Raw genomic sequence first — 144,179 nt, 5'->3', positions numbered from 1 at the left:
TTGCAAAAGTAAACTTTTGCTTACAGTTTATCGCAATGTGCCCTTCCTTTTTGCAGTTGTAGCAGATTAGCGGCTTCCGTGAAACGCCCGTGTGGTATCAGTGCGTTGTTTAGGAACCTTACACGATTTCTCCGCTTCCGTTTGCCCTTCCCCTATAGTGTCCTTCGTAAGAGACGGGTCCTTCTTGAGATTACGGTGCGGAGCGGGTTTCCATTGATCAGGTTTCTTTGAAAAGCCTTCTTTCCTTTCATTCTTTGGAACGCGCACTGCTCTGGTATGCATCTTTCGGCGAGTATAATACTCCTCAGCTACCTCTGCTGCCCTGTTTAGCTGTACTTCACCAAGTTTGTCCTGCAGCCAAAGCTTGACATCCTCCTCGATGCAGTGGTAGAATTGCTCTAATGCAATGCATTCTACCATTTTATCGCAATCGTCATAAACACCTTCACCCTTGAGCCATTCAAATAAATCGGCTTTAAGACCAAACGCGAAATCAACGTGTAACTCATTCCCCTTTTTAGCATACCGGAACCTTTGCATGAAAGCCTCGGGTGACAACTTATAACGTCTCAAGAGCACTTCCTTAACCTCGTCATAGCTCTTAAATGCTTCCCTCGACAAGCGAGTTATCGCGTCAGACACTTCACCGGGAAGAAGAGCTAACAGATTTCGCGCCCAAAGAGCCCGCCCCAAAGCATTTCGCTCACAGACGTGTTTAAACTTGACGAGATACTTCGCCATGTCCTCGCCTACTAAGAACGGGGGCAGTTGGTCCCGAATTCTATAATCGCTGGTCTGAACTGTTCGGAGAAGCTAGGCTAGGCGCCTGTGAACACTGCAGGATTGGCAATTCTATTCGTTTCAACTCGAGGCGCTCCTGTCTCTCGGCCTCCTCACGCTCGCGACGTTCGCGCCTTTCAGCTTCTTCACGTTCGCGAACTCCTACTTCTCGCCTTTCAGCCTCCTCACGGCGTGCTTTGATATCTGCCCAGGCCTCATCGGCTTCCTCAGCCGACACTCCTTCATCCTTCATGATCTCAAGGATCGCTTGCTTTCGTTTCGCATGGCCCAAAGTAATGCCGAGTTCCTCACAAAATTCCATGAGTTCCTTCAATTTAAGGTTCTCCATCATACACACTAGCCTCTTGCTGTTTGCCCCTGTTAAGAATCTACTTGCCAGATCCACTATAAGTCTACTAGCAAGACTGAAGGCTACAGTTTAATATAAGTAATCTTCCTAGTTTAAGCAACATGGCAGAATGCGCAGCACGCACTCGGTGCCCACATATGCCCCCGTAATTTTCACTCTACTATAAACTGGGAGGTGGTGTAGTGGTTAGCCTACACGACTGCTGATTCAATGGTCGCGATTTCCAATCCTGTATATTTGTCTTGAATATTTTGTAGTTTACGTGTACATCAGATTCTGGTGTACTGATTTCGCATGTCGTCAAATACATTCTTCTACCTCCAAGTCCTAGGTAATTTAACCAGTAGCTGTTATAAAATGATTTATAGCGAGCAGAAGCAGTTGTCAGCCCCATCAAACGTAGGCACGACTGACAGTTAGTGCCTACGCAGTCACTTCCTCCCATAAAAGGGTAACTTCTTACTCCTTGACATTTCGTCCCTCCAAACTACTGACGACTGATGCCCTTACAGTTACTCCAGAAAGAATTAGTTTATCCTGTGTAGAGTATTGATTGTGGCAATGCCGTTACCCTCCGAAAGGACGAGCCACAGATCCCTTTTTGCCATTTGCGGCTTAGAGTGTAGTTTTTTAGGGGGGGGGCGGAAGTTCGGCGTTCATGAGAGTTTTTTTCTTGTAAATCTCAAATTCTCCAAAGGGCCGGGGGGGTCACTGGTCACATTATCAGTTATTGTGGTGGGTAATGATAATATTCACATTTTTATTTATTATGGATGTCATTGTTGCTGATCATCCTGGTTTTTCATTATTTCAGTCTTTCGAATTATCTGTTCATTTACCCATTTTTCAAAGGAGCAGGAGCTAGTCAAGCTGCTTCCCGACTCTATCTTCCAGCCCCGCCATCACCTGCCTGATAAAATATGATCGACCTATTATTGTTACTATTGTTTCTCCGCATGCCTAAATCTCAAATAAATATTTATGTTTGAAAAAAAATGCTAGAAATACACTAAATGTGTTTCGCGATGTCTGGACGGGGTGTGCGCACGAATGCATATAAATACTTGAATACAAAACAGCGGCGCTACTTCGTATTACTACCTTAGAACTTGTAATAGACACAAGCATGCTTTATGAGGCTGCTGCCTCTGTTAGGTGCGCTGTTTCGGATTGATGTTTATAAAGCATTGAAAATCTCATATAAATGTCCAAAATGCTCCTTCAAAATTGGAGTTTATTGGATAAATGCAAATAGTCAGAAACTTCACCGGTGAGTTTATATCAATAATTTTCCACATTCATACAAAAACACACAGAGCCCAATTTGTAGCGCTGTACAGTGAACACACGTTGAAAAGACTACGCGAATTATGGCAACGTATTAGTACTATGCACAATACGGCTGCTTCGCACAAGTGCTGCGAAGCCTGATGGATGGGGTAAGTTGGGTAATCGTGTTGGTTTCTCGTTGTTTTTTTTGCCTCCTTCTCGTCCTTTTTTCTATGTTACTAGTGTCTTTTTCTATCGTGATATTTTCATTTATTTCTTTGTGTTTCTTGCTGTTTCTATCCTCATTTTTCTTTGTTTCTTTTCTTTATTTCTTATGAATCATTTACATTCTTGCTTTGTTTATGTTTACTGCTCTTCTGTATTGTTCTCTTTGTTTTGTCTTTTTCGTGTCCGTTTCTTTCATTCTCTCCTGTGACTTCCACTTAATCATCAACTTCATTATTTCTTCTGTACATTGTTCTCTTTTCTAGTTTTTGTTTCGTACTGCATCTCACTTTTGCATTTAGAATGAATTGCCTCTGTTTCTTTATATGTTCTCATTCACTTAATTCCTTTCATTTTTTTCTTTCTCTTACGTACTTTCTCTTTTTTATTTTCTATTTTTGCTCTTTCTCTTTCCGACTTCCCCTCACAGCCGCACCTATTGGCACGTGCCTTCCTTATTTTGAGGAGAGCAGTAGCGAGTCGTTGGATTTGCCCAATTTCTTTGGCGCATAGATGTTCTCATAATTTACTGGTCCCCACGGAGATATTGTGGCCGGCTGTAACAGCTTCGCTGTTAATTTATGTGCAAGCGGTGCCAACCATCCACCACAGTGCAGCAGTAGCTGCGGTACTTGGCTGTACAGATCCGAAGATCGTGGACTCTATCCCGGCCTTGACGATGGCGTTTAGGTGGAGGCGAAACGGTATACGGCCTGTGTACTGTTTGATGTCAGTGTATGCTAAAGAACGCAGTCTGTAAAACTTTCCAGAGTTTTCCCTTATGGCGTCTCCCTTAATCATATCGTGATTTTGGGGTGCAAAACCAAAGGCATTACTTCTGTTAATAAACGCTGTCAAACGCTACAGTAATCACCCTACTCACTTATCACTGCATTTTAAGTGGGGAAAAAATGCCAGGCCGGCGCAGAAGGTGCAGCACTGTCACCGCAAAAACTAGAAGAGTGGCCTTTCAGAGCGTTTCCTAAACACTTATTGTGTAACTGCTGCAAGCACACATGCTGGGTACCCACGACAGCATTATAATAATAATTCTTGGGTAGAAGGCCGCCATTCTCTCTGCTATTTTTCGTCATTCTTTTGGGAAGCGTGGTATCCGCTAAACACTTTCCAGGAATTTTGTGCCAATTATTCATGCAGTGGCTGACAACGATGAGCATTTATGCCTCAAATGGGTACGCGTCACAAATAGTAGGGGATCAAAAAGAAGCTTTTGTAATTTGTTGGAGCATTGGAAAACCCACTCGTTACGCTATTCAAATTGTGTGACACCTGGGTGTTCTTTTACTGTTATAAAACGCCTCATTACTCATATTAACGCGATTCCTTTCACGACGTCAAGCCAAGTTTGTGAACGCGTCCCAAGCACCGGCATGGCTCATTGGTAGAATACTGGCTTGACATGTAGCGAACCGGGTTCGAGCATCAATGTGTCCTTGGTACTAGGTATTTATTTCGTGCGATATGGGGTTACGGACACCGCTGATGGCGACGGGGGCGGTAAACTACGCTGCCACGCGTGACCGGAGTTGTGACCTCATGACAGCTTTCGATGTAATATATGCCAAGCTTATGACGAACAAAGCTGACAAGCCATGCCATGAATACGTGGTATGCCTATCTCCTGCGCCATGAAAGCCATTCCCGAAGTCTGTTGTCAAATATACCAGCACGTTATACACTCTAAGGCAAAAGGGTGTTAAAAGAGTGTGTGGTTCGTCCTTTTGAAGACTAATGGTGCTGCCACAACCATTATTCTCTTCAAGGACTAACGGAGCCGGGTCTAACAGTTAGTCTCCACAGATGAGCTCAAGGAACTAACATTTAGTCCTCACATTTACACCTTTCCGGGCAACCATTAGTCTTCACAATTGCACCTTGCCGGGCGAACGGTTGATCCATCAAAATACTCCAATGCGATAAACTTTTTGTCCCCAGATCAAACATTGTTTTTTTGTTTATTTTTCGCCACGCCTAGTACTTTCTTCGCCTGTTTTTCTGCGCAGTGAGCAACAAATTGTGCAGAAAAGAACGTGCGCAAAACTAGTTAGCCACCTATGTGTAACCGCTTTCGCAGTCACGGTAACAACGAACGACAGAAGTGAGACATCAAAATCTTTTATTTTTCTACATACACATGAAGTTTCTCTATTCTTTTAGGTGAATTTATGGTGAAGTGTACAAGTCCAGTCTCGTTGTCAAATTTTGTTCACTCCTTGGGGAGCTCCTTCGACGGAAGCGATAGGTGACAGGCATTGCAGACGCCAGCGCACGCAGCCTTTTGCCTGTTGTGTTCCCACAGCTGCACGTACAATAATATAGTAAAAATATTTAGACACACGTGACAGAAGATGAAGATGCGCGCATATGACAAGTACGTGCACGTTAATATGAAAACAAGCGTTGAAATATGACACACATATAACTTTACCTTCACATCTCGCACAGTTCTTCTGAAGCTGCTCTGACGAAAAAGATGGATGACAGGCATCGCAGACGCCAGCCCACACAGCCTTCAGCACGATCTGTGCACACGGCTGCTAAATAAGTATGTAAAATAGTGAGTCACACGTGATAGAGAATGAATACAAATGCATATGAGAAATACCTGCAAGGTGAAATGAAAACATACGTGAGATATGACATGCTAATAATTTCACCGTGATGTCACAAATCGTAAACGACTCATTTGGATCCCCGTAGCGCAACAGCTTAAGAGCGGCAGCCGAAGCCACAACTCCGCGACCCTCCATGCTGCTAACAAATCAGCGAGTCCTAAGCGAGCGACCTGGTTCAGCTCGAGCAAGTGAACACGAGACCAAACATGGCGCTGCACGCGGAGGGTCTGCCGCCAGCAAACTTCGAACAGGAGAGCGAGCGCACGCTTGGCCGCTGCCACGAACAACGCCGAGCCGGTTCGGAGCTAGTGCCGAAGAAATGGCGGCAATGGCGGCCAATTTCTAGGCGGTCGCAAAGCACTGGTGAACTGCACACGCCGAAGCTGATCTTCGCGATGCATTTCGTGCGTGCGATATACAACACGACCGAGCCCGTTGCCGAAGATCGTGGTGCGTATCGCACACGTGACAGGGAGAGTGGAATAAAGAATGATAACCTGCTTGCCTTAGAATCCAGCTCTGTTTTTCTGCCCTGAGTCGGACTGAAGTATATATCCGATAGGCATGCTGCCTTCTCGGCTGCCATATTGGCCTTCTCAATATTTGTAGTCGTGTGTTGGTCGTGACTATCTTGCAGCCAGAGATATACAGTGCGGCGTGGTGACGTGTCGAGACTTGCTCCAGACTTTATGGGTGCAGCGAAATGCAAAAGCAGCAGCCCACGCTCATCCAAGCGTGCACACAAGCACCACGTCGCAATTAATAGATTGTCGAATCCAGGCGGCAGTGGTCGAGCACTCCGAGCGCGATGCAACGCAAACCGTCGCCGGCAAAATACGGGGAAAGACTGAGCCTGCAGAGGAGGAGAAGGTCTGAGAAGAAGAAGAAGAAGAAGAAGAAGAAGAAGAAGAAGAAGAAGAAGAAGAAGAAGAAGAAGAAGAAGAAGAAGAAGAAGAAGAAGAAGAAGAAGAAGAAGAAGAAGAAGAAGAAGAAGAAGAAGAAGTGGATCTGTTCGGTCGCTGTTTTTGTGCAGTGTTCAATTTCTGCTCTTTTCTTGGACTATTACGCCGACATCAATTTCTCCGCGCTGTGCCAACAAAACGTCGGGTGAAGACTTCGAGGGCTCGGTGTCATACAGGTACGAGGTTTCTTTATCAAAGACTTGGCTAGGGCGCGACCACCACGGTGGTTAGTAGCCATTGCCACGAGCCTTATGCTCGTCCAAGTGCGTTAAACCACATGAGTGATACTGCAGTACACAATGAAAAGCCGGGGGGCTTACAAGTGCACCCAAGCATCATAAAGCCGGCCCGTTTGCTCATTCACAACCACGAAATGGCTCCAGCGAGCACAGCATCAATGGAAGACGATGAAGCAGAGAGCAAGAAGCCTCGCTTAGAAGAAAATCCTGTCGACGATAAAATGTCAACCTATTACATAAGTGATGAAGAAGACATGGGCGAAGAGGAACCGTTTACGTTGGTTGCTTATAAGAAGAAACGAGCAGAGGGCATCCCAGTCATCTTTCGTCCAACAGCTGAAGGTGCTAGCTTCTGGAAAATTAACCCCAGTCGAGTGTCAGCCGAAGTAGTTTCCGTTGCTAAAGAAAAAGTGCAGTCATTCAGAACGACCAGAGATGGAAGCTCTGTGTCAGCGTTGCTTCTTTAGCTTCAGCCAAGCGTCTTCTGATGCTTTCGAATGTAGGTGGCCTGAAAGTTAAGCCTTTCATCCCAGAGTCATACACTCGGAACGTTGGGAAAGTAAAACATGTTCCTCTGCAGTATTCAGATGAACAACTCCTAGAGTACTTGAGAGATGCAGGGGTTATATCGACGCGACGGCAGATAAAATACTACCGCCAGGAAGATGGAGGAGTAACGTCGCTTCCACTTCACTCAGTGATTTTGACTTTTCGAGATGATCGCCCGATTCCAGGAAGAATCTATCTAGAATTCACCAGTCACCCAGTGGAAGAATATCTTGGTCCAGCACTTCGCTGCTATAACTGCCAGCGATTCGGACACATGGCGAAAAATTGCCGTAACACACGCCGGTGTAAGATCTGCTCAGAAGAACACCATCATAAGGAGTGCAAGTCAGTTCTTCAGCCTAAGTGTGCTAACCGTGTAGGTAATCACGCTGCCTCGTATTCACGCTGCCCGCAAAGTAAAGCTGCTACAAAAATGCTTCGGCATGAGCTTATTCATGGAAGAAAACCGCGCCCCAATGAACCATCTCCAAACCTTGAGATTTTTCATCCTGTACGTGATCTACCTCAGCGGCCACCGCAACAACAGCCGACAAACACGCCAAGAGAACCGCCAAGAGAACCGCCAAGAGAACCGCCAAGAGCACACCCGAGAGACCACTCATGAGAAGTACCTTCAAGTAACCAAACATACGTGTCAAAGCTGTGAACGCCCACGCGACCTCAACCGGAAAGTAGCAGAACCGACAGTGCCAGTGTTCGCCCCAGCTACAACATCGAAACGTCACGTCGTTCTTAACAGGCCTCAGAAAATGAACCATTTTATGGAAACCGTGCCTCTGCATCATGCAATTGATTCTACCAATGCTTTTCGCAGCACTTAAGGCAATCCTGTCTGTTCTACCGGAAGCAAACAACCTGCCAGAAGTAAAAGCCCTGCTACCTCTAGAAGCACTATTGTGTCAACAATCCAGGTCAAACCTGCGACAAGTAGCATATGAATAAGCGCTACAAAGATGTCTCCACATATCAGTGGAATGTCAATAGTCTTCGAAGGAAGTGTGTTGACTTCCGTGAACTCCTTTTGCAGTATAACTTTCCAATACTTTGCATCCAAGAGGCAGGAATGAATGATGATTTCCGCCTCTCCAACTACGTGATATATAAGTCATCTCGTCGAAGTGGTCCAAGCGGAGTGTATTTGTGCGTCAGAAAGGACCTACCTTCTCACCAAGTTCACTCAAGTGATTCGGACTTCCCGGAATTCTTCGCTTGCAAACTATCCTTCGGTGAGCAGTGCATAACAGTGATCAATTTTTACCTACAACCTTCAAGCCGCATTTCGGTGGAAGAGCTAACAAATATCTTCAATATTTCTAATTCATATACGTAAAAATGTGGAGACTTTAATGCGCACAACATAATTAGAGGTAGTGATCGATGTGATGCACGTGGGAACATTGTTGAGTATGCCGCAGACAAATGCAATTTGACAATTTTAAATGACGGCTCCCCAACATTTCTCCGAGGGCATAATTACTCGAGTTGCATCGATGTAACCATGTGTTCCCAAGATCTAGTGAATGGTATGGTATGGACAACGGTTGTAAAAACACGTAGGAGTGACCATTTTCCCGTTCTAATAAATCACGCCTACTTGCGAAATGACGACATCAGACGCTACAGCAAACTGACGAACTGGAAAGCTTTTCGGTACCGTCTAACAAACCGAAATAGTGAACTCAGGACAGTCGAAAGCTTCAATGAATTTCTACAAAATAATGCGAATAAATGTACAAAGAAAGTCCCAATTCCAAAAAAATATGCTGCAGTCGATGGAGAGTATGAGCATCTAAGAGCCATCAGACGAGGTTCAGAAAGGGCATATCAACGCAGCGGAAGTTTAGAAGCATACAATAATGCACAGATTTCACAGTGCAATGCGCAGACGGCTAGAAAATTTAGGTAAACAACGCTGGCGTGATTTTTCTGGCTCGCTCTCTCCCCACACACCTGTTCCAAGAATTTCGCTTGTAATTAGAGCATTTAGTGGCCCTGTATCACAGAGATTCTCATCCCATGCTCTTGCTGTAGCCTTGGACAAACCGAAAGCTGTGGGAGCAGATGAATTTTGTCAACTGATCCGTAGGCCCGCCACATCACAATGTACCTTATTTGATAATTCTGTCGCGTTAGCCAGTCAGAAAATTAATGCTTGCTTTTGGGCCTAGCATCTTCAACTAGACCCTGTATTTACGTTAAATGAGCTGTATTGTGCTATAGCATCATGTCGTCAAAAGTCGGCCTCTGGACCGGACGGCATTACGTACAATATGCTAAAGAACCTTGAGCCCACAGGCACAACTATTCTTTTAGATATTTACAATAATCTAAAGATGCAAGAAATTGTACCCGAGTCTTGGAAGTCTGCTCGCATCATTCCGATCTTAAAACCGGCTAAGACGCCCTTGAACCTTGAATCCTTTCGTCCAATCAGTCTGACAAGCTGTCTATGTAAGGTAATGGAAAAAATGATTGATGCGCGACGGCAATGGTAGTGCAACAGAACTGGTGTTTTCTCCAACTACTTAACAGGTTTTAGGAAACAGAGATTCACACTGGATGCAATAGTGGACTTAGTAACGTATGTGCAGCATGGACGCGCCTGTAGTACTTTGACGGTGCCAGTGCTCTTAGACATCAAAAGGGCAATTGACACCGTCAGTCACACTCATGTTCTGCTGAGTATGTTGGAACTCGGACTGTCCGGCAGGTCATGGCGGTGGGTATCTAAATTTTTATCAGGTCGAAAATATTCATTCAGACAAGCGAAGGAAAAAGTGCAGAACACGACGTCAGACAGGGAGTGCCACAAGAAAGCGTACTCAGCCCTTTTCTCAACTGTGTTATGGCTGATTTAGCTAAAAGGCTGCCTTCCAGGTTGAAATACTCCTTATATGAAGATGATGTGTGCATTTGGACATCTGGCACGGACATAAGGTTAATTCAGATTTCATTGTAAGACGGAATAAATATTAAAAACAACTTTTTAAAAGAAAGAGGAATGATTCTATTGCACACAAAGGCAGCTGTATTGCCCTTCACCCGTAAGAAGTTAAAGAACTTCAACCTCAATTTAGAAGGAGAACCACTAATGATTGTAACACAGCATCGGTTTCTCGGAGTAATACTTGATAGGCAGCTATCATGGGCACCTCACATAAAGAAACTCGAAAACGAGGTGAATACGCTACTGAATTTACTCCGCAGACTTGCTGGGACATCATGGGGCAGATCTGTACCATACATGCTCGCTGTTCACAATGCTTTAATACGACAAAAAGTTGCATATTCTGCAGCAGTTTTATGCGGCCTTTCCCGCACTTCAGAGGAGTGACTTCAAAGACTATTAGGTAGGGGACTGCGCGCCTGCATAGGTGCTCCACGGGCGACTTCTAGCAGCCTTGTCATAGCAGAAACTTGACAACCACCCTTTTCAGTCATGAGAACTGAAACATGCCACCGTTTTTTTCGCTTACAGACGCAACACAAGGACCACCCATTGGCAATGGAGATTTTACTAAGAGATAAAAGCAATGCTCATAACGATGTACAGAGTAATCTACATATATTACACAGAACTGAATGTTGGAGCTCTGAACTGCACTATCCTCCATGGCTGCTTGCAATACCAAGCATTGAACTCTCAGTGGATGACATCATCAGAAGGGGAGACATATTCATCCAAGCTGCTTAACAACAAGCGCTTTATCAGATACACATGCGGTATCCAGACTACATACATATTTACACAGATGGTTCAAGTACTACAACGTCTTCAACATCGGCATTTATCATACCACAGCTCAATATTCAGGAATCGATTAAATTATGTCGCATAACGTCATCTACTACACCTGAGCTCTTCACTATTCTGTGTGCTCTAAAGTTTAAAAACTCGGTAGCAGACGCTAGAAAATGGGTACTTTTCAGTGACTCACAGGCCGCATCAAGATCACTCTCCAGTGCAAACAGGACAGTAATAAGTGATAGTATGACATACGAAACGCTGAAAGAGATCACCAAAGCAAAAAAGGCGCAACATGAGATCAAATTCCAGTGGATACCTGGCCATTGCAACATTCCTGCAAACACAGCTGCCGATGAAGCAGCACGACGAGCAGATCGTAAAGACATTACTGTTTCTTTACCAATTTCGAAAAATGAATTACGTAGTATTAAAAAGAATACAATTTTCAGAATGAGAAAAATTGCTTGGTTTGACCAAAGTACAAAGAGGCGATATATATCACATTGGTCCATTTATTGAATTCAAAATTACGCTGGCATTAGATAGAAGTATGTAAACACTAATTCACTGATTGAGGCTAGGCACCGCATACACAAACCATTTTTAGCACAGAATCGGCAGAGCTGAAACTCCCGAATGCGAATGTGGATTTATAGATGAAGACGTATGTCACCTTCTCATAGACTGTCCACATCATGACACGCCGAGACGCCGTCATAAGTCCGAACTGTTGGCATTAGACCGTAAACCGTTGAACATGAAGAAACTTCTGGGCCCGCGGCCTGCTGGAGTTTTACAGTCACACGCTTTAAAAGCAATAACACGTTTTTTACAAGACAGTGGGATTGCTGACAAGTATTAAGAAATATAGAACTTTCGTTTGTAACACATGTACTTCTTATGTACAGTATCATGTGACACCCATTATGTGTGTGTTGTGAAATGAATGACGTGTCGACTATTATGTACTTACGAGTGAATGGATCTTTATATGAACCAGACGTGTACTCTGCTGTTTTGTGCTGGTGGACCGAATATTAACGAGGGACATTTTCTGAAACTTCATTCATTGACTTTCGAACATATCCTTACCATTATGTTGTGATATGTGCGCATAAGTGTGTCTTTGCATATCTGTGCCCGAGTTTTCTACTTTCCATGCACTGCTTTTTATGTTTTGCTTCAAGATACGTGTTCAAGTTTAACTCCACGGCTAAGGAGTATCTGGCGCCATAATGGTGCGCCATCATCTCCTTATATATCATATCAATAAAAAAAAGAGAAGGACATGTGTTCTTTGGAGAAGGAGGGCTAGTCACCTTGGAAACGCTTTCTGCGCTGCTTGCAATGCCCGGGCGGTTCATCTCTTTGGAAACTATGTGGTTTCGCGCGAGACGCTTCCTTCTGTGGTTGCTTCTCAACAGTCTATCTGTTGATCGCGCGCGCCTATTGGGCTCCATTAGTCCTTTTTCCGGTAATTTTGCCTTAGAGTGTAAGGCCCACGGTGTGCGGCTACGCACAGTCGATTATCCACATAATATATAGACATAATCGTTCCAAACTGGACGTTGATTGCTTCTTAAAAGACTACGTGTAGAATGAACAAGAGAAGTACATAAAGTTTATTGCAGCTGGCGATACCAATGTACACTGGCAAAAGGGGCAAAATGAGCTGCACCTGTCTTTAGTCCGCAACACTAGGGTAGTTATAATGAATGAATGCATCCCGTCAACTCTTGTTGCGCATCCATGGCCTTAGTGCTGCTTCAATAAGTTCTGTTTTATCCGTGGTGCTAGCCATATGTGTTATAAAAATGCATAATTAGATTGTGAGCAAGTCCTCCTGGCTTCGAAGTGCAGTAGGCTATAGCGTTGTTTATTATGTAGGGCAATGAACAAGCATTTAGATGCTAGTGCGGTTAACGTGTCTGGTAGCAAGGTTGTGTACACAATCGAACTAGTTGCACAATGACGTCGGTAAACCTCATCGCTTTTCGTTTTAAGTGCAGCCCGAGCAAGTACTTTTTACGTGGTTTGCATGAAAATAGTTCCACGATTTACCTGAGATCTGCCGAAGTTTTCGGTGGGTTTCTTGGACAGTGCAACTGACATACTGAAAGCACACTCATTTATTTCCTATTCACCCGCTGCGGTAGTTCAGTAGCTAAAGCACTAAGCGGCCACCCGCAGGTCGCACGACCGAATTCCGGCCCTGGCGGCCACATTTCCGATGGAGGCGAAAATGCTGCTAGCCCATATGCTAAGAGTTAGGAGCACGTTAAAAAACCCCAGGTAGTCAAAATTTCCGGAGCTCTTGACCACGGCGTTTCTCATAATTATATGGTCTTTTTTCGATGTTAAGCCCCTATAATTTTTCTTATCATTATTTCATACTTTAAAGGTGTAGGTATGCCAGAACACGAACGTTAATCATGGAAACTGAAAGTAGCACTGAAGTATTTGTTGAATTATCATGATTGCTTCGCGTTACCAGACGTTGGAAGCAGTCGTAGACCCAATTTACTTGCGGCAGCACTACTTCAACATTAAACTGATAACTCGTACGATCCTAAAAAAGTCAGTTACAAAGAAACATAGGTATACGCAAACCATTCATTTTCACTTTCCTTTTAGGAACGCGCCTAAGCCCTGCTGTGGTGCTCGGGCATTTTGCGTAGCTTTATTATGTCGTAGTACAACATTTGAAAGCTGAAAGTAAGTAATTTTCTAGTCAGCAAGAACGTATCATGATTCAAGGTCTACTGCGACACAGTTTCTACGTAAATTACAATAACGTATGACATGTGTTAATGATCGAAAGCACCCTGGATATTGCATGATTTGATTGAATTATGAGCTGAGGAAACACTAAAGTGGCTATTACAGAAACGTTTTGAGGAAGTCAAGTGCGTGGCTTTATCGCAAACTAGGCCGTGTAGCCTGCTTTTCTATTTGGGCCACCTAAGTGAAGCTTTAGACCAATGTTCAAGTATTCTCGATATGAAAAAAATCATCCATGTGAAAGTAGGAGATAATAGCGAAGGTTTCTAGCGCAGCGAGTTTGATTGTTTGGTGCTCCTCAGTTTGTGCAGCGCACAAATGACCAACCGGCTATCAGCACAGCTATAAGCGAGAAGTATTCTGTAAAGATATCTAATTATGGGGTAGCACGAAGACACAAGACAGAGTTACAGAAACAAGCGACACAAGTGTTTCTGTGCCTCTGTTTTTTCTAATTGCGGTGAGCCACCTTGATTATTAGCAAACACTAATTAGCCGAAGAACAAGTCTTTGGGGAAATAATTTTAGCAAGATAGCAAAGAAGAACTTGTATCGTAGAAGTCCCGGCGTCGGTGTCGGCCTCCTCGGCTGTGGGCGATAAAACGAGAAAGATGCAAATAAAACAAAGAATATAAATTTTCGAAAGGTATAAACTGTTGTCATATACGCAGCAAGCAGGTGTTCTACCACACCCTCGCATCGAAATAAAGTGAAAGTTACTCCATGTGCTTGCAAATGCATTGAAAATGAAAAGCGTAGCGTCTGCAATGTCCCACTTTGCACTGGTTTCTCTAGAAAACATGTAAAAAATTTTAAAGCGGCGTTTTTCGATTAACATTGGTGTGATGAATTTCCACAACACTGATTGGTGGAGCTAATTGCGATTGCAGGGCCGGTGAAACTAAAAAACCAAAACCGTGTGCCGCCGTTTTTGTAGGTTTCGTTCAGTTTTCTTTCATTGTGATAGCAATTTTAAACACAGCCTCAGCGGTTTCCGCCGTCACCCTTCTGTCCCATATATATATATATATATATATATATATATATATATATATATATATATATATATATATATATATATATATATATATATATATATATATATATATATATATATATATATATATATATATATAGGAACGCACTGGGGATTCATTCAAAGCAGTACCACCTCGCTCCTCAGCGAGCTGCATTACCCAAATAGGCCACGCCGCTCGCTCTGTATATCGCCCTAACGGCAAGCTATATAGATACACCAGTTCACACTGGCTTACCGTAAGTGAACTTACAAGCGAAATTCCTAAACGAAGCGTGTTTTTTGTTTGGACAAGCCATACGTGTTTTCGCTAAACATTGACGTGTCTGGTGGCTCAATCAAGGGATGGTGGGTTCACTAAAGCACATCCAGTTGTATCGAATAGGCACTACAAAACTTTTATGGCTACACTGTCTAACAGAAAGAACAGAAAAAGCGTGTGCATCAACTTCAGGGCTATTGGGGGAGTTGCTGGTCTTCTCTTGCCTCTGATTTGGGTTGTCACCGAAATGCGCACCGTCTCTTTCACAGTAGACCGACAAACCTAACTTCCTGCCCCAGGTGAGCTGTCGTGACATTTGTGCCTATAAAACATCTCACGGGTTCATTCGGGAACAGCACATCTAAGAACCTTGCGGAACGACGTCATGAACTTCTTGCTGCAAATCTTCCAGGCGGTGCCTACAGGATGTGCCGGTGATTGTCCACAGAGACTTCAACGTTAAAGTACTTACACGTGAAAATCAGTAACCTGTCGCAGTTCTGAATGCTGAACTTCCACTTCGCCTTCTCTCGGACGTCACGAAGTCAACTCTTCACAATGGCACCACTTTACATATTGCAGTTACTGCATTACTGTCGATTCAAACACAATTAACTATATTCATTACATTTTGTATAGTTCCTAAACTTCCTAGCCATACTTCGTATAACAGCCTAATGTGTTGCTATGGAATTCATAGCTTCACCCTTGTACTGAAACTGTGACTTTTTATAACAAAATAAATACCATTGTGGTCGTTGAAAGCACGCAAATTTTCAAATAAGATATTATTACCACATTTTCTTCACCTTTATTCATAGTCTGCATGAAAAAGCAACGAAATAGAGTGGTAAAGTTGGTTTCTTCCGGACAATTGGCAGATTATCGTTTTTTTTTCGTTTATTCAATACTGTGGGCCTTTTCAGGCCTATACTGGAGAGGGCGCAAAAAGCAAAAAAAACACTTCATATCGCGGAGATGAAAAGAAATAGATAATATGCACCACAAACCGCAAAAACAACGATATAACAGTATAAAGAATAAACGAACAACGCACATGTGTTTCACTAAAAAAAGAACTACTTAGCATGACAACATCAATAGTAACATTGATATACAGATGCAGGCAGTTAAGCACACAACCAGCAGGTGGTTAAGCAACAAACAGTGAAGTTACTCCCTCCTACCAAACCTGCTTCCAAAAAAAAAACTAAAGCAAGCATTAGACGTGCTTTACAAAAAAAAACAGAGTGTCTCTGTTATCTTTAAGTTAGGATAAGGTGTTTGTGATGTAGTAGCTTTAAAAAATGCGAGCATAGCAGACGACAGCGCAACATCACCTGGAAGATGAGAAGAATGAAGAGGCATTGCAGCGCGCCCATTGAAAAAAGGAAGAGGGGACGCTCGCGGAGAACGAAGCTGTTCGGACGCCGGCAAGACGACGCAAGGGAGCCTAGGGCGAACCCGTAACTACGCGCGAGGTTCGAAAGGCCGGGTTCCAGTCCTCGAGCCATTGACGTCCTCGGGGCACGGCGTGTCGGCGTGGCCAGGTGCGAGTTCTCGGTGAGTGGTCCTGCGGACATCTCCGGTACGGCAAGCGCCCTCGAAAGACCGGAGCTGCTGACCACGTCCACCGAGCCGCCATCGCTGACAGGTGCGGCTACTGCTAGACCTGGTGATGCCCCTTACAGAGGTATGCTGACCTGGAACGCAAGCGGCGACAGCATCCGAGCACGCAACGGGTCCCACTTCAAGGCACCGGGCTACGGCGCAGACTGTGAGACTGCTTACTCTTTTCTTTCGTGTGTGAACCGCGTGCGTGTACGACTTATAGTACTGTATGTGCAATAGTTTTTTTTGTTCGTCAAATATAACTCCCGTTTGTTTTCCTCACTGTCTCCATCTTCCTCGCGTCACACGCCTTGCTATGTGACGAACCTAACACACGACAAATCTGGCGTCCGCGAGACAGGACTACTCTTATTACATCTAAGGAGAGTATCACATCGTATAATTGTGTGTGACGGTCGAGGATGGAGGCAGATAAGCTGACGGCGATTGGAAAGGAATTGGGGTTAAGTGGCTCAGCACTAAAAGAATGGATGGACCAAGAACGCGCACGCGAAAAAGAGGCACGTGACGCTCGTCTGGCTGAACGAAATGCCGCGAAAGAAGCCGAGGCAGAGGCAGTCGCTAGATTACAAGCAGGAAAGGAAGTTCTTGAGCTTAAGTTAAAGTTGCATCAGTTAGGTGTGACAGCAGGTAGCACAACTACTGGGCAGCTTACCGAGGGTGCGCCCGTAGGCACCACGCAGAGCTACCAAAGTCCACATAAACTCATTCCAGCCTTTAACGATGAACGCAATGAGCTGGACGCATATATACAGCAATTTGAGCGCGTCGCTACTAGTCAAGACTGGCCGCAAGACAAATGGGCCCTATCACTAAGCCTTTGCTTGACCGGAGAGGCCTTGAGTGTAGTTGGTAGGATGGCACCAGAACATGCCACGGACTACGTAACGTTGAAGAACACGCTACTACAACGCTTGAGGTTCACAGAAGAAGGCTATCGGACAAAAATTCGATCAGCAAAACCAGATAATTCTGAAACGGGCACGCAGTTTGCCGGGCGCCTATTAGGTTATTTTGACCATTGGCAAGAAATGGCCAAGACAGACTGGACCTACGATGCTCTGCGGGACAAAATTGTCTCGGAGCAGTTTCTCGCACAATGCCATGAGAAACTTGCTGTGTTTCTTAAAGAAAGAAACTGTGAAAGCCTTGAAAAACTTGCGGAGGCTACAGACCACTACTTGGAGGCCCAGGGGTTGATTAAACTTGGCAAATGTAAAGGCGATATCCTGAGCAAGCCTCCAGGTCAAACACGAACGTCCGAGCGGCAAGGTGACAAAAAGAAACCGCAGTGTTTCCTTTGCAACAAAAAGGGTCACAGAGCTGCTGATTGCTGGACCAACACAAAGGGTCCAGGTACGAAGCCACCCTGTTGTGGAAAATGCCGCCGCACTGGGCATAAAACAGGTGACTGCTCCAAAAGGGCCAACAGCGTTGAGAAGGCCTCATGCTCTTTTCAACAAAGAGATGGAGCCAAGATAATTAATTTAGAGTCGCAGGCTTCGCTTTGTGTTCCTGATAGTCCGGAGTGGGCAGAAACGCACCCAGCCAAGCTGAAGAAACAATTGATGCCCACGGGCGAAGGTGTACTTGAAGGATATCCTGCAACAGTACTGCGAGATACCGGATGCGATTCAGTCATTGTCAAAAGGTCTCTTGTGGCGGATAGCAAGCTGACTGGAAAGCTTTCCTCGATTTACCTCTTGGATGGACGGTTGATGAAGCTGCCTGAAGCACACGTGGAAATGTTTTCACCTTTCTTCACTGGCAAAACTCGAGCCCTTTGTATGGATACTCCTTTATATGATGTTGTCTCGGGAAATGTGGAAGGCGTTCGAGATGCTCACAATCCTGAGAATGATTGAAAGAGCCGTCTTTACACCCAGAACACTGCAGAAGAGTATTCTGGCGCAGAAAAACCTGGTTCTGCACACGGACCCTTGTATGCAAAGACTTCAACATCGGCTGCAAGGAAAACACGTTTCAAGACAAAAGTTGCTGCAGTAAACCAACAGGCAGGAAATCCACATCTGCTTCCGGCTCCAGTTATTAACCCCTTAGACATCAGCCCACAGGACTTTAAAACCAAACAGGAGGAAGACAGCAGCCTGCGGAAATGCTTCGAAGCCGTTAACAAAGAGGTCAAGACAAGGTTTGCTAAAATATTGTTCTTCACGAAGGATGGAATCCTCTATAGCAAGTACACCCTTCACTCTAAGAGGCAGGTGAATCAGCTTGGTGTACCAAGGTGCCTGCGACAATTTGTTATGAAAATGGCCCACGAAGGCATCCTTTCGGGCCATCGGGGAATTAAACGAACTACCGACCGGGTACTCGAAGAGTTCTACTGGCCAGGGGTTCAGTCAGACATCACACGATTTGTTAAATCGTGTGATATATGTCAAAGAACTATTCCCAAGCAGTTGGTGGGTCGTGTACCTCTCGGCAACACTCCTATAATTGACACCCCTTTCAAGAGAGTAGCCATTGATATAGTGGGTCCATTATCACCGATGTCAGAGGGCGGAAACAAGTACGTACTGACAATGGTGGACATGGCAACGCGTTATCCCAATGCTGTAGCACTGCCGAGCATCGAGACGGAGAAAGTCGCTGAGGCACTTCTGGAGATGTTCTCTCGTGTAGGTGTCTCACGGGGGATAATCAGTGACAGAGGCAGGTCATTCTCGTCACGCCTAATGAAGGAGCTAAGCCGACTTCTCTCCTTCAAACAATTGCCAACAACCCCATATCATCCCATGGCTAATGGCCTTGTAGAGAGGTTCAACGGTACCCTGAAACAAATGATAAAAAGAATGTGTCAGGAGTGTCCGAAGAAATGGGACCGGTACCTGGCGCCCTTACTGTTCGCTTATCGCGAAGTTCCCCAGTCGAGCTTAGGCTTCTCTCCGTTCGACTTGCTCTACGGCCGTTAAATCAAAGGTCCTCTGGCGATATTGAAAGAATTATGGGCCGCTGATCATCTTGATGATGATGTGAAAACATCCTATCGGTACGTAGTCGAACTGCGGAATGGTCTTGAAGACACCTGCCGATTAGCCAAAGAGGAGCTTCAGAAAGCGTAAATGATACAGAAGAAGCATTGTGACCGAAAGACCAGACCACGTCAATTATTTCCTAGAGACAAGGTTCTGCTTCTGCTTCCATCGGATACCAACAAATTGGCTCTGACGTGGAAGGGACCATTTTATGTCCTTGAGAAGAGAAATGATGTCGATTATTTAATAGATCTCGGTACCAGCAGCACAATATTCCATATCAACCTATTGAAAAAGTATGAGGAACTGCTGCCTGCACCACCGCATGAAGCATCAGCTGTTTGCCAGGCGGATGACACCGAAAGCGACGAGCTACCATGCGTTCCATTCCAACGAAAGGACTACTGCACCAAGTCTCATACGCAAGCCGTATACTGCAACCATGCGAAGCTGCTTACTCTACAGTGGAGCGAGCGGCCCTGCCTTTTACGTGGTCGGTCCGGAAACTTCATATCGTCTTATTCGGACGCGCATTCATTCTACAGAGTGACCACAAACCGCTTGTGTACGTCACGTCAGCCAAGCATGTGAACAGCAGCGTGTTACGGTGGAGCCTTATCTTTATGGAAGTGCGTAGATTACATGGGGCATTAGCAAACTCTGTGAGCAAGGTCTGCATAAAGAATCGATGCTCAGTGGTATTAATTACTTAAGATGTAAACGTTACAGCGCGATACAAGTATCATGACGCTTTAGTTCTGTGACTTGTTTCTATTTTTTTTTGGTGTGTACTTCTGTGACCGAATGTGCTGAGTGTGCGGGGCTCGGAACTGCTATAGTGTGCAGTCGTGCTTACGCATGTGTTTCCGACTGCGACCCAACGTGTCCCCAGTGCCCTCAAGTTCTTCTACTGGAAGAACTTTCTTAAGTGGTGGGTGATGTGATGTAGTAGCTTTAAAAATGCGAGCATAGCAGACGACAGCGCCACATCACCTGGAAGATGAGAAGAATGAAGAGGCATTGCAGCGCGCCCATTGAAAAAAAGGAAGAGGAGACGCTCGCGGAGAACGAAGCTGTTCGAACGCCGGCAAGACGACGCAAGGGAGCCTAGGGCGAACCCGCAACTACGCGCGAGGTTCGAAAGGCCGGGTTCCAGTCCTCGAGCCATTGACGTCCTCGGGGCACGGCGTGTCGGCGTGGCCAGGTGCGAGTTCTCGGTGAGTGGTCCTGTGGACATCTCCGGTACGGCAAGCGCCCTCGAAAGACCGGAGCTGCTGACCACGTCCACCGAGCCGCCGTCGCTGACAGTGTGCGGCTACTGCTAGCCCTGGTGATGCCCCTTACAGTGGTATGCTGACCTGGAACGCAAGCGGCGACAGCATCCGAGCACGCAACGGGTCCCACTTCAAGGCACCGGGCTACGGCGCAGATTGTGAGACTGTTTACTCTTTTCTTTCGTGTGTGAACTGCGTGCGTGTACGACCTATAGTACTGTATGTGCAATAGTTTTTTTGTTCGTCCAATATAACTCTCGTTTGTTTTCCTCACTGTCTCCATCTTCTTCGCGTCACACGCCTTGCTATGTGACGAACCTAACACACGACAGTGTTCTACGTTGCATATAAGATATGACAGCCAGCATGAATCACTTGGTGATGAGGAAGGTGATGACAAAGTCGTCTTCAATATTTGGTGAATACGGGGGTGTGCTATGCGCGTGAGGGCATGAGGACTCGCGAAACGTTCCTACGCTACGTTGGACTCACGGACATGGTTCAAGAATTTCATGAAGTCAGTTGAGCTACCATGCACCAAAGAATTTTTTGTTTGGTTGTTCCTGTGAGCTGCGCCAGGCGCAGTGCTCGCATTTCTCCACCGTAAGCATTCAAAGCAAAGCTGCCGCCCACAGCGCCACCAAGCACTTCTTAGAACGTGTGAGAGAGAAAAAAATCTGTCGCAACCTGAAGCTGCTTTAACTTCGAAAAATATATTTTCAAGTTATTCTTCTTCACTAAGGTAGAACGGCGTGCTTGCTGGTTGTCTTTATTATCTGAGTTATACCATATCTAGGATGAGACAGGGAAGAAGACACATAACACAAACACAGCGCCATACTTGACGAAATTTAGGAAGTCAAAAGAAAAATCTACTAGAGGAACCCCTTCGAAAGTTAGACTGGAACTTGACACTTCCGGTGGTTCTTTCATTTGGTGCAGTCGCATTTGGTTTCAGCCACTGGAGCGTTTTTGCCGCTGTTACAAATTTCTTACGAGAATCTAAAAGAATGGAATGCTAAACATAAATTCAGTTGTTGTATGTATAGACTTTTTCTTTTTTGTGTGTTTGTTTATTTTCTATTTTAAGGTTTTTGTTCGTTTATAATTCTCACATCTTAAGTTGTTACCTAAATTACCTAATTAATCCAACCCTTCCTTTTAAGAAGCGAATTAATTTAAAAAGCAAGGCGCCGTCCCATTCATGGCCTATCCCCCTAGGTGAATTGCGCCAACGTGTTAAAGAACCAACCAACCGACCGACCAACCGACCGACCGACCGACCGACTGACTGACCGACTTGTTAGTTTTTTAGGCGAAATAAGTCTGCTTGCGAGGATTTTTTGTCCTGCCAGTAGATAGACAATGTCGCTGTTGAGTGACAGTAGCAGTCAAGTTTGGGCTCATTTTAACATAAAACTAACATTATAATTCCTTTTATGGCACAAAAACATGCTCCATTCCGCCTTTGTGATGCACACTCTTCTCATTTTGCAACAATCAGAAAAAATTCTCAGAGTAGTAGACAGTCTCTTTAAGCATGACCCAATATTTTTCCTACCAAGACTCACGACAATGGACAATGATTCGAAGCAAATATTATAAGAGTGGTAGTAAGTCCTACAATACACGTTTTTAGCCTTCGCTTGCACATTTTCCTCTTAACTTGTTTTTAGCCAATGTTGATCTCTGCCCTTATTTTCGCACCATCCGATAATAATTACTTGCCCTTTATTCTGCAGCCATCCTCGCCGTTAAAAAATAAGTGAATATAAGGCTTTAACAAATGATAAATTCAGTGTCTGTGTTATTTTCTTCGTATCCTTCATAATAACATAGTGCTATACTAACGCGACAGACAGTGCGAAAAAAAAGGAGGACGAAGGCCGCTTGTCTTGAGAGTGTATCAGTGCTGGGCGGCAGCCGTTCAGCCCTATTGCCATCAGCCCATCTTCATATAAACATCTTTCATCGTAACAGTTTGGTGGAGGCGCTGGGTAGGATAATGGCCCTCCCTTCTAATGACGACACACCGGCTGCAGAGACACAATACGTGGAGATTGGTCGAAGAAGACAAATTTCTGGTCTGCCACCAGTGATGCACTTCGAAACAGACATTGAGCATTTTGCACCAGCTTCTGGTCACCCGACACCAGCCACCTCTGGTCACCCATGGCATTCTTACTTCGAGCCACGAGCCTTCGCATGAAAAGGCGGTGAGCATGTAGACGCATTGCTGAGATTCTACCAACGGGCAAGTCATTTCAATGGTTGGAATACCACCGATCAGCTCACAAATGCAACTATCTTTCGTAAGGAAACAGCGTCAGTCTGGTATAAAGATCACGCGGAGAGTTTTACAACGTTGCAGAAGTTTATCAACGAGATGAAGTAGTGCTCCAGAGATCCAGTAACAAAAAGAAGCGTGCCGAGTAAGCGCAAATGCAGCAGATTAAAGTTCCTGGGTAAACTTGCACAACGTATATTGAGGAAGTGCTCAAATTGTGCAAAGTTCTAGACCTCTGGAGGACCGAAGAAGACAAAGTGGATCACCTTCTGAAAGGTATTGCATACGACGTTCACTAGTACCTCATCGCGAAGGACAGTCTGGAGTCCGTGAGTGACGTCATTCTGCACTGCCGCAAATTTGCAGCCTTACTAGCTCGGCGCATCACACCAAAGTTCTGCCGCTTCGCCAACGTAACGGCTGAAGCCAGCAGTGGCGTCGCTTCAGCCCCATCTGACCTCACGTCAATTATTCACCAAGTGGTGCGGCAAGAGCTCAACCTACGTGAAGCGGCATCTGTTCTGTGTCCTCGGGTTGTGGAGCCTCTTCTTCCGTTTGGTGCGGGTGTGACGTCCATCACAGCTGTTTCCATTGATGCATACAACTTCGCACCTCGTCCAGTGGTACCAAGAGGAGACTTTCTTTTTCGTGAAATTATTGAAGCTGGAAAAATTGCAGTTGTACGTCACATGTCATCAAACAACGCCATGGGACATGATAGAGTACCAGTTCAAACATTGAAAGACAATATCAAAACCTTAAGCAAGCCTCTTGCTGTTATCTTCAACCTATTCTTCACGACAGGCGTGTACCCTGAGAAGCTTGAGATAAAGAGGGTGACACCAATCTACAAAGGCGAATGATCTGACAACATAGCAAACTACTGCCCTAAAACAATTCTATCATGTGTGAAAATTTTTTCTGAGAAGCTTGTTGCCAAAACAATGATGTACTTCACTGCAAAAGACCATATCCTAAGTCCGAGTCAACAGGACATTAGGAAAGAGCAAAGTGCGGCTACTGTGGTACGCTTTGTGATAGAAACAATAAACCATGCTTTAAAGGATAACGATTCCATCCTCGACATCTTCCTTGATATAAAAAATTTTTAATTTCATAAACCATATTATATTGGCTAACAAACTCGAACGCTATGGAGTTACAAGAATATCTTCCAAGTTATTTTGTAGTTACTTTTCCGAACGAACTCAGTATGTACAAATACTTGGTAACAAATCAAACAGGTACATCTTTGAAACTGGTGTGCCGCGAGATTCGGTACTTGGTTCTATTTTGTTCTCTCTCTTCATTAATGATTATCCTCCTTTCTTAACCCATACGCAAGCAGCTCTGTCTGCAGATGAAACTGCTTTACTCATAGCTCTTCACTCTCTTCAGGAAACCGAATCACTAGTTAATAAAGAGGTGCCAAATATTTCTCAGTTGTTAAAACAAAACAATCTTTTATAAATACAAAAAACAAGTACACAGTTTTCACCTCTAACCGAAAAGTGATACCCAACACACACGTGGTGTGTTCATCGGGGAAACTTTCATTGATAAAGCAAAAGCACACTTACCTTGGTGGGACTATAGACCATTTATTCCCCTAGACATTGCACATAGACAACTTTTGCAGAAAACAAACCTTTGGACTCTTCACATTATTTGGGACCAGAAACTATTACAGCGCACACATACTCTGTATTTTATATTTTAACATTTTTATACCAACCTAACCTAACAACCAATGAATGCATCATCGGCAAACTTTTCAGAAATCTTAACCTAATGCTATTTATAGTGGTTAGGCAATTTAAAAGTGCTGTATTAGTACACAAAATTATGAATGATAGCGTTCCTTATAGGTATCAATTTTATTAAAAACCACAGGTCACACTTGGCAGGCCGAACAACAAAATCTTAATCTGCGAATTCTACACAATGTGTACAGCCGTCGAACAGTACCCTTTAATTGTTCCCGTTGAAATTTAGAACAATATCCCTATGCTATTTAAATGTCTGCCAAATATGATGCAGTCACTAGGCAATCTTTTTTTATCTGAGAGTTAGCATTTACCATATCATCGCTTGTTCTTGAAATGTGTGGACAGGTCTCATTATTTCTGTTTTTTTCCTGCATGACGGTATTTAATTTTGTGATTGGTAATGCAACTTTCTGTGTAAAGATTCCACTCAAAGTTTAAACGAAAACATGCCTTTTCTATAATAGATTTTTAACTAGCCATATCGGCTAACGGATCCAGATGTTTTTGCAGATATGTTCGATCTGTAAGTAATCTTATTGAAAAATGAAACATACTTCTTCTTCTTCAGCCCCTGCAATAAACGCCCACTTCGGTTATCAGGTGCACGACGGCTTCTTACGTGGTCCATCTGCAGTTTCTCAACCATGCGATAGCCGCACCATTTATCTTTTCGCTGGCTATTTCAGCATGCCTCGTGAAGGCCCGCCTGCTTTCAATGAGGCGTCCGCGACCACGTCGCCCGATTTTGTCCTCAGCGCTGTCCCATGTCAGCCTCCTCAACTGAGTGATCACACACTTTCTATGGGCGCAACAATCACTATGACGGAGCCAACTGACCTCCCGGCCCTGATACAGAAAGCTCTATTGGCTGAAACACCGCAGCGACTCGCCAGCTTCTATGCGGAGCTTGACTCCACCGCCTGCACTGCAGCGCAGGTCTTCGCCTCCTTTTCTTTTCGTCTTGCCTGTCGCGTTAGTGCAGCGTTAATGCCGCGTTAGTGTATTATTCTTGTCGTGTTTGTGTCGTTCATCGTAACAATACTTTCAAATGAAGTGAAGCTTTTTAAAGAATAAAATATGTGTGAGCTGTGGCTACCTTGCACCACAATTCTTGCAATTGCAAAGGCAGTCATTTTGAAAAAAAATTGTCCCGCAAATAAAACCTCCACAATTGTGCCTAACGTGTGACAAAATCTCACCTCGTTCTCATTTGCAATTCTTTTTGTCCCAAGTCTTTCATGTTCGCAATGGTTCTGTTTCTTCATACATGGCATAGTAGACAGGAATATTGTGGTCTTTAGAGATGCCGGCATCCATCGCGTTTCCAACAAACATCCTCTGACGCTGCATACCTCACAAATTTTCGAACTTTTCGAAGCACCCAAGCACTAATGAAAAGAACTTACCTGTTTTTTCTTTCCTTTATTGGGATAATACAGCTTCTTGCATCAGGTGTGCTCAGATTTGGGTGCACGTTAAAGAACCACAGGTGGTCTAAATTTCCGGAGCCCTCCACTACGGCGTCTCTCATAATCATATAGTGGTTTTGGGACGTTAAACCTCATATTTCAATCATACAGCTTCTCGCACTATAGTATCTTTTCATTACGTCAAGAACAGCAGTAAAACAAGAAGGGTACTGTCGAAGCAGAGCCAAATGTATTTTGTGCCAGCAGATAAACACTCATCTGCTAAGCAAAGAACAAAGAACTGTGCACAGTAAAAAAGAAAATAGGGTTAACCGAATACGCCGCATGTCCTTATCTCAGAGCCTCGATTGCGCATTTAGACATGATCAAGACGTTACCTTGCAAGTCGGCAGCGTAAAATTTAAACATCGCGAACAAGAGTGGCATGAACGGCGAGAGACTGGAATTAACTTAGCCGGCCTAAAAGAGTATGCACCCCCGCCGCGGTGGTCTAGTGGCTAAGGTACTCGGCTGCTGACCCGCAGGGCTCGGGTTCGAATCCCGGCTGCGGCGGCTGCATTTCCGATGGAGGCGGAAATGTTGTAGGCACGTGTGCTCAGATTTGGGTGCACGTTAAAGAATCCCAGGTGGTCTCAATTTCCGGAGCCCCCCACTACGGCGTCTCTCATAATCATATAGTGGTTTTGGGACGTTAAACCCCTATATCAATCAAAAGAGTATGCACATCACTGGGGCTGCTACAGGGTGGATGTTGCAGCAGCTAGGACTGAAATGACGTAGTGCGCAGAAAACATAGACACAAAATAAAACACAAGACATGCGACCACAATTCAGCAGCTAGTGCCAGGCACGCAAAAACGAATAGGTCGAATAGTGACAACGCGATGGTGTGAGGGCACGAAATGGATGGGGCCATCGCATGCGAGATCACTTAATTGTGCTACTGCCACCACGGCGCGCTGGCCGAGCCAACCCGCTGCTTGAAGGTTTCGCGGGCAGCTCTGCTGTGCACCGACAGGGTGAACGATAAATGATAAGATCCCTCTTTTAGTAAGTAATTGCCGGCGGTACTTTTGTTGGGGCTTTGCTTGCACGCTTGCGGGTGGCATGCTTGCGTTACACTATAGGGGTGTAGCGCACTTAACACCTCACAAGGCCTCATGTACTCTACAAAGAACACTTTCTTTTTGGCAATAGAAAACGCACAACAGAATATTCTTATCCTGCTTATTAAATTCGGGGCGTCAAATGTTGAAGCAAGATAACCATAGCTTGGCACATTGACTCGGTTGTAGTTTTTCTGTTTTCTGAGTCGTTAATTTTTTTGAACATGAAAGCCGATCAAGCGCACGTGGTCAGTACTCCCGTTTCTGATTTTATTGTTGACAGATTGGTCGTGCTTCAGAATAAACAAAATATTCTAAATGACCTTGTTTTCCGGCGAGTCGGTGCCTCAGTTTGCTGAACATTTCGTGACTGGCGCTATACTAGGAACAGGAATAAAAGAGGGAATGAAAGAGGCAGATGGGCGCCCGTCCGTATCTTTCTTCTAGTCTTTTTTTATGTTCCTAGTATGGCGCCAGTCATGAAATGTTCAGCAATAAAGTAATCCCTGCAAAGTGCAATAATCGTTTATAGTGCATAGCCTAGCCCAGAGGTGTAATGCAACCTGGGTGTAAATTTTATAGTACAAAGGTACATAAGCTTATGGTCACGCGTTGCTTCAGCAATTCGACCAGTCATTTTTTTCAAGAATGCAGTTTTTTTTACTATGTGAGACTCCCGATACTGCGGCAGATTTCGCTGTGATTGTAGGAGAGCCCGGTGATGTTCAGAATGTCTCTTCTGTCCCCAACACAGGAAGGCTTAGGAGGATAGGGGAATGATGCTATCGATAAAGAACATGGCCCGAAAAGAATGCGAGAAATATAGTTTTTTTTTTTTGATACGGGAAACAAGTTTTGTTTCGTAGACGTCAAAGGCAAAGGCACTGTTACTGTGCTGACGAACAACGACACAGTGTAGCAACTAAGCTCTGTATCAAGTTGCTAGCTATTAAAGAGAAAAAAAAAACGCTGTGCCACTGCCAACCATCTTCAGCAGCTGCAACAATAGCATGAAAGGGACTGAGCCCTACTATCAAGCTGCAAATAACTACTAAATTTTTGTCCCTCAGAAAAACTGGTACCAGCCCCCTATTACACCAATGCTCGAAATTATTGCGACCAATGCATACAGAGTTTCCTAAAGAACTGCGTGTTTTAGCAGAGCATCTCTGCGTTGACTGTTGTCCTTTATTCACATAAACTGAAAGCACGGACTCAGCCAGGTAGTATTCAGCTGAAGTATAAAAATATCTCCAACGTCCGCTAATCTTCGTGTTACCCTCTGTCTATACAGACATTTTCACATGAGTTTCGGAACATAAAGTTTACTAAAATTAACTCTGGCGCTGAGATTGCTGAGCGACCATGAAAATTATGGGCAGTACATGAATTTGCTTATTCTTCGTACTTGCGAGTGGCGAATAGCACTTGTGGCTTCGTTCATTGCTGTGTTTCGGTTTTGTGTCGAAGAAAAGAACAAACCCTTTTGAATTTTGATATCTGATTTAAAATGGTAAGTCTAGAATATTAGTGTGGTGAAGTGCAACCGCTGAACAATTGATGATTTTTGTTTCGTGACAAAACGACTCTAAGCCACACAAACACACACAGAGACAGAAGTACAAAGATTAGACAAACCCATCATTCCCATACTCGCTGAAGTGCCGTGTGTTGCAACTCCCATAGACACTAGCGCCAGATTTCCCTGTAGTGTATATTTAGGGGAACTCTCTGGCTTGGAATACTATTGAGGTTTGCCCCAACACATCGAAATCGTGTTGTGCTTTTTTTATAAAGAGATGTTGCATCAATAAGGCACGTGGGCCAATACGTCATCGGAAGTCTTTCGGCAAGGGCCTAGCATACTTTACATTCTTGCATCAGGCCAGCTTTCTCGTTAGTAAGACGAGAGCCCAGCGTACTGTCTAAAGTATAGTATCATAACCTCTGAAAAACACTCCTGAAACGCTGTTTTTGATTGCACTAAATAATTGTGCAAAATGTCCATAAAATCCTCCCCGTAGTTATTGCATCAATCTTAATGGGTCACATTAAATCACCACCTTAAAACCCCACTTTTCTGAATAGGATGCATTTTTTTATTTGATATTTGAATATTCCTTGTCTATGCAAAAATATTAAGAAAGAACAGCGATAGAATTTTCTAAAACCGTGCGAAAGCTATCACCATTTTTGCAACCTCCTTTGGATGCACACGAAACGAAAACTGAAGGTTTCATAGTCCACAATACCTGCTCTATCATCATAAATGTTTTTCTCGGCCCTACACGTGAAACTATGTGGCCTAGGTACAATCTAAAGCTTGTGGGATGAGATTATTGTCGATTAATTTTGAACTGTCGACAACATTTAAACTTTTAAAACGTTTTAAACTGTCTACAACGGCACTTTCTTTTCTTAGTTGCGCCCGCTTTTTCTCGTCTATTTGTGCTCTTCTGTGCACTATCTCCACCTTTTGGACTCGAAGGTGGCCTATAAAGAAGGAACTTATTGTACTCGGCTACTTGTGCCCTAGTATAAGATAAAAAAGAAGCATAAACCCAAGTTATGAAATGAATATATCAGGCGTTCATGCTCGAACGTACGTGAATGAGAGTCAGCTCAAGGGGCGAAATGAGCTGTAAAAAAAGTGTTTGCTTCAGCTCACTCAAAAGAAAATTCTTCCACTTCAATGTATGGCCCAAGCTATAACACTAGTGAACTTCAAAATATTGACTGTTTCTTGATTGTATCAACATTCGATTGAAAACTTTAAATCCATCTATCACAAAACATATTTTTTTTGCATTCCGCACTTAGGCAAAAAGTTACAACTCCGTTTCCGAGTATTATCTTCAAATGAATTTTTTCTTACTAATTTTTGTAAATATGACGTGAGCACAGCTATTGAAAACGAGTGGCAACTTTGGTACTATGGCTAATTAGATTCAAAACGTACCTGTCAATTGTGAACTTTTTCAGTATTTTTTATAGCTTAGAGGTGTGGTAATCGTGTAGCTCGTTCCGCCGAGGTGGTCTAGTGGCTAAGGTACTCGGCTGCTGACCCGCAGGTCGCGGGATTAAATCCCGGCTGCGGCGGCTGCATTTCCGATGGAGGCGGAGATGTTGTAGGCTTGTAAGCTCAGATTTGGGTGCACGTTAAAGAACCCCAGGTGGTCGAAATTTCCAGAGCACTCCACTACGGCGTCTCTCATAATCATATGGTGATTTTGGGACGTTAAACCCCACGAATCAAATAAATCATTAATCGTGTAGCTTAGGTAGGGTCCCCTCTACGTAGCTTCCCAGTCAAGGTTGAATCGCACCAAGGTTTATGTAGTTAAAACTGTGCAACACGCATATTTTGGCACACTTTAATTTTTATCAATGTTATCTTTTTAACTTTTAGCAGTGCGATTGTCATTCTTAACCCTAAGTGTACCAAATTCCTACAAGCCAAATTATATATTCAACTTTTAGACGGGAACTGTTATATGCTTCTCCATTGGGGGGGTGGGGGGCTACACTGCTCGAATATTATGACGGGGAGACTATTCACCTTCTCGGGTTCAACAGTGCGCTGATATGGACTGCGTGGCAGCGAAACGTGGTGCTATACAATGACTTCATTGTATCTTAATATGAGGTTATCAATGGGCACTGTCAGGCTACACACACTGCTTCAGGTGCGAAGGTCAGAGAATAAACTTCCCACTCGGGTAAGATAAAAAGTTTTACATGTACAGGACAACTTACGCACAGCATAAAGAATTATTTAGGTCATTTCCATGTAGAGCTCACTGTTTTTGCTGTGTAAAAATTACAGCAAATGTTATAGAAAATGTTGTCCCAAAGTCGGTAGCTGCAGCGGGCCCTACCGTTATTGCTCAAACAACAACACATACTCAAAAGCGTACAGATTACTATTGAGACACAAAATTGATATTGGATTCGTTCACCAATATGAAAGGTACTTCAAAAAATCATTCAAGAATCCTTAATACTAAAGGAAACAGAATACTTGCTCATTGTCTTCATAAGTACTTTCTCCACAGTTGCATATATGCAAATATGACTAGAGGCGTCATTTACGTCTGAAAGTTATACCTCTCATTTATAAGTACTGTCAGCCTCTCTGGGACTGACAGCGTGTATAAATGAACAGATGAAATAAATATAACCACAAAAAAGTATGAAGTTTGCACTTCTGGCGCAAGGGTAGAGTCCACAGTGAAGCTAGGGGTTGTAATACTAAGGTTCTGCTGAGTTGCTAAGCCATTGCTTTTTATGTTAATAATTTATGAAAAACAATTAGCACATTGTCCAAGGAGACAAGGCTAAAGGCAAACATTTACTTACCGGGTAAGAAGAAGAAGAAGAAGAAGAAGAAGAAGAAGAAGAAGAAGAAGAAGAAGAAGAAGAAGAAGAAGAAGAAGAAGAAGAAGAAGAAGAAGAAGAAGAAGAAGAAGAAGAAGAAGAAGAAGAAGAAGAAGAAGAAGAAGAAGAAGAAGAAGAAGAAATTCGCAGAAATAAAAGGGTGCATGAAAATCAAACACTACTCCTCATATAAATGTTGCACAGGCTTATACCACTAAGGAAAAAGAGAGAACGTAAGTACAATTTTAACAAAAAATATGCACGCACAACTCTGGATCAGAAAAAAATTGCATTATAGTAACACACAAAAAACTTAGTACAAAGTGTAGGGCTCCTAAGCTACATGTTAGAAGAGAAGAAGAAATTGAAAACAATACATGACATTTGATACAGCACCAAATAAATCATTTAGTTGCTTCAGTCCTCTGAAAATAACATTTCTTTTATAGTTTTTTGATACGCTTGATTACTTATTCAGAATTTCAGGAGATCTATGGTAAAGGTATGGTCGTTGATGAAGTTAAAAATTTGAAGAGCCAGTTTTTGTTCCCCGTAATTTCTTGTAATCTGTGGTATAAACACAAAACTATTTCTGAAATTATAGCTTGTCGTTTTTATACTGTATTTAGTCTTGAAGTATTGTTTGTCAGACTTACATTTTCACATAATTTCAAAGAATAGTTCATATTGCCACGGTTATTAGCCGTAAACACAAAAGGAAGAAGAAGCCAGCATCACGAGCGGCCGTGTCTGGCGTTTTTCGAGGAAGACGACGTTACGCGTCTGCTCTTGGGCTTTGTTTTTGTATGTGAATAGAGCCTTACTTTTAACGGCGAAAGGAATTCCTTGTGTCCTGTTCTTTGCACGTTGCGACACTGGTGGAGGTGCTGGGCTTCTACGACTGATGCTTGCTACTCCTTCGTGGTCTGACACTTCAAGTCCGACACCGGAACCCGTTCCTTCAGTGGATATCCCTGTCCATCGCTACAGTTGCCGACAGCGAGGCCTTAGTCCTGAGGTGATTCCTCTGGAACTTTCCCAGCAAAGCCCTCCGCCTGGAGAAATGGCAACTGCAGGTGCTTCCCAGCTGACTTTTGAGCAGCCTCAGATTCCGGAGACATTCCATGGTGAGGCGTACGAAGACGTCGAGGACTGGTTAGCCCAGTATGAGCGAGTCGCTATGCCAAACCGCTGGACCACCGAGCTAAAGCTTTCACGCACCTACTTTGCTTTAGCAGGCAGCGCTGGTACGTTGTATGAGAACCACGAGGCAACACTGTCTTCTTGGGATGAATTTCGGAAGCAAATTATCAGCAACTTCGCAAACAATGACCGCCCTGACTTTGCTCAGCAACTCATCGAGTCTCGGGTCCAGAAACCGAATGAGAGAGTCGCCATGTTTGCGGAGGACATGACGCGCCTATTTGGACGGGCTGACCCTGATATGCCCGAAGCCAAGAAACTCCGTAATTTGATGCGAGGTGTCAAAGAACAGCTTTTTGTCGGCCTTCTCCGCCATCCACCGACGACCGTTGCGGAATTCGTCAAAGAGGCTACAGCTATCAAGCGCGCGCTGCAGCAACGGTGTCGCTATTACGACCGACCAAACGGTGCCTCAATCAGCGTCTCTGCTCTGACGGCCAGCTGTGACGGTTCTCTGCGTGAGCTTATTCGCGAAGTTGTTCGTGAGGAAATCCGCAGCTTTCTTGTGACTCCGCAAGAATGGGCGATGGCTTCAGTTGGGGAAGTTGTGCGGCAGGAAATCAGGCAAGCATTTTCGCAGCCTGAATCACTACCAGCCCAGCGATCTATTAACTATGCGGCAGCCTCCTGTCGTCCATCGCCAGTGCCGCACAACTCGTTCGCACTGGCTCATTCTTACAACGCGCCGACGGCACCAGTCTACAACCCGCCGCCGCCACCACCACCAACGACGACGCCGCCGCAATATAACGCACCTATCGAAACTCCGTTTTACCCGCCTTTCTACCCTCCGCCGACAACTTCAACTTGGTCACCGAGGGTGCCTACCAGTCGACCATTTGTTCGCAAGACGGATCTGTGGCGCACGTCGACCGCCGTCCACTGTGTTTCAATTGCGGAGAAGCTGGACATGTTTACCGCGTCTGTCCATATCGTGAACAAAGATACCCGACTTATGCGCCGAGTTTTTCATGGCCTCATTTCGACACCCGACGTGACAGCGCGCACCCGCAAGGACAGAGATCCGCTCTGTATCGTCGATCCCGCTCTCCGTCACCCTCGCCGAGCTCTTCGCCGAACCGTCGTAGTTACGCCGACGCTGTCCGGGGCAGGTCCCCAAGCCCTCATCGGGGAAACTAACAGCCGCGACCTTTGGAGGGAAGGTCGCCACTCGTCGAGATGCTGCAATACCTCCAGTACTAGTACGACACGACGATACGACGAACGATGCAACGCTGCCGACCCCGCAGGAAGTTGTAAGCGCTGACCTAGCTGTTTACATAGACGGACGCCCTTTGACAGCGCTAGTAGACACTGGCGCAGATTTTTCTATCATGAGCAGAAAGCTTGCCGATAGGCTTAAAGAAGTTAAAACGTCATGGATGGGGCCTAACATAAGAACCGCGGGGGGCCAACTGATGACGCCGACTGGAAAGTGCACTGCCAGAATTAGTATCGGTGATTCAGTTTTTGTTGCCACGTTCGTGATTTTTTCCGAGTGCTGCAAAGACCTGATATTGGGGATGGACTTCCTTTGTGAATACGGCGCCGTCATAGACATTCCAGACAGGTCAGTTGCATTTTTGATTGCTCCGGATTAAGTTACAGATATGATATAACGACCAGCGGCGTAAACATCTGCGCGTGTTCGAAGATCACGTGACCCTTCCACCCCGTTCAAGTGCTCTCGTAGCTGTAACATGCGACCACCCAGGCAACTTCGACCACATCGCTGAGCGAATTTCGGCATTGCTATTCAGCCAAGGCCTATCTGGTGCAAGAGCCGTCGTAAGCCTCAATTGCGGACACACGCACGTTCTGGTTACGAACTTCAGTACTGAGCGACGACATCTGGCAAGAGGTATGGCAGTCGCGTACGTCGAGGAGCTCATTGAGGTTGCAGGCTGCTTGACTGTGGAGAAAGCTGATGTTAACGCGTCTGCCCCTCTATCCGTCGACGTTGGCCCTTGTTTACTGCCCCCGCAGAAGCAAAGCCTTATGAAGCTTAATAATGAGTTTCAGGACTGTTTTTCTTCGACGTCCAGAGTTCGACAAACGCCGTTGACGAAACATCGCATAGTTACGGATGAAACGGCAAGACCCATACGGCAGAACCCATACCGACTAGCTTCGCGGGAACGTGAGGTCATAGAAAGTCAGGTGCGAAAAATGCTTCAGGATGACGTTATTCAGCCGTCAAAAAGTCCTTGGGCATCACCGGTCGCATTGGTGAAGAAAAAGGTGGCACTTTACGTTTATGCGTTGATTACCACAAGCTCAATCAGGTTACGAAAAAGAACGTTTACTCGCTGCCTCGTATAGACGATTCTCTCGATCGACTACGTCATGCCCGGTATTTCTCTTCGATGAATTTACGGATCGGATATTGGCAAATAGAAGTTGATGAAAGAGATCGAGAAAAAAAACAGCATTCGTGACACCCGATGGTCTTTATGAGTTTAAAGCTCTCCCGTTCGGCTTGTGCTCAGCACCGGCAACGTTTCAGCGGCTCATGGACACAGTCCTGTCAGGTCTAAAGTGGCAAACGTTCCTGGTATATTTGGACGATGTAATTGTATTTTCAGCGACATTTGATGAGCACTTGAAGCGACTACACGCTGTATTTCAAGCGATACAATCGGCCGGACTATCACTCAAACCAGAAAAATGTCACTTTGGCTTCGAAGAGTTCCTTTTCCTGGGACACCTTGTATGCAGTGAAGGTGTACGACCTGACCCAGACAAAATAGCCGCTATTGCAAGTTTTTGTGTGCCATCAGACAAGAAGGCAGTGCGGCGATTTTTAGGCCTGTGCGCCTATTACCGACGCTTCATTGAGAATTTTTCGCGTATTGCATCACCTTTAACACAACTCACCCAAGAAGACGTCACGTTTGTGTAGGGTGAAGAGCAGCAGGAAGCGTTCAACGAGCTGCGAGAACGTCTTCAAAGCGCGCCAGTTCTCGGTCACTTCGACGATGACGCTCCGACAACGGTTCACACCGATGTCAGCAATGTCGGCTTAGGCGCTGTGCTCGTTCAGTGGCAAGATGGCGCCGAACGAGTAATTGCTTATGCAAGTCGGGCTCTCTCCCGTACAGAGGAGACATACTCTACCACTGAAAAAGAGTGTCTTGGGGTAGTGTGGGTGGTTATGAAGATTCTTCCATAATTTTACGGCCGCCCGTTTAAAGTCATCAGCGATCACCACTCGCTTTGTTGGTTGACGAACACAAAGGACCCATCAGGACGATTGGCGCGCTGGAGCCTCAAGCTTCAAGAATTCAACATGACTATAGTTTATAAATCCGGAAAGTGACATACAGACGCTGATTGTCTTTCTCGCGCCCCATTAGAAGACGTAAATGATGAAGATGATGACTATGCGTTGTTTGTCGGTGTAGTCAACACGTCTACAATCGCACAGCAGCAACGTGACGATCCCGAGTTGCAACCCCTTATTGATTTCTTAGAAGGACGCACATCTGCTATGCCAAAGCTCTTCGCAAGAGGGGTAGCTTCGTTTTGTTTGCGCAACGAGGTCCTTTATAAGGTGAACGTTTCTCCGAGCGGCAACACCTACCTACTTGTCGTTCTAACCCCACTCAGGAAAGAAGTACTAGAGGCGTGCCATGACGAACCAACATCCGGTCATTTAGGCCACGCACGAACGCTATGCCGAGTGAGACAAAAGTATTATTGGCCGAAACTGACGGCAACCGTTCAAAAGCACGTTCGGACTTGTCTTGAGTGCCAACGTAGGGAAAGTGCCAGCCGTCAAACCAGCAGGGCTCCTCCATCCAATTAATGTACCGGAAACTCCATTCGCTCAAGTCGGAATGGATCTTCTAGGACCATTTCCAACTTTGGCTGCTGGTCGCAAATGGATAATTGCAGCCACAGACTATCTTACTCGCTACGCCGAAACCAAGGCTTTGGAGCGGGGCACAGCAAGTGAAGCAGCCAAGTTTTTCATTGAGAATATAGTCCTGAGGCATGGCGCTCCATCTGTAGTAATAACTGACAGAGGAAACGCGTTCACAGCCGAGCTATTACGCACAGTTTTAAATCTAAGTGGAACATCTCACCGGCGCACAACGGCATACCATCCACAAACAAATGGTCTGACGGAACGGATGAACAGAACACTCTCGGATATGCTCTGCATGTACGTCGATGTGGAACATAAAAACTGGGACGAGATACTGCCTTACGTCACTTTCGCTTACAATACGGCACAGCAAGAGACAACACGCATGACACCATTCCGTCTTCTCTATGGCCGTGACGTCACAACCATGCTCGACGCTATGTTGCCGCATGAAAATGATGGCGTTGACACAAGTGCAGACTACATATCTCAGCTTGCTCAAGAAGCCCGCCAACTTGCCCGCGTACGTATTCGTCGCCACCAGGAGTATGACACAAGGCGCTATTATCTTCGTCACCGATCTGTCTCTTATGAAGCAGGACAGAAAGTTTGGATCTGGACTCCAGTTCACCGTCGTGGCCTCTCGGAGAAACTCTTGAGACGGTACTTTGGGCCGTATAAAGTCCTCCGTCGTCTCAGTGATGTTAACTATGAGGTGATTCCCGACGGTCTTCATTTTTCAAGACGTCAAAGACATGCACCAGAAGTTGTGCACGTGGTTCGCATGAAACCTTATTTGTCCGAATGAACCCGTGGTCTGCCAGTGACTACAAACTCTTCTGCCATGATGATGAAGCATCGGGACGATGCCTTCTTGAGAGGGAGGCTAATCTCATGGTTATTAGCCGTAAAGACAAAAGGAAGAAGAAGCCAGCATCACGAGCGGCAGTCTCTGGCGTATCATTTTAGACCCACCATTACCTTTGTCTGAAATCGCATCTGATAGCCTGCATCGCTCCCTGCTCAGATATACTCCTTTTTCAATTTTCGGCTTTCCTTTATATATTTTTTTTCAGCCCAAAATTACGTTTTGTTTGAAAAACCATTAGCCTTTTAGTTAAGATCCTGCCGCCCAGTTCTTGGCCGATCCCCCTTTGTGGGTGTGCGCCAGAGTATCAAGAATCATCATCATCATCATCATCATTTCGAGGAAGATGACGTTGCGCGTTTGCTTTTGCGCTTTGTTTTTGTATGTGAATAGAGCCTTGCTTTTAACGTCGAAAGGAAGCCTTGTGTCCTGTTCTTTGCACGTTGCGACAATATGTATGAAGTTTGCGCACCTTTAATATTTTATTTTTGAAATAGTATGATTGGGTGCATATTATACGTCCTAAGTTTTCTATTGTACGTCGCGCGGTTTTGAAGCATTTGAGGTGTACCTGATTTTTACTGTGTTGTAGTCGACCAGACTAGAAAACAGTATGTTAAACGGGAATGTGCGTTATAGATTTGGTGCTTCACGCTTGTGCTAGTTGTGCTAATTGTAGCTGGCCTTTGCTATTCTCCTGTTTTGGCAGGATTGTCTTGTTATTCAGCCATTCAGCTAATGAAAAAGACACATCGCGAACCCTTCGAGCCTCTCATACCAATTTTGTTCACACTAAGTTATATATATATATATATATATATATATATATATATATATATATATATATATATATATATATATATATATATATATATATATATATATATATATATATATATATATACAAGGGAGAGAAGTGTATACCTAAGGGCTCGTATTTCCGTGTTTTAACACAATATTAATGAGATATAACAGAGAGTAATGCCAAGGAATGTACAGGGGAAGTTATTAGAACCAATGGAATGTAAATAAGAAGAAAGAAAAGTGGATGAAAAAATTACCAGCTGTGAGCATATATATATATATATATATATATATATATATAAGGGAGAGAAGTGTATACCTAAGGGCTCGTATTTCCGTGTTTTAACACAATATTAATGAGATATAACAGACAGTAATGCCAAGGAATGTACAGGGGAAGTTATTAGAACCAATGGAATGTAAATAAGAAGAAAGAAGAAAGAAAAGTGGATGAAAAAATTACCAGCTGTGAGCATATATATATATGTATATATATATATATATATATATATATATATATATATATATATATATATATATATATATATATATATATATATATATATATATATATATATATATATATATATCACAGCTGGTATATATATATATGCCAGCTGTGAGCATATATATATATATATATATATATATATATATATATATATATATATATATAACGCGTTATTCGGTTATTCGGAGCTGACAGATTTGGTCGAATAACTTGTCCTATACAATTGTTGGCAGTATTTCCTGCTAGCTATCAATAATATTGTGTCAAAACACAAAAAAACGAGCCCTTAGGCATACACTTCTTTCCCTTGTTCATTAGTGAGGGTCTCGTACTCGTGGACTTGGTGCCTTCAGGTGGTATACGAGGGACTATTGGTCAGCTGCCAAATCGTGAAAAGTTCACGTGCTACGCGACGCCAAACAGGCTCATAAAGTGTGTGCCACGCTCGCCTGCATGGCTACTGGTGGCGCCGACTGACACTCGCACGTCTAAATTCACATACATACCCGGTAAAGTGACTGGGAGGATACCAGCCATTGTAGCTCAGTTGTGTAGTATCGAACGCATTATTCGAAGGTCGCAGGTTCGGTTGCCACTCACGGCCAATTATCTGTTCACACACTTTTCTTTCTTCACATTTACATTACAATTTGGTCTAATAACTTCCCAAATACTTTTCTTGGAAGTATTGCTGTTAGATCTCATTTTATTGTGACAAAACATAGAAAAACGAGCCTTAGGTATATACTTCTTTCCCTTATTCAAGAACGAGGGTTTTGTACTGGCAGACTTGGTGCCTTTAGGTGGTATACGAAGGACTATTGGTCAGCTGCTAACTCGTAAAAGTTCACGTGCTACGTGAAGCCAAACAGGCTAATAAAGACTTTGCCACACTCGCCACCATGGCTGCTGGTGACGCTGACTGACACTCCTCATCTAAATTCACATATATACCCAGTAAAGTGGCTGGAAGGATAACAGCCGTGGTAGCTCAGTGGTGGAGCATTCAACGCGTTATTAGAAGGTCGCAGGTTTGGTTCCTGCCCACGGCAAGTTATCTTTTCACCCACTTTTCTTTCTTCAAATTTATTATTATTTTATTTTCTTTATTTACACAATACTGCAGACCCGTGGGATCCATGCAGGAGGGCAGCTATTAAGTACATACATTCACAGAAACCACAATGAAATACGACAAGTTTGAACTACCAAAAAGAAAAAAAATATCAGTAACGTCAGAACAAAACAAAATAATAATAGAGAACACATTGCGCACGTATGAACATTAGATAGTACTCATACAAGATCGAAGACAGCAATAACACTTTTTAAATACTCAAGAACAGCAACAGTAAAACTACGGAACGAAGGGTTAATTAATGTAACATTGTTGATAACAATAAATAGATATATCTTCAATAGAATTTGCGTTCATTATTTGCGATTCCTTCAGGTCATTCCAATTGTTTAGAGTTCATGGGAAAAACGAAAACTCAAGTAAGTTTGTGTTGGTGCTGTATGGCATCAGAGAATGATCATCACGATGCCTTGTTCGACGCGCTGTAAGTGGGAACCTAGTTTTTACAGTAACGTAGTCACATGCTAGCGTTATACTGCAGTTTTAGATCGCAAAGAGTAAATCGGCACACACCACTAAGATGCTTTCTTCAGATAATATTTAAGTTTTAGGTTAGGTTAAGCGTATATGTTACGTTATCTTCCACCGCCCCTTTTTGCCTTAAGGTGACATGCAATCTAATATTACTGCCACATCACTACTGTGTAATGTCGTATCAACTGTGTGTGTATCTGACTTTACTGCCATGAAAAACCATAGTGCGCGCATGAATCTATGTTGCATGTGATTGACTGTGTTTTTATTTGACAATCTTGATATCGATAACTCCGCGCACGTATCTCATTAGGGCGTGCTTATAAGAAAACCTACCTCATGTATTAGGTAATTTGACCATGGCCTCCGAGATTGCAAGCAAGCAGCGCAGTTACTCCTGCCGCGCGCCTGCCATCTCGGAGGCCATGCTTTGACAAAGTCTGGCCCACCAGACAAAACGTTAGTGAAAATATACTGTGCCAAACCAACAAAAGCCTTTATTCCCTATTTCTTATTCTATCATGGTTTGCGTAATTTGTCCCATATATATATATATATATATATATATATATATATATATATATATATATATATATATATATATATATATATATATATATATATATATTCTACGAGTAGCTTCCCTCTAGCAATTGGTTTTGGGACGTTAAACCCCACAAATCAATCAATCCCTTCTAGCAATTCTCATTTCTAGTACCGATGCCATAATCTCCTACTGCCTAGTCTCCAGCCTGTTTCTTCCCTACTTTCGCATTGAAGTCTTCCATCAGTATAGTATATTGTGTTTTTACCTTACTCATTGCCGATTTTACGTCTTCATAGAAGCTTTTCTCTGACGCGTCATCATGGCTGGACGTAGGTACATAAGCCTTACCATCTTCATCTTGTACATCTTATTCAGTCTAATTACGATACCTACCACCCTTTCATCAGGCTATAGTATTCCTTTATGTTGCCAGCTATATTTATGTGGATAAGAAACACCACTCTCAGTTCTCTTGTGTCAGCCAAGCCCCAATAGCAAAATTCTGCAGCACAGTATAGGCCTCATCTGTCCTCCTAACTTCACTGAGGCCTATTACATCCCATTTATTGCCTTCTACCTCCTCGAATAGTACAGCCAGATTTGCCTCACTAGATAAGGTTCTATCATTAAACGTTGCCAAGTTCAGGTTCCAATGGTGGCCTGTCCGGATCAAGAGATTTTTAGCACCCTCTGCTGCGTTGCAGATCGCAATAGTTTACGCAATAAGTTAAGGATTTTGAATACCTTCTACCGAAAGCGAGGTAACTATAAGTGGACATGGAGGAGCCCTAATGGCGAACCTTCCTGCAGCCCCATGGACTGCAGGAAGGTTCGATGACGTCTTATTTGAGCATTTTTTCAACTTCGTGCTGAATAACTTGTCGCTCAGCATTAGACACGCACTAAGGACGTCGTCGGATGGGGCTGGCGTCTCCAGTGTTAATCCTATGAGTTACAAAGGATGTCTTACCCAAAGGCCGGTCATCAAAATCAATGACGTCGCGGTAGGATTTCAGCAGGTGCCGGATGTCAGCTGTCTGTGCTGGAAGAAGGTCCGGAGTGATCATCTTGTCGATGGTGGCGTCCGCTGCACTCTTCGAGGTTGAGAACGGAACAGAGGACGAAGAAGAATCGGCAACGAATGCCGAAATGGCAGCATCTATAGAAGAAACTTTTGCCAAAGTCATGCAGTCTGGGATAACTTGAGCGCACAAGCTGAAGTTTAGGATCGGAAGATATGCTGTATTTCCCGTGACTGTCAAAAGTATGTGAGGCACGGCAACATTTTTGGCCAGCAGAACGTCAGCATTAGGTGTCAACATGCAGTCACCATCGGAAACAGGAGGGACAGATCTCAGGTTCACGTAAGTAACGGCTTGAGGTGCTAGGCGAACTTAATCTGCAGCACACAGACGGGGCTGAGCTGGTGTTGGGTCTTCATGGTAACATGGTAAATCAAGTTGAAGCATACCGGTTCCACAATCAATAAGGGCAGAGTGGGTGGATAAAAAGTCCATGCGGAGGATAAGTTCATGGGAACATTTCTCGAGCACAGCAAATAGCACCATCGTGGAGCGATCAGCCACACTTATACGCGCGGAGCACATTCCAAGCCCGGGAAACGTGCCGCCGTCGGCGACCTGGATGAGTGGCACTGTGGGTGGCGTTAAAGCTTTCCTAAGGCGGCAACGAAGTTCTGAATTCATCACTGATATGTGAGCCCCTGTGTCCACAAGTGCAACAACGGGTGTGTCATCTACTTCAACGTCAATAAGGTTGCGTCGAGTCGGCAGCATGGTCAGAGGATTTGGTGGGCAAGTGGTCGATGCAGCATCACCTCCGGGAGCTGCATCATCTAGTTTTCCCTCGGCAGGTGGTCAGTCGGCGACGTTGGTCGGCGAAATTGGGGCGAGCGAGACGACGGGCGACGGGAGAGCGGTGAACGGGAGTGGTCAGCATGCGGAGATGGAGAGCGACGACGATATGGCGGCATAGAAGGAACGTCTTCACTGGTGGCCTGGGGTGACTCCCGGTAAGTTTGAAAGCGTCCATGATCCCTCTCTGGCCGATGGGCGTACCCATAGGATGCCTGATGCCACTACCACCGAGTGTTACAATGGCGGGCCACGTGACCGATATGGTGTCAGTTGAAACAAATCGGGCGATCGTCAGTAGTCCTCCACTCGGCTGGATTGCGAGGGCGTGCCGGAAGGTTTTGGCTTTGGGCATACGAAACAGGGGGTCAACGACGGTTGATCGACTGAGAGGGAGCTGTAGTGCACTCGGAGGCCAGTCCAGCATTGGAAAGCTCTTGTCGCACAACGGCATATGCCAGTGGCACCATCTGAGCGCTAGAGTCACAGGCATGGGAGCACGTGGACGCAGGAGACACAGCTTCAAGTTCACGTCTGATGATCTTGGTCACTCTGCAGTTAACGGCGTCTGTAGTGCAGGCCTGTCTTCGCACGACCAGGTTGCTGTCGTGTTTGGTAGTCGAGAGAAATTATGGGCGATACGTCGACTTTTTGCGGCCTCAAAACGCTGGCACTCCTTGATGATGGCATCGACCGTGTTGCAGTCCTCGCATATGAGAAGGTTGAATGCATCATCTGCAATACCTTTCAATATGTGAGGTACTTTTTCAGTTTCTTCCATACCGTTGTCTGCTTTTCGGCAAAGGGCAAGCACGTCCTGTATGTAGGTCACGTAGGACTCTGATGACGTTTGCGCACGAGATGCCAACTCCTTCTTGGCCGCTGCCTTTCTGCCCACAGACTTGCCGAAAAGGGCGCGCATATTTTCTTTGCACGCATCCCAGATTCCAATTTCATCTTCGTGGTTCTCGAACCACACTTTTGCTGTTCCTTTCATGTAGAACAGGATATTGGCTAACATAAGAGTTTCATCCCAGCGGTAATTCTTACTTGTATGTTCGTACAACGGCAGCCATTCTTCAATGTCGACATCATCCGTTCCACAGAACGTGCCAGGATCTTTTAGCTGCGGAAAGATAACAGTTGTGTTTGTAGTCGCCTCTGCGGGAGCCGGTCCCTGGTTTGCCATGGTGAAAAAATCCAAGCGTCGGCCACTGCGGAGCTCCGTTATGTCGTGTTGTACCCCGCATCTCCACCAAATGCCACGGGGGTGAGAGAATGAATGCAATAAATATATTTACAAAATATACAGGGAGAGTCAGAGGCAGCTGCAGCGAAGATGGAAGAACAGCAGCAACAACACGAGCACGGTCGCTTTCATCGTCATCGTCGTCTATGATGCTCTTTCGTTGCCGATGTCGTGTAACAATAAGAACCAAATAGACTTTATACTGAGTGTACACCGAGGGATCGTGTAGGATGTGGAAGTGCTTGGCAAGGTACGATGCAGTGACCATGGAATGGTACGGGTCCGAATTAGCCTAGACTTAAAAAAATAAAGACAGAAACTGATACGCAAGAATCTAATCAATGATCTAGCACTGAGAGGGAAAGCACAGAAATTCAGTCTCGCTTAAAAACAGGTACTCGGCTCTTATCGAGGAAAACAGCCTTAGCGTTTACGCAATGAATGATAATCTGGCGAGTATAATTACGGAGGGTCCAGAGGAAGCTGGAGGTGCTGTAATTGCACAGGACACTGGAAAGCTGTTCTAGGAAACAAAGCATCTCACTAGGAAGCACCAAAGCATGAAAGCCTCAAGCACAACAAACAAAATAGAGTTGGTAGAGCTTTCAAAGTTGATTATCAGGCGTAAGGTATCCGATTGATTGATTGATTTCTAAGATTTAACGTCCCAAAACTACCATATGATCATGAAAGACGCCATAGTGCAGGGCTCCGGAAATTTCGACCACCTCAAGTTCTTTAACGTGTAACCAAATCTGAGCACACCGGCCTACAACAATTCTGCCTCCATCGGAAATGCAGCCACCGCAGCCGGAATTTGATCCCACGACCTGCGGGTCAGCAGCCGAGTACCTTAGCCACTAGACCACCGCGGCAGGGCATAAGGTGTCCGATGTAAGAAGATATAACATGGAGAGAATTGAACACGCCCTGAAGAACGGAGGAAGCGTCAAAGCAGTAAAGAGTGGGGTAGGCAAAAACCAGATTTATGCACTAAGAACAAGGAAGGCAAAGTAACAACCAATACGAATAGGATAGATATATTAGCGGAGGAGTTGTACAGAGATCTGTGCAGTAGCGCGCACAACCACGACCTTAATATAAGAACCCCACCAGTAATGACAGAAAAAGTCAGAAAAGCCATGGAGAGCATGTAAAGAGGCAAAGCTGCTGTTGAGGATCAGGTAACATCAGATCTGCTGAAAGATCCAGGACAGTTTGTTAGAAAAACTGGCGACCCTGTTTACGAGATGTCTCCTGAAAGGAAGAGTACCAGAACCATGGAAGAATGCTAACATCATCCTACAACATAATTAAGGAGATGACAAGGACTTAAACAATTACAGGCCAATCAGCTTGCTCTCCGTAGTATACAAGCTATTTACAAAGGTAATTGCTCACAGAATAAGACAACAATATAAATCAATTAACAAAAAAAACAATCAGAATAGCGAACAGACTACTCAACAATCGACCACATTCATGCTATCAATCAGGAAATAGAGAAATGTTCAGAATATAGCCAACCACTATACATAGCCTTCATAGATTACAAGAAGGCGTTTGGTTCAGTAGAAATATCAGCAGTCATGCAGACACTGCAGAATCAGGGCGTCGACAAAGCATATATAAACACCTTTGAAGAAATCTACAGGAGATCAACTGTTACCGTAATGCTTCATTAAGAAAGCAAGAAAACACCAATCAAAAAGGGTGTAAGGCAGGGGATACAATCTCACCAATGCTATTTACCGCAAGCTTACAGGAGGTTTTCAGAGGCCTACAACGGGAACAATCAAGGATAACAGTTATTGGAGAGTACCTTAGTAACCTGCGCTTCGCCGATGATATTGCATTGCTGAGTAGGGGACGATTTGCAACTCATGATTACCGAACTAGACAAGGAGAGCAGAAAAGTAGGTCTTAAAATATTCTGCAGAAAACGAATATAATGTACAATGAACTCGGAAGAGAACAACGCTTCGAGATGGGTAATAGTGCACTTGAAGTTGTAAAAGACTATGTCTACTTAGGACACGTAATAATTGCGGAGCCGAACCACGAGACTGAAGTAACTAGAAGAATAAAAATGGGGTGGAGCACATTTGGCAAGCACTCTCAAATCATGACAGGTTGATTACCACTATCCCTCAAGAGGAAGGTATATAGCAGCTGCATCTTGCCGGTACTTAGCTATGGAGCAGAAACCTTGAGGCTTACAAAAAGGTGTTCAACTTAATTTGAGGACGACGCAGCGAGTTACGGAAAGAAAAATGGTAGGTGTAACCTTAAGAGACAAAAAGAGAGCAGAGTGGATTAAAGAACAAATTGGCGATAAGGATATCATAGTTGAAATCAAGAAGAGGAAATGGACATGGGCCGGGCATGTAGCACGTAGACAGAATAACCGCTGGTCGCTAAGGGTAACTAACTGGATTCCTACAGACGGCAAGCGGGTGAGGGGGAGACAGAATATGTAGGTGTCCAGATGAGATTAAGATGTTTGCGGGTATAAACTCGCAGCAGCAAGCGCAAGACAGAGTTGACTAGCGGAACATGGGAGAGGCATTTGCCCTGCAGTGGACGTAGTCAAGCTGGTGATGATGATGTTGATATGTTCATAGATAGATAGATAGACAGGCATATAGATAGATAGATAGATAGATAGATAGATAGATAGATAGATAGATAGATAGATAGATAGATAGATAGATAGATAGATAGATAGATACGCCCATCGTACGTTTGGTTGGCTAAGAAATGCTTCACGTTCGTGCCATGGGCGTCATCTATGTTATTACACCTCAGAAGGAGGGAGGGAAGGGAAAAGTATGCACATAAAACGCCATGACAGACCTCCATCATGGCTCAACTGGCGGAGCAATTTGCACGGTACCCGTAGTTGGGCGATTCGGCCGCTGACGCGAAAGTTACCTTTCCTTTCATTATACTTTCCTCGCTTTTCATTGTATATTAGTTCAACACAGTTCAAACAGTAGAGCTAATATCCTCTATACCTTGCTTGACTTTCTTATCTGCTGCTTTTCATTGAAGTCGTAGGAAACACCTAAAGAGGTGCGACATTTATTAAGAACAGGAAATGTGCAACTTCAGGTCCAATTAATATCTCACGCACAGCATGTCCCAAACAATGAAAAAAAAAACAAATTAAAGTTAACACGCAAGAAAGATAGAAAAACAGTCTGCCCGGATGAAGAAAAGATAATTTCATTGTTCCCTGCTGAGGACGCGATCATTAGAGACAGTGGTGGCTTGACACTCAGAAACACCACATGGCCCTGTGGGGTCGTGATATGTCTGACTTAGCATGGCTTCCCACATTTGACACAAACGCCTACTTGGAGGACAGCACCGCACCTCTTTGAATGTAATTAGCTGATAGGCGCCTTGATAGGAGAATTCGGAGGACGGCAGAAGGTGTTAGTGGCGTGTCGTAGATAAAAGTGATATTACCGGCATATCCAAGAACAATTTCATGGCGCCTGGGGTAGCTGCAACCTGAACTGAGAAAGAGGAAGTGATGTGAATGACGACCGCGAAAAAATTGTTTTAATATTATCTGCGTAATGAGATCAATTTTTCACTATCGTAAAGATTAGTGCTCTGGAGCCTACGATAAATGGAAGATAAAAATATATTTACATTATCTAGTTGAATTCTTTGGCAGTCGATATCGTGAACACTTTGAAAGAGCAAACTGTTCCTCTATAAAAAGAGTTGCTTTTAAAGTACTGTTTTGTAAAGCCCCAAGCGTGCACGCGTATACGCACACAAACGCACACATGCACGCACGCTCACCACTTAAAGTGGTTCTAAGATAGAGAAAGGAAGAGAAAAGTGAGCCCCGTAACTGTCTGCTTCAGTCAGCGACACCTCAACACCTCCCCTCACCCCCATCCAAAAGTGAGCCCCGTAACTGTCTGCTTCAGCGAGCGACACCTCAACACCTCCCCTAACCCCCATCTCTCACAAGGGATGGGTGTGAGGGGAGATTAAAAGGAGAGGAATAAAGGTGTAGAGAGAGAGAGAACAAGTATGCCAGAGAGCGACGACATATCGAGGGGATAGAAGAGATAAGAAAGACGGAAACACGGTCACAGGAGTCCGAGGACGGGGCACCACTTGAGAGATCTCTTGTCGGCGTCAGGAGATGGCTGGCGTAGGGCAAGTCCACTAGGTCAGAGCTGCGCTGTCGTCGAAGGTCGGCGTCTGGAGATGACGTAGGGTGAGCCCTGTTGGCCAGAGCTACGCTGACGTCAGAGATCACGAGGGCACAACCAGTCGGCACGGTATCCAGCGAGCAAGTCCCCACGCTCACCGCTCGAATGCTCGCACATATGTGAGCGAAAGGCATTGAAAAGGAACAGCAAACGCAGTGAAAGCTGAAACATACTGCGGTTCTCCATGAGGTGTCCCTATGGCTCTGACAAAAAAGACCAAACTTTTCTCTCAAGCACGCAAACTTCATAAAACTGCAGCTGGTGCAGCAGTTGATGGCCATATCACGAATTTCTGTATGACTACGCTATGAAGTTTCAAACTTGGTTTAAGGAAGGCCATTTCTCAGGTTTCTATTCTTGGTTCAACGACTTCTGTTCTTGTCAGCCGTTGTCTTGTAAAAGGCTAATCAACAGGCTCTGTCTCTTTTTTTTTTACACCCCGCAAACTAACTCGGCAATTCGTAGAGTAGACCGCAGTGATCACGTTTTCTGAATATTTCAAAGCTGTGCGCTACGCTGAGCCTCTAATTCGAAAAACAATTCGCGTGCTCCTTTCCCACGCCTGACCGATGCTCCTTCCACGCGCAGTAACGACCACTCGGGTGAATGGTGGCGTGACGCAGCACGCAGCTTGTCGATTGATCTAAACCCAGACTCAACCGCCAAGAGTGATGTCAACGACAGTTCCTGTTCCTACCGACAGCTACGACAGAGCTATTTAATAATACTAGTTTCGAGAATGCCCATGGGCGCCGTCTAGTGAAATCCAAACACGTCACTGACCCAGTGTTTGGGAGTGAGCAGATTGTCACGCCACTTGTTGATTATCACAGCCACTATTAGACGCATTATTTGTGTTTTGTGTTGCTGTCCTCAGATGGTGCGAAATGTTACACCAAAATATTATGCCCCACAAAAATTTAACTCTCGCAAAATTCGGCCAACTCCTTGTCCGTGTTTTTGAATGCATGACGATAGCTAATGCGTGAGAACAGATCGACTACAAAGAGACAAGAAGGACACGAGCGCAGATACAGTTTTCCTGCAAATGACTTTATAGGCTGCGGAGAAGCATCGGCACCGAGAAACGGAAAACAATCAGGCATCGCAGCAAGCGAAAATGCGTTGCGACTCATCGAGTTCGAGAATGGCGTTAATTGATGACGTCTTGTCACATTGCCGAAGTGAGCGGAGTCACGACGATGGGCTACGCCATCCCCTCACTCTGAAGGTGAAGGGTGGCGAGGCTGCGCGAAAATTTGAAACCAGCTGGAAGTGTTACTCTAGCCCCTGTAATTTCCTTAATATAGCACGTATTCGCAAAATTCTTGCGGCAGCACATATTTTTTTTTAAATAATTTTTCGACTTTGGTATTGTTTACTGGCCCTTGAAAGTAGGCTGGGTTTGGATAGCCGCTGGTGATCTTGTCTCGCTCTGCAGGATGTCGAGCCTGGCAATAGGTGTCGTAGCATCATCTTCAGGTGCACGCTTCTCCCCCAGACAACTCATGGATAGAAACTAGTTCAGTACAGCTAGACACGGGCCATTTATACCAATATCGAGGACATACACCTGTACAATAGGTATGTATATGCCGTCATGAAGAACTGAAGGATTGCTAGGTAACACTTTGTTCTAAAGCCTTGTGCGGTTATACTTAGTCATTTTTGTTGCTTCAATTTGGCTATATACTTTGCAGTGGTTGCTATGGCGAATGCGTGGCTTCGAAACACGTCACATGAACTGTCATGAGAACTATAGACGCTCTGTCGAACACGGCTTGGCAACAGCTGATCCGTTACTACTGCTTGCGTGCACGGATGTCTTGGCATGACGCCGCACCATTTGTCGTGGTAGCGAAGTAAAGTGAGGCCAGCTGGTGCACCGTTACGGCGTTGGTGATTTTTAGGTTACAGTGCCTCGAGGTTTATAGCGAACAACAGGGGTCATTATGCCGTACTCTACGCCCCCGCTCTTGAAACGGCACTAAAGGGCAAAACGATTTTCGCGTAGTAGTACTGTACAATTCCACAATATCGAAAATGCCACCCTTGCCGCGACAAGGCGCTTAGTAAGGGTCAAAATGCGAAAAAAAATTGTGGGTGGAGATCGAACACTGAAATTCCTATCAAAACACCCTGTAAACTCAAATTCTGAAGGCGTATATTCGGTCCTACGTAGCTTCTAAACGATAAAATGAAATACACTGTCATTGTGTACGCCATAGACCTAAAAAATGAACTTTCCAAAAATTTCATAGAGTGAAGGTCACGTTAATACGAGAAGTACATTTTCAAAATTTTGACGTCACGCGTGAAGATTTTGGTTTGAAATGTAAAAATTGAAATTCTACCTTGATTTTCTCCGCTAATGATGAGCTTATGATAGTGAAACGCATAATTGATTGATTTGTGGGGTTTAACGTCCCGAAACCACTATTTGATTATGAGAGACGCCGTAGTGGAAGGCTCCGGAAATTTTGACTACCTGGGGTTCTTTAACGTACACCCAAATCTGAGTACACGGGCTTACAACATTTCCGCCTCCATCGGAAATGCAGCCGCCACAGCCGGGATTTGATCCCGCGACCTGCGGGTCAGCAGCCAAGTACCTTAGCCACTATAGACCACCGTGGCGGGGCATAGTGAAACGCATGGCATTAGAGTTCTCAGAGTACTGTTTTTAGGCCTAAACCAAGTGATTGTTTTTCTTTAGTGTCTCCTCAAAGAAATTTCAGTTGGCAGTGTTTTCGAAGTGCTGAGCACTTCCGGAGGCCGGCTGTTAAAGCGTATGACCTGATCAGGGGGCGGAAACTCGCTATACCTCCCATGTGTTAGCTCTTGGCAGCGGCAGCACCGCTTTTACCACTGGCGATTACCGGGCATCCTATAAGGAATAAATCACGAACAGAAAATTTCTTCGATGACATCACCAGTGACGTCCCGAAATAGATGGAACAGACGAAAAACTCAGACGAGGAGGGTTAGCGCCGAAGCCCTCTTTGCCACTTCGCATGCAAACGAAATGCGCTTGTGCTTTTTTTGAGGTCCGCTGGCTGCTTGGGTGATGCGGCCATTTGTAAAATTTTGTTATTCTTCTTTTAAAAATTTTGTTCGTGTTTTTTGAAGAGGTGATAGTTAAGCTGACTTGTTTCTCAGTTAGACAAAACTCTACAGCCACAAATATAATGAACTTTTTATTGCATGTTTTGTATAAAAAACGAACAACTACGTATAGTGTGATAGTGTCAATCTATAAAAGCAGCTTTTACTTACAATTCACATGCGGAAAAAGTTATCAAACGTTAAACCAAGAATATTTAAACCAATGCGAAAATTATCAAGAATCGCGAGTACGTCACATCGCATTTGACTAAATAAAGTTTGTTATCACGGCGCGCATAGTTTTCTTACAGAACTTGAGTACCAAACGAGACTGGAGTTCAGAGACACAGAGAGGCTTGAAGCGATCAGAAGTTTTTGAGAAAGAACGTCACTGGTAACAATGTTTCCCCAAATTGGCTTGTCGTCGTCAGGGCAACAGCGTTGCCTTGACGTTACAAAAGCTCACTTGTCAGAACCTTGGCTCCATTGACATCCTTAGTAATCATTTTTAGAAGCATTTAGTCGATCACGTGTACTTGAACGACACTATTAGAAGTAAAGACTAAGAGATTTTCAAACAATAGCTGCAAGACATTCATGAGCAGGAAGCAGCCTATTATTTCTTGACATGATTTAAACTACATGCCGAAACTAAGAGAAACTGAAATATGTAACCGAAGCAACTCGAAATCAACCACTTCAGTAAACTCATTTCCGAGAGCAGCTTGCCTGCCGTCTTGACCAATTTGTCAAGCGAGACTGCACTTCTGTCAGTCAAGTCAGGCTTGCAGAGAACTGGGTTTTCTCGTATGTACTCATGCAAAATGAATACCTGCTAAAATAATAGGTCCAAGTTCTTGTGCTCACCCGTTGCCCGTAGGAAACTCTGACAAACCTTCGCGAAACTAGAAATCCCCGGTTTAGCACACCGCACAGCCGCAGAAAACATGTGTTACCTGAAGAGGCAATCTTCAACAAGTGCATGGTTGACTTTTTCGGTGTAGTTCGCCTCTGCTTCCGTTCTCTGCCCGCCACAACTTGCTGACTTCAACTTTCCCGTAATTGATACGCCAACCGAGCGAGATAATATAGCGCGATCCAACTTCTAATATTGCTGAGCGAAGGCCAAGATGGAGAGGAGGGAAGCGCTACGATCGCAAGCGAATCACATCCCGCGCTTCGTCTGATTTAACATTCACGAAATAACGAATAAGAAATGTCATATAAACAAGAGAGATGTTCTTTACAGAAGTATTGATTTTCTTTATTTGTAAGGAACTTGTGAAAGCCGATAGATGCCAACATTCACATCAACCTTACTCCGTTCAACCGAATCTTAGGATGCCCGGCAACCGGTACGAGCCTGGATGTTCTTTAAAACCACAAGTAGTGACGTGTTTCCAGAGCCTGGCCTGATCACCCTCACTACGGGCCAACATAACATGGCTAGCAGTGCTTGACCACCGGTTACAATGAAATAACATTTTTATAAGTAATATATTTAGCAATTAGCCAAGAAGTAGTCGCATTTATTAACTTACAACCTAAAACGCGTTACAAACGTAGAGCTAGCTCTCGCAGTGCACAATAGGGGGTGCCACCACCTCGCCGAGCGAGCGAGTGCCCTTCTCCCGGTACCGCATCTGCGTTTGCACGGTACTGGCCCGGCGGTGCGTCGCTATGTGACTACATCTGAGGGGGAAACAACTTGACAAATGTCGGCGAAGCTCAGGAAAACGTAGCGCACATGTCGCTCACCGAGTACCTGAATCTGCCTTGCAGGATTCTACTAGTGCCGGGGCATCCTTAAATGCTTACTTCAAAATTCTCGTCACTGACGCTTTGGCAGACGTAGCAGTTGCCACTCTACGAACTGGAAGCCCGAGCTTTGCACTTCTTCACGCTTCACAGTAGTGGAGCTGCCATACGTTTTTTTTTTGCCCTTTTTCACACCCTAATGCAAAATAGTGTTAAAAGGGTGTGCGAATTCAACCTTTGGGAACACATAATGTTGGCAACACCATTATTTTCTTTAGGAAGTAACAGCACCAGATCTAACACTCTAAACCTCCGATATAGCCATGCCGCTCAAGTCAGTCGGTATGCGAGACGAACACTGCGCGACACAAACACAACCACAAACGGCTTTGAATAGATGGGCCCGTTGGTGATTTTCATCACCGTCGTACCCCTAGAGAATATTTTTTGAAGTCGCTTCTACTACTGTTCAAGCCGTAGATTATTCTGAATCTCGAGTGTATTTCATTCCTTGCCATGCAGGACGAACTTCGAGATAGTGGCACAGTTAAAAGAAATAACATGATAAAGCAGCTTCTTCAAGTACACCCGTCGTTCTTTATATACAGCTTACGTCACTTCAATAAAAATCTCAGCTCTCTTCGGCCATACCACCGAAAAAAAAAAAGAGAACTTATTCATAGTCTAGCCGAGACGTACTGAGTGGCACGCAAGCCTTACAATATCAGTACTGACTTGAACAAGCTGTCCTTACGCGCCAGAATCAGTGTATATAATTCGGTGCAAGAGCACCTGCGTTTCCTGTTCCACACATTGCATATCTGCGTAGCATCGACGAATTTTACGTGAGTTACACTCCAGTTTGTTACCTGCTGTATCAGTGCTTACCACTCAAGCACACATCGCTTGGCCATCACGTCTGTTCGCACGTGACGATCATATATACTAGTGGCCTTGCGTTGAGCATGACTTAGGAAAAGAATTGACTGCCGGTTGCCGGCGACAGATTGATATCAAAGCTTCTACGTTCAATGCTCAGTGCCACCGCACCCGTGATAGGTGCACTTCTGGCCTTCTCGTAACTTCAGTGTGAGTTACGAGAAGTTTAGAGTTATCAGTTATGGAGTTTATCAAGAACCGGTGTACGAGCTGTGGGTGAAAATTTACGTCACCGGGTTTATCTCGCGACTGCGACAGGTAAGCCTCACTGTAAGGTGGCGAGATTCAAGTCACTGATGAAGAAAGGTTTCCCACATTTGCAACGAATGAAACGCTGCCCCCCTCATAGCAAATGTAAATGGCTGTAACTGGGACTACGAAACGAACCACGCGCTTCTACTTTTGACGGTGATTTCCTGTGCACACCGAATTTTCAAGCGAGTGTAAGATTAGAGTTCCACTATATGAAATTTTGGAACCCGGAGAAGGTTTCGACAATCAGCAATGCAAAGGGTGCAATAACCTACACAATAATGGTATTGAGTGCAAACATAGGACAACCAACGAGCGAAAGAATATAGTCGCTTTTCTTGTCTAGCGTTTTCGTTGAATGCCATTATGAATGACATATTCCCACTCGCACAACAAGCAACGCTGTTTAACCATAAATTCAAAGAATTCCTCTTACAGATTTTAAGTACTGCTCGAGCACTGATGCATGGTGTACAGTGGGTACCTTGCATTGTCGTCGTCGTCACTATGCAGACAGACAACGCATAGCATACAGCGGACAAGCCCAGACACAAAGGTGCTCCACTCCTTAAAAAGCTGAGTAGAATGTACCTTCCTAGAGAGCAGCCGTCTCGCAAATGCGTGTAATTCGATAACCGTCAAAGTGTTTACCGCCGCATGGGAGTGTCAACTGCGGGAGGTCGCGTGACTTTTGTTGCTTTTCTTTGACTATATCGAGAACAAGTAGCACTCACGCAGCTCAAAGGAATAAAAACGGCGCCACGCGCTGTTTTGCAAGGCGCTGCCTCTCACGGCCGACTGCAAGCGAGGCATTCCCGCTGCAGATTGAACGGCTCCTGAACGCCCCTTTGACTACGCGCCATCCGTACTTTGCGATTCGATTCAGATGGATCGCATTCCGATTCACACAACGCGCTAATGAAAAGGAGGAGCCACACCTACTTAAATGAGGTGTGTCTTCACGGGTGGTGCAATAGCGTAAAGCACAGGGGAGGTAAAAAAAAATATATTTTCGCGTGGAATGCCGTATCGACACACCTGGAAGAAGCATATAGAGCGCGCTGGTCTTCGAAGAAACGGCGCGCTATCTTTTACTGTGCTACAGCTTTGCAACAGATATGTGCGAGTACCGCAATACGGGCGGTCGTTCTTGGCGGGTGTCTAGTTTGGTGTGTTGTGTAAACGGGCGTAATAAAATTTTTCTAACTTCGTAGCACAACTATGTTGATGGCACAAGGAGGAAGTACCTAAACGGACGAACACGCCTTAAATGTATACAGTTAACCTTATTACGCTTTTACTCGTAAAAAAGAAAATGAAAAAGATAAGCGAGACAGATGTTGTGTAATCAAATATAATTGGGCATAGGTGAAAATTTTCCTTCGTAATGTAGTTTGTGTATAATACTAGAAGCTCATGAATATATTTCCGCTGAAGAAATTCCCCTGTTTACGGTAATTAGAAGAAGCAGGTTCGCTTATTATATTTAACAGTGTGCCGTTTTCTCCTTCCTTTATCACATCATTTTCGGTGAATCAGTAAGAAAAGAGTGTGTTGCAATAAATAGAGAGGTATTGAAAGCTTAACGTCGCATCATTACTAGTTCGTTATGAATGACGTTGATATTGTTATTAAACTTATTATTATTATCATTATTATTGTTATTGTTGTTGTTGTTGTAGTTGTTGTTGTTGTTAGTGAGTTGAAAGCGTACGCGTATCTCTTTATGCCGTATCAAACAGACACGTAATCTTATGCACAGGCAAAAAATATATACACACTCCTCACTCGATGGTTCCGAGATCAGTGTGCACTCGCTTTCCCAATGCTAAGCTGCAAGAAAGACCCTGTTACGAGAAGATCAAATACTTGAGCTACTGGGGGACGAGTATACTTACAGGATTTATGCGCAAAACGGGAGAACTTCAGGCGCCATTATAAGCAATCAGCAAGCTTATTTACATGGCGAATGGTAAGCATTTACTCGTGCAAAGGGTGCTAGTGCCGCTGAAAGTAAAAATTTTCATGAATAGTGCAGAGTTGCAATGCTTCCAGTGAACGTTTGCTTTTACGAATGGCAAGTCGAGTCTCGCGTTCCACCTGGACACGAACGCTGAGACATTCGCGCCGGCTGTGACATCAGAGACGGATTAGCTTCCTCTTTATGTTGAAGCGTGGAGGTATGCCTAGAAGAGAGAAAGGGGAGGGAGCGCATACTAACAGATGCTGTACGCGTCAGCGTTGCGAGGCGAAAGAGGCGGGAGCGTACGAGAGAAGAGAGAGGGGATGTGACGCACAGGCGCGGTGGAACGCGAACGCCCCAGCATCAAGCTCTCTCATAACATGCATTGCATCTAAAGAAAATATTGTAGAAATAACCCAAGTGCTAACATCATCATCAGCCTCACTACGTCCACTGCAGGACAAAGGCCTCTCCCATGTTCCGCCACTCAACTCGGTCTTGTGATTGCTGCTGCCACTTTATACCCGCAAACTTCCTAATCTCATCTGTCCACCTAGCTTTCTGTCTTCCCCTAAACCGATTGCCCTCTCTGGCAAGCCAGTCAGTTACCTTAATGACCAGTGGTTATCCTGCCTACGCGCTGGTTGCCCGGCCCATGCCCATTTGTGTAGTCACAAAGACAAGCTAACTCGGGACTCTGTAGAAACGTTTCATATCAGAAGGTGTGCTGATAAATGCGTAAGCAGCCCATCTATTGTGCTAACTGACAAGGCATTCGCCTTTTTGAGTCATACTTGAATTCCTTGTTTTGCTGCACGAGGTATGACTTACGTAAAAATTAGTGTCATGGTGTGTTGTCGTTTTTTCTTTTGCTTTTAGTTTGTTTGTTTTCGCACATGCGCTCTCAAATAAGCTACCCCGGGATAAATATATATCGTTTATTTCTTTCAATAAACGGAGTTGTGAGTTCACGCTTGTTTCTCTCCACGCCTTCCATTTAACCATCCACTGTGTGCGCGCCGAAACATAACTAGGTATGATATTGAATAGCTGGGTGAAACAGAAGGAGCTTAATATTAAAAGCATTAAATTGGAGTGTATACAAGCATATGTATACCTAAGACATGTACTAACAGGACAAACTAATTACAAAACAATCTTACGGCAGAATACGAAGAATACGAGCAGGAACTCTCAAATAATGCCACCAATTATGTCATATCAATAAAGCAAAAAGCACACTACTACTGAATATTGCCAGTTATAACATTAGGGGCTGAAACATGTATACTAACAAAAGAAATAGAGGGCAAGCTGAAAACCACATGATGTGCAATGGAAAGTAAAATTATTGGAACAATGTTAAGAGGTCGGATGATGGCAGAATGCGTAATGAAGAGAGAGAAATCACCGATACCCTAGCTCGCATCAAGCGACAAAAAAAAAAAACAAGTACCTGGGCTGGCCATGTCATGCTTACAACAGAACCTGGTGGTTACCAAAGGATGGGAAGGTCAGTCGGAGAAGGCAGCGAGTTACATGGTGTGACGAAATTAATAAGAATTTGCAATGTAATAAAACGGAAACAGCTCGATCAGGAATGGAGAGGCTTTCGTCTTGCGGTGGACTAAAGCAGACTGACAATATTGATGATAATGATGATAATGATTATGTAACAGAAAATAGGCTCAGCTAGCAGCGCACTGCTAACTTGATTAGAAAGAGGCCAGAAATATACCGACCCTTCAACGACAATAACTGCTATTAACGGCCTCATGAATGGTATCAAGCAATTACGCGTGTCACAGATTACATAGAAAAGTTTGCAATATTATCAAAGAAATAATAAACATAGATTATGCAACAATTCTTCCATTAGAATTGATATATGCGTCGACAAAGACTTACTTTTCTCCGACTCACAAAGCGAATTGAGAGCTTGACATCTCAATATGGCCCTTTACTTACGTAACAGCCGTATTGTGTTCAAGCCGGATGCGCTATTTCTCACTGCCAGCCTTGACAACCTCACTGCTGGACATCTGTAATTTCTTCCAGGTTTAAACAGGGCAAACTGATTTTTTTAACAAGAAACTGAATGGCACAGACTGCGCTGAGTGAGAAAGCTCACTGAAGGAACGTAAAAAATGTCACCTTGTATTGTCAAATAAAACGAGGTAAGTTAAAAGGAAGGTACGTTTCCTGAACTACTACTAACGCATTTATAGGGAGACAGAAATGCATACAGAAGTGGTGGCTGGACCGGTGAAGCCAAAGGTCTTTCTCATTCTGACGCTGTGCGTGCAAGTCCACAGAATGCGGGTGGACAGGCGACAACAATGAACCAAGTCTCCTTCCCCGCGGTCGTCGTTCGGCCGCTTCCCAGCGGCGCCGCGGGTGTACTCCTATGAATGGCGGCGGCCGGTCACCAGAGGGAACACGCGTACGCTCAAGGGCACGCTTCTTTTCAGAACACCGCGGGCTTTCTACCCCGTCTCTGTGTCCACTCCACGCGTTGCTTTAAAGGCGCAAAAAAACAAAACAAAAAAGTCTCCGCTTCGAACGCCCGTAAACTTGAATGCTTTCCTCCCTAAAATCCTCTTTCCGAATGAAGCTCCCCGTTCCACCGACTTACCGCGTTAAAGAAGCAAGCATAGATGGAAAAAAAAAAAAAACCTGTTGACTTAGATACACCCCGAAGAATGGGAATGCTATATAGTAACAGCCTTCCCCGGTTCGTTCACCTTTTTGCTGCGTTGGGGCGTAGTCAAGAAAGCCATTCTGTAAATAAACAAACAAATAAACATGCGGAGATCTGCTTAGGAAATTTTTTTCTCCTCTGAACAATCTCCATACGTCCAGTAAATCCGACTCTCCCCACACTAGGCTGGACGGTTGTTGCCGAGAGGTAAAATAGCCATAGTAAAATCAAGTGCCTAACAAAAAACATTTCGTTTCAGCCCTTTTCTCGATCGCTCCGGGAGTGTGCTTCCCTGTTGACCTCACTGTGCAGGAAGTCTGGCTCCCGAGGGAATTGTATTGCACAAAATGCGCAAAGAGCCTCGCGTCGATGCGGTTCCGTATGAAGTAGGGTTGATCTCTTCAGCTTACGCTTACCCACAGGTCTCGGACGTTACGTTCTCGCTTACGATACAGTTTTTGCATGGAACGCTGCCGGACATCTTCCTAGGAACTTACACGTTGTGGTATGTTTTCGAAAGCCGTGGCATTGAACAAGGTCCGAATGAAATTTCATGTTTCCAAACATCAGAGACGCTATGAGGCTCACTTGAGTCACATCTCCCACATAACAGTTCTTCCACTTAACAGTCGAGTGTAAACGTCAGGTTTTAAACAGTCGATGTTATGAGTCATGTGTTCAATCATTTTGTTGTGAAAAACGCATGAACGAAAAAAAAAGGAGCCAACACAAGGGCCCGCGTTTTTGTGAGACAATTTCAAGAGGCGACGAATAGCACTGAGGATGTTAGTGGTACACTTTAATTGAAACGTACTGTTAATGACATAATTCACGTCGAGTGTATGAGATACCTTTCTGCCACCGGTGCGTACTGAGCAGGCAAGCTTGTTATTACCAACTTGTTGCGCTGCCGTCGTAAGCCTGTCTGTAGAGCATAGCAAGCTCATTGCGATGGTTGCGGCCTCGGTCTTCACCTGGCGAGGAGTTGTCTTTTTAATCCCCGCTGCATCATTTCAAAAAAAAAGCGGAAGTGTGACAACATCACTAGGACTTTGCGCCCAGTGACGTTGCCACTCTGTAACACAGTTTCAAGCAATTATCAACACATTACGTATCTTGTCTCTTCTGAACACGTGCTGTTGTTCGACAATAAGGATGTCATCCCTAAAAATTAGGCACTCAAAAAACCTCTAAAAAATAATAGTCGAAGCTTGCACTAGACAGGGCAAAGCTCGATACGAATCGAAGCTGATCGGTGTCATGCGTATTTATTGCTGTATGCATGACATAGCTGTCACAAGTTTGAACGCTCTTTCAACTTGTCTGTAGCAATGTTGTAGCAAGTTCGGTCTCTATCTTTTGCCTTATCGTCCTCTGTCTTGCAACCATGGTGCTCGTCTTTGTCAAGAACTATGATGCTCTGATGATGAATTAAAGGCTTCGCAGCCACTGGTTAGGCTTACTGAGACCTTCTTCAGTTTTGGTGGACCAGTGGTGGGATTCACCGAATTTTAATGGTGGCACGTACCCATTTATGATGATAAAAATTCGTGATACTAGCTTCAAGAAACGATTTATTAGGTAGCTTCTCTGTTAATATAGGATAAAAGCAGTGAAAAAGCAACGAAACTTGAAACGGCTAAGTATTGATATTCAAGGCTCTGACACAGTGAGTTTGCACAACTTTATGTCTGTTGCTCGCACTCAAAACATAAGGACACATACAGCCAAACAAGGAAAGAAAAACGTGAGGTGTTATGAAGTGGACGTAGCAGAAAACAAGTGCACAATAATCGCTGTTTATAAGAAGGTAATTGCTTCGCACTACGCACTATCTTGTTGTGAAATGCAGACTCTGATCCTCATTGCGCAACGGGTATGTAATAACTTAGCGCTCCGAAATAGGGTGACGATATGTATGCTTCAGACAAACAGCTGAATGAATCGCTTTGCTGTCATGCTGTTGACTGTTTAGAAAACATCATTGTACAAATGTTCTTGTGAAGTGCAGTGTGATTTGGGAAGACCGTGTCTCTGTGATTTTCGGTATGTATACCTGAAATCATAAGAGATGCAAGATCGTATATTCTTCAAAAAAAAACTGTGAACAACATTACTATAGACAGACTAAGGGAAGCAAGTTACTCCTTTCGCATAGTTTTTCACACAGTGAAATAAAAGATATTTTTACCTGGCACAAATACACTACTCTCCACCACACAGAAAACCAAGCAGACCTCAGGCTCTGACACTCAGGCTTCTTCAGATCGGGGCGTTCCCTAACCCCGCCCTGTTGAACAAAATTTAACCCGAAATACAGCCAACTAATACATGTTCCTTTTGCGATTATATAGCTAACTTGGAACGTATGCTCTGGTGGCGCCCGGCGTGACGCTGTGGAGAAGTCATAACGCCGTCCAAGTGAAAGAGTGATTTTACGAGCTCCGAACTCAAACAACAGTTACGGGCAGTCCAGTGGGCCCGCGACGCAGCAGAGAGACTTGGTCTCTTTGTTCCGACGTCGGAGTGGTCCGCAACGTGCTAAAGCGCGTTCCAAAGAACCAAACAAATTCATCCATCTACCCATCCATTAAAAGACATAATAGGTGAATCGAGAAAACAAGTGCCATAATTACCACCTGGTGTTTACAGATAACTCCAGCTAACGAGAATTTCACGCTAACGTAATTTGGCACAAAAGGAACACTAGCTAAGGTTTCAAACTTTTGTGCCGCGGAATGCTCGCACTGAGTTATGCTGTTGTGATTGAGCTGTAAGGTGACTGTTAACGCATTGTTAACGTTATTGCACACAATTTTATCGTTGCGTCCCGCTTGATTGTCAACGTTTCCCCACGTTGACAACGTTTTCCCACCATTGGGTGAGAAGCAACGTTTATCCTGTCTGGTATCCACAACTTTACACCCAAAAATATTGCTTTAAAATTTATAATTACACTGCATGGTGAGTGGGAAGCGCAACACCCTGATGTCGTCTCAACTTCGCAGCATTCAGGGGCACCGCTGCGTGTCACAGGCACCACGAAAAGTGACCTTCTCTAAAACGAATAACACCACCATTGTACCGACGAGAACCATTCCGCACTCTGCTGCATCTTCTCGCTATACTTCTTGGGGAGGAGAACAATGTGGTGAGTGCTGTTGGCTTTTGCTCGAAAGGTTTCCGCATGTGAGGGTGCTTGGGTACACGATAGAAGAAGTCTACACTCAGGCTGAGTTACAGTATAACCTTAGCTATCGTTTTCTTGCGGCGCCCCCCTGCTGAGTGCAAAAGACCACGCATTGCCCTCCGGGAACAGAGAGACCCCACCTCTGCAACTTTTAGCCTGTCCCATCTTTTCAACACGAGCACCGAGGCGCATTGAATTTATGTGGTTCCAACTGCAGCCGCAAGGCATTCAGCCCAGTTGGGGAGCTTTTGTAGAACGGAAACTGCGGCAAGAAGTGTGAACAGCTTTTTAAAGGTGTTGACAATGTTTCGCTTTCCGCACAAACACTAACGATAGTGAGTAACTTGGTCAATCTTTGCCGAAAAGTGCACGAGGCGAATGCCGATTCTCACTTGTTCTCCGCTCCGATAAATCATAAGCCACCAATATGACCCGTTCTTGCGGTCTGGAAGAATATCAACTTCCCCTCCCCCTCGCACTTTTTATCGCATAGCGTAGAGATTTACGAGACTCGGCGTACCGGGCCATTGAGCGTGGCTTCCTTACTACTTGCATTCACTGGTTACTAAACAGAGTCCACTTCCTGCTTGGTATGCACTCCGTACATTGCCTTTTCTGTCGGTATAACGTCTTGAAATATTGGGGTCGTTGATTCATGAAAAGAGTCGAACATGTGCGAAATAGACCGGAGTTGTTGCTCACACACCGCGCGCTCTGTGATTTCAGCGGCACTGAAGCCTTGAAATGATCCTATGCGCAAGACGCCGGGAGGTAACTGGTAAAATTATCCCACCTATAAAGTGCTCGCCAATACTAATGGAAAGTGTTATGCTTCTGTTTACTCATAAAAACTTGGCGATTCTGAAGCAATGTATAGGAGCGGGCTAGTTCTGACCTATATTAAAATCTGGAGGAAGCGGCTTCCACTACGGTGAGCACAGAAAAGGCGAATACGCGAGTGCGTGGCCGATCACTACATCGGCGCCAGGCAACACTCATCGTCGGGAACATTGCCCATGTGCAGCATATGTAATGCGGTACACTGTTTCCACCGCACTCACCATACGCTTTTTCGTCGTCTGCTAGCCGCACTTTTGTGTGTTACGCTAATGCATCCTGCATTTTAAGTTATTTCGAACATGTCTGACTTACGCAATGAGTTTTTCTTTTTTTCTATCTATCTATCTATCTATCTATCTATCTATCTATCTATCTATCTATATATATATATATATCTATCTATCTATCTAACTATCTATCTATCTGTCTGTCTGTCTGTCTGTCTGTCTGTCTGTCAGTCTATCTATCTATCTATCTATCTATCTATCTATCTATCTATCTATCTATCTATCTATCTATCTATCTATCTATCTATCTATCTATCTATCTATCTATCTATCTATCTATCTATCTATCTATCTATTTATTTATCTACCTATCTCTATTTATTTGTTTATTTCTCATTGCGTAATTCTGCCTCCTAGCTGCAGAATAGAAAGTTGGGCTAGTGGGATATGCATGGTATGACTGTCAGTTCAAGCGCACGAATCTCTTCCTTTCTGTTTATTCGTACGCTTGAACTGACAGTTATTCGTGCGCTTGAACTGGCAGTTCAAGAAACGTAAGTATCGCGTAATGGTAGAGAAAGAAAATTCACGAAATATTACTGACCACTGTCACTTCATCATCATTATCATCATCACCATAAGCCTATACGCTCCGTGTAGGGCAAAGGTCTCTTTCATGATCCGTCAATCAACCCGGTCTTCTGCTTTCTACTGCCACGTTATAACGTACGACCTTTTCAATCTCATCGGTCCACCTAACTTTCTGTCTCCCTTCGTGCATTTGCCTCCTCTGGGATCCAGTCAGTTACCCATAATGACCTGCAGTTATCCTGTACTATGCGCCTGGCCCATGTCTCCCTTTTTATTCTTTATTTCAACTATATTATTCTCAACCCTGGTTCGTTTCCTGACTCACTCTGCTCTGTTCACGTCTCTTGAGATTACACCTCTATCATGTTGCTTTCTATCGCTAGCTACATCGTCCTCAATTTAGGGTGAACCCTTTTTGTGAGTCTCCAGGCTTCTGCTCAGTAAGCAAGCACTGGCAAGATGCAGCTGTTACATACCTTTCTCTTTAGGGTTAGTGACAAATTACCATTCTTGATTTGAGAGTGCTTGCTGAATGTGATCCACCCCTTTCTTATTCTTGTAGTTACTTCAATCTCGTGTTTCGGCTGCGCGGGTATTTACTGTCCTAAGTAGATATATTCTTTTACAACTTCAAGCATCTCTTCACCTAACATAAAGTGCTGTTTTCTGGCGAGACTTTTGCACATTGTTTAATTTTCTCCATAATAATTTTCAGACCTACTCTTCTGCTTTTCGTACCCAGCTAATTAATCACGAGCTGTAATTTGTCCCCTGACTTGCTGATCAAGGCAATGTTATCAGTGAATTGCAGGTTACTAAAATACGCTTTTCTAACTTTTATCTCTAACTCTTCTCAATCTAGGGCTATAAAAACCTCTTGTAAACGCGTGGTGAATAGCATTGGAGAGATCATGTTTCTCTGATTTACACCCTTCTTTATTGGTATTCTGTCGCTTTTTTTTAATAGAAAACTGCGGTGGCTGCGCATCCTCCGTAAATTTCTTTCAGTATGTTTATGTAGGGTTCTTCGATGCCCTGATTTTGTAGTGTCTGTATTACTGCTGATGCCAGGACTGAGTCAAACGCCCTCTCGTAATCAATAAAAGTGATGCATGGGGGTTGGTTGTATCCCGCGCATTTCTCTATTATGTTATTGATAGTAGGAATATGGTTTATTCTAAGTAGCCTGTATAAAATCCTGCATGGCATTTGGTTGATTAAACTTTCATGTTGCCCTAACTCTATCAGGTATTATTTTTCTAAATAGTTTGTAAAGAACAGACAGTAAGCTGATCGGCCTGTAGTTTTTCAAATTCTGACGTCTTCTTTCTTATGAATTAAATTGATGTTGGCATTTTTCCAAGATTCTGGTACCCTGCCCGTCAAGAAAACTTTTTATATAAGGTGGCCAGTTTTTCTATGACATTTCCCCACCATCTTTCAGCAGGACCCCTGTTATTTTAACCTCACCAGCAGCTCTGCTTCTTTGCATTCTTTCTAGGATTTCCGTTACTTTTCCTGTCGTTACTGGTAGGATGTCGAACTACTTTGTGCTATTATTGCTTCTTACGATATGATCCTGGTTGTTTCGGCTTCTTTACAGCTCTGTGCAGAACTACTCCGTCACCTCAACAATCCTAGCCATATTGCTTTTGACATTGCCTTCCTTGCTCATACACCCAATTTTTGCACCTCCACAAGTTTGCCTTTGCAGCTGGCTTGTGCCGCTTTTCACAGCCTGCTCCATTCTCCCCATGTTGTACCTTATGATTTTGGCTACCTTACAACTATACACTAACTTTGAAAGCTCCACTAGCTCTATTTTTTGGTTGAATTCGTGGCTTTCATGGTTTATTTTCTCTTAATAAGATCTCTCCTGAGATATGTTTCTAGTGTCCTGTCTAGTGACATCACCTCCGACTTCCATTGCGCACTCTTTAGTCAAACTAGTAAGATTATCTTTAATTGTGACACGCTGTCACTTGTGACACGATAAACTCAAAATATTTAGAGGACGGCAAGCAAACCAATTGCGGATAATAGTATAAGAATTTTATTACCTGTCGTTGGCGCGCAACCATCCACTTGTGAATCGATGAAAACATTTAAACAAAGTCAACATTGATGACTTCATACCAAACATACACCTCTTGCTTCAGTTTCTGAGACAAAAATAGAAGGAAGAAGGAGAATTGTCATTGTAGAGGCGACAAAAATGTCTGGCTGCTAAACCAGCCTTCAGCATTTGTACACACTTGGCACGTGCGAGGCAGCGCACACTTGGGTGACGTAGAACGGCAAGGCGTCGCCGTCTTAATTGCAAGTTGCAAATAATAACGACACCACTTAACAAGCACCTCACGCGAAAGTGGCCTCTTCAGCGAGGCAGCGCCGTATTTACTTTGCTCTTGTAATCACCGAGGCGTCGCCATTTCGTCGGCACCATCAGCGTGACTAATGGGTGCTCCGATAGGTGACGCCCCCCGGAGAATTCCACAGGGATGGTGTTGCACGGACTTTAATTATAACGTTTAGTGCAAGACTCTCACTTAACTTTCGCTCACACTGGGGCCAAGCGGACTGTTTTCAAGGTCAGTGCCACTTAATGTTATGGCGCACGCTTCGGAGAGCGCTATGCTGAGTACGGTGATGCGCAGCATCACCGCACTCAGCGCAGCGCCGTACTTTAGTAGGACGGGGCCGTGTTCTTTATATATGACAGCATAGTAGCAAAATGAGAAATTCGGCAGATCCCACTCTTTTTCGGAGTCCATGTCACGAGATACACTCGGCAAGTAGTTGCCTACCCCACTACTTTTTATTAATTTGATTCAAGCGTTTCGAGTTGCTCTGAGTGCTTAGTCAAATTTTTCTAGGTGTGGATATGTCGTGGGTAAACGAGTAGCGAGGAACCTTTTTACAGTGGAAGCTCTTATGAGATCACGACAACAGTCGATTCAAGCATCGTAGTTATCCTCCGCCACAGGGTCCATAAACAATTATCACACTAAATAAAAAATATTAATAAAAACTAAATCATTAATCAAGCCCTGCGTGAGCTGAGTGGGAGCAGGAGTATCTGGAACCAATTTTTCATTCCAGTCAGTCCCTACCTTCGACAACGGCTACTCGAGAGTTCGTAAAACAGATGGCGGAGTGGCGCCACGAGAGAGGGAACATGGACCCCCAGCAAGGCTTCTGCAAACAAAGGCGTAGATTACTTCATAGCAGCGAACACACACACACACACTCAATTCCGCAAAGAACGAATAATTGTGATTCAAGCGCTGGGTGAGAAACACAGAGAGGGAGGGGGAGGCAATATGATAAGAGAAGGGTGGCGTATGTAAAAACAGTGATTGCGTAACGGAAGCGCGTTCCAGATTCTGAACCCCGTCGTGCTGAGCTCACTTTTTTTTATCCTCGAAGGCGGTTAAGGGAAGGCACTGGGGCACCGAGAATAAAAAAAGTATAAAACACAAAGTATAAAACAAAAACCAACAAAATGCAGATTTTCAAAATGCACCATTTGCCTTAACCTTTGCCATTCTGCGACCACCGCAAGGGTGTTTTCTTTGTAGAAAGGTTGTGCTATTTGTGTTCTTTGTATATCTTTGTCCCCCTTCGACAAAAGGTGGAGGGGAAATTTCTCTTTTTTCGAGAAAAAGGGGGCTTCATGGGGTCTCCGGCATTGGTACAACCAGTGCGGGGTCGAAAGGCAGTGACAAATGGAAAGAAGAAAGGCTGTCACGCCAACGCCAGACAAAAATATGCGAGGTAGAAGAGAGGAAAAGGTATTTCTTTTTACACATGTGCGATACCGTTGCGGATCTCACGTGACTGTTCATCACACGAGTCGTGAAAATAATGGAACAACGCACGAACCTCGAAAACAATAAGCGCAAAAGAAATAGCGATGCACGAAAGAGAAATCTAAAAAGAAAAAGAGGCGCGAGGGTTGTCTCCAACCCGCAAGACGAGCGAGCTGAAGGGCTCCTCTTTCTCAGGATTTCTTCTGTGCGCGCGCGAAAAAAAAATAGACTTGCTTTGTACTCGGTTGCTTCTTTTATTCCCTTCACATCTCATAAGTTTCCCTACAATGATTGCATGGGGTCTCTCACGTCATAGCAGAATTTAGAAAGGAGGCTACAAAATTAAGGTCACCGGGATCGGGCCACAATTCGCCCGGAGGGCACCGTGCACTAAGTAAGCAGTGGTGTCTTTTTTTTTTTTCTTGTAAGTTACCCGTGCTCAAAAAAGCCGAGGGGTCAGGAATGGAGGAGCACACGTGGCTCTTCATTCTTTTTTTTTTTTGACAAGTGCCTGTCAAACAAGGAGGTTGCATAAATTCGAGACACGAGTGCCTTTTATGGCTCGTCTGCATGCTGACGATCAGGAAGCACTCGAGTGTTTTCACGGCTCTCGAATGACGCTGCACATTTGCATTCCCTTACACTACAACCCGTGTGAAGGCCCGTGTAAGGACATTGTATGCCGCGATATTTTCAAAACTGCTCTCTTACTCATATATGTGATAACGTAACAGATGGTAAACAGAACGTGCAATCTAGTCTGGTAGGGTGAAATTTCATTCAGTAAAACCGCAGTTTCGAGGAGAGTCTAGTATACAGTAGATATGAAATTTACTTGGCGTACTCTTGCTGAGATAATGCTCTTAGCCGAGTAACCAAAAGCGAGACTGAAGGCGTGGTGAACGCTGCCATAGTGCATGGCACTGTTCAACATAGCTGTACATTATGCATACGTCAGAGGCGCTTCCAACGCTGGTGGTGTTCAAGCTCGGCCTTGGGAGAGAGAAGTTTGGGCAAATGGGTGGATGAAACGATCGATACCCGCTCTTGAACACTACCGTGGCACTACATCTCGACCATGAATTTGGTTGTGCATCATGAGAGCTACAAAATGGTGGTGGTGGAATGCACTCATTAAACAAGAGAGGTGTGTACTCGCGCAAAAGCCCTACAAAGGCTACTAGCTGGTGTCTCTAGTTCTGTCGCTTTATTGGTAGAAGGTGACAATTTCACGGTTGCGCCGACTATGCTCTAGCAAAGATTGTGGTGGGAACAGGCCATTACGAGGTATGTATAAAACAGTATATGACATCACTAAATCTGTCGTTAGCCTTCTATAAAGTAACGTGGGCCTTTGTCACGGTAGCGATTGATCTCACAGATAGAATAAGAAAAAAGTCTTAAGCTTTTGGCTATTCAGTTTTGAGTTGATATGTCCTGGAATACACATACAGAGAAATTGTCGGTCGAGCGTAGTAATGCCATGGCGTGCTTCAACAGAATCTGAGATCTGATTTCGCTTTAGCTAGAAAAGCCTAACGAAACATTACGAAATCCGAACTCTAAGCAACGTCAACATTGAAAAACTAACAAACTCAACCCAGCTATACCATCTGAGTCGAATTGTAATAATATTCCCTACACAATGTAATATTGTACTTCTCAAGTTCAGCAGAGTTTATGGGCGACAGCATGTTATGGGTGCGGTGCTGTTGTAGCTGTCCGGACAATATATATGTATATATATATATATATATATATATACCAAAAACAAAAGTGATGCTGGGTCCGGGAAAAATTATCCGTATAGGGAAGAAGACGCACGTACGAAGTGATTTTATTGATGTTTCGGCCGTGGGTCCGGCCTTCATCCGAAAGTAGGCCCGGCCTTCTGATGAAGGCCGGACCCACGGTCGAAACGTCAATAAATACACTTCGTACGTGCGTCTTCTTCCCTATACGGATATATATATATATATATATATATATATTGTCACGGGGTCGTGACGTGGCCGAAGACAGGAGACTTCTTGTTGGGATTTAACTGTTTATTTGGGCGAACCTGTGCCCGGTAAACAGAAAGTCCGATTACGGCAGCAGTCTTGAACAGATAGCACTCTCAGACTGATAGCGGCGAACGGAGCGTCGGCCTTCGATCAACTACTGACAAGCGGCGAAGCGATCCGGCATTTATACTCCCGCCGTCGAATGTTCTAGCGCTACCGCTGGCGGCGGCGTACGTTCCAGAACAATCTGTACCATTCGCACAGTGGGCGTGAATTATCGAAATGATCTACTACAGTCCGGAACCCTCTCGAAAACTGCAGGCGCGGTTTGCGCTGAGAATCGTGTGGTGTTTTGGGACGATAACAAAAGCTTGGGAAATGGAACGTGGCATTGCCCCCCTCTGAAAAAAGGCATCGTCTCGATGCTTTAAGTAAAGATGAAGGTACAATAATAATGCAAGAAAGTACAATGAATAAATTACAATACAAAAATAATACAAAAAAACACTGTTTCAGTTTGTTAACGCGCATGAAACGGCTTTAGGCGTGCGACATGAACGACTTCAGGTCGCGATCGGCGTCGTTGAAAGTTCGTGATGCCGTCGGGGACAACCTCGTAATCAAGTGGGCCGAGACGTCGAACCACCCTGTACGGTCCAAAGTACCGTCGCAGAAGCTTTTCACTTAGTCCACGTCGGCGTATCGGCGTCCACACCCAAACACGTTCACCGGGCTGGTATTCCACGAAGCGTCGTCGAAGGTTGTAACGGTGGCTGTCGGTCGTCTGTTGATTCTTGATACGGAGCCGCGCAAGTTGTCGGGCTTCTTCGGCGTGATGAAGGTACTCGCTCACATCGAGGTTTTCTTCGTCGGTGACGTTGGGTAACATGGCATCGAGCGTCGTTGCCGGGCTCCTTCCGTAGACCAATTTGTATGGAGATATCTGCGTCGTCTCCTGCACCGCCGTGTTGTATGCGAAGGTCACATACGGAAGAATGGCGTCCCACGTCTTGTGTTCAACATCGACGTACATTGACAGCATGTCGGCGATCGTCTTGTTAATCCGCTCGGTGAGGCCGTTGGTCTGTGGGTGGTACGCTGTCGTCCGACGGTGGTTTGTTTGGCTGTATGCCAAGATCGCTTGAGTTAAGTCGGCAGTGAATGCCGTTCCTCTGTCGGTGATAAGGACCTCCGGGGCGCCGTGACGTAGGACGATATTTTCGACGAAGAACTTAGCTACCTCGGATGCACTGCCTTTTGGCAGGGCTTTTTTCTCGGCGTAGCGGGTGAGGTAGCCGGTAGCTACCACGATCCACTTGTTTCCGCAAGCCGACGTCGGGAACGGCCCCAGTAGGTCCATACCAATCTGCTGGAAAGGTCGGCAAGGTGAATCAATTGGCTGGAGATGTCCCGCTGGCCTTGTCGGCGGTGTCTTGCGTCGCTGACAATCCCGGCATGTCCTCACATAACGAGTGACGTCGGTGGTAAGACGCGGCCAGTAGTACCTTTCTTGTATCCTCGCGAGCGTGCGAGAAACACCGAGGTGCCCTGCCGTCGGATCGTCGTGCAGGGCCTGCAGGAGGTCTGGTCGCAGAGCTGAAGGAACCACAAAGAGGTACTTAGCCCGAAGCGGTGAAAAGTTTTTCTTTTGTAGAAGACCGTTTCGTAGAAAAAACGACGCAAGTGCGCGCTTGAATACCTTCGGGACATCGGCGGTCCTGCCTTCCAGGTATTCTATTAGGGCCTTAAGTTCCGGGTCGGCCCGCTGTCGTTCAGCGAAGTCGTCGATAGTGATCGTTCCCAAGAAGTAGTCGTCATCCGGGTCGTCGGGTAGCAGTTAGTCGACAGGCGCACGAGAGAGACAGTCGGCGTCAGAGTGTTTTTTGCCGGACTTGTAAATGACAGTAATGTCATATTCTTGAAGTCTCAGGCTCCATCGTGCGAGGCGACCTGAAGGGTCCTTCAAAGTGGCTAGCCAACACAAGGCGTGGTGGTCGCTCACAACTTTGAAGGGCCTGCCGTAGAGGTATGGGCGAAATTTCGACGTAGCCCAGATGATGGCGAGGCACTCCTTTTCTGTTGTGGAATTGTTTGCTTCTGCTTTGGATAGCGATCGGCTGGCGTAACTAATAACCCTTTCAAGTCCGTCAGCCCTCTGCACAAGAACGGCGCCAAGACCTACGCTGCTTGCGTCAGTATGTATTTCTGTCTCGGCGAATTCATCGAAATCGGCAAGTAACGGAGGCGCCTGGAGGCGATGTTTAAGCTCCTGGAAAGCGTGTTCCTGTGGCGTTTCCCACTTGAACTCCACGTCGGTCTTGGTAAGGTTAGTGAGAGGATCGGCGATGCGGGCGAAGTTTTTCACGAACCGCCTATAATAGGCGCACAGGCCCAGAAATCGGCGCACGGCTTTCTTGTCAGTGGGCGGCGGGAAGTCGGCGATGGCGGCTGTTTTCCGTGGATCAGGACGAACTCCAGACTTGCTGATAACGTGCCCTAGAAACAAGAGCTCTTCATACGCAAATCTGCACTTTTCTGGCTTCAGTGTGAGTCCGGAAGTCTTGATGGCTTGAAGTACAGCTTCAAGGCGCCGAAGATGCTCGTCGAAACTCGAGGAAAACACGACGACGTCGTCCAAGTACACAAGGCAAGTCTGCCACTTCAATCCTGCGAGTACTGTATCCATAACGCGTTGAAAAGTTGCAGGTGCTGAGCAAAGGCCGAAGGGCATCACCTTAAACTCGAAGAGGCCGTCCGGTGTTATAAACGCCGTCTTCTCTCGGTCTCTTTCGTCGACTTCGATTTGCCAATAGCCAGTCTTGAGGTCCATTGACGAAAAGTACTTGGCGTTATGGAGCCGATCAAGTGCGTCGTCTATTCATGGGAGAGGATACACGTCCTTTCTTGTGATTTTGTTCAGGCGGCGATAATCGACGCAGAAACGTAGGGTCCCATCTTTTTTCTTCACTAACACCACGGGGGATGCCCATGGGCTCTTGGACGGCTGGATAATGTCATCCCGCAGCATTTCATCAACTTGTCTCTTCATGGCCTCACGTTCTCGAGTCGAAACCCTGTACGGACTCTGACGGAGTGGTCTGGCATTTTCTTCGGCTATGATGCGATGTTTCGTGATTGGGGTCTGCCGAATTTTCGAGGACGACGAAAAGCAATCTTCGTATTGCAAGAGCTGGGCCTTGAGCTGTTCTTGCTTATCGTTCGGAAGTCTGGGATTGACGTCGAAAGCTATGGGAGGGGCTTGGTTCCTCTGAGCTGGTTCTGCAGAATCGGCGAGGGCGAAAGCACTGGTGGCTTCGACAATTTCTTCGATGTATGCGACCGTTGTTCCTTTGTTCACATGATTGTACTCATTGCTGAAATTCGTGAGCATAACCGTTGCTTTGCCTCCCCGCAGCTCTGCAATTCCTCTGGCGACGCAAATATTTCGGGTGACCAACAGATGCTGACTGCCTTCAATGACGCCTTCCAAGTAAGGTGATTTAGGAGCGCCGACTGAAATAATGACGCTTGAGCGAGGCGGAATGGCGACTTGTTCTTCCAGCACATTCAAGGCATGGTGTCCTGACGGCGTGCGCGGCGGTAGTGCTTCTTCTGTGGATAACGTTATCGACCTTGTTTTTAGGTTGATGACAGCACCATGGAGGCATAAGAAGTCCATGCCAAGGATGACATCTCTCGAGCAACGCTGTAGGACTACGAAGTCTGTAGGATAAATAGGGCCGTTAATGGTGACTCTCGCTGTGCAGATTCCTGCAGGCGTTACGAGATGACCTCCGGCTGTGCGGATTTCAGGGCCTTTCCAAGCTGTCCTAACTTTCTTTAACTTCGCGGCGAACGACCCACTGATGACAGAATAGTCGGCTCCAGTATCGACGAGAGCAGTCACACTGTGGCCGTCGATAAGAACGTCGAGGTCACTAGTTCGCCGTCTCGCATTACAGTTAGAGCGTGGCGTCTGGTCACGGCTGCGTCGGCTTGTTCCGCTGCTTCCATGTTGCGTCGTCCGGCCACCTTCGGTAAGTGAGCTTTTGCCTTCAGGGCTTTTCCTGGTTGGGGTTGTGTTCAAAAAGCTCCGTCGCGTCGGTGTCGTCGTCGGAGGATCTTCGGTAGTTCGTCGCACAGCAACCGCACCTCCATCGGTTGCTGCCCTTAGTTTCCCGGATACGGGCTAGGAGACCGGCCCCGCGTTGGGCCAGAGTACTGCCGGGGGTGCGGTGACATGCGGCGGCTGGGCGATGGCGAACGGGAAGGACTTCGTGGTGTCCATTGAGTTCCTGCCAGGTAGTCGGCGATGTCACGTGGCCGATTTCCTGGATGCGGACGCGGTGCATTGACGGCGAAGCCACGCAGTCCCATCTGTCGGTACTGGCAACGGCGGTATGTGTGCCCGGCCTCGCCGCAGTGGTAGCAGAGCGGGCGGTTGTCAGGTGCACGCAAAACGTCCGTTTTTCTCGGTGCACTGCGCTGGCCCGCTAGGGAACGGTAGAACGCCGGTTGGGGTGGTGGCGGCGGTGGCGTCTGTCGACGGAAGTGCGATGGGGCGGCGTTTTGGCGTGGACGGGGAGGAGCGTTGTGGCGCAGTGCAGCGGCGTATCTCATAGCTTCCGGCTCGGGCAGCGGTGCGTGGAGAATTTGAAGCGATTGCCGAACTTCTCGCACAATGTCGGCGATTGAATCCACTTGAGGCTGCGCCGAAGGCAATAGCTTGCGCAGCTCTTCCCGCACGATCGCTCGGATCGTTTCTCGCAGGTCTCCGGAGTTATTGGCTTGAGCAGCAGCGCAGTCTGCAGTCAGATGACGATTATACTGTCTAGTGCGCATGTACAGGGTCTTTTCGATAGTGGTCGCTTCGCCTACAAATTCTTGGACGGTTTTTGGTGGGTTTCTCATCAGTCCCGCGAAAAGCTCTTGTTTGACCCCTCGCTTGAGGAAACGGACTTTTTTCTCCTCAGGCATGTCTGGGTCAGCGTGACGGAATAGTCGGGTCATTTCTTCTGTGAAAATGGCGACATTTTCATTTGGTAGCTGAACCCGGGTCTCTAATAAAGCAGCGGCCCTCTCTTTTCGAGCGACGCTCGCGAACGTTTGCAGGAATGCGCCGCAGAAAACATCCCACGTTCGGAGCGTGGACTCTCGATTTTCGAGCCAGGTCCTTGCGGTGTCTTCCAAATAGAAGAACACACGACGCAGCTTTTCGTCATGGTCCCAGTGGTTGAGGGCGGCCACATGGTCGTATGTTTCTAGCCAGGACTCCGGGTCTTCGAACGATGACCCATGGAAAATTGGTGGTTCCCTGGGTTGATGCATGACCATCGTGGGCTGGGACGCTGCGGTTGTCATTGTCGCTGCAGTCGCGGTCATGGCCTTGGTCTTCCGCGTTTTGTCGTGTAGAAGCCCGTACTCCGGTGGTAGCCCTTGCTGTCGGCGGCTTGTTCGCTGCTCCTGATTGGCGTCGGTGTCTTCTCCGCGACGTGGGCTGGGTTCACGGCTTTACGGGGGCGTCCGGTACATGAACGAAGCAGCACCTCCACCAGATGTCACGGGGTCATGACGTGGCCGAAGACAGGAGACTTCTTGTTGGGATTTAACTGTTTATTTAGGCGAACCTGTGCTCGGTAAACAGAAAGTCCAATTACAGCAGCAGTCTCACACAGATAGCAGTCTCAGACTGATAGCGGCAAACGGAGCGTCGGCCTTCGATCAACTACTGACAAGCGGCGAAGCGCGTCGGCATTTATACTCCCGCCGTCGAATGTTCTAGCGCTACCGCTGGCGGCGGCGTACGTTCCAGAACAATCTGTACCATTCGCACAGTGGGCGTGAATTATCGAAATGATCTACTACAGTCCGGAACCCTCTCGAAAACTGCAGGCGCGGTTTGCGCTGAGAATCGTGTGGTGTTTTGGGACGATAACAAAAGCTTGGGAAATGGAACGTGGCAATATATATATATATATATATATATATATATATATATATATATATTAAAATGAGGTGTTTTAGAGTGGTACTCTTTTATAAAACAGGAGGGCAGTCACAACACGTCAAGTGGTAATGACGGAACCAGCCAGAGTACCCAGCCAACCAGACGTCGTCTTCTTCACCGACTGAGTCATACCCCCTGCCTTTCTGAGTAGCACTCATCTTCTTCACTACATTTTCCTCCCCTCCGGAAAAGAGCCATCCTGGCGACTCATGGGCAGGAGACAATAGAGGGATCGTAATATGGTTTTGGATGGTCTATGTGAGTGGTCTCACGTCCTCGGCGTCGTTGATCGTGGGGCCGCTCAAGCGGCTCCACGATGTAATGGACGGGTGAAGTTTGTTTAACTACACGGTAAGGGCCGTTATACTTGTACATCAGTTTCGTTGAGAGACCAGGGCTGGTTGAAGGGATGCGAAACCAGACATGGCCATCCGATGCATAAGAAGCCGGAGGCGTCGGGCTGTCGCGGTGGTGTTTCTGGCGTTGCTGTTCAGCACTTGTGAAGGAGCGGGCAAGCTGACGACACTCCTCCACGTATTTAGCAGCATGTGACATCGTCGTCGAATCAGCAACATCGGGGTGGTAAGGAAGGATGGCGTCTAGCGTGCAAGAGGGCTCGCAACCATAAAGGAGGAAGTATGGAGAGAAACCGGTGGTTGTCTCGACAGCAGTATTATGCGCGTATGTTACAAAAGGGAGAATACTGTCCCAGTTGGTGTGATCGGTTGCGACGTACATTGACAGCATATCTCCTAATGTACGGTTGAATCATTCTGTAATACCATTTGTTTGAGGACGATACGCGGTGGTGGTGCGATGAATGACTTGGCATTCCTTGAGAAGCAATTCGACAGCGCCCGACAAAAACACACGCCCTCGGTCACTCAGGAGTTCCCGTGGTGCACCATGACGTAAAGTAATCTGATGCAATATGAAACGACCGACGTCATTGGCTGACGCAGAAGAGAGTGGTGAAGTTTCTGCGTAGCGCGTAAGGTGATCGATAGCGACGATTACCCAGCGATTTTCAGCCGGTCCAATCGGAAGAGGTCCATACAGATCGATACCAACTCGATCAAATGGTCGAGCAGGACAAGGTAAGGGTTGTAGTGGAGCTGGAGAACTTGAAGTGGGATTCTTCCGGCGTTGACAAGCGAGACAGGAACGTACGTAGCGACGAATGAAGCGATACATTCCACGCCAGTAGTAGTGGTGGGACAGGCGGATGTAGGTTTTTAACACTTCAGCATGGGCTCATTGTGGGTCGGCGTGAAAGGAAGCGCATATGTCTGAGCGGAGACGTCTGGGAATGACTAGGTGTCATTGGCGTCCTTGTGAGAGACAATTACGTCTGTATAGCAAGCCATCTCTGATAAAGAAGTGCTGTATTTGACGACGCATACCTCTTAAAATATTTTGCGAGGAACTTCGACTAAACAAGTTGATAAGTGAAGCGATCAAAGGATCTTTTCATTGCTCCTGTGGCATTTCGCTGACACTAACAGCAGATACGTTGGGGGCAGGCGAAGACGGCGACTTGTCACTACATCGTAGAGGTGATCAGCAAAAAGCGTCTGCGTCAGAATGTTTTCGGCCAGATTGGTAAACAACGTGGATGTCGTACTCTTGTAGCCGAAGCACCCAATGGGCGAGCCGGCTGGCGGGATCTTTTAACGAGGAGAGCCAACATAATGCATGATGATCTGTAAGCACGCTGAATGGGCGCCCGTAAAGATAGGGTCGAAACTTGCCTATAGCCCATATGATGGCTAGACACTCTTTTTAGGTGACTGAATAGTTGGCTTCTGCTTTTGTGAGTGCACGGCTGGCGTAAGAGACGACGTACTCATCAAATCCAGGTATATGCTGGGCGAGCACAGCTCCGAGGCCAACTCCGCTAGCATCCGTGTGTATTTCCGTCGGGGCAAGAGGATCAAAATGTTGCAGTATAGGAGGTGACGTAAGAAGGTGGCGGAGTTGGGCAAATGCATCATCACAAGCTGACGACCAACTAGAAAGGTCGTTGTTGCCGGCAAGAAGGTCAGTTAAGGGCGATATAATGGAGGCGAAGTTGCGAACAAAACGGCGAAAATGGGAACATAAACTGAGGAAGCTGCGAAGTTCTTTTAAGGTCTTCGGCTTAGGTAATTCGGCAACGGCACGGAGTTTCGTCGGATCCGGAAAAATACCATCTCTAGATACAACATAGCCCAAAATTAGGAGTTTTCGAGCGCCGAAGCAGCACTTTTTCAAGTTGAGCTGTAGACCGACGGAGGTGAGGCAAGTAAGCACTGTCTTCAGCCACTGAAGATGCGCTGAAAAGTCGCTTGAAAATACCACGGCATGGTCTAAATAAAACAGACATGTCTGCCATTTCAGGCCATGGAGGATGTTGTCGATTATGCGCTCGAAAGTGGCAGGCGCATTGCATAGCCCGGATGGCATAACGTTAAATTCGTATCAGCCATCAGGGGTAACAAAAGCCGTCTTGTGGCGATCAGCCCCAGCTATTGGTACCTGCCAATAACCAGAACGCAGATCTAGTGACGAGAAGAACTCCGCGCCTTGTAAGCAGTCAAGGGTATCGTCTATGCGAGGTAGCGGGTAAACATCTCTGCGCGTGATCTTATTCGACCGGCGGTAGTCGACGCAGAATCTTATTGAGCCATCCTTTTTCTTGACTAGAACAACTGGGGAGGCCCACGGGCTGTTAGAGGGCTCAATAACACCTCGCTTCAACATGTCGTCAACTTGTTCCGCGATTATGTGACGCTCAGATGCCGATACCCGATACGGCCGCTCACGTAAAGGAGCGTGAAGGCCAGTGTCAATTTCGTGAGATACTGTGGAAGCACGGCCCAAAGTCAGTTGCTGGTTGTCGAAGCTGGCGCGGAAGCGCTCGAGGAGGGCAATGATGTCGGTGCGCTGCTGGGCCGTAAGGTTGGTGTCGATGCAGCGAGAAATTGCGTCGGTGAATGATAGGGAAGAAGGTGACTCGCAGCAATCAACAGCGTCAATAGGTAGAGCAGTCGAGTGGTCAAAATTTACACGTGCGCTCGAGGGATCAATGCCATCGGCAAAGCCTAGGCACACTCCGCACAGTAACATAGAAGGCGAGGGAAACGTATTTGAAACATAAATTGCACTTGATCCATCGTGAACATTTAGAACGGCGAAAGGAATCAGGAAGCACTTGCGGTGAACAGCGGTTTCAGAAGGCGTAAAAAGAACAGTTGAGCCACTGGAGACGTCACGGGAAAGCGGAACTAGGGCGGATGAGAACGGGGGTATAGAAGTGTCGGCGGCAACGAAACCTTTTGCAGGTAAAAGGGACGAGTCGAGTGAAGAAGCGTCGCATAACGGCGCGTACTCCACTTCGGCGCGAGCACAGTCGATGACGGAATGATGTGTGCAGAGAAAGTCCAGCCTAATATAATGTCATGGGAACACTGCGAGATCACTTCAATCTCGACGACATAAATATTGTCAGCAATAACGACACGTGCTGTGCATGCATCAAAAGGGCGAATTCGTTGCTCGCTCGCAGTGCTCAAAACGAAGTCGTGAAGACGCATTGTGACTTTTTTTAGTCGATGGCAAAGTTTTTCAGTCAGTACAGACACTGCAGCGACAGTATCGACCAATGCGAAAACAGGTATACTTTCAACGGAGACAGCAACGACGTTGGACGGCGTAAAACAAGGTCTTGTGGAGTTCGAAAGATCAGCAGTTCTTGCCCCCGTAACTGCGGCTCCTAGTTTTCCTCAGAGACAGGGCGAGGTCAACGTAGCATAGGGGAAAAGGAACAGCGTTGAGGTGAAGGCGACCGGTGTCTTTTGAAGTTCTGGCGAGGTGAAAATGTGTCCATGGTGGCAGGCTCGCCAGATACTGCAGGCTGAGGTCGTGGTGGGAAATCATAATTGTTGGGCCTGACGTCGTCAGGCAGAAAAAACTCACGCCGTCGACAAAATCGTGCCTCGTGACCCGCAATTGCACAGGCGAAGCAAATTGGGCGATTGTCTTGAGTGCGCCAAGGGTTTTGAAAGCGTGCAGGTGGTGGTCGGGAGAAAGGACGGGCAGCCTGGTACATAGGCTCAGTCGGTACGACAAAGGGGCGCGTGGACGTAGGTGTTCGCGACAAAGAAACGTGGCCGTTCGCGACAGGTGGACGTCGGGTTCCGTTCAGTGCTTCGGCATAAATCAGTGGAGCAGTCACAGGTGGTGCGTGAGCTGTTGGTAGCGCCTCGGACACTTGCTCCTAGACTACTCGCTGTATTGATGGCGCTAAAGTATATGGGGCACCTTCGGATGTATAAGGCACGAGGGACAACTGGCGTGCGACCTCCTTGCGTACAAAATGCTTGATCTCGAGAAGCAAAGTAGTGTGGTCTATAGCAGTGCCAGCCGACGTTAAAGCGGAGATTTTTGCACATGGTACGCTGGCACGACGAGTGATGTCACACTGTTTCCAGAGCTCATCATAGCTCTGACAAAGTTGGATCACTTCCGTTACCATTTGCGGGCTTTTGGCGACAAGCATCTGAAATGCGTCGTCAGTCACGCCTTTCAAGATGTGTTTGATATTCTCGGCTTCTGTCATGGCCGAGTTGACTCGCCGGCAAAGCTCGACCACGTCTTCGATATAACTGGTGTAATTCTCACCATTCTGCTGAGCCCTAGTACGCAAGCGCTATTCGGCCTGTAGTTTCCGAAGCGCTGGACGGCCAAACAAGTCCGCAAACGCCTTTCGGCAGGCCGACCAGATGGGGAGGTCTCTCTCGTGATTACGGTATCACAGACTGGCGACGTCGGTCAAATAAAATTAGACGACAGTAAGCTTGTGCGCATCGTCCCACTTATTGTGCTTGCTCACGCGGTCGTGTTCGTCGAGCCAGTCTTCCACGTCCCTGTCATGGGTTCCACTGAAGGTAGGCGGATCGTGTTGCCGAAAGGAGCCGAGACAGACAGGAGCTGCAGTAGTTGTAATCGAGGCAGCCGCCTGCTGATCGTCGTCCATGGACATTGTAGCAACTGGAGGCAACGTACGGTTTCGCAATTTCAGGATTAGGCGTAACCCAGCACTCTCCACCAATTAAAATGAGACGGTTTAGAGTGGCACTCTTTTATAAAACAGGACAGCGGTCACGACACGTCAAGTGGTAATGGCGGAATCAGCCAGAGTACCCAGCCAACCAAACGTCGTCTTCTTCACTACAATATATATATATACTTAAACTGTCCTCTCGAAGTGCCCCGCCGCGGTGGTCTAGTGGCTAAGGTACTCGGCTGCTGACCCGCAGGGCGCGGGTTCGAATCCCGGCTGCGGCGGCTGCATTTCCGATGGAGGCGGAAATGTTGTAGGCCCGTGTGCTCAGATTTGGGTGCACGTTAAAGAACCCCAGGTGGTCTAAATTTCCGGAGCCCTCCCCTACGGCGTCTCTCATAATCATATAGTGGTTTTGGGACGTTAAACCACACATATCAATCAATCAATCCTCTCGAAGTAACAATATTGGTAGCGTCATTAGTTGTGTGACCTAGTGTTGGGGATTGTCTTAAAGTTAATAGCACGACAAAACTCTGTTTCTTTTGTTATTAACAATAACAGACATAGAAAATGCGATCTACAAATGTTCAGTAATTCTGTTTAACTATAAAGTCAGGAGTCCACCTTAAAGCTGTCTGAATGGGAAAACGCGCGCGAAATAATGTAAGCACCGGCCACATATTTAAACGTAACTGTAAGAATGATGTTTGAAAAAAAAAGCTAAAACACTACAGACAGGCCTGAAAGAGACAGGACAATGCGCCAATATAATATTGCATGGTATGTTTTTATTAAAACTTTATAAATAGATAAACACACATAACAACGAACAAGATCAAGAATTGCGCAAGCGTAGAAATAGTATGCGTGTGAAGAAAAAAATGCCCGGCAAATTTTGGCCAACAGAATTAATTACATCAAGGCATTATACCTCGTGGTTTGATATCGCTACCGATGAAAATATTATGCACGAGACACCAGCTTCAGCAATATAGGCGGCTTCAGAAAATTTTTTATTCCTCTCCGATCGGAAAAGTTCACAAGATTGCGAAGGGTCTGTCACCTTCCACATCCACAAAATAGTTGCTCAAAATGGGAGCGTACAACACATGGGAAGCGCACCATGTCAACCAGCGGACGAATACAGCTGACGAACACCAAAAGAGCACTACTTCGTGATTTAGGTTACCGCATCAAAAATTACATGCCAAATCCTCAACATATTCTGTACGAGATCAGAAATAACCTACACCTAAGCAATATAAGTAGAAACATGCATACCAAATACGAAAAAGGAAGAAGACAAGCAAGGAAAAAAAAACCAGGGTCGAAAAGTAATTTTCAATTCTGGATAAATCCGTGACATACCAAATTAATCGGGTTTGGCAAAACCAGCTGTCTAGTCGGCTCCCAAAATCAAGTTGTAGCTATTAGTGTCTACATTGTTGTTGATTCTTTTTTCTCACTATCTAAATCTTTGGTTTCTTTCTTTTTTTTTAACATACTGTCTTCACTATACAACTCCCCCCCCCCCTTTTTTTTTTCGTTGTAAGCAATAATGCAGTTATCGTCCATATGAGACTACCTGTTCTCTTGGCCAATCCCCCAGAGTTGGTACGAGCCATGGATTAGAGGATACAAACAAAACAAACAAATAAATCTGCTCAAGCAGCCCCGCCATGGTTGTCGGTGGTCTAGTTGTCTTAACTCGTCTGCTGATCCGCTTATCGCGGCATCGAATCGCGGCTGCAGCGACTGCGTTTTCGGTGCAGGCGAATATGTAGTAGGCCAATGTGCTTAGATTTGGGTGCCTATTAAAGAACTCCAAGTGGTCCGAATTTCACGAGCCCTTCACTACGGCTTTTTTCATAGTCATGTGATGGTTTTGGAACGTTCAACACCACGTACCAGTCAATGGAAACTGCTCAATAGGATACTAGAACGTACCAGCAGCGAAGAAGAAGACGTGAGAAACATGGACGCAGCAGCTTACATTACAAATTACTGTTTTCTCATAAGCGTGGTTGGCGAAAATCATAAATAATTGAGAGCAACATCCATACATGTCAAGGACGCGTTTGCAGTGGAAGAACTGCGCAAAGCCCTTGCCAATGCTGCATGCGAAAATACGCGGGCTACCATGGTAATGCATTCGCAAAAGACGTGCAGAAGGTACATGAACAGAAGGATGGGAACGCCTGCAGTCTTCAAACACCTTTCGTGTTCACGTAGGCGTTTATTGTCACATGAATTTGAACCAAGTTACCCAACTGTCCCTTCTAATAACAGAAAGATGTTTCAGCTCCCGCATGCATAGAAGCCTTTTCAGCAAATTTCCACGAACTTGTTTCACTATTGTACATTTTAAGTTATTCTTTTGTATTTCGCGCAACTGATTCGTATTGATTTAGGTTAAATATTTTTATTGTCTGTTTCTTAAGCGTGTGTTTACTTATATAGGCTGATCATATGGCAATACTTTCATATGAAAAGAACAACTGTATGATACGTAAAGGTTTGCACTGCTTTTGCCGAATGCCAACAAGAGTGCGAGCCCTTTGTAGCCTCTTGCGCCTGGTCCTCGTTTAGATAGCGGAAAGTTAATTAAGTTTCGACATTCACCGCATACACGCTTTTCAGAAGGGCAATACACAGAATAATAGATATTTGCTGCTATTGCTGCATTCAAAACCTCGTTACGCAGACTGACGCGCGTGCCTTTCGCTGGAAGGTCCTTTGAAATAAGTGGTTAAACCGTGTCTGAAACTCTAAGTGATTACGCGTTTTAGGGGCGAAGCTCTTTATACCGGCACCCGTTCGTCCCTCGTAGTCGTAGTAGTAGTCGTAGTGGGTAACCAGTCTTACATTTTGACCTCCAAGGTGGTGCCGGTGAGAGATTTCTTCTGTGCGTTGTTGAACAATAAAAAATTCGCAGCGTGCGCGTTGACTAAAAGCCGAATTCTCCTGTCTCCCATTCCCCCTTAGCAGCCATTGGCATGTACATTGAGCACTATCTGACAAGAAGGGACTGCTACGTTATACTCGCTGGGCATAACCTCCTTTGTTTTAAAAAGGTTTAGCGAGCGTTGGGCTGCAGTACAATGAATACAGTGAACTAGTATATACCATGAACTCGAGGTGGTTAAAGGTGGGAAGTAGACACGAAGCGCAAGCCGTAAGAAAGTGTGCGTGTGCCACCTCTCGTTTAGTCCTTGGAATGTCCGCTGGATGGTGGTGCATATGAGGAATATATGATGACAAGATGCAAGATGGTGGTACTCGGAGTGCTGAATAGATGAACGAACAGACACACAGGCAGATGCATGGGGGAACTCACGGATGGCAGCACCGATGGATAGACGCGTGGACGGACGCAGGGGCGGATGCATGGACAAACGCAAGGACGCACGCACAGATGAACGTGCGGAAGCATGAACAGGCGCACGCAAGGACGGGCGAATGGAAGCACGGACGGTCACATAGACGGACGCATTGACGGACGTAAGCAAGAACGAATGGACGCACGGATGCTTCGCCCCACTCTCCATCATTCACTCCATGGATATGCTGCCATTTTTTTTATTACGCTTGACACATCCAAACAATTTTATCATCATACGAAGCAGACGCAGCGACGACATTCAGCAGCATCCCGACCTCTTCGGATTCCTTAGGGTTGACGCAATTTGGGTAGATCACTGGAGATGCGTAAGAACGCTTGTGGCCACGGCGGTTGTAAATCGAATGCGCGCACTCATGCATAGTAGCGAAACACCTCAGCCGCCAACCCATGAAGTAGCCTTAGTTCGGCAATGTTCAACCAGAAGAGCCAGATCCGATATGGCTGCTGCGCCATGGAGTTAGCACATCAAGTTGGTCTTTAGGTATACTTGAGCATCTTGTCAATTTTTAGATGGAATGTAGCAAAAATGTTCAGGCGTAAACTGAACGTTGAACTCCATTTCCGAAGGCAAGTGAAGCGACCATATATTATCCCATACACATATCTGACCTGACGGAGTATATGCGGCAATGGCTATCGCAGCGAACATTTTTGTTGTGGTGATGATATTAGTATACTCTAAAGCATTTAGTCAGTAATACTTTACAGTGCGGAATTTCATGCGCATCATCGCAAAAGACACTCTACCAATGATGTGTGTTGCATCTCATGGCGACAGATAATTGCGTTTCTCAGACGCTCCGAGCAAACACGGGGTGCCGCCAAGGACCACGCGTGCCGTTTGCTCCAACGCTATAGCGACACGCGCCAGGCACGCGATCTGCCTGCCACGCGCGCGCACCTCATTGGCCATCGCAGCCTCGCACTTCGCCACGTTTTCCTCGCCGACGCCTCATTTATGAACCAGGGTTTGACTCTCACGGACCTTTCGCCTCCAAGACTGATGCTGACCTAGGAAGACCAACTGAAGAAAAAAAAATAAAGTAAGAAAAATAGGAGAGACAGTGCCGAGGAAGTGAGAGGGAGAAAAAACGACTAAGAGTGGTGTCCTCCATAAATATATGACCAGGTGCAACCTTGATTGCCACCCGATGCCGATCGCACCACGCACCAACCGGTCCGAGACATTGACGGTCTGCGTGCGAGCGCAAATAAACTGGAGCCGCTTAGCAGCTATCTCGCAGTTTCCTGAAGTAGCATTCTCGAGCTTTTATTGCGTTTGCTTCCAGTTATTTTTCCTTAAAGCATTGAGTATGGGCCAGAAGGCATCACTTTATTTCTGACCTGAAGCGCTTCAACGACACTGACTAATCTGCACGTCTGGTTTACGTTTTGAATCTGCATCTAGAGAGACAACAATGAAATAGGCTTTGTCAATTACAAATCGTCATCACCTTAATAAAGGGAATGCATGCCTGCATGTCAGTTATACGGTAGACTGAAGATTACTGTTTTGCTAGAATGTTTCCTTTTGGACGCCAGTGCTTTCAGTGCCATTTAAAAAGCTATTAGTCGTCGTGCATTATGTAAGTAAACTTTGCCAATAACAAAAAAAAACTCCCCTAATAATGATGATTGAAAAAGTAAGCATACTACACTACTCATTGATACTGTGACACCCGCCTCACTATACTAAACATATTTTGTGACCTAGGCTGGACAGACATACTCGAAAACGTAATCCAGGATATATGCACCAAAATGTAATGGGTTTGAAGCCTAGAACACAAAGAGTGAAATACATTTGGTTTTGTTGAAAAGGGATACTTCGATTATACTTTTGTAAAAAGACAAAAAAGGTATCCCAGAAGGCAAATACTTCAGTGCAGATACTATAATACTGCCCCAACACGGTGGTCTAGTGGCTAAGGTACTCTGCTGCTGACCCCTAGGTCACGGGTTCAAATGTCGGCTGCGGCGGCTGCATTTCCGATGGAGGCGGAAATGTCGTAGGCCCGTGTGCTCAGATTTGGGTGCACGTTAAAGAACCCCAGGTGGTCGAAATTGCCGGAGCCCTCCACTACGGCGTCTCTCATATTCATATGGTAAATTTGGGACGGTATACTCCAGAAATCAATCGATCATCAAGATACTGTAATACTTTCTCTTTTTTTTTTCGGCGATGCTGGTATTAATCTTATACTAATAATGTGCAACGTATTCATACTTGAGGTATGAACTGCAATAAAACCGTAAACAATGTCACAGCAAGAGCGACAGTTCTTGCACACCGAAAGCGACCTACTTCGTAATGACAAAAGAAGCTACACAATAAATTGCATTCTTCGAGCAAATTCTCTTCAACTCTTGAGGGGTGACAGAAAGCGCGACATCTCAGTGATCTTCTGGCCAGTTTCCACCATGCTTTTGGAAGTACGATTGTTTTGAGAATTGAACACGTGCGAAGTGTTGTAAAGCCTCTGTTTGATGTAGGTACGAGCACGAGGGGTCATGAATCTTACCACCCGAAAAAAAAGACGAAAAAATCACAGCATATTCACGGAGTGAGTAATGAGGCGTGGGGCGAAGCGTCCATCAGCCCGTCCGCGCTTCATTCCGTCCTTTCGTTCTTCCTTTCATGCGTCCGTCCGTCCTTCCGTGCATCCGTTCGTTAATCCATCTGTGCACTCATCCGTGCGTCCGTCCATCCATGCGTTCAACAGACAGGCAGAGAGACGACAGACAGACGCAGCCAGCGGGTGAATCACGGTTTGCCGATGAAACCCTTCGAAGCTTCGCCCACCTCATCATCATTCACTCCGTGAAAATGCTGTGAGGTAGGTGGTTGCTGCATACGCGCATGCATACGGGTGACGACCCACACACGGCTTAAAGAGCTTTGCCCTTAAAACGATATACCTTGTGTGCTGGCCTTGAGCAGTAGGGATTTTCATCCGCGGAGGCTGACAACACTGCCTCCACGACTCTGTCGTCAGCGGCGTCACGTTTTTTAACACTTGACCTTACCTGTGCTGAAAGAAACCCATCGCTGCCCTGCCCATGTCACCACATCGCAATGATATGCCACCGAGATCAGCCGTGCAAAGCATTCATCAATGAAAGTGAAATGTTAAAGAGTTAAAAATATAGAAAGTTAGAGTTAGCGATACATGAGACGGCGATTGGAGGAACGGGGAGCAACAGCACGCTACCGCAGCTAATATCGGAGGCCATGGTTTTCACTGCCCCAATCCAAGAAGGCCACATCTACCGCGAAGGAACGTCATTGTGAGAATAAAAATTTGTGCGATACCCAGCTCGCTCGTGGAGCCGTGAGCGAAATGGTGCAGTATTTAGAGTCCTCGGCTCCAATAGGCGCGGAGCGAGTTGCAGCTCGTTCGACTGTCATGTCATCAAAGTAAAATAATAAATATTGGGGTCTGTGTACTACTGACGTATATCCATGACATAAATCTTGGAGGACCCTAGCTTAAAATACAGTGGTGTTTCGAAAGCTTTAAACATTTTTTTTCTTGAAATAATGGGTTTAGTTGACGAACGCCGCGGCACTCACTCGAAAGAACAAAACCGAACCGTCACTTGAAAGCTCGACTTGCTGCGAAGCTGAGATCGCAGACCCTTCTCCCTTTTTAATTTTCCTTCAGCTTGCGCAGCAAGTCGAATTTTCAAGTATGGACTGACTAGACTGCAAAAAAGTATTGCTACAACCTTCACGATAGCAAGAGAAACGGGCTGTCTCCTTTTTGTTACATTCTCAATGCGATTCTATGAGTGCTGCACAAAGTGTGCATGAAATTACAATCTCCCCCACGAGGTACCCAGCCTGTAGACGGCGTTGCTCGGCTGATCGGCGAAAGGCGATAAGTCGCCGCCTCGCATACACCCCTCCCCTCTCTGCATGCCGTGGAGGCGGCCAGCCTGTAATTACGCCCAGCGAGAGCCGGGAGGGGACGGTCGCCGGTCACCCGCAGTTCCTAGCAGCCGTAGTGGTGCCAACGCCGGTCACAGGAAAAACAAGAAAACAACATGAAAGTACAAAGCAAATAGAAACTACCAAGAATAACGAATAAAGGTACGGCGTATTTCAGGTATGGGTTAGCTTTACGGTAGCTTTCATGGTTGGAACAACACCTCTGGAAAAAAGTAGAGAGAAGCTTCAATTGAAGACATTGCTGCAAAATGTTTTTGTGAACATGCCATTTTCATCTCTCTCAAAGTGTGTTATTTTTTATGCAATCAATAACCCTTGTAATATGAAGTGATGTTACATATTATTTATCTTTGACATAATTTTTATTCAAAAATACACATGCGAATTTGCTTCATGTGTAAAGTCAAATAATTAGGTTCATTATTTCGGAGCAGAACCGTTGGTTCAAGGTAGCAGGGAAAATATCATTTAGGGCGCCTGGTATATATGACTAATGTTATAGCGCGAGCTCAGAACGATGGCGAAAAGACAAGAAGACGAGTGCCAAGTTCCAATTAAATTTATTGTGGAGAGCGCGAAAACATATGAAGCAGAGTGTAAACCTTGTCGCAAAAAGCCATGGGACGAAAATTAGCAACGCAAAAAGTATGGTAAAGAAGACAAAAACCTAGAAAGGCATTAAAAGAAATGATACAGAATACTAAAAAAAAACTCCAACTATTTGCGTGAACCGATACTTTCTAGGAACACTAATTCCTTCTTGGAGAGAGACGATTTCTGATCGCCATCTGCGCATCCTCGACAATGACTTGGGTGCGATCGTCTCTGTACCTGTACAGCGTCGCTGTGTTCTCAAAAACAAGCACGCACAATTGCACGCAGTGCACTGCTCAGCAAGAAAACCATCTTTCCTGTTTCTGGCATTCTTAGGATATTCTTGCACAGCGCTGCACTGCGTACAACTCTGAACCCCTTTTCAAAAACACAGTGACGCTGTCTAAGCACAGCGACGATCGCACCCGAGTCATAGTCGAAGCTGCGCAGATAACACGCGATCAGGAATCATGTGTTCGCAAGCCTTCCATGTCCCTGTTCGAGTGGGAATCAAACTTCCCAGAAAGTATAGGTGCGCACAACTAGATATATATTTTTTTGGTTTTTTGTGTCGTTTCTCTGAGTTTCTCTCTTGGTTTTTGTCTTTTGGTCCGTATACTTATATTTCTGCTGCTCATTTTTGTCTCATGGTTTTTTGCCACAAGGTTCACTCTCTGCTCTATCAGTTTTCACGCTCTGTACAATACACTCATTTGGAAGCTAGCGCTCGTCTTGTTGTCCCTTTGTCGTCGTTCTGAGCTCGCGCTGTAACAATCGTCATCTGCTACCAACTAGCCCAAACCTCCTCACTTCTATTGTATATGTGGTTTTGAAACGCATTTAAAACTATTTCAACTGGCCTTGCAAAGTGTTAATAGCGCCACTTTAAATTTATAGTTTTCAGGACCGTGACAGCTCCTATGTGTTCTATCTGTTGCATGTTTACGTGTTAAGGTGGTCACGTGAGCATGAACCATCACCGAATCTCCCAACTTTACACTCTACTGTGTACCTATTGCATTGCGTATATCATATATATATCCAAGTTTTTTTTTATTGTTCACAAGAAGCACTGCGCAACTTCCAAGTTCGGAATTGTATAAACATTATGTCACTTTTCACAGCATCTGCATCAACCAAATATCTACTATATGGTATTTGGTAGTTGTCGAAAACTAAAAAACCTCTGTCAGCTTACTAAAAATCAATGAGTGGTGATAGAAGTCCCCCCAAAAACTTACTAATGAGAAAATGGTGAACGTATCAATCTTTTGATTGAAGATTATCAATCTGACAGTTATTGAAAGTTAGCCAATCCTTCGAATCCGTTCATTTTAGGCCAATGTTTGAAAATGGTGCCTGCTTGATGAGGGTGGTTCGTTTTTGAGAAGTTCAGCAAGTGGTAGAAATGCTCACATCTTTAACACCTGGACATAAATAATAATTTTTACTTGTTAGGGTTTTCTCGAGCGCTGGTTTATTGACTTACTCAACCAAACTAGCTTTTATACACACTACATTATTCTAAAGCAAGTTTGCGGGCATCAGTGTTTAGCCTACGTGACTGCTTATTCATTATACATGAGTTCGACCTATCACGGTGGTCTAGAGAATAACGCACTCGGATGCTGCCCCGGAAGTCATGGTATCGAATTCTGGCCGCAGCAGTGGCATGTTCGATGGAGGCGAAACTGCTTGAGGCGCGAGTGGTTAGATTTAGGTGCTCGTTAAAAACCCCATTGTGGTCGAAATTTCCGGAGCTTTTCACTACGGAATTTCTCATAACTTAGATTGGAAGTAGCATACACAAACAGCTTCCTGCACAAGATACATCGATCCAACTCACCGGAATGCCATTGTGGTCATGCAGAAGAAAATGTTCGCCATATTCTTTTGGAGTGCGTTAAATACGCAAATGGAAGAGAAAAATTAAAAAACAAATTAGCAAGTTTGGACAGACGGCCCCTCACAATAAAGAAACTACTTGGACCATGGTCTGAGATGCATCTCCAGAAAAAAGCAATAATCTTCCTGACAGACTTTTTAGTGGAGACCGGACTGGACAAGCGTCTATGACTGACAGCCAGAGATGGGTATTATGTAAAATGTGGTCATGTATATACTGACATTGGATTAATAAGGTGTGCGTGTAAGTAGTTTATGACTGTGTGAACTGCGTGAAGGAAACTGTGTATTGGCATGTTATTTGAACTGGTTTCAGTGTGCTATTATGTGTTTTTTTCTTTTCCGTATTGTTAATTTCTGGGTACCGTTCTGTATTATTATTTTATTTTTCGCTGCAGAACTTTGTGATATGAAGTAGCCGAGGCAATATGCACCTCAACCTCTCCACAGCAAAACAGTTAAAACAGAACAGAACAGAACATATGGTGGTTTCAAGACGTTAAACCCTAACAATTATTATTGATCAGTTCAAATCCTGTGTGTTTGATGTGAGTTTCCTGTTGTTTACGTGTCAACTTACTTCTTCATATTGATAGTATATATCGTCAAATGCCGGTGTCAACCTGCAAATTCTCGGTAATGCAACCAGATACTGTAACAATGAATTTTCTTATCGTGAAAGAGTAACATTTAGTCTCATCTGGGGCAAAACTTCGTCCGTACATAGTTACCATGCAAAAAGAGTAAGTCTGTTCCTCCTTTAATAGTATAACTTGTACCGACCCCGAAAAGCCGTCCCTTGAAACTACTCAGGACTAACAGTTATTCTCTGATAGTTACTTTCTAAAGAAAAAATAATTCATTTTAGGAAACTATTGATTGTGGAAATGCAATTACCAAAAAGGCATAAAGCAAAGACCCCTTTTTCTCCTTTTCTGATTTACACTTCGTTTATTCAAGAGCGTGAAGTAATCGGCTGGCTGGAACATGGTGCATTTGCTACCGTGATGTAGCCCCATTGCGATCTCATTTTTCGATGTCGGTTTATCCATACGTAGATGTTGTAGTACTGATCCTATCAGCTAAAATTTTTACCCTTTCACTCTTATGTGGCTCGATGGTGGACGAATGCGCACCGCGTCAAAAGTGTAGATAGTTTGCCTAGTAAATATTAGGATCACGCCGTAGAGAAACTTTTCCTCATGTGGAATATCACCTAGCTACTACTCTGAATGTGGCACGAGCCTTCTCTCTCTTGGTTTGCCCGCAATCATAGCAGAAAGATTGCAGCTGCATGTATATTTGTAAAATGTGGCGTTGTTTCCCACAAAGCGAGCAATCCACTTGCGCTGTGCATTTTAGGGCTAGGTGTGCTAAAGAGGAATGAAAATTTGTTCATGCTTGTCGTGTTATCCATCTTTGATACAAACCTACAATGAATGTCGTAGCAGAGTCGCACATTTTTTTAGCCGAAAACTCGTTTTTTTACAAAAAGAATGCCCTATAGTGGCTATTTATTGCATCATTTTTGACCCATAATTACTCAGACATCAATTGTGACACGGAATAACTCTTCACCTTTATCAAAAGCATCTCGCTCAGACCCCGTAACATTCATATATGTGATCATAGATGACGACGCCATCATTCAAGCATTACGAGAGTCAACACTTTTTTCGGAGCAAATATTTAGCCGTTGGTGCAGTCAGTGAAGAAGCTGCTGCAAAATTTTACGGATTTCGTTGAAGTGAAGTACCACAAGAATAATAATAAAAAAAGACCGCCAGGACACTCCGTACGAACGGTTAACAAGCGAAAGCTGAAACGTGCGGCCCCGGTGTTTAGCAGTCGGTTCAATTTGACGCTGCAGTGAAGCCTTCCACAAATATTGATTACACATTTATGCTTCTTTATGAGGTTCACAACATGCTTGGTTTCAGCCTGAAATAAACACACAGTGTTTATTTCACATTGCGCACATTGTTAATTCCTCGTATGGTCACGGTCATGGAGGAGGTTAATGAGTTGTTGAATGCGTTTCGGAATGAGTTAATCACAGCAGTTGTTCTCGAACCACCAGCGGTCACAGACGTCACAGCCGAAACCGAAGCGCCGCTGGAGAAACTCCCGCGAAAAGTGGCTGTTCGCTCCAGCAAACATGCTCCCGCCGTCATCTCGTTGGCGCGGTTGTGCTCGAAACGCCCGTTATTGGGTGCGGCGTTGTTGGAAGCGTGTAACGCCACGAGCTAACTCGGTGGCGTGCTTTGCCCGCAGGATGCGTCCGCCAGCGGCTCTTCCAATCTCGTTATCGATTTAGTGTGGCTTGGGAGGCTACCGGATCACCAGTACGCAGTTGCTGCCGGCACGCGGCCTCCTGAGCCTATTTTTGTGTCCGGACTGCAGCGTCAGCCGGGTGAATGTGAGCTCTTTCACTTTTCCGCTGTTAGCGCTCTTCCATAGAGTTGTCTGTGGCTTAGCCATAAGGAACTTCTCAGTAAAAACTGATGCCTTCCCCACCGCGGTGGGTTGGTGTATAAGGTACTCGGCCGCTGACCCACTGGTAAGTTCAGACGAGCAGGCACAGCTTGATTTTTCGTCGGATGACATCGGCAACTTGCTTTTTGCGTGTCAGAAAAGGCACGTGAGCTACCTGTTCACCCTGACTAGTCGTGGCAGTGGGTAGTGGGTTTTGTGACGTCATCGAATACATATTTAGTTACATCATTTCATATACACCATGGAGTATGGAGGGGCTCCATGTTTCCGTTTCGGTTTTGAGCCATCGTCCAATGCTTACTTAATATCATTGGCGAGTATCTGGGTAAAAATACCTGTTTGTGACAGGGCGGTGAATTCTACTTTGAAACGGCAGTACTTTAGCATGGTGGAAAATGCATCAGAGTTCCCCTTAATGGCGTTTTTCCTTGGTAGATCCAGAGCAGTTTTTTTTGTCGTGGGCGACGAATTCGAATTTCACCAGAACATTTGAAGTGGGTCCATGCTTTTCACTAGTAGTTTCAGAGCGACTCGGTTCGAGGCAGATTGCTCTCACTGCTGTGCCGCCGATTCGCTGATTCGGGCAGAAGTACGGAGCTCAGCATGCGTCACTTCCATCATTGGGATTGCGCTGAGCTTTGCAAAAAGGCTGCGTTCGCTGCCGGGCTGGAACTGCTGTCTAGCAACCAAAACGCTGAAGTGGCTGCATTTTTGATGGAAGTGAAAATGCTGTAGGCCCGTGTGCTGAAATTTGGGTACACGTTCAAGAACACCAGGTGGTCGGAATTTTTTTAGCCCTCCACTACACCGTCTCTCATAAACATGGTGGTTTTGGGACGTTAAACCACACATATCCATCGACAAAGCATGTGTTATGGTCACTGCATTTCTGAGCAACTTAAGTTATTTTCACTCTATCGACAAGCAGACGCGTGGTCGTGTGGTAGATCACTCGCTTGTCACTCGCAAACGACCCGGATTGGGCCCCGAAATACCCGGACAGAATCTCCTCCCAAAAGTTCATTTATTGCATCGTTCGCGATTTTGCGGTCACGCATAAGATGATTTTTCAGTCACAACTAACGACGCCGACGTTGCATTTTCTACGAACGAGCTCTTTGACGCTGTCGCACTGATGTTTTCGGTGCCCCGGCGAGCCTTGTATCACCGAGCTTTTACTGTGACGCGGCACATTGCTTGCTGCAGATTGCGACAAATAAATAACTACAGTTTGTTTGTTATTAACTATTCCTATATTAGCTATATTCCAAGAACCACAAGTCCACACATTCGCAACGAGCACAGCAGAATTGTAGGTCCCATGAGTGATGTCCTGGTGGCACAAACTCGGCCAAAAGGCGATGGCGACTACGACGTATAGTTACGCGCTAGCTCAAAGCCCGGCCACAGTATTGTTCTCTCAAAAATTGGCGGTCGCCTTAAGGTCACTTAAATTTTGCCAATGCCGAGAGGTGTGGTTTACAGCGCTGTGTCGTGCGTGCGAACTTCGAAATTCGTTTATGTTTCTTTCCAAGCTACAATCGTTGTTGCGATTTCGTAGTTGACTTACGCATGTTGCCTGAAATCGACCCCGCAAGCTATCTCAACCAACACATGAAAACCCCACGAAGTACGATAAAACTATGAGCTCAGCTTAAGATTACAACGCAGTAAAGACGCTTTTACGATACGGCACTTTCTAAGCTCTTGCTAACAGTTTTCAGATATGATCAGAAGGAAAATGGTCCGTTTAATTCGGTGGTTTTGCACTTATGTCGTATGATCTTTGTTAAACGTTTTTATATACAGCGCATTCATTCACATCGAACGCCTAGTGGTTGACATGCACATGCATGTACTCGTGCTGTTGAAACTGCCGAGCTAATGTTCGCACTGCGTGACTGCAATAGTGGTTTGGTATTGCAGTGTGAAAAAAAATGTATAATGAAAACACATTCTCACCTCCATAATGAAACTTAGATCTTGGCATATATTCCTTGTAAGCATACAATACATTTAGGGTTTTCAGTCATCAGTCATAACATTACGAGGTGGACGTAAATTCTGTCGTACATGGCTTCTTTGTTTGAAATTGTCACTTACCTTCGTCATCCATTCACGTCACGCAACACCAAATTTGGTATATGTGAAACTAGCGAATCAGCCCTGAGCACATTATTGATTGATTTATGTGCGGGGTTTCACGACCCAAAACTCCCATGTGATTATGAGAGACGCCGTAGTGGAGGGCTCCGGAAATTTCGACCACCTGGGGTTCTTTAATGTGCGCACAAATTTGATGTGGCCTGCAGCATTAGCCTACATTCAAAATGCAGCCGCCGCAACCTGGATCTGTAACCCGTCTGCTGGTGAGCAGCCGAGTACCATGAACACGCTATGAGCGTAGCATGAAGTCATGTTTTACATGGCATGTATATTAGGTTTATCATGTTTGGACGTTTCATTACCTTCGTCGTCTGTTAGCGTCCCGTAATACCGAATTTGGTATATGCGAAGCTACGGAAACGACCGCGAGTGCGTGATGAGCGTGGCATGTAGTCATGTCTTAGATGACCTAATGTCAAGAGATCTACGTTACGGTAAGTCACTTCCTTCGCCATGCAGTCATGTCATGCCATACCAGTTTTGCCACATGTAATGTGAACGAAACCACCACAAGAGCAGTATGGCGAAAAATGTAAATCATGACATTCATGACATCTATCTAATGATTTTCATGTCATGACTAGTCACTTATGCTCCTCATACAGTCATGTTCTGCCATAACAATTTTGGTATCAATACCATTATCGAAATGGCCAAGAGAGCAAAAAGTCGTAGGTGGTTAGATAGATAGATAGATAGATAGATAGATAGATATATATATAGATAGATAGATAGATAGATAGATAGATAGATAGATAGATAGATAGATAGATAGATAGATAGATAGATAGATATGCTCGAAATTGACGAAGTTTGCTAAGAAATGCTTCACATTTAAAAGTGACCATCTGACAGAGAACTTCAATTTTGGGCTAATAAAGCACTTTTTTATTAGGTTACACAGACACAAACAGAAGCTAGCCACATCATCATCATTTCTCTTACAAGTTATCGTAACTGGCAACTTCTGAACGCTTCAGAAGTAGCGACGTTTAGCGTCACCGCGAGTGGTAACCGTGATATTTGCTTCAATCTAGAACTCTTCCACGATCAAGTGCTTCCTTTTGTGTTCTACGATCGTACGTTCATTCTCTTCACCTGCGTTGCCGCCAAAGCAGCAATGTAAAGGTGGAATCCTATCGAAGTTTGATTGAGTCTGATTATATGGCTGTAAAACTACATGCTTAAAGGGGCCCTGCCACACTTTATGAGCATGATCAGAAAACGCTGTTTTTCGGTTGTCGAGGCTTCTGAGAACACGAAAGCCAAACATTAGGACGCAGCCCATGCCCTGGACTTCACAATATATTCTCCAAATCAACTAAATATTCATTTCTTTTCTTTGGACAAATGATGCAACATGCTCATAAATCTCTCTTCTTGGCTGCGAAGAGGCCGATTTCAGCATGGCGCGCTCGGTTGTTACTGGGTTCACCGTAGGAGGCCGCGACTTGTCTACGCGTGTGCGCTTTCGCTCTCAGAAACCGCGTATTCGATCAAAAAAGAAAAAGATAGAGAGGGTGCTCAACGTCACGAGGCGCACATGACGTTTTTCTATTGCGCCATCCCTATCTGCTTTGCTTCCGGTACTTTCATCGGGAATAGAGAAAAGAAAATACAATTGCAGCATGCGAGAACCCTTTTTATCTCCACTGATAGATATTAAATAATTTTGCGGCGGTGAGTTCGTGGGGCAATGAGCTCCTTTACTAACTCCATGCAATGGCTACTTGAAAAAGTATGGCAGGGCCCCTTCAATGCTAAATGACGTAGATTGTTGCATTTGGCTTAAAATTCGTGTTACAGTTTGTGTTTTATTAAAAGGTACGCAGAATGTGGCATTTGAGCAGTTTCCTAGAAAAACGAAAGCAGTCTATCACTAGTCTATCTATCACTAGGTCACCTTTTCTTGCTATTCTTCGACCCCTGAGTTTGTGGCTTCTTTTTCTGGGAAACCTTATTTCTTCCAAATTCGATCTATAAAGTTCAGTTGATAGTTTCGGATGGCACTGTCTACTTCATTTCTTGCCTTCTTCCTAACATCGTTCTCCTCAGAAACCGTAGAGCAGTTTTTTCAATCATGAAAAACCAACTAGCCCAATACCTCACTTTGCTGACTTTCTTTTTTTCATGTACAACGGGCTTCAACGTTACACCCGGTCCCCCACATCACCGTATTTCTTTCTGCATAAAGGCCATTATGATAGCAAGACAACAAACCTGGATGTGCACCTGTGCTTTGGCAAACGGAATGACTTCACTGATAATCACGGCAATGTTAGGAGGAATCGCACCAGTGGAGAGCCATACCCGTAGACTCTGCGAAATGCTTCGTCAAGGGAACTGGAGGCAAGTACGACTTTTCAAAGACCATTATTCGACTACGTGTGCTTGTCCGCCAGACTCAGCAGCTTGCAAAAGGATGACCAGATACGTTTTGGAACCAGCGGAACATAAAGTGGAACCAGCATGGAAGGCAACGTTTGCCAGCTTACCGCGTAAGAAAAAAAATCACAGCTTATCCACGGAGTCAATGATAATGAGTGGGGCCAAGCGTCCATCAGCCCGTCCGTGCTTCCGTCCATCCGTTCGTTCTTGCTTCAATCCGTCCACGTGACTATCCGTGCGTCCATCCATGCTTTCGTCCGCCTGTCCAAGCGCCCGTCCGTGAGTCCATCCATCCGTCAGTTCGTCCATTCGTGCGTCCATTCGCCCGTCCATCTGCTAGTCTGTCTGCTCGTCCGTCTGTGCGTCCATCTAGTGAACACTCCTACTACCGCCATCTCTTATCTCGCATCACCTTCCGCACATACCCGCTGTAAAGCGGGTATGTGCGGAAGGTGATGCGACACCAGTGGCACATAACCACCAGTGGTTATGTGCCACCATTGCGACACCAGTGGCACATAACCGCTGTAAAGCGGGTATGTGCCACTGGTGTCTACTTGATCTACTACATACACCGGATGTCTACTACACATCCGGTGTCTACTACATACACCAGATGATGTAGAGGCCCACGCCTTAAGGAGCTTCACCCTTAAAAAGAACAGGCTGGTGCAACTAAGGAAGATGAGATGCAGCCATTAACCTGTCTGCACAACGTATACTGGCAGAATTAACGGCGACTCTTCACAAGGGATATAATTTGCGCCGCAGGCAAGGCTGGATGTTGCAGAATGCGTAGGAGTGGTATGCAACGTCACCGATAATATTCTAGAACAGGCGAGATTGGCTGGATTATGAAAGGCCTAAAAGGAATCCACGTAAACGAAGCGGGCCGAGAAAGTAACGAACCGCAGGAATAAAAGACGTGGTGACGTATATCAGGCACCACGACTTGAGGTTGCTTCTATCGGACAAGACGGGAGTGTTAGTGATAACTAGAAACACCACGTGCATTGAAAAAATGATCGAAGCACTTGACAAACATTTCGTGCAACAGAAGCAAATGGGCATATGTAAAGAACCTGAAAAAACGTCGCTCCGAACCGGGAAGCCTCTGCTCTGAAACTTGACTTGAAAAACTAGCAAAGAGCTTTAAAAATAGTGACAGACACATCCTAAAACCGTTTTTCACAGTCACGACACACAAAGAAGGAAACCAGTTTAGGCCTGTTGTAGAAGGTCGCTCTACCTTGCAGAACACATTCGCATGCTTCTTGCAGAAGTTCCCAAAGCTCTTGCAGTTGACAAACTCTTTCTCATTAGAAACTCGGACAGTGTTGTTGAATTCCTGAAGACAACGTCGTGCAAATCTATTTTCTTTTTTGTAGATGTGTGGGATCTCTACTGGAACATCCCACAAAAGGGGGCTCTTCGAGCTGTTGAAGATTTCATCGGTGAGTTTGGAACCTTTCGATTTCAAAACCAATGCGGGGCAACTATAGCGAACTTTATGAAATTTCCCGAAATCTGCCTAGACTCATTGTGCATAGAATACAACAGCAATATATACATACAACTCGACACCATATGAATATGATCATGCTTGTACCCCATACTCTCAGACTTGTTCCTGGCGGTAGGAGACAGGACATATTACACGAGCAGTTTCAAGGATCCAACGTAGTCAAGTGGTTCATATATGTAGACGACTGCATCGTATGCATAGACCAGCCACAAGATAAAATCAGCGCGAAAACAATAGTCAAGATGTTTGAGGAGATGCACGAAGGTTGGCAATTCACATACGAATTCCCCACCGAAAACGCTCTGCAATACTTAGACCTCGACATAAAACAGGAAAGGAGCCACATGTGCTACATGTATCCAACTAGAGATGAAAACGGCATGCTTCGCTTCGATTCTGCGCTCACGAAACTAGTAAAGAGGGCCACTGCTCTCGCAAGCAAGAGAAAGTCGGTAAGAAAATTTTGCACACACAGATGCGATGATAGATTTAACCTGCAGATACAGCGCCTAAGAAAAAGCGGCTATCCAGATGGCGTTCTGGTATCAGTTGGGGAAAACATTATGAAGGAGCTGAAACGAAATAAATGCAAAGGACTCAGCAAGCATGACAAAAAGCCTGTATCGATCCCATACGTTCACAAAACATCCCATAAATTGATGAATATAAAAGCCAGGCATGAGCTGGACATTGTTTTCACCTCCAGTCAAGTTGAAAGGAATGTGCCAAAAGTGAATGACCCCGATGCCAAGAAAGAATGCAGAACACGTCATGCTAAAATACGTTGAATGTAAAGTAGGCATCGTATACTCTATCCCACCAACATGTGGCAACGAATACATTGGACAATCGGGAAGACGCATCAATGAGTGGCTCAATGAGCATCGCTATGAATGCCAGCCTACAGCGATCACAGGCAGCCTTTCTATGCAATGCAGGAAATGTGGGTGCAGCCCACAGTCTGAACAAAATACAATATTGGCCAAATAAAAAATAGAACTGCACGCGAAATTCGGAAAGCCTTTCACTTATCAAACCAAGAAACCGCATGCAGCTCCAGTGCACTAACCCCCACGGAAATCAAATTCATTAAAAGCCAGTGAAAGCAGTGTAATCAGTATACTCGTGTAAGAACTTTAAACCAGCATTACATCTGGTAATCGTGATCACCCCACGTGTAGGATCTGAAGACCGTGGGGCAAGGTTGCCGGGTCCAACCCTCTTCGAAAACCATTTTTTTTCTCTTTCCGGGAAGCGTTTTTCTTTCAAGTTCGTTCAATAAACTTCAGTTCATAGCTCGCACTTGTACTGTCCGCTTAATTTATTGTTTCCTCCATAACTTCGTTCTCTGCAGCAACTGTAGCGCAATTTTTTCAGTCATTGCTTGTAGCATTGCAGGTGGATGGCAAATATGACCGTGCCGTGAATGTTGATCGGCTGCCTACAGGATACAGTAGTGCTCCTTCGACCCTTCTCGAAGAGAACGGTGAACGTGAAAGCGTGCAACACGCAACCACCTGTGCCACTTTGCAAACGTTACACTGTGAGAGGAGGTTGAAGGAAAATTAATGCGGCGATGCACGGATAAGTGGCGCTCGCAGTCGAACAACTACGGGCGGTCGCATCACAGCCAAGAGTTGTAAACTTGGACGTCGATAACGGACTGGGCGGTCCTCTGAGGGAGGGTGTCACTGATCAACCCGATAGGAGAACGCGTAAATTGCGAGCACTCATGAAAGTCGAATGAGACGCCATTGAGCCCCGCCGACCTCGTGCATAAAGGCTGTCCTTTGAATGGCGACAGACGCACTGTCATAATGATAGCCGCCTTCCGCTAAGTAGGCTTTTCTTGTTTTGTTTGTTGTTGTCTTTGATCAATGCTGTCTTTTCTAGGCCAGGTGTATTTACTCTTTCTCCCCCCCCCCCCCCCTCAGTTGTGCACTCAACCCCGGAACTGTAAATTTTATTGTTCGTTAAATGAGTGCGCGCATTATCGAGGCCCGTGTTTTCCCCGGCGGATCGTGCGACTCATGGCACCTGAAGTGCAGCAACATGCGAGGCACGACGCGCCGTCTCTTCTGTAAATTAAGTGCGATATGTGGTAAGGAAACTCTCCAGGATCGACGACAGAGAAAATGCCTTTCATGGAAATGCTCCAGCTGTCGTACGTAACGATTAAAACTCAGCGTTCTCCTATCAGCTTTTCATGCAGCACCCGCTGGGAGAATATGGTGTTTTGTGGTAATGTGTTCGTGCACGGAATAAGAAAAAAAAAGCCGTGGTGGAATGATAACGTATTGTCGGAGTATGTGGTAAAAAAAAAAGAACCAACAACGTTGTTTGAAAGCTATGAAAAAAAAAACACTGCGTTAAAATGAAATTACCTTATGCAAACTAATGTTTTCATTGTATATATCTAAGTAATGTGTTCCAATTAAAGGCGCGTTTACAATAGAGCGACACAACATTGAATCGAGCCCACCGAAGACACGAGGCAGACGCAAACCATAGGCTGACGAGTCCCCCGCCAACGAAGTCACCAGACCCCATGGTCACGCCAAGCCAACGACGATGACGACACCTCAAAAGACAGCATTTCATCGTAGTGTGACATGATGAGAGACCGAAAGCACCAGCACAACGCATCGGCAGACCTGTCGTCAGCTTGTCTTCGAGAGATCGGCAGCTGAGTGAAAATTTGCTCCATGTCTTTGCTTCAAACCACAACGAAGCAGGCAATCTTGGGGGAGTTAGCAATGCCCTCTCGGAGGCACACGCAGCGTCTGAATAGGCAGCTTGAGCATCCAAATGAAGTCTTCTCTTCACTTCCCCATTGTGTGCACCACCCTCGTTACCATGGATTATGGCGGGGGCTGCGCCGCGCAGCCGGAGAGGGACAATGGCAGAGCGGAGGCATGGCTGAAAATGAGGTGCACGTGTGCAACTTTAGTTGGCGTCGCTGCGTCTGCCTCCAATACAGCCAACGAAAGACTATGAGCAGGAAAAGGCGCGGATGGGGTCTTCGAGAGACCCCCCACGAACTGTTTATGTCTATGTACATAGCCCGACGACAGGCGAAAAGACACTTTCAAAGACAGCCCGTAGACAGCAATCGGTGTCGTGTCTCTCTAGTGTAAAAGTTCCTTGAAAAGGCACCTGTTTAGCAGAGGCTGCCTAGTAAGAAAATAGTATTATTCGCATCGCACATAGTGTGCAGTGATGCTGTATGAACAATGCTACTGTGAAAGTGTTCAACTCTGATATTTGGCTTTTTGGTGGGTGTAGAACTTAATTACGTCCTCTTTATGTGCCCCTTCTTTTGCGTTCCTTCCTCTATATAAAATGCGCCAGCTATATAGTCAAATATCCTTTTAAATCCCGATGCCCAAATTCAATTTCCTTACCCAGTTCTACTTAAGAGAATTCACTGAATAGTGGATAAAATGCATAGTTCGTAATGCTAAGAGTGGAGATCTTGAACCCTTTCATTGATCCTGGAGATTTCATCATGAGAAATTGGTATGCGCTCTCTTCGTCCTCTTCAACTTTTTCTCTCACACAAAATTCATCGTATTGATACCATGAATTTGGTATCAAATTCATGGTATCAATACCATGAATTGATACCATGAATTTGGTATATGTGCACCGGTTTGGCCAACGTAGAATAGATTAAACATGGAGGCGTGTTTGTTACGTGAGTAAAAATCACGAAATATCGTACAACTAGTTATCGTTCTGAATTCACGTAATGTTATGTAACAACTTGTAAAGGGGCTAAACACCACATCATATCATTTAAAATAGTCATGCGACGTATCTTCATGCCACTATATTCACAACACTAAAAATTCCTGGTGAGATAACATCCAGTCAGGTGACTAAACTTTTTCAACATAACGTAACAACACTGACATGATATGTTTCCGCCATAACTGATGTAGCAAGTAGTCATTTTGTTAGTGTTAGTGAATCTTACGTAACAGGTACTCACGTGGCACGTTTCCATCAAAGCGACGCTAGTCACTTGACATATTCCTGACAGAAACCACGTAGCAGCTAGTCATGCGAAATAAATCCAGTAATGTGACTTAACCCTAGTCACGTGACTAAAACAGTTCACCTATACGTAAACCTGAACACGTTTCTAAAAAGCAAGCAACATCGTGTAACTACTCATGTGAGGAAATCCCGTAATACCGCGCTTCTATAGTGACGTGACATGACGTGACGTGTTACATGATAGGCGTCAACGTAGATGCATCTAGGCTAAGCAGTCCTACACCTCCATTACACCAACAGACACTGTGCAAGCTCTTATATATCAATGCACAATAAACACTCAACCACTTCGTGAGAACACGTTTTACCTTCGTGGTGTACCGATTTGAATGGCGGAGAGGTAAGCGATATTATTTTTGCGGAGCATTTCCTAACGAACCGCAAAACGTTTGGGCGTTTCTATCTAATTTTCTATCTATCTATCTATCTATCTATCTATCTATCTATCTATCTATCTATCTATCTATCTATCTATCTATCTATCTATCTATCTATCTATCTATCTATCTATCTATCTATCTATCTAGCCGGTCTACGTCTGGCCCCCCTCGATTGCGTCCTCGAATGTGGGATAGACTGAAATTAGCGCGGAATGGTAAGAGTGTTTGACGAATATGCCTGGCTTGTCATAAAATAATTACTCTGAAAATCACCAAACTCTATCATCCAAGCAAGCGTGGCCCATACCCCCCTGCCCCACCCCCCGGGCCTAAGTATCCAGCTAAGCGCCACACGTCATTGACAATTTATTTATTTATTTATTTATTTATTTCAGTACCTTCAGGGCCTGAAGGCGTTACAGAAGGGAGGGGGTAATAGTATACATAGTAATAAGAACAATAAGAGTGAACAAAAAAAATGCTGCTAAGAGTAAACATCGCATTAAACAGCAGCCTTGAAGCAGTGACATCTGTCAATTGGGCAACAGAGGAGGGTAGGTGGTTCCATTCGTTCGAGGTAGTGAGAATAAAGAAATCGTGAAAGAACTTGGTATGTGAAAAAGGAATGTGTACATTGTGGGTATGCATGGTCACATCTATATGACATCTAGTGTGGTTTGCAAGAAGTCTTTTATAAATAAAAACCCTAGCAGGCAAGAGCAGCCACTAGTAATATAAACGCAATCACGTCGACAGACATAGGCAGCATTGACCCAGCGAGTACTACAATAAATATGAGGTTCTAAGCAGGAATCGAACCTAGGCATTCGGTTTGTCATTCAACTGTTCTACAAAAAGGTGACAAAATTTCTTTAGCAATTGATAGCGGCAGAGGGGGGAGGGGCTTGCTTTCTGCTATCAAGTAATAGTTGACACTCGTGAAACTTTTCATTGTTTACTTTTGTATGCTTTCTATTAGCATGGGGATCCATTCAACTTCATTGAGGCAATATATGCAAGCTTACTACCCAGTCTTATGTCTTGTATATTAGGCTGTGTTGAGGCGGTATTAAATGCGAAGAATTTCTTAGCGAACTTCAGCGACTTTGAGTGTATCTATCTATCTAACCGCCTACGACTTTTAGCTCTACTGGTCATTTCGATAATGGTATCAATACCAAACTTGATATGGCATTACATTAGTGTATGGAGAACATATTTGAGTAGTCAAAACATGATTACTTTCTCATGAGTAGTCAAAACATGATTACTCATCTCATGATTTACTTTTCATGGTCCTACAGCTCTTGCGGTGGTTTCGTTCACATGGCATGTCTAAAATATGTATGGCATCGCATGACTGCATGGTGAATAAAAGCGACCGACCCTAACATGAAAATCAGCACATGCGTGTCATGTAACAAAATGACTACATGCCACGCTCATGATGCGCTCGCGGTCGTTTCACTAGCGTCACATATACCAAATTTGGTATTAAAGTACGTGAATGGATGATGAAGGTACGTGACTGGTGCAAACATGATAATCATGAGATGCGTGTCATGTAACAGCACGACTATGCGCCACACTCATGATGCGCTGGTGACCGTTTTGCTAGCTCCACTTATACCAAATTTGGTATTACGGGATGCGAATGGATGACGAAGGTATGATACTGGTGCAAACATTGTAATAATGAGATGCGTGTCATGTGAGAACTCCACTACATGCCACAGTCAAGGCGCCAATACATTTCGATGTAACACGGTGCGCGTGCTCGCCGGTGTTAATTTCGTCACATCACGCCGGCGTTGCCACGCCAGGCGCCACTTCTATCATATACTCGCAGGCGCGTGCCGTGCTGCGTTGCTTTGACGCATGTGCGTTTCTGTGCGTCCGGCATCGCTCCGTCACGAAAAGAGGAAGGCACAATGCATGGACGCGAAATGCAGCATATCGCATTTCGCAGCGGTTGCCGTTGGTCCGCGCCGACGCACGCTGGTTGCGCCTGGCGTCAGACTATAGAGTGCTCGCGTTTTGCCAACGTAGCGTACCTTGCCAACGTAGCGCACCACCTACGTACCAACGTAGGTGGTGGTGGTGAAACCTTTTATAACCATTAAATCGTTACAGAGAGGTTATTGTGTTGGCGCCTTATTGGCCTTCTATCCTCGCAGCACTTGGTGGAACCCCTATTCTGGAGCTCCATTGGCAAGCAACGCCACCCGCGCCCGTTGAACCAGGGCCTTTTGGGCTTTCAGGTCTTGGCAGCCTAGCAGGGCCGCCTCCCAGTCCTCTCTCGTGGGGTTAGGGTTGGGGGGGATATATGGATTAGGCTGGCACGCCCAGACGATGTGGAAGGTGTCAGCCACCTCACCACAGAACTGGCACGTGCCATCAAAGGATGAATTGAAACGTTTTAGCACCGCCGAGCACAGTACAGTATTGGTAAACAGTTTGAAAAGGAGGCGCTAGTCAGCGCGATGCAGTCCCTTACAAGGGTTTGGATAGCGCTGGTGCTCCTCTTTGTAGTAATGGGTAATATCTTTGAATGAAAGGGCCGATTTGTCTGATTGGGAGTAGGCTTCCAAAGACAGGGAGATAGCCCGGGAATAGAGTGCGCGGGCGGCCTGATCGGCCTGTTCGTTACCCCTTAGTCCTTGGTGACCGGGTGCCCAAATCAGATTTCGCCATCGGGCTGTGCCGATGGACGCTGATCGTGCTTGTCGCACCTGGCGCCAGTATATAGAGTGCTCGAGTTTCGCAAGCGTAGAGTCAGTTTGTCCGTCTTGCACGCGTGACCATGTGTATGTTGGGCAGACGAGGCACAGCGTTAATAGGCGCCATCAGTATTACAAAAGTTCTTTGAAAGACCATTTTCCATGTATAGGGATGTACACTGTCGTGATTGTGGTTGTTTTTCTCCTGTTAGAAACACGCCTGCTTTATATTAGCACAAGGGGAAAACACAGCAGGAAGTTATGGAAGGTGACCACATCAGCACCCTGTCTGTACTCCGGCGCTTGCGCCGCTCAGCCCTCGACTGCTTAGCTAGCGTGGGAACGCGACTGTCGAAGCCTACACAGATAATTTTCCGATTCCGTTGTTTTTTGTTTGTTTTTGTATCTGGATTTGGTGCAGCTTCTCATGTACACGTGGTATAGCTTTGTTATTTAAAAAATGGTAATGCGCGATAAATGTTTTATTGGCAGTTGGTGCTTGTCTCGTGTAGCGCTTTCCTACTTCTATTTGTCTTTTTTTGCGCTGTTTATTCAACTTATGCATCCATACTAACCTGCCCAGCTCTGAGCACTCGTATAATTTTAAGTCAAATATTGGAATTACTCATTTGTTATTTTTACTATCATAATATCATTCATTTCAAACCAAATTTCGATCCTTACTAGCCTTTTAGTGGCTCCTATGGCGCGCTTTACTGTGCTTGATAACGCCACCTGGAATAAATGAATGCCATACAGGTTACCTACTGTCCTACCCACTTGAACGAGTACTGTAATAAGTGCAAAACTTTCGTGAGCCCAATAAAAGTCCGACACCCAATAGATGCCCTCCTAGTTGAGTCATCCACCGGCAGCCCTTCGCAACTACTAGAAAGCTATGTAAACAATATTGTAATAGAGTGAATCTCCTTCTATTTCTCTCTCTCTCTTTTTGGGAAACACGGCAGCCATGTTTACGCTGGCTGTCAGCGCTCCCCGTTGAACGCGGCAGTGCGTAAAGCAAACACCGAAGGCGTGATCTTCGACGCCATTTGCGCTATTTCGCGCCCATTCTGCCAGCGTGCGAAGCAGCGCCCTTGAGAAAACAGTGGATGAGTTATGCCGCAAACTTGATAATTTCTGGTGGTAAACAGCTTTGGGACAACTAATCACTCCCTACAGGTATCGCTGTCGACAGGCCACGTCGGTCGAAGCGTATACGCGTGGAGCCCACTCTCCTTATCTTGCAGATAATTGCCACTCATCTTAAGTGTTGTTCTCACGTGTTTCTGCCGAGTACAGAAAAGAGCGCACTTCTCTTTTCAGAAAAAAAAAATGGGCGGCTTTGCGTTACCTTCTATTCTTGACATGCCGTAATTAATAAGATCTTTCTTTACTCATGAGACACACTCTCATTAGCTTCGCAAATGTGAAACACAACGGAGGCCGGTTATAGCTAATTGTAGGCCGTTGTAGCTTCTGGTGCGAATAAAATGAACATGCCTTCGAGCCACCGAGGTGATATTTCATCGTCTTCCTCTTTTTAAGTACTTGGAGATAATGCAAAGCTTGTGGCAGGCCTAAACCCGGCATGGATTGTATCCAACCATCTGTGCTTCTCTGGGATGGTATTGAATGCTATATGCACGCACTATTTCTCCTCTCGACCTAAGCTAAGGAGCTTCTGCTTTCAAAAGACGGTAGATGTCACCATATACTAAATAACGTAACTGCATTAAAAGGGAGATAAAAAGTCTGTTCGCCGAGAGAAACAAAGTGGAACGGCACAGTCTAAAAAGTAATTGATCAGGTTAACGTTCTGTCTAGAACAGTGAAATGTTTTTTTTTTTTAGGCATTCATGAGTCTGCAAGAAGCATAATGATATATTTTAGCCGCGCAGTAACAGATGCACAGAGCAAAGAAACACTAAACGACAGGACGGTTGGCATTATTCGTTTCTTCGCTCCTTGTATGAGTTATTTCGCAGATAAAATATGTCAATAAGCAAGTACCAAGCAAGCCAACAAACAGTCTTGCGAATACCCGACACCTTGTTCAATAGTTGTAATGTTTGCCCGCATACCAGCTGACTTGATGCGTGCGAGCCGCGGGTTTGCTTGGTTATTGCAGCTTACGCCAGAAAAAATACAAGCAGGGTGCATGCAGCCAGCGGGTACAAGGGCACCTTTTTAGGGGGTCTTGTCAGTGACTTCTCAGGATCGATGTCTGTCTGCCTTTTCCATGTGCAAATACAACCGATGAGTAAAGCTTCTAAGAAATGGGACGGATACAATTATGTACTTCTTAAAACTGTTAAATAAAGACATTTTAATTGTACATTTGTTTTTCTTTCTGCTTGGTCTTGAAGAAGACTGCCTTGTGCTTGTGCAGGGGTCGAATAAATAGCCTTGATTAGATTGGCCAGCCGTGAAATTCGACTGCTGGAGCGAAAATGCTTTATGCTGACGTACACATTCACGTAGTTTGACAGGTTACGCGGCAAGTGAATGCGCATCTTTTTTGAACTTCCATCGGCACGTTGACGTGCCCTCACACCGTCCTCCGAGCTTGGTGAGACTGCAGATGTACATGGAGCGATCTTGAGGAGCGATTAAGCGTTCTTCAACGCAATTCTGTTTTGGCAGGTGATGCGGTTTCGGCGTGCATTAGAAGCCATTCATCAAGTAGAAGCCATTCATCAGTAGAAGGCATTCATGAAGCTCAATGGCAGCACCTTCTTCCACACAAGCGATCCGTAGCACATCCTGTACGGTTCAAATTCAGCGTGGTATTTTGCACGGGGGAAAGCTTTCTTCTGCATTGCGACGGCGGGTTCACGTTTTCCAACGTTGGGAATACCAGCCATGCGAGACTGATGGTTCTTCAACTAGAGTATATCGCAACGTGACAACTGTGTGCGAAAGTGCACTCGGTGTATTCGTGTACTAAATTGTACTGCTATTATCCCCTAGAAGGACCACTGATGGCGCGGCAGTTGCGGCGATGTGACGTCTCGGTAAGGACTCGCTCGCTCCGTGGCCGAGTATTGCGTTTTTTAGCGCCATGCTCGATACGGTGGTGAATACTAGTGACCCTTGCGATGCAATTCAACGAAATCAGAACATAGTGGTGTTCACTACTAGCGGACCATTTTTTTTCTTCTACTCTAGTTGCGGACGCTGCTGGTTTCCCCTCCCTGTCTAGACGCTCAAACGGACAGCTTTCACCTACCCTCGAAGGGCGCTTCCTACCAGAACGGCACGGCGAAGTGGTGCCGCATATCACGGGAAGAAATGACCTAAGGCGCCGCTACCTACAGCCCTTTGCGATGGCACGCACTCGGCTACCGCGACACCGAGAAAAAGAAGATGGGTAAACCAGTGTGTGGTGGCCGTGCAAATAATATGCCCGCTGGCTTCGACAAACAATTATGTCCGGAATTATGTTAATTACACCAGTTGTAAACATGCAATACAATTAGGCTTAAATAAATAGGCAGGAAAAAACAAGCAGGTAAGGGCCCTTAATTTATGTCAGCTATTAAAGCCACAATGAATAAAGCCAAATTCAGTAAGCAGTCAACTAGAAGTAGGACTCATTCACCATGATAGAATGTCGCGGTGATCGCGACTATAGGCGATGAAAGGCAGCATGAAGGAAACTGATCTGCAACCAGTGTCCACCTAATTGAAAATATTATAAATATGTTGGTGCTACATTCAGGCAAACAGTTGAAAGAGCAAAAGAAGAGTACGACCCCAGACATTACAGTTATATGTCAGAGACGAACATTAGGAATGCGCTATTTGGGTTCTTACGGTGCAGAAATATTGTTACGTCAACACTAAATATAGGATCAATTTGTCAATCATCCGCAGAATTGTCGCAGTCAATGAAAGAAATCGGGAAAGACTTGAAAAAACGCTTTACATCGGTGCTATCCTTCCCTTTACCAGTCACAGAAAAAGGTAATGCATACCAGACAGCCACAATAGAAAAGATATCAGAGGTAGTATAATCAATGCCAGCTTCATCTTCAGGTCCTGATATTATAGCTACAGCGAAGACAAAAATTATGTTTGATTTGTCTGCCAGCGATCTTGTTAACTTCATAAATTGTTCAATAGAAAATGCCTGGGTGTAATATGACTGGAAAGTTGCCTAAGTAACACCACTACTTAAAAAACAGGGAGCTGTTTATGTTGTGGACATTATTAGGCCTATTTACTTCCCCTCGAATATTGTACAACTAATAGAGCGCGTTCTATATCATCATCTTCAAAAATAGATAGATCAAAATCATATAATGAATGTCTCAAATTAGACTTTGACCTGGGTACTCTATATGGTAGGCTAAAGAGTGCTTAACAGTGGAAACGACAGGAGGTGATAAAGGAGACGACAATGAGCGCTGGAAGTGCTTTGTCACGTCTCCTCTATCTACTCGTGTCGTTTGCGCTGTTAAGCACTCTTTATTATGTCATGCAAACACGCCCAATCCTACCGTCTCTAGAAGCTAGAATTAAACTTGCTCGGCAGATAAAGCAATACGCCGCTCTGGTGATATTGCTAAGGCTTATGACAATGTGCAGCACGCTATCTCGATTAGTAAACTTCAAAGCTTTAACTTTCACAAATATATAATTACATGGCTTCAAATTTTTTCGGTAGGCGTACATTTTTCTATTTGCAGAATGGGCTATCTTCCCAACAGCCCAAGCAGGCAAAGGGAGTGCCTCAAATATCCGTTCTTCCACCCATTTAATAGAATATATTATTAAACTCTATCCTTACTGACGATAAGCTGCGAGTGTATGTGTATACGCAGAAGATATAGTATTCTTTCCAGCTGCCAATGACAGACCCTCGTTGTACAATATTTTACAATCATAGTTGACTACCATTTAAGTATGGTTTGGTGTCCTGCGCATGTCCCTTATTGTTAATAAAAATGCTCTTCTTCTATTTCCATTCAGCTCTCATATGTGAATCGCATTGATGTACTTCAATGACTTTTTCCACAGGTAGACTAATTAAACTATTTGGGTATAATATACACCGCAAATCTTAATTGGAGCTCACCTATGGAGTACATTGTGTCTAAGGGATTACGTGCGATTGGGTTGCTCAAGTGCGTCAACAATGGTAGATTTGAAATGCGTAGAAGAGCTTTGTTGATGTCCTATTGCATATATGTCGACCCACCAATAGAGTTGGAAGTTTGATGTTCTCTTGCGGACTCAGTTATAAATTACGCCCTCTATTTTCCGTAAAGGTAGAGGCATTGCGCCTATGTTTAGGCCTCCTTAAGTTTGTCGCTAAAGCTGTTCTTTATCACGAAGCATGTCTGCCCTCTCTACAAACCAGGTCTTACATATGGACTCTTCAAACATTTCTGAACATCTAAGCCTCCACACAGAGACGCTCCCAATGTGTATTCATTGGTGAGGTCTCCATTATTTTTATTGTGAGTGGTTTCGACCACATCGACTTCAAAAAGTTTATGTGCAAAAGCCCTCAGCAATTAGGGGTGAAAACCCGGGATGTCTAGTTCTCACAGGTAGGTATCCTACCTGACGATATATTCTCAAATAAAGCGAAGCTTTTGACGATCAAATATTAGAATGGGTCGCTCGAAGACCACCTCAATAGTCTACAGGCAAGTACAGTTAGAGCCACAGATACTTGCGTTAATGCCGAGAAAGCAGGAGTGGGCATCTATTCAACAGAATCAAATTGGTCCTTTTGTCTGCGACTGCCCAATTTTACGCCGATATTCCAGGCAGAAATAATGACAGTAATTCTGGCCACACGCAAGCTCCTAACAAATATCTCTTCGGTTCTTATACTAAATGTGCCTTTGTCCGTTTGCACTCCTCTGACAGTGCCAAGAAAATTGCCTTGTTTATTAGAATTTTATACATATATACCTAATCATGTTCGTGTTGTCCGCTTGGTTCGGTTGCCTGGTAACACTGAACTAACACTAAATGAAGCGGTGGACACACTGGTGGCAGCACCAATTTAGAGCCCTGTCTGGAGTATTATGAGGTCCTGCTGCCTGTATACAATCACGCGATTTCAAGGAGGAGGAATAAATGAGGAAGGACAGGGAGGTTAGCCAGTACGCGATTTCAAAATTTCTGTATAAGGCAGGAACACACCAACTCTTCTGTTCTAAAGGGCGCAGATTTTGAGCATCTTAAGTTTTAGTGGTACAGCTCATGGCGTGCAACAAGACAATTTGAAGTGACACTAAATTGCGATGAAGGATTTCCCCTTTACACTTTTATTTACGCAGACCTAGTTTTATTTCTTCCCCCATTGTTACTATTGTGAACAAACAGGAACTATAGAACACTTTTTCACAGATTACCGCAGGTATAGAAAGTTAAAGCAAAAATTTCTAACATCAGATCTCTGTAAACATGGGCATGAGCTGTATGAAACAGTACTACTCTCCCTAGGAGCTTTAGCACTGGGTCATTGCAACAGGGACATATATGGACCGGTATGTAACTATATAAAGAATCAAAATTGCTACCATGCTAACCTTAGAAGTAAATACCCATTACTTATTTTCGTCATTAGTCTATTCCTATATATTCCTATAATTTTAATAATTTCTATTGTTTTACGATTTTTCATTTCTTATAATAATACATAATTTGGTCAGCACAACTAATATTTTCGTTTATCTCAGGCACTCGCCCCTTTTGTCTTGTCCCGAAATTTCGCAACCGAGCAATTCATAGCCAATCTCCCGTGGTGGGTTGAGCCATACCTCTTAGGTCCGACTGACCTACCGACCAACCGACCGACCGCCAATGGATACCCACATTGAAGAACTGGTGCACACATGCGTGATTTGCCAGTCTTCTGACAACTCCGCACACACTTTTGCAGCGCCGCAGCAACCTGTTCCTTTTCCTGATGTGGCATAGCGAAAATTGCACAATACCGCATTAGCACTCTTATGTGTATTGGTGTATATATTGGCTTGGACGAAATATTTTCTAGGATGCCGAAGTCGTATATTCAACTTTGTTTGAACTTCGTCATACACGAACAACCATACATGATTAACCGCACATATATGGCTGCACACCTCACGCGACTACTGGTGCAGCGCCCGCAGTTCTCCTTCATTGGCGTCAACCTCGCACAAGATTTCACATAGTGTAGTTGCCTGACAGATGCTTCAGGGCTGTCAGGCATCAAAGGCGATTGAGCAGTTGCGAGATCACGTAAAAAACAAGCAAATGATCTTTAAGAGCTATACCGATAAAAAACTTGGAGCCAAGCAACCCTGCTTAATCGTTGGTGACTACGTGCGTGTGAAGATACGTCCAGTTCACGGCAAGCTGTCTCCACAATTATCCGCGCCCGAGAAGATCAGTGGAAAACGTGGACCGGCCTCATACCTCTTTGACGATGGGCGTGTGTAAAAAGCATCCAAGTTAGTTTCACTTCCCCCCAAAGCAGTAAACAAAATTAAATCAGGCACCTCCGATGTCATGAACTGGTCTCCTGCGTCTAATCATTCGTCTAGTGCACCACAACCTGACACATCAGGGGTGGATGGCCATGAGATTTAAATGTATAAATGTAGATTCCGAATTTTTGGCGCACACTTCTTTGGGAGATTGTCGAAGAATCTGGTAGCTTAAAGAATGAATATATATATATATATATATATATATATATATATATATATATATATATATATATATATATATATATATATATATATATATATATATATATATATATATAGTCCAGTGGATCCTCCGTGAGCGGTCACAACGTGGTTTATTTCGACGTTTCGGCCACTCAATCATCATGCCTATATATATATATATATATATATATATATATATATACACACACTATGTCCAAGTTAGCGGCACGTCAATGGGTACGTGTATTGGACCCAACTACGCCAATATATTCATGGGCCAGCTTGAAAGTAAATTTTTGCAAACCTGCGCACTGAAACCTTTTTATTATAAACGTTACATTGATGACATTTTTTTTATTTGGCCGCATGATGAACAGGAGTTGCTTTCCTTCATATCTGACTTTAATGATGCCCATCCATCAATATCATTTTCTCATACCTATTCCACATCAACGCTTAGTTTTCTTGATGTAAGCATTTCAATTGTAAATGATAAGCTATCCACTGCTCTATACAGGAAGCCTACAGACCGGCAACAGTATTTGCACTTTGACAGTAGCCACGTGAAACATTGCAAAACTAGCATCCCTTACAGTCAGGCCCTACGTTTTAAAAGAATCTGCTCAGAGCAATCAGAGTTTCAAAAAAATTGCAGAACACTAAAGGATGCTCTAGTCAAACAAAAATATCCGCCGCAATTAATTGATGACGCAATAAAACGTGCCCACATGCATAATCGTAGAACGCTGTTGTGCGCTGCTAAAAACTCAACTCCCTCACCGCAGACAAACTCAGTCCTTACCCATTCTGCGTCAGTTCCGCGTGTTTCCAATGTGCTGAGAAAGCACCACAATATTCTAATGCAAAGTGAACGCTTAAGAACCATTTTCACCAAACCAACTAAATCAGAGTATCACAAAGCTAAAACTATTTGAGACGTACTCTCATCGTCATCATCGTCGAAAGCAGACAGTCCTGACACGATCGGGTGCCATCCTTGCCAAAAACCGCGATGCAAAGTATGCCCGTACATGCGCACATGTCAACAGGTCACCAGTACTGGTTCCAACTTTTCTTTAAAAATCAAAGGCAATCTTGACTGCGATTCTAAGAACGTGATATACGTGATAGAATGTGCGCTATGTGAACTACAGTACATTGGTCAAACAGAAGGGCCTTTTAGACTGCGTTTTAACAAGCATAAATCTCATGCTAACACCTTGCCCCACTTGCCCATCTCAAGAAATGTGCACCTGCCTGGCCACTCTTTTGAAAATCTACAGGTCACATTACTAGAATCTGGTTTCCACACAAATTATGATAGAGAAGCCCGTGAATCATTCCTCATCTATAAGTTCGACGCCGTCGCATCTGGTCTAAACGAAAACGTAGGAAGCCTTAGTTGCATATCTGCGTAACCTGTATCACCCTGTCCATCTTTTTTCAACCTGCAAGTCGCGCTACATTGTCTGTATGCGTTGATTACGTAGCAGCTTTGTAACGTCTTTGTCATTTTTATTAGTATTTTATAGTTTTTTCCTGGCTTTTACCGGTCGGACTACTCTTCATGTGATGTGTTTTATCGTTTATTTTTAAACAACGTGCTCGCGCATGGAAGCAATATCTTTTTTACTCGTAGATTAGGTGCCCTTCATATTGTGTGACTTACATATATATATATATATATATATATATATATATATGCGTATATATCACATTTCATGCCTGTTTTCATATTTGTATCTTATTAATATGCACATGTATACAAACAGCACTCGTGCCATAAACTGTTCTCTGATGAAGGCCGGATCCACGGCCGAAACGTAAATAAAATCACTTCGTATGTGCGTCTTCTTACCTATACGGATATATATATATACTGCCGCCATGGCTTCACTCGCCGCCATTGGTACTGTTGGCGCCGATTGACACTCCCACGTTTAATTCACATATAAACCCTATAAAGTGGCTGGGGGGATAGCTGTCGTGGTAGATCAGTGGTAGAGCATCGAACGCGTCATTCGAAGGTCGAAGATTCAGATCCTACCCACGGCAAGTTAACTTTTCACCCACTTTTCTTCATATTTACATTAAAACTTGGTCTAATATCTTCCCCCAATGGTTTCTTGGCATTATTGTCTGTTAGATCTGATTAATATTTTGTAAAAACAGGGAGAAACAAGTTCTGAGGTATACATTTTTTTCCATATATATATATATATATATATAAATATATATATATATATATATATATATTTAAATACTTGCTCTACCGAAAATATTTCTTGATAAAATATGACAAAATATTTTCTGTTGAAAGAGTAATGATTGATATCAAAGAGAATATTCCTGTAGCCTGCATTGGTTAACTGAGAACCTCTTAGTATTGCGGTTATTAGGTAAACGTCTTCGACTGTTCAATGAAATCTTGCACGGGCTCGGATACATTCCTCTTTCTGTGCCTAAGAGTATGTGCACCTAGGGATAGTAAATTTGACGTTATCTACGCTAAGGCAAGGATTTCTAACGGCATTTCTACTCTTAATGTGGAAAACTTTCGACAAGAGATAAGAAGTATTGCACTGTTTTCTCTTCTGCACAAAAAGAACGAAGTGGGGAGGGATTCAAGCCTGCTCTGAAAAAATAAAAAAAAAATTGAGGAATACGCTAGCGTAATAGACTGATTAAAGCTTCCAGTCTTCTGTTATGACATGGGGCAGCTTTCCAGGATGTCATTAGATGGTTGAAGTTCCGGGGCATGCGAATGCAGACCCTGCATCATCTTCTCCAGAGGACACGCAGCTGTAAACCAGTCTCTCAGGATTCAATACGCTTTGAGAATAAGCAGGCGTAAAAAGAGGACCCCGAGCGAAATGAAAGAGTTCGATAGGGAGTAAACAAAAACGTGTTTTTATGTTATTTTAATTCTTTTTTGCGAAAAGAAATATGTGATATAAGGCGTCACTACCGACTACAGCGCTGTGCGACGGCTGGCGCTCGGCCTCCACCACACGAAGGAAGAAGACGATGGAATGAACAGGATCTCTCTGTTCGCGCTATGATGTATTATTATGTCGACAGACAAATGACAGCACCCTTGCTGTGGACCGGTTGTTCTTCAGCTGCCTCGTTTTTGTTTTCCACATGCAAGCTGAGCGCGCGCCTGTGGCGGTGCGCGACTTCGTCCAAATTACCCTCGGCCATGCTGCGAAATTGTATAAGAACACGCCTTAGTGGTCTCTACAGTATAAAAGTATGAAATTTTTAGTCAGTACATTAGACGAGAATTTGTCCGTGTCCGTGTTGCCGTACTTTGTGAACCCCTCAAATGTCTCCGGAGGGTGGCTCTGGCTGCCTCGCAGAGGCCAGTTTCGACGACAATGCATTTTGCTTTCAAATTTGGGTGGTGGTGTCTTTGGTGGACATAATTGTCTATGTCGTGCAGGTCGTCGCATGGGTACCACAAAAGCAGTCAAATTATTGCCTAACAAAGTACGCCTGAGAATTCAAACAGGTTGCGATACATGGCTTGCATGATTTGACGCAGTAATCTCTGCATTGTTATCATCGCACTATGCTGTTCTTTAGCCGCGAGGAAGCAAGATGCTTGCATATGGTTCTTTACCACTGTGGGCAGACGGGCTAAAGAGGTACGGACGCAAAAACTTTGGCCTCGCGTTTTTCTGCTGCAATGGGTTGCTGGGGGCCTCTTAGTCATGACACGACACATCGTTGCTGCGGGATGCTACAGATAACTATTTGCAGGCCCCTTATTTTCGATCAATTTCAGTTGCGGTTAGAAAGAACTCTAAAAACTGGGTGCAACTGTCGCCACCTAGCGTGTGTAGCTTTTTACCACGTCGGCACACGTAACTGTGACACATTTCTGCATAATCCGCATCAACAATTCCATTCGGATAGAAAACGAGGCTGAAATATTGCCAAACCAAAAAAATTGTGAGCTTGCGCCACGGCCCCGCACTCGCAACCAACCGCCGAGAAATATAGACTGTGGTAACAAGTGCGGCAAAAGAAAAATGGCGGCTATGACGGCATCATAACTTGTTTGGTTGACAGCAGCGGGATGGCGTGAGGGAAGTAGGGGGTCCAAAGTGGGTCCCCCTTGATGATGTCAATGGCGCGATGCAGTCGAGGGCTCACGCAAACTTCAAAATTCTTTTAGAATACCTTTCTAGCTATATTCGCTGTTGACATTTTGCAGATGATATACTAATGTTCCTGGGTATCGACAATACAGCCTATCTCGATCGAGAAACATGTCAGTTCGCCTTCAAAGCCATCAATGCTGTGCACTGGTGCTGCAGGCACCAGGGTTGTACGAAGGCGTCATCTCGCTGCTTTGTACGAGGTGGTCGCCGTCAGGCCGACCGGCGTTGGATTCCCCGTTGACGCACGCAGCCTTGCGATGAACCGCACGGCACTTAGACGGTAAGCAAGAAGTAATAACGAACTGCCCGTCGTCGCCAGTAGAGGCGCACGCCAAGAGGCCAGAACAACTGGTTCATCTGTTTGCGGCGCATCGGTCTATGTGCGGCGAGAACTCGCACACTTGGCCAATGACGTGGGTGGTTGTGGCTCCAATTATTTCGTGAGCGAATTTACAGTTGCAGTAGTCTCTCCCAATGATAGTAGCGTGTCAGGCCCGAGGGAAGCTGGCGTTAGCATGCGCACCTGTAGCAAAGGTGAAACCGGGGACCTATTCTGTAGCTGAGTCAGCTGAGAAGCGCCAACACTCGCCGTATTGGTTAGCCCTATCTCCGAAGAAGGGGAGGTTGGTAGGCATCATTGCGGCACTGTCGTGGTGGTGTGCCGCAGAGCTTTCATCCGTGGTAGAGCGTAGGTTGGAAGGAATAGGGTTGGAGGCATCGAAAAGTTGCCGAAATACTTAAGTAAACCGGGTGCATCACTCAGTCCAGAGTCTTAGCGGGATGCCTTCGTAAGAGTGCCAGGCTTTTGTAGCATCGCGAAGGTGATTGATGGCCACCCACAACTTCTGCTGGTCAGTCCAAGCTTCACGACCACCAACCTCGTTGATAGTGGCCACCCATTTTCCGGTGTGTTCCTCGAATTCACGGAACTGTAGTAACTTGTAGACAAGCGGCGATGGGAAGATGCCAAGCAAAAAATCAGTGTGGTGACGCCAAGCAGTGCAGTTGCACCAAGAGCTCCATGAGGGAACGCTTAAGCTCGTGGTAATTCTCGGGTGAGCTGGTCTCAAAGTCATGAGCTGTGGCTACGCGCAGCATGGCATCGATGGCGTACAATTTGGGCCAAGGCTGCGGATGAGAGCGTGAAGCTATCAAGGCGCCAGTCGTGACGCGGAGTTGCGCAATGGTGTGCTGCAACTCTGCGGCGCTGTCGGGTGAGTAAGTTGAAGATACAGGGCCGGAACCATCAATGGCGTTCATAGGCGAGCGGAACCCGTGCGTTGTCTCGTGCAATGGTATCGCGGCGCCCATGAAGGGATGTTGAGCCACCGAGGAGGCCTGGACACTGCCCATGGAGAGTGCTTGAAGTGCCGAAAGGTTAACAGCTGACGAGAAGGCACGCACGCCGTCTCTAGGCAAAATGAGCCCGTGCGCATTGTTGGCGCGAAGTAATGCATCGCCGGACAAGTTTCGCGGAACTGCAGTAGAGGCCTTGGTGCCGTCCCTTGACGGTGGGATTGATTCTTGCCACGACGCTCCCCTGGCGGGGTTCATCAGCGACGAAGTGGCAGGACGTTCCTCAGGAAATCGTGTCAGAGCTGTGGTTCACCAAATCCCTTTGACGACTGCGCCATTGTCGTGAGAGTCGACAAACAAAATTCAGCACACTTGCGTCGGGTCGGCTGTTATGTTTGTTTGTTTGTTGCTTGTAAGCATTGGCACATGCCCACTCTAGGGAATTGGCCATGAAAGCTTGCAGCCTATATGTGATACACTGATTGTGGACAAGATTGTGTCGATACGCCTGGAGTGGTTCCTTATACAGAAGTATGCATACCCTCAAGTAATTTCTGGATTTAGGAAAGGTCGCAGCAGCATTGACAATGTAATCAACCTCATCAACTGCGTAAAGTTGAACAAAGCAACTGGCAACATCACTATCAGTGTATTTCTCGACGTCAATGGAGCGTTCGATAACGTGACTCATGAGTCTATCCTACACTTCCTGAGGTCACTAGGTGAAGGAGGTCGTATGTACCACTGGATCTTGGACTACCTCAGAGACAGGACAGTCTACATGTCCACGAAAGAAGGTAACACAACTCCACACACAGTTCATAAAGGAGCTCACCAGGGCGATGTCGTCCTTCCGACCTTATTCAACATCTTTCTCATCGGACTAGAGAAGTGCATCCCTGAATCGGTAGAAATCTCACTTTACGCAGATGACAATTGGATATGAAGCAGTGGTCGCAACAGTCGTGTTCTACGAGCAAGATTGTAGAAAGCTCTACACTTAATTGAAAAATTCATGTTTGAACAAGGTCTAACGATGTTACCAGAAAAGTGTGCCGCCACTGCTTTTACAAGGCGTGATGTCTCACGCTACACATTATTACGATAAACACCAGTTTGATGCCATTTTGATCACCAATCAGTCAGACGTCGTCACTGTCTTAGAAACTTCGCTGCACAAAGAAATATTGGACCGCGAAATTGTTCTGCCTAACTACGTGATTGTTTGCAAAGATAGAGAGCACAGAGGTGGGGGCGTTGCCATTGTTTTACGACAAGGCATAAGCTTTTCTGTCATGCCAGATGTTCCGGACGTCGAAGCGGTCTAGTGTAGGGTTCCCTAAATGGTGTCACTATATCTATCGGTGCGATATACAGACCCCCGCAAGCGCAATTGGCTTATCTGGAATCTTTATATGACTACATGCACAACCATGTGACCGGTGGCGCTGTTATCATGGCAGGTGATTTCAATATGCCCGATGTAAATTGGGAACGTCTGAGTACAAGAACAGCTAGGAATGACCTTTCAAGAGATCACCTTATCTCACACAACTTGTTGCCACGCCAACCCGTGAACAACGGGAATCTAGTTCTTTACTAGATCTTATATTTGTCAGTGATCATTTTCCATCAACGGACATCTTCACGGAAACCCTGGAGGGGTTATCTCATCACAAAATCGTTTCATGCAGCCTGCCTGTACAATGCCCCACTGGAATGCGAGCGCCGGTTAACTCTGTCCCGGCGTTTCACAAAGCCGATGACGCTGCAGTTATGACGTATTTAGAGCATGAATTCGACGAATTTTTCGATATATGTGCTGATGATTCCTTGGTGATTGACGTAATTTGCGCTAAATTTAAAGCTATTATTACTCATTTTGTGACCAAATTTGTACCGCAGGTTGCAAAACTCACAAAAAAAACGCAACCCTTGGATCACACGTGACATCATTCATACTGAACGTAAAATAAAAAGACTAAGAAAATCTAACAAATCAAGCCGAATCTACTGGTTTCAAGAAAAAATTGCTTGCTTGTCTCGGTCATTGAGGGTAAAAATTTGTTGTGCTAAAAAGAACTTCTGCAGCACAACACTAAGTAAGTTTAAACTAAGAGAGTCGCCCCAGAAGTTCAGGCAATATTTTGGTTCAAAAACAACCTCTTTACTGTCGTTTCAGCGGAGCAGGAATTAATGAAAGCTAATTCATTTAACACTTACTTCCAGTCTGTCTTCACAGCTGACAATGGTAAACATACGCCACTTCCGTATCGGGGTAAAAACTTAGGTGCTTTAAGCTTGCCTCAATTATCTGAGCCGGGTTCGCTATCACTTTTATTGAACATGGATGGAAAAAAAAGGTAGTGGACCCAACGGGATTTCCAATGCGTTTTTAAAGCGTTACCCTGAATCTGTGTGTAAATACCTTTTTCTTATATTTTCCAAATCGCTTAAGGATTGCCAGGTTTCATCGGAATCGAAAATTGCTAAAATTCTTCCCGTTCACAAAAGTGGTGACTCGTCTTGTCCATCTAATTACAGACCACTTTCTATTACTTGTACTACCTGCAAAATGCTTGAGCATATTATTCTAAAGTCCCTTACCGAATACGTGGAAAAAAATGCTATTCCCCATTCCAATCAACACGGTTTTCGTCGCGGACCATTTACTGTCACAGAGCTGGTTGAGAACTTGCATGACCTTGCTAATTGCATTAACAGTCAATCGCAGATTGACGTAATCAGATTTGTCAAAAGCTTTTGACCGCGTTTCCCATCCCAAACTGATACGAAAGCTAACCAGTATACTGGTAAACGGACCTATGACGAAGTGGATCGAAAACTATTTGACAACCACTACCAATTTGTTCAATATGGTGCACATGTGTCTGACATGGTTCCAGTATTATCGGGAGTGCCCCAGGGTTCTGTTTTAGGCCCCATGTTGTTTCTTCTTTTTAATAATGACGTTGCTGACGTAGGCGATGTAAAAATCAGATTGTTCGCAGTTGATTGTATCCTGTACCTGCGAATAGACAGCTACCAGCATCATTTAAAACTAGATGATTCACTGAAAAAGGTCGAAACCTGGTGTCGAGAGTGGCAATTGGAAATAAATACTGAGAAAACTGTCGCCATGTCAATTACAAAAAAAAAAACGACGGCAAATTTTTCGTATTCGCTGGCAATTGTCCCACTTCGCAACGTCAATGCCTGCAAATATCTAGGCATCTTGATATCGTCCGACTTAAATTCGACTGCGCATGTCGAACATATTACAAAAAAGGCACTCGGCAAGTTATTTTTTCTTAAGCGAACCATTCATCATTCGACACCCCAAACAAACCTTCAGCATATACCTTGCTTATCCGCCCAATCCTCGAATATGCGAGTGTGGCCTGGCTCCCCTTCACAAACAAGCATGTAGCCGCGCTTGAAAGAATACAACGTTTAAGCAGTCCGTTTTATCTATAACCGTTATAGGCGTACCGACTTACCTACTGCTCTTTTGATAAGAGCGGATCTGCCCACCCTGGCGAGCCGCGCCAAGCTTCATAGTCTGAGATTTTTGTATCTAGTGCTACACAACTCTTTGAAAATAAGTCCGGCTAATTATGTTAAGGTTAACAGTAAGCGCCAAACAAGAAATAAGCACTGTCACACACTTGATGAGTATCCCTTCAAGAGCAGTGTTTTTGGCCATCGTTTTTTTCCGCGAGCCATACGTGCTTGAAATTCCCTGCACCCCACCGTGTTGACACAGCTGAGAGTTGATAAATTTGTTAATCGAGTGAGTGAATGTGTGCTGACTTTTATTTAGCCGTGATTTCCTGAATCGATGATGTCGCAAGTTTTAACTCTGTCTGTACAATTACGTTTTTTATTTGTTTTTTGCTTGCCCCAGCAATTCATCTGATGTTTATATTCATGTAGACTCCTTGCCTATCACAACGGCAAATTTTGCACTATGTTTTAGATATTTGCTCTAAATTTCAAGTGCTTGCAACATGTACTTTCAGTCTTTGTATTGCTTGTTTTTACTATGTAAAATGTGAGACCACTCCTGTAATAATCACATCATGGGATTCACAGTATTCTGAAAAATAATAATAATAATAATAAAAGTAGCTCATTCTCCCATTCTGTACGTGTCAAATCATAAGTTTCTGAGGGTGAAAATCAACCGGCTAACGACGCGGACTCCCCATGTTCTGATATTAAAGGAAAAAGTTGCGTCATACACGAGCATCTTTTCTTACTAACAGGCAATGCCGGCGTCTGTACCGTTAATGCTATGTTACGATTGTATACCGCTCTCTGCGAAGTTCTACGTTACAGCATTCCTGCGATGCATTGAATTTCTCGAACGAACATACAAGCACTGACTGAAGTCCAGGCAAAATTTTGAGGGTGTGCCTTGGCCGACCAAAGAACACACCAAGCGTCGAAACCATTGTTGGAAGTAGCGTCTTTCAGCTCCTGTTCTTCTGCAGCAGGAGTTTCTTCGAGTCCACTTGCGTTATGCCGCCAGAACGCCGAGTCATCCGCTTGTTTCAGACAGTAGACGTGTGCGGAGCCTCCTCCCGCTACAATATCAGAGAGCATCAATGCATGCAGAACCATCGTGGAAATCTCCTTCGTGGACCATAGTCACCTTTGTGCCTGGTTTCAAGAGCAAAAGACGCACACCCAAGCGAGCACTCAGACATTTCACTCTAGAGCATTTGAAAAACTGCTACAGAGCTCATCGTCATATTTGCACCGACGGCTTTGTTACGTCTACATAACCCATCATCGGCGTCTGGATTGCATCTGCCAATGTCACCATCTTTGCCACTCTCAGTCACTGCACCTCATCTACAGCTACTGAACAGGCTGCACTGCGGGCTGCCATTAATTACATTGTGGACCACACAGCCAAGTCCTGCGTCATCTTCACTGATTCAAGAGCAGCGATGCAGTCATTGAGGTCTCCATGCACACAGGACCAACTCCTCAAGGACATCAAACGCCTATGCAAGAAAGCCTGTGACCTCCATCATCGCATTGTTATGCAGTGGATACCAGCCCACTGCAGAATACAAGGCGATGTCCGGGCTGATGACGCTGCCAAAGCTGGACATGACACTTCAACAGAAATCGTTTCTCGAGGCAAGACGCAGCAACGCTAGTGTCGGTACACGACTGGCGCCTCCAGCAATCCCTCTGGACAGACCCTAGCCAACAGTATGGGCCTCTGTGCAAGATCGATTCGTTGTGTGGCTTAAGGATGCCACAATATCTCCACAGGCAAGATGAAACGTGTTTACACCGCATCCGACTAACCGTTGCATATACGAACTACTTCATGAACAAAATTGGACTGTTCGACTCCAGATTTTGTGCCAAGTGTAACGTCGTTGAAAACATCAATCATGTCTTCCGTGAGTGTATGATATAAGCATTAGAGAGACAGTGTCTGAAGATAGCCTTAAAAATACATCAGGGCACAAACTTGGAGTTGAAAAATACTCTAGGCCCATGGCAGAACACCTCCAGAGCGTTAGACTCTACAAAAGTGCTACTGACAATCTTACGGGCCACAGGCTGGAAGGAAACGTTGTAAATAGTGGAGTGTGTGTGAGTGAATTCATGTGTTATGTGACTGCTATGGGTGTATGTAACTGGGTGTGTTGTGTGTTTATCATTGCATATAACATTCTCATCACACGGCAACTGGAGTATCCTGTGAAGGCGAAAACCAGGCGAACATATCCAGCTCCCCCTAAAATAATTATCCCACTCTACACTGATTGTGAGGCTATTATTATAGGACCAAGAAAATAGCAAATTATCTCAAAAAATAGTAATAAAATAAACATGAATCAACGAACGAAAACCAAAGGTAATACCACACGAGAAGGCAAAGTTTGAAGTAGACCAGCCAGTTCAGTTTTTTCACCCAAGCAAAATCCAATGAATGTGCGACATTCATTACCATTGTCAATCATGAAACAAGAATTCGTCAAGTATATGTTTAAGCGGGCGTTCTATTGACATGCGTTTAGATTCGTGAATAAAATTGCATGTCGCAGCAAATACGTTTCTGTGGCAATGCGCCAAGACGGAGGTGCCGAAACTAAAAAAACGTTAGTTGCAGGTTTGTTTGTTTGTTGCCTGCGTGTACTGGTACATTGCAGATTATCTACCTCGTCTTTCTCTTCTAGTTGCAAGCCGAGCGCACGCCCCTGCCCGAGCGCCGCTTCGTCCACATTACAGTTGTAATATATTTTGGCGAAGAGGACGGTGATATGTGATTAAGGCGTCGCTACCGACTACAGCGCTGTGCGATGGCATGTGTTCGGCGGCCACTACACAGAAGAAAAAGAAGACGGAATAAACAGAATGCTCCCGTACATGCTAGGATTTTCATTGTATATACGATGTTACTAGTTGGTCCGGGCACACCGCCAACGCTTGTGCAGTCTTTTGTTGTTGTGGCTTCGCATCATGCTTCGCAGTACCCTGTCTTTGATAGCACAGCCAGCCTGCTCATTGCTATTACAATAATCTCTTGATTCTCATCTGCATCGTCATGACAAAGCCTCAAGTTTATAAGAAGCCGTTGTCATCAACGGGCGAGAATGGTCCAGCTGCAGCTCAAAGTTCGTAAATTTCATTTATGTCACTCGATAAAAACCGCCATGCATGCGCTGAACGCACAGCACTGTCACAGCGAAAGTTGGACAAGCGGCCTTTTTAGCGCTGTTTGGGTAGCTGATGCAAGCACACTTCCAGGGTACACACAACGTCATTAGGCAGCCATTCACTACGCCATTCTTCGAAATTCTTCGGAGAAGCATGGTATGCACTGCACGCTTGCAACGAACTTCGTACAATTTTCTTGCTGTGGCTGACAGCGAGGAAGAATTATACGAGAAGCTTTATAATTTCCGCATTCCCCTGCAGTAGGTATGCACCACAGCTAATAGGTGAACAAGATTAAGCTTTTGGAAAGGGTTGAAGCATTTTTGAATGATCCCAATAAAACTAGATCCGCGGTCGCCAATAACAAGTTATTACCTAAAGTGCACAATGGTTATGAAAAAAATGAGCACAGTTTTTTCAGCAATTTTATTGTGATATTTTTTATCACATGATATGAAAGACATAATGCACAATCATGCTTTTAAGACAAAATTAAAAAAAATGTCTAATACAAGTGTAACTGCTGCATTTTGTATAGACTTCCAAATTTAATCTAACCTAATCTAAGCACTTGCCAATTTCTTTGTTATTTGCTCATTCGTTTTTCGTATTTTAGCTTTTTCTTTGTATAAACATAGGAGGTCCCGCCTGTGGATTGTTACCTTGAAACCCCCTCCTGTATGTTTACTTTCAATGCGCCACAATGCTGACACTAATAAAGAAAGATTGATTGATCTATTAATTCATTGACTGACTGGTTGATTGATTCGACGACCCATTAGTTACGCCATTCGCATTATGGACACCTGGTTGTTCCTTTGCTGTTCTGAAATGCTTTATAACTCATATAATGTGATTTTGTTCCCAACATCAAGCCTGTCTAAAGCCAGTTTGCAAAGAAGTTCCAAACACCGGCGTAGATCAGGGATCGAATACCAAGATGGCGCGCAGGAGACCCATGCTCGCATCTCATTGTGTTCCTAATGTGCTTTATTTGGAAATTTTTTTCCTATTTCATGCGATATTGATTACAAACGCCGGCTGCAGCGAACAACTACGGCGCACACATGACCCGTGTTGTGATCCCATAACAGCTTCCGCTGTAAAAGTGAAATAACCTGTGTCTGCGACTTGTGCCATGGCAAAGTACTTTTTATTTATGTATTTTCGAATGTTTTCATGTTTTGAAACTATTCCTATTGAGTGGTGACGTTGAATCCGATCTCTGGGTCCCAATAATTTTTCCATTCTTCCCAATGAACTTGCTAAAATCGATAAGGCTCGGATATTACTACAGGTTGCTGTAGAAGCTGGCGTAATTCCTTGGACCAAATGCCAGTAAGTGACATGCAGCAAAGCATAACTGATGCAGTTATTGGAGTTGATGCTGTGGTACGATCACGCCTAACGAATTTTGAGGATAGGTGACGAGGAGAAAACGTTATATTTTTCGGAATATCTGATGCTGCAGCCAAAACCTGGTCTCAGTTTGAGGAAAAGGTTTGCGAGTCTGTATCCACTTTAAGAGTGTAGCCTTTCATGTGGGCACACACTTTGTTGATACACAAATCAGATATGCCGTCCTCTCAATGCAATGCTTTCTACTTTTAACGAAGATATTATGGCCGACAAGGCGAAATTAGAATGCACCGGTGTCAGCTAAAGTGAAGATTTTTGCGAAGAAACTAGGAACACACAGAAAAAGCTTTAAAGATACGGAATGTCGACTGGTCAACATTTTGTAGCGCGTTACAACAAGCTAGGTATTAACAAAAAATGCTTCATTTACTGAAGTCAGACCAATTGCACTTGTAAACTTAACCAAGAATTCGCTTCTTCACTTTCGCTCTTAGGTTCCAATATTTCTAGCAGTGTTTGACCTTCTCCGTAGCAATCCCAACCTACTAAACGTGCTGCAACCCTTGAAACAGTTTTAGTCTTGTTTAGAAATAGAAGTACACTAAGTAAACGGGATGAGTTATTGTGTTTAATGAATGACTGTTCTGCAGACATAGTACTGGTAATAGAAACTTTGTTATCGAGTAAAATTTGCCATACTGAAGTTTTACATAAAAAAACACGTCCAATGTTTCCAGATCTGATCCAATAACAAGGACAGGAGGTGGTGTTCTCATCGCGATATCAGTTAAATTTTCGTCTCATTTTAAATCCGAAGCATTTCTTAGCGAGCTTTAGTGAATTTGAGTACACCTATCTATCTATCTATCTATCTATCTATCTATCTATCTATCTATCTATCTATCTATCTATCTATCTATCTATCTATCTATCTATCTATCTATCTATCTATCTATCTATCTATCTATCTATCTATCTATCTATCTATCTATCTATCTATCTATCTATCTATCTATATATCTATCTATCTATCTATCTATCTATCTATCTATCTATCTATCTATCTATCTATCTATCTATCTATCTATCTATCTATTTATCTATCTATCTATCTATCTATCTATCTATCTATCTATCTATCTATCTATCTATCTATCTATCTATCTATCTATCTATCTATCTATCTATCTGTTTTGTTCTGTTTTAGCTGTTTTGCTGTGGAGAGGTTGATGTGCTACTCCATATCACAATGTTCTGCAGCGAAAAATATAATAATAATACAGAATGGTACCCAGAAATTAACAATACGGAAAAGAAAAAAACACATAATAGCACACTGAAACCAGTTCAAATAACATGCCAATACACAGTTTCCTTCACGCAGTTCACACAGTCATAAACTACTTACACGTATGCCTTACTAATCCAATGTCAGTATATACATGACCACATTTTACATAATACCCATCTCTGGCTGTCTGTCATAGGCACTTGTCCAGTCCGGTCTCCACTAAAACGTCTGTCAGGAAGATTATTGCCTTTTTCTGGAGATGCACCTCAGGCCATGGTTCAAGTAGTTTCTTTATTGTGAGGAGCCGTCTGTCCAAACTTGCTAATTTGTTCTTTAATTTTTCTCTTTCATTCGCGTATTTAACGCACTCCAAAAGAATAAGGCAAACATTTTCTTCTGCATGACCACAGTGGCATTCCAGCGAGTTGGATCGATGTATCTTGTGCAGAAAGCTGTTTGTGTATGCTACTTCTAATCGAAGTCGGTGGATTAATGTCTCTAGATGTCGTGGGAAGTCTGTAGCTATGGAAAATTTTCTGTGTGGATCAACTTCATAAAGCACCGTTTCCTTTTTTTAGGGCTCTCAAACCACTTCTCCATCGAACAATGGTTAGCTCCTTGCGTTATAAAATGTCGAATATCCACCCCAGGCATAGTGATTGCACAATTCCGTCCTTCCTTATATGCTTTCTTCGCGAGGCTATCAGCCTCTTCATTTCCCTTTATTCCAATGTGGCTGTGTATCCATTGTAATACAATGTTGTGACCTTGCGATGAGGCATATTCCACAGTTTCTGCAATACATTGTGCTATATCACCATTTTTGTAAGGTGATCTCACATATTTGATTAGCTGAAGAGCAGGTTTGCTATCAGTGAATATCACCAATTTTCGTGGCTCAGGATTCTCGCAGATAAGCTTAACTGCTTCAAAAATAGCCACCAATTCTGCTGTCGTCGATGAAGATTTGTGCGATAATTTGTACATCTTTTTCTGAATTTTGGGTGTAAAGACCGCACAGGCTGACGCTTCTCCAGTGCATGATCCATCTGTATATATCATTGTTTTTCATTATGCGTTACATGAAGCTGATGAAGTATCTATCTATCTATCTATCTATCTATCTATCTATCTATCTATCTATCTATCTATCTATCTATCTATCTATCTATCTATCTATCTATCTATCTATCTATCTATCTATCTATCTATCTATCTATCTATCTATCTATCTATCTATCTATCTATCTATCTATCTATCTATCTATCTATTTAGCCGCCTGCGACATTTAAATGCGAAGCATTTTTTGTGAAGTTCAGTGACCTTACGCGTGTCTATCTATCTATCTATCTATCTATCTATCTATCTATCTATCTATCTATCTATCTATCTATCTATCTATCTATCTATCTATCTATCTATCTATCTATCTATCTATCTATCTAGCCACCTACGACATTTAGCTCTTCTAGTCGTTCCGATAATAGTATTGATACCAATCAAGGTATGACATAACACGACTGTATGAAGAACATATTTGACTAGTTATACCAAGAAAATTATGACATGGATGTCATAAATGTCATGACTTAGATCTGAAGGTCCTGCAGCTTTTGCGGTGGTTTCGTTCACATGGTATGTTGCAAAACTTATATGGTGTGACATGATTGCATGGCGAACACAAGCGACAGACCCCACCTGAAAATCATGACATGTGTTTCGTGTAACCACCTGACTACATACTACGCTCATGATGCCCTCATGGCCGTTTCGATAGCGTCACATATACCAAATTTGGTGTAGGACCTGAATGAATGACGAAGTTATGATACTGGTGCAAACATGATAAACATCAGATACGTGTCACGTAACAACATGACTACATGCTACGCTCATGATGCGCTCGCGAAAACTTCGCTAGCTTCACATGTACCAAACTCGGTATTACAAGAGGCGAACTGACAACATAGGTAAATGACACATCCAGACATGATAATCATGACATATGTGTCATATAACAGCATGACTACATGCCACACTGATGATGCGCTCGTGGCCGTATCGCTAGCTTGTGCCAAATTTGATATTACGTAACGCCAACGGATGAAGAAGGTATGTGACTGGTGCGAACATGATAATCATGAGATGCATGTCATGTGTGAACATGACTACATGCCACAGTCAAGGCACCAATACATTTCGACGTGACGCGGTGCGCGTGCTCGCAGGCGTTCATTTCGTCGCGTCACGCCGGCGTTGCCACGCCATGGGCGCCGGTCCTGCCATATACTCGCAGGCGCGTGCCATGCTGCGTTGCTTTGACGCATGCGCATTTCAGTGCTTCCGGCGTCCCTCCGTCACGAAAAGAGGGAGACGAAGTGTTGTTTGGGTAATGCATCGGCACGAAATACAGCATGTCGTACTTCGCACCGGTTGCCGTTGGGCCGCACCAACGGACGCTGGTCGCGCCTGGCGTCAGACTATGGAGTGCTGGCGTTTGCTAACGTATACCGTCGCTGTGCCAAGCGTTCGCGCCCGTCAATGCTACATTGGAGTATATTGGGCCCTTCATGATGCGCTCGCCGTTTTGCTAGCTCAACTTATACCAAATTTGGTGTGACGTGAAGTCAATCAATGACAAAATGTATGGCTACTGCAAACATGATAAGCGTGACACGCGTGTCATACAAGAACATGACTACATACCACACTGATAGCGTGCTCGTGGCTGTTTCGCTAGCCCCACATATAATAAATTCGGCATCACGTGACTTGAATAGTTGAGGAAGGTTAACGACACATTCAAACATAATAATCATGACACGGAAGTCGTGTACGGCATAATTTACCTGCACCTCGTAACGTTGTGGTGATTTTAAAGTGACATATCAACCTTTCTCATTCGTGCTGCGCATATTATCAATTACCACTCTACGTGCGACCTGCCAATTTTTTATGGCATAACATGACTGTATGGCGAGCATAACTGACTAGTCATAACACTGAATTATGATATGTATGACATGAATGCTATGATTTACATTATTTGGTCTTGCTGCCCTTGTGGTAGTCTAGTTCACATGATATATTGAAAAACTGGTATAGCATATGACATGGCGGCTGGGCGAATATAAGTGACAGGCCATAACGTGGAAATCGTGACATGCGTGTGATGTAAGAACATTACTTCATGTCACGCTTTTGATGCACTCGTGGTAGTTTCGCTAGCTTCACATATGCCAAGTTTGGTGTTACGTGACGTGAATCAATGATCAAGCTATGTCACTGGTGCAAACATGAGAATTGTGAAATTCGTGTTATGCAAAAATATGACTCAATGCCACACTCATTGATGATTGATTCATATGTGGGGTTTGACGCTCCAAAACAACCATATATCCGCCGTTGTCGAAGGCTGAGGAAATTTTGACCACCTGGCCGGGGTTCTTTAACGTGTACCCAAATCGAAACACATGGGCCCACAGAATTTTCGCCTTCATCGAAAGTGCAGCAGCCGCCACCGCCACCGGGATCCGATCCCGTGACCTGCGGGTCAGCAGCTGGAGTACCTATGCCACTAGACCACAGCGGCGGGGCTACATGCCACGCTTATAATGCGCTCGCGGCCGTTTCGCTAGCTTCACACATACCAAATTTGGTATTACGTGATGCGAACGGACGACGCAGGTAAATGACATGTACAAACAGGATTATCATAGCATGTGTGTCATGTAACAAAATAATAATACCACACTAATGATGCGCTCGCGGCCGTTTTGCTAGATTCACATTTGCCAAGTTTGGTATTACTGAATGAGCGGTATTACTGAGGTAATAGAATTAGTGGTATTAATGAATGAAGAAGGCAGGTGACAGATGAAAACATGATAATCATGACATGCATGCCATGTAACAACGTGACTACCTGCCATACTCAAGATGTGCTCGCGGCTGTTTCGCTAAATACATATATGCCAAATTTGGTATTACGGGACGTGAACGCATGACGAAGGTATGTGACTGGTGCAAACGTAATAATTATGAGATGCGTGTGATGTAAAACATCACGACATGCTAAACTAATACCATACTCATGACCATTTCACTAGCTGCACATATACCAAGTTTTGTATCACGTGACCTGAATAGACGACGAAAGTAAATGGCACACTTAAACATAATAATCATGACATGGAAGTCATGTACGGCATAATTTACTGCCGTCTCGTATTACTGTGCTCACTTAAAGCGACATATCATCCTTCATCATTAGTGCTTCGCATATCATGGATTTACACTGTACGTGGGAAGTGCGAATTTTTTCTTTCTGCATGTTCGCCACCTGAACTCGTACGCGCATGCTTTCGCTGTACGTATAATGTATTGATTTTGCGTACTTGCTACCGTCCGCTTTATGCTCCTCTAACTGCTGCGATATAACCATACGCAGATGCTCACTGAATACACCTTCCATACCCACTGCTTCAAAAATTCATTTTTTCCATGGACCATAAGAGAATGGAATAACCTTCCCTTACATATCATAGAAAGCACATCACTAACACAGTTCTTAACTGCACTTGAAAGCGTACCTTGAACCCTGTCAGACAGTTCTTTTTTTTTCTTTGTTGTTGTCGTTTTCCCCCTCCTATTGATGTATGAAACTGCACCTGTCACAGTTCTTCATGCATTGTCTCTCTTACTTTTTTTCTTTTAAAATACCAGAAACCCCACAGTATGCATTTGTCGCCTCGCTCTAAAGCACCACTGTGTAAAAATGCTTACATCATAGTCTCAGAATGCTTTTTCTTTTTCTCCTTTTCTCCTTTTTTTTCTTCCCTTGCCTACGGTTTTATCATGCAAGCCTGTTTTCTTTATAATATTGTGCCACTAATCGCTCTTGTGTTGCACTCTTTTTATAATTAGTTGGTGTTTCCATTGTATCACAATTTGTGTTATGTTGTATTCAACTATTGCATATGCCCTCCTGATATGATCCCTTTGGGATTGGCAGTATTTACAAATAAAAATAAAAAAATAATTATATTTTCCATGACTTTTCGCGCGCCTCTGTAAGACACCCATATTCACCAAATTTGTCATGGGTGACTTCAACTCTACCGAATTTACTTGAAGCAGAGAGATTGGAACTGCCAGCTGTCTTTTAGTGCAACGCAATCTCTCTTTATATTTGGAGTAATTCTTTAACCCACGTACATAACATTATTTTCTCCTAATACACTTGACTTACTTTTCACAAAAAATTCTTTGGCCACTTCATCGATTCATTATCAGCACGAATTTAGTGACCACCACGTTCTACAATCAACCAGCGCAATTCAACCGCAGCGTGCTATGCACGATCCAAATTCGAAAAAGATGGTGCGAAAGTTGGGTATGCATTCATATGTACCAAGTTACAAGTGTTCACCGAGAAATACATTGCATGTGCTGCTGATAACACTGTGAAAAAGAACTGGGCATCGTTTAAAACCACGTTTAATTCACTTATACATCGTCATGTTGTTTTCTAAGTCTTCAAGCGGTGTTCCACTCACAGTGGTTCGCATGAAGTCTTCGCTTACGTTAGAAAAAAACAATAACTGTACCGCAGTGCTTCAGCATTTGAAACATCGATGAGGTGGGCGGCTTATGAGAGTAGAAGAAAGCTTATAATACAGTTGCTAAGCGTAGTTTATTTAGCGATACACTTTCTTCACTTCTACAGCCTCACTCTCGTAAGTGTGGGCGTATTGTTAATGGTCCAAAAAATAAGAGCATCAACTTTAGTAACGAACTTGGTTTCACTATTGCAAGTCACAGGTGCTATGAAGCTGTGCAAGTTGTATCTAAAAACGTATCTCATGCTGACAACTACAATGGTTTACCAATTGAAGCTGGTCCAGGATATGCCCAAGTGGAACCAATAATCATTATTCAATTAGTCCCCTTTCCCCTTATACCTGAAATGCCAGCGTCAGCACATGGCAAAGATGGAATCACTTCCCGATTTCTCAAACAGGCGGTCATTTAGTTATTGTTCAAATAAGTTTTTCACAGCTTTTTCTGTCATTGCAGCATGCTTTTTTTCTCAGTGACTGCAAGGCGGAGATGGTGGTTCCTGTGCGTAAACGAGGTGACTTATCTAATCTTTCTAATTACAGGCCCAATACTTTGACTAGTATTTATGTAAGCTTCTTGAATATATTACCTATTCTAACTTGTTTCGATTTCTCGGAGAAGAAAAGTCACACATTTGGCACTAAGGCGAATCAATCAATGCGATAGCAACAAATTGTAATGTCTCGCAAAAAATGTCAAGCAGATCAAAACATGCCCCGCATTGCTCCCGCACAAATTGCGCACGAAACGTACTCACAGGTACAGGCCAACGCGAATGAATCTCTCTGTTGTTACTGACTGTGTCCTTAAAGCGCGCCCTTTTCGCTAACAGAGACTTTGGAGCGAGTGGAGTGACCTTTGTGAGCCCAGTAACTGCAACAGAATCTTTCAGTTGAAAGCTTAGGGCGTACGATTCTACCTACCGCGAGATAATCGCGTTACATGTGGGCGTACACCTCCTTCCCTTTTCGCTCGACAAAGTACGCGTGAGAGATGAGAGCGTGCGCCGCCGCGTCGTGCCGATCTGGCGACGCTCGCTCATTGCGCCTTCTCACTGGTATAGCTGGAGACACGATAGTTTCCCCGAGATGAGCGTCACCAGCGGTAAGTGATAGATATAAATAGCTTGCCGTTTCAACGTCAAAAGACGAGCTCCTTCGTGGCTCAGTGGCTGACGCCTCACATTTACAAGAAGTCGGACGATCGATTCCGGGCGCCGGAATCTTTTTTCTCGATTATTATTCTTTCTTTCGCTTTCATATATAAAGAGATACGTATACATATGCGATGAATCCCGTCGATGCCGACGCCTGCGGGAAAATCTAGCCTAGAATGCCTATATGATTGCTATCAGAATAACTTCTTTCACAACAGTCAGCATGGTTTCAGGAGACAATACTCACGCGGAATCCAACTACTTGTATTCATCAACTATTTGTTTTCAATATCTGACACTTACTCTATTACAAACAGTACTTTCACTGATCTTCAAACAAAGCCTCTTACATCGTTTCTCACCAATCACTTTTTTTATGATTAGGCATGCTAGATATTGACTGAAACTTATTGCGCTAGATTGAATGCTTCTTGTCTAGCAGAAGTTAACATGCAACAACTAACGGTCATGATGCGCGCAATTGTTCCTGTAACCTTTGGTTGTGCTACATGGTTTTGTCCATGGACACTTACTTTTCTAATTTATATTAATGACCTTCCATCCTATATTGCCTCGACAATCAGGCTATTTGCCAATGATTGCGTCATATACCGCATAATAACTTACCCGCATGCATCATCATGGCTTCAATCCGATCTTGAGAGCGTTACTTCCTGGTGTTCTCGAATCAAATAAACTAAATATTCACATGCGAAAAATAACGAGGATCTCCCAAGAAAGCACTGACTGCACAAGCCCTGTTTATTGAATTACTAATTTTCAGTTGCGATCTGTCAATACGTTAACCAATTTGGTGTTCACTATGATAACAATGTAACCTAGAATAACGATAATTATTATGTGATTAACAATATGAACCGATGATCCGCTTGTTGCGCCGTCACTTTTCCTTGGTGACTGTTTAAAAATTCTTCATAGAACACAAGTCAGATCTAATCTTGAGTGCACCTCATTAATGCGGTATCCATATTCCTGTACATATGTTGAAGAACCTAAAGCTATTCAGAATAGTTCATCTTGTTTTACTTCCGCTAGTTAGTGCCGCAATGTTAGTATCTCATCAATAAAAACTTGTCTCAACCCCCCTACTCTTTCTAACAGAAAGAAGCAGGCAGGTTCGTGCTTCTTCCAGAAAACTTTTTTTATGAATCCTGAAATAAAGCGTGCACTGCTCTAGCCACCTTATTACGTTACATCTCGCATCGAGCACAACTTCGAAGTTCATGTGCCGTTCTGACAAACCAGTGCTTCCTCGATTTAGAGGAGGCACTGGTATGGCAAAAGAGGCGTTGGCCATACCTACATGTACTTCCACTCTTACGTGCCCTGGACTTCATCTGAATGGTACCGCCTTCTTGTTCCATCGCCGGCAACCCGGATCATGCACCATTCAACACTGCCATTTCTTACTTGTAATACCACTCCTCTCTGTAGAGTGCTTAAATAAATAAATAAATAAATAAATAAATAAATAATTGAAAAATAATAAGTGAAGTCAGCTGCAGAAAGTTTTGATGATATTGCTTCTCATGGGCAAACTGCCGTCATAATGAAAGATTCCCTGAGGAAAATGTGATGCAGGGCAGTAAGGCATTGGTTGTTTTTTCAACACCTACTCTATACAAATTGATATTAAAACATGTACACTAATGGTTCTAACTTGATTACACTTCAGAGTACACTCCGTGGTTAGAAGACGTGTCCTAAGGACTTAAAAATAAAATTAAGACATTTCAAAACACCAACTACATTACAGTTTTTAAGACGATCATCCGGGTGGTTTGAAAAAGTTTCACTTTATTTTACAGGTGATATTAAATGAACGTATCATAAACATTCAAATAATATATCAAAAATATTCAACAAAATATTTAGGTCACACACAAAATGTTTAGGGAAATGCTGAGATGCTAGTATACTTGAACTAGCTAAAGATTGCTAATCAGCCACCTGAAATATATGACTGCACATCCCGATTTGTGTTAACTATAGTTGTCGGATAGACCACAGCGGTAATGTTTATTTCCCGTGGGAGCCCTATTGATAGTATTTTTCGTGGCCCTGAAAGCGGAAAGGAGCGTTCTGAACTCATCGCAACTTATTTTTAGCGCACACATGGACAACTAAAGGCTTTATTCAGAAAAAAAATATATCAATGTTGTCACCCACTGCCCACGCGCACCGTCGTAATTGTAAATCCGTGACTCTAGTACCATATTTAAGGGGCTCATTCTCTGATTCAGCAGCCACCGTTCATTTTATAAAATTGTCACTGGCAGGCGGCTGATACTAGATGATTTCCTAATGTTGATATGAAATGCCTCCACGATCTTTCTTTGGGTGAGATCATGGTGCTAAAACAAAATGATTGTATTTGAAAAGCGTGCCTCGCATCCACACCTTGCACAATGTATGGCCAAATACATTATCGGCCTGCACTTTAAAAATCACTGGTGCTCCCTTAGGCAAATGTTTATGCAGTAACAATCTGCTCCTCATACACTCATCCATATGTCAGAAGAATACAGTAAACAAGGTTAAATGCACACGGAACATAACAAACCTCGCGCTTAATCTTGCAAGTATGTGCGCCTCCTCATCCGACAGCATGCATCTTTTTTTTAACCATGGGGCACAGCTTAGCTAGTTTATTCTTCGCCGTGAAAACATTCAGCCCATACTTATGGGCGGTTTTTTAAATTCGATGTACGTACGGTGCCATTGCTACTTTGTCCCGTTCACGTTCCTGCTGTTGATCTTGGCTGTCTTTAATATGCTTAATAAAGCGCCTGCAAAATTGCTCTAAAACAGACTCGAGAAAGCCGGCGTGTTTTAGCCTTATAACCTGCTCCTTGAAGCTCACATGTGCCAAATGACGACACGACTTGGAAGCTGCGGATTTTAGAGAATATGTGGCCACTTTGTTTTTTATTACCTTGGAATAAAAGGAGTGGCAGCTCAGAAGGGGCTTATTTGATCAGGCAGCGTGCTTAGAACATGTATGATCAGCTCGAAAATATAACATAAGGCCCCAAAACTGCCAGGTGTTTTAAACAGTGACCTCGCAAGTGAATTTCAGCCCTCCTCCTTTTGCTTCAAAGGCTCCCAGAACATCCTGTACAAACGTATCTAATGGCGCATTGCTGCCCTTTACCAAGAAATCATCCACGAGGCGAAATACTGTATTGACAAGCTCCTGCAGATCTAGCAGCAAATCATAGTTCATTCTTGTCAGAAAAATGTCACTCAGTGCGGGTGCAACTTATGATGCGATGCAGACTCGAGATTTTTAATATACAGGTTATCCTTGAAGTCAACGAAGGTGTGGTTCAAGGAATAGCTGAGCAGCTCTAGAAAGCTTTCCTCTGTAATACTACAGTTGTTCCTAAAACAATTTTATTGTTGTCTTTACAATGCAGTCTCCTACCCACGCCATCGAAAGATCATGCGGGGGAGAGTAAAACAAGTCTTCTATATCGATGCTTATCCCGCAGAAATTGGGGCAATCAGAATTCGAAAAGTAATCAGTTACTGCAACTGAGTTACGTATGGAAAACGGGTCAGGTATCTTCAAACCTTCATGGTGTCTTGAAGGTACGAGAAGACCATCTTTTGTCATGTACCTCACTCCGAAACAATCGAGCGAAAGGGTATCCCTGGCTTGTGAGTCTTGGCGGCAAAAAAACAGATTCAATGTGGATCACGTTTTTTTTCTGACGGCACTTAGACCTGCCTAACTCCACCCATTGTGCATTGCAAGAATGCGTGATTTTGCCTTGCTTGAATTATCACGTACTTCCATGAGGTACAAGCGAACTGTTAAAGCCTTTTCCGCAAACATGGAGTTGTGATATATCAACACTAGCTCGTCTGTTAATATTACTCTGTTCTGAACTGTTTCGATGGCACTGTCAGTGAGATAGCCCAGGTCGTAATAAATAATTTTCGCATGAATTATTCGTTGGGTGGTCTTGGACGCCATATTCACATGCAGCATTGTGCTCAGAAGTAACCAAATACATGAAAAAGTAATTTACGAGCGGGCTGTCTATTCTAGTTCTTATGAGCCAAACAGCGCACTTGCTGAAACACTGCATGAACTTTCTGCTATTAAAATTACCTCAGTTTCGTTTTGAAATGAAGCCCCGCAATCGTTGCGAGGCCAGCGTGGAACGACACCACACGATGAGTGAGCAAGTACGCAAGAAAAACAGAACAGCTGTGGTGGTATTCTCGGGTAAGTGGTTTCGCTATACTTTGCGAGCCCCAATACTGCATCGGTTTTTGCATCTGTGTTACTTTGCACTTGAAAAAAAACTATCCACAGATACGAACACGTGGGCCATACAAGCAACACTTGTGGGCTTGAAAACATCGTATCTTTAGAGTTAACTGCCCGTGAAAAATCAACCTGTCATTGTAAATACGGCGTTTTCACATGTCAAAACGACGACTTCAATAGAGAGTAAGGTGAGGAATAGTTTTGTCTACCTGGCCCTTCTTAACGAGCAGCTGTATCTAAGCGCAACCATGTTGTTCCTCACTCCTATCAAAATACGGCTGCCGTGGCTGAGAATCCAGCACCAAATCTGGCCAAAATGAGTGAGGCGGATCGTGGCAACTGTAGGCAATTGTACTGGACTAAAGTTTGGTCGTTTTTCTAGAAGCATCGTCGACACTGTTTTCGTCATTCTACTGAAGGTTGAGACCAGCAAAACGGGATTGCAAACAGCGAAAAGCGTACGAAGCGAACGCATGTCATGTAGGCGCGCATGATGGGCGTCGGTGAATCCTGGCCGTGATGTCATACAGGCCTCCCACCAGGCGTCGCCACCGCAACTTCTCGCGCGCAGGAATGCAGCTGTAATGAAAAATAGGGCACTTTGCCCTTACAAAAAGGCTTATATAGATTTATTTGAGGCTAAATTGACTTTTCTCCATAGGATGCAATGAGTTTAAATTAAGCGTCTATTGAGTTTTCCTATTGAGTTACACAAAGATATTGGCCACCGTGTTTCTATTGAATATCAATTTTTTCGGGTGAATCGAGCGTTTTTTGAGCGAGTCAAAAGGAATTATTGACCAGCTAGTGACTTTCTGTGCCGAGTGTCAATTAAAACAATTTAGGGGAGTGTATATTCAACCCTTATTGTGTTCGCTCAAAACCATCAATAAGCAAGCGTGTTACGCAATTTTCGAATATTCACGCCAACATTTCTTGAAAATTCGCCACTTGGCTATTTTGTTTCAGAAGCGGTACCAAATAACTGCTATCGGTTCATTCTTTAAGGAATCGCTAGCAATATATAAGGGGTGATCATTGAAAACTCGCCCTAGCGACAATTTCTGGTCGCGTGCGTTATTTATTTGGAAACACGTTCAGACCCTCAAACAAGGTATAAACTGGGTGATAATCACCAAATAGGACGCGGGTACAAAATTCACATGAATAATACCGCACACGCACGTACACAGTGATGCACGATGTTCTATAAGTTGTTCAATCCAAGAAGCAAAACACAGATCTGTTAGAATTTTGTTTATTTCTACCAAGACGATAATAGAGACGACTAAGATCATTTAGTTGGTGGAGCGCCTGTTTCCAATTCACTAGGGTGAGGCCTGCCTGTAAGAAATGCAAAAAAAGATAAAGGACTTGTTATAAAAATAAAGTATCTAGGAGAGGAGGGCTCAATATTGTAAACCCGAATAATTACGCAGTTGAATATTCTAACATCCTACGCCCAATGCGTTTTTCAGTTTTCATAACTTACGAATAGAACGCGTGAAGCCAATGAAAAATGACAAACTTACCTTCAAAATAATCAAGTGAGGCACGTGGTTTGCAGACCCAGCAATAGCAGTGAATGTTGATCACAAATCAAGGTGACGGCGTCCATTTCTGTAGTTTGCAAAAAGGAAGCTGCGCTGGGGTCTTGCATGTAAGCGAGGTGTCCATTTTTCCGCTGGAAGGTTGCGATGTTGGGTCTGATGAACAACCGTGCCGCCGGCACAAATGTCCATATACCGTAAAAATTGCATAACATGGAGCGGAGTTGCTTCTTTACTTTCGAGCTGATAGTCTGCGTAAGTCACGGCACTCACTTTCCCCGAAATCCGGCCAAGAAAAAGTCGAGTGACAAGCACGAGTCACACGTGTGACTCCGGTGAGCGATTGTGAAGAAAGAATTGCCGTTTGAAGGGATAGACAAGCGCAAAGCAGCCATCTCAAACTTTCACTTCATATGGGTGTAACTGGCAGCTAATACTGTGAAGCTTGTTTCAGAACTAAGTTTCCAGTTTTATAACGCAATGTTAAACACTCTACAAATTACTTTTTCTCGTTCTATTTTCTTGATCGCAACAGCGAAAGGGCTCAGGTGCCTTTTCACCCCTTCAGTGGTCGCCAACTCTCCATGGTTCCTCTCTGCACCAGCAACAACCACTGCTCTAGACTTGCTAAAAAAAGAAAAAAAACCTGTCAGACCGGCGAGATTTCGAACAATGGTGTGCGCATTCCGTAGCCCACTAATCTCCCCCACACAAGTCGACCGCAGGGAAAAAAGGGCACAACCTTTGAAAAACGTGTTGAATCTCCAATCTTCCGCGGAGAACTGCTACCTCGATACGTCTTCTCCGTGTGTTTACCATACTTTTATTGAATGAATAATTATAATTATAATAAAGTAATATAAATTATAATAATTATAAAGGCCCTGTCTCTCAATGCACCGAAGCTGCATCGCTATAAACAACGAATGAGCAAAACTTTTGCTCATACCAGAAGGCACATTTCTTTCGCGTCAATGAAGAAAATGCATCTACCACTCTTGACTGCTACATGGTAGTGCGTATGAGATAAATATCGGTGCACGCAATTCAGAAAAACGTACGTCGGACAGCTAGTACCTGAAAACATTTCCTTCCGTACAGTTTTATGTAATAACTTGCTGCTTCCCGGAGTGCTGCAACAGTATGCATGATGCAGGGCCCATAATGACGAATGCATCTTGTAGAAATATACCCGCAATAAAACTGCAGAACACGCACATACACACACACGCCCGCGCGCGTTTTGTGCGTTCACTCTGAGGCAAAAATACCCGAAAAAGAAGTAACGGAGCCCAATAGACATGCGCGATGAACGAATAGACCGTTGAGGAGCAACCACAGAGGTAAGCGTACGGCAAGAAATCACTTAGTCTCCACTGAGATGAACCACCCGGGCATTGCAGGCAGCGCGAAAAGCGTTGCCAAGGGGGCCAACCCTCCTTCTCCACAGAGCACATGTCCTTCTCCTCCTCTGCTGGCTCAGTATTTCCCCGTATTTTGCCGGCGGCGGTCGCGTAGCGTCGCGCTCAGAGTGCTCGACCATGGCCGCCTGGATTCGACGATCTAAGAATTACGACGGGGTGCTTGTGTTTACGCTTGGATTAGAGTGGGCTGCTGCTTTTGCGTTTCGCTGCACCCATGAAGTCTGGGCCTCGACAGGTCACCACGCCGCGCTGTATATCTCTGGCTTTAGATAGTCACGACCAACACACGAGAGCAACAGTTGGGAAGGCCAATATGGCAGTCGAAAAAACAACAGGCCAGTCAGATATATACTTCAGTCCGACTCAGGGCAGAAAACAACGCTGGATTCTAAGGCAGGTAAGTTATCATTTCTTATTCTACTCTACTTGCCACGTGTGCGATACGGCTCGCGCTTGCCGGCAATGGGCTCGGTCGTGTTGGATATCGCACGCTCGAAATGCATCGCGAAGGTCAGCTTCGGCGTCTCCAGTTCGCCTGCGCTTCAATCAGCCATTGCCATCGGCCTCCCGTACGCCCTGTTATGTCTGTGAATCCACAGCGAACGTCCATGCCTCTGAAAAAGGCAATCTGTGTCAAGGCCAGCCCGCGAGCCCGCCTGACGCGAACAACTCAACGGCGTCAACACGCGACGGCGCCTTTCTGCCGCGCACGTGCAGTGAGTCACTCGAGCAGCCCTTCGAGCAAGCAACCGGCGCCTTCCTGTCTGGCGGGTCTGACGCAATGCCTGGCGACCTCACTCGTCCTTGGGTGCAGCCACCTGCAGCGCAGCCTCTCCAGATTCGATGAGAAAGAATGACGCGGCCCAGCGGCGACACCATTGGAGGAGTCTGACCTCATGACCAGCGGCGCTTCTGGTTGGACATTTTGTAATTCAAAGAATCCACCCGGTGCACATAAAAGAAGCCCTGCGGCGCGTCGCGAGCAGCAGTCCAATGTGAGAGCAGACGTGTGTCAGAGAAGAGAGCTATGTGATAAAGATTTGAGCTGTGTGTCAGAGAAGAGAGCTATGTGATA

The sequence above is a fragment of the Rhipicephalus microplus genome, unplaced genomic scaffold (assembly GCF_043290135.1).
Source record: "Rhipicephalus microplus isolate Deutch F79 unplaced genomic scaffold, USDA_Rmic scaffold_12, whole genome shotgun sequence".
Classification (NCBI taxonomy): domain Eukaryota; kingdom Metazoa; phylum Arthropoda; class Arachnida; order Ixodida; family Ixodidae; genus Rhipicephalus; species Rhipicephalus microplus.
This window is presented reverse-complemented; position numbering follows the sequence as displayed.